Here is a 144,179-nt window from a genome sequence, read left to right on the forward strand (position 1 = left end):
TTGTTAGGCGCTGCTGTGTTCCGGTTTGAAGGGTGTGGTAAGGGAGACAGACTTTTCCGAGGCGTTCCAGCTTAGTCCTCAGGGGTAGCGGCGCATCTGGCCAACCTCAGGTAGGAATAATATGTAATCCTATCTGGGGTTGATTACAGATGTCCATGGGCGGCAGTAGCCACTTACCATCAGGTGGACTCGTGCTCATGCTCGTCTGCTACCCTTATATTATAAAAAAAACAACAAAAAAAAAAGGTACAGGAAGTAACATAATTACTTTGTTTACAAAATATGCATCGTTTTGGCGTAAACATTCAAACATCGTGAACAGGTTTTAACGCAGATGATAGGTGACAATTAATAAAAAAACTAAACTAAAAGCTTAAAAACCTTATTAATTTCATAAACTTTTATTTAGTCATAACAGTAACGTTTAATGTCTCACTACTTATAATAAATTAGTTTTGGATAGAAATCAAGGAACTTCTTTGGAAACATTCGGCCACTTCGAAAAGAGTTTCAAAATTGACATCATTGGAAAAATTATTGCAATTCTCGATTATTTTCGCCATGTCATCTTTTGTTCCATTCACAATATTCCAACTCAGAAACTTTTCTGCGATAAGGTGTCCGTCTTTATCGACATATCCGGTGTTTAAACCGACACATTGAATAAATTGCTTATGAGGTTTATCATAGGGATAGTTCCTGGTAACTATATCTTTCAAGCTTGTAGCTGGTACTCCGGTTTCTTGAGCACAAGTTTCCGCAGTCTGTCGTAACTCTAAGACATTTGAGGACGGTACTTCCACGTGCACCTGTAATGGTAAAAAGTATGTCAAAATGAACATTAAAACTCTAAAAGGTCATAGAAAATAAACGCTACAGTTCCTTGTTTTACTCTAATGGCTCTATTTCTACCTGCGTTCGGGTTTGAAATTAGTGTACTTTTCCGCACAAGCTCGTTAGCTTCAAGTTTAAAACAAAAAATAAATATTTCTAGTGATTTCAAAACATTCCAGTGTAGTTGCAGTTGATTTTTAACAAGGCGTTGTTATATAGCGATCGCATTTTATGTTTATTGTTTATATAAATGTTATATTTTTATTACATGAGGCATTTGCATCGCTGAACCACAACTCCCAATTTTTTACACTGAAATAGCCAACGAGCACACAACTTGAAAAAATCGCTGAACAAACATGAAAAAACATTTACGGTTGAATTGAGTAATCTTCTTTTTTGATGTCGGTTAAACGGTAATGAGCGGTCATTATCACCCATGGATATGGATTCATTCCACCCAATAGATGGAAAGCCGAAGCCTGCTTCACACTAAAAATAGGTGGGGATGGTACCTTACTGATCTCCTTTCAAATTGGCAACAGAACGTTAAAAATAAAGTTTGTTTTAAAATTAAAATAAATCATTTAAGGGCTGAACAAATCGATTCAGTTAATAAAATAATAAAGTATCACGTATATTTTTTCAAAATATCTGCAATGTGTGTTTGGGTTTTAAACCTGAGACCCCAATGTGACGGGCTGATTGAATTGAATGAAACATGTGTTACATGTTTCATTCAATCGCGGCTCAAAATTAATTTAAGAATATATTTGAGTTACATAATAAGTACTTATCAATATTATTTTCCAAAACATACCTTATCCTGTCTACTCCAAGTGAAACAAATGACAGCACACAAAAATATAACACAAATAAATTTGTTACCGATTACTGGCCCTTCCATTTTCGTATATATTAATTAAAATATATATATTTTTATTTTTTTATTGATCACTCGAAATATGAAAGAGGTGGAATTTAAATAATACTTAGCACATAGATGTGCGTCTTTTATACGTTTTTTAAATTAAAAATAAAAAAAAACAGTTATTATGAGAATTAAATCGTTTACTTAATTAATAATTGGATAAACTTGCAATTATGCATTACCTTGCAATAAATAATAGTAAATAGTTACTTACAGAAGTATCATCCTCATTAAAGTTAATAGTCCCAACAGACCTATTAGGTATAAATTGTTCTAATTAGAGTTCCGTACCCAAAGGGTAAAAACGGAACCCTATTACTAAGACTTTGCTGTCTGTCCGTCTGTCACAGAGCTATATCTCCGGAATCGTAATAAATAGACACATGAAATTTTTACAGAGGATGCATAACGGTGGCCGCTATAACAACAAATACTAATAATTTCGATGCAACTCTTAAACTGTACTAGGATGACGGTTGAAATTGTTACTATCCGTTTACTATAACTGGTATTATAATAAATACAAATAAGAACCATAAAATATATTTTAATATAGTTAATTTTATTATACGTTGTTTACGTATCATTCATCATCACCCCAACGCCATTTATTGTTGAGTCATATAAGTAAGTATTGTTGTGTAAGTATGTATATTGTAAGTATTGTTGAATAATGATAAGTAAAAAATAATGCACATTGGGTGGTACGGAAGCCTCCATGTGCGAGTTCGACTCGTACTTAGCGAATTATTTTTTTTTTTTTTGTAACTGGCACTTAACACCAGGGAGTGTACACATATAGGTTATTATACTCTATACTATTAAATGGAAGACTAACAACTTTTTATTTATTCGATATTGAACGCCGCACGTCACAACTAAAAATATAGATAGTTTTATACTTGTTTATCATTAATTATCCTATACCTCGCATTAGGTGATTATTATGTTCGCTCTCTTGTTTCACTAAGTAATATCAAACGGTACAGTCGTTACTGTAGGATTACTGTAGGTACCACTACTATGTCCCTGTAGTCTTGGGACTAGAATAGGGCTACGGTATCCCCTGCCTGTCGTAAGAGGCGACTAAAAGGGAGCTTCTGGGGTTGCGGGCGGCAAGAGTGGGAGCTCGAACCGTTCAGCAAGTAACGCCGGGAAGGACGACGGTGTGTGTGGCCGCATACCGTTGTAAACACTAGGTGTGTGGGAGGAGCGTAAACTGCTCCCCCAGGGAAGAGCCCGATTGGGGCATCGCGCTCGGAGGACTCCGGTTGTGTTCCATCGGAGATCCCGGAGTTCTCCACCAAGCGCCGAGGACGCCACCGGGGGGGTTTTAGTGCGGTAAAAATCCCACATAACCCAGCGTCGCTCCCACGTCGTCGGGTACCTTTTGAAGGTTCCCCCCTCGTAAACAAAAAAAAAAAAGGTACCACTACTAAGCACGAGCTCCTCTCAAAGTGATAGAGATTTAGGATACAGTCAACCGGGCTGGCAAGATGCGAATTAGTCTTCACCCAACCTTAAAACCATAATTTTAAAAATTGGTAGTCTTCATCCAACCTTAAAACCCTAATTTTAAGTACTAGACGTACAGGTTTCCTCACAATACTTGCCGTAACCGTGATAATTCACTTCTAATACTCGTAGTTAGCTAAGTGGTATAATATCAAAAGTACCTAATTAAGGTGATTTTTAAATAAAGTATTCAAACATAGAAGTAAAAAACCTTTACAGTTATGTATAAATTATTTTCCTAAGTATACCTCTGCACGTCTCATTAATAAAGTAAATTACTTGCTTTAAAAAGATTTTCTTAATTTACCTACTAAGAAATGCTAATTTGATAAATATTACAAAGTTATAATGTCGCGGAAAGAGCTAAGTTTAAGTTTAATATTCAGTGTTTTACCCTGGCATATCTACTTATGAAGCTTGTAAATGTTTTATTTGTAAAATAACAGGTTGCCATTTAAATACATTTAGGAGTGTTCTTAACTCAGGGCTTCATTCCAAAAACTTTAAATGTCCGGTTTCTATTAATGTGATAAATAATGATTTAATTTGAAATCTTTCGGATCACTCATCGGATCGGAGCATTGACAGATAGTAGCTACACTAGATCCTTAGTTTTTCTTTAGGTCAAGGGCTTACTACATAATGTTTTCTATTATTGTTAAGTTAATTTTTACACTATCAAATACATCAGTTAATCGAAAAACCGTGAATAGACATTAACTCAGATGACGGATGACAATAAATAAAACGAACGTTTTCTAACTAATTTTATACACATTTATTTAGTCATTTTATGTCTCATCACTATAAAGTTAACTTTGGGTACTGAGGGAGTAAGTTTCATGGAAACATTCGGCCACTGCGAATAGGGTATCCATGTTATTGTCCTTGGTAAATTTATTGCAATTCTCGACGGTTTTCAATATATCATCTTTTGTTCCATTTACAAAATTCCAATTCAAAAAATTATCTACAATAAGGTGTCCATCTTTGTCCACATATCCGGTGTTAAAACCGACACATTGAATGAATTGCTTATTAGCTTTCTCATTGGGTAAAGTTCTGTTGATAATATTTTTCAAGTTCGAAGCTGGTACTCCGGTTTCCTGAGCACACGTTTCCGCAGCCTTCCGTAACTCTAAGACAATTGGAGTCGGTATTTCCAGGAGTAACTGAAATAATTAAAAAAATAAATAAATTAAAACATTAGAATTTTAATAGTAGAATCCTTTCATGTTTAATTCTGGTGGCACGAAACCGCACCCATCTACCTGTATTCGGGTTTGAAAGTAGTGATGAGAGATATTATAATTTGCCTAAATATACTCGTACATAATTCAAATTTAAAAATAAAAGGTTTGTTCCGTAAAAGTTAGTTGCATTGAATTTTTACAAGGCGTTGTTACATAGCGACGGTTCGCAATTCATGTTAATCTTAAAATTTTAATACATGAAGCATTAGCGATCGATTTTGTAGAGATATCGGAAAGTTGTGGAAATTTCAAATTGAAATCATCAACATGGAACTTTTAACTAAGCTACTTGATACTGCAATGAAAACAAACATCAGGAAAATCAACATTTTCTCAACTTATTACATTACTTATTGTTACGTTTACTCAGTCTACTGAAGCAAACGGAACAGAATATTAGATTGAGAAAACGTAACGTAAAATTGTGGGATGTTTTGAAATTTCATGGTAAGGGTACAGGAGTTCCGAATGAGGCTGATTACGTTTTCCTTGCCACTCTTATAAGTAGGTGTACATATAAATAAACCGTCATCCTTTCCATCGAACCGTAAGAACTGCTTCACGCTAGAAATAGGCAACGGTCGTAGCTTTCCATGTCTCGACATCGTTTGATGGTGGTAGAACCCTTTGTGGTTCGACGCCGGCGGCACCACCGCCACACCTATATCTGCCTAATAACAACAGTGTTAGACGCTTTTGTGTTCCGTTTTGAAGGGTGTGGTAAGGGAGACAGACTTTTCCGAGGCGTTCCAGCTTAGTCCTCAGGGGTAGCGGCGAATCTGTGGCCGACCTCAGGAATATCTAATCCTATCTGGTGTTGATGTTGGACTGCATGCTTATCTGCTACTCCTATATTATAAAAAAAATCATACTGGTTCTAACTCATTTATAACTGGTATTTTTAGTTAAGACATATTTAAGCACTATACTATCACGCACATTTCTTAAAAAATGCATGCTTGAGAATCAGTGTGAGCTGCCAAAATACAAGCTTGGTTTCAATAGAATACAATCACTGTTCAATATATAGAATATATTTGAGTGTGTATAATAAGTACTTATTAATATTATTTTTAAAATTTTACCAAATCCTGTGTACTCCAAGTGAAACAAAAAACAGCACACAAAAATGTAACACAAATTAACTTGTTTCTGACTGCTGGAACTTTCATCATTATTTTATCTCTTTATTTAGTTTTTATTGTTGATAACTCAAAATACGAAAGAGACGGAATTTGGTATAATGGTCAGTACACTGACGTGCGTCTTTTATACATGTGCAATTTTTTGGAGTTTTAAAAGCAGTTATTGTTTGGATTAATACGTATCCTTAATTAAATAATTTGAATAATCTTGCAATTATCTTGCAATAAATAACAGTAAATAATTACTTAGAGAAATGCATTCTTCATTGAAAAAAGTGTCCAAAACACAAAAACCTTTAATCGTAGTGTTTTTTGTTTCCTAAGTCACACTCACACTCAAAAATTTGTTTAATAGATAAGCACTTTAATAAAATATTAACAATGATTATGTAATCGAAATTTAAAGCTAAAACTTATAGTGTTTTATATTTCACATTTGGTCGTTAATTACTTAGTTATCAATATGTTTCTCTAGCTTCATTAATTAATATGAAAAAGTACTCTTATCAACAACCTACTACTATACCACTGATGGGTGAGTTTCCTCTCAGAGTGAAATAAGTTTAGTCCATAAGTTTCCTCACAATATTCTCCTACCGTTTTAGCTAATTTAATTCATTTGTAATAAATCAAAACTGCGTGCTTAAGATTTGACCTCCAAATTGAGAGGTAGAGAGAGGGAGAGAGGAGGGAGATATTACTATTCAAGTATCTGAATTTAATAAATAATTTATATAATATCTATCTTACAGTTGCATTCATTACTTTTTATAATAAATATAGCTACTAGTAGCAAATGACCACACGGTCCATCTGCTGCGTCGAGTCAATTACAGCTGCTCATGAGCATCTGTAATCAACTCCAAATTAGATAAAAAGTCCTACCTCATGTCGATCACAAATGTGTTGCTTGCTATCTCTGAAGACTACCTAAGTTGGAACGTCTAGGACAAGTATGTCTCCCTTACATCCCTATATTATCCGATGTTTAAACCTAATTAAAGTGAAATAAATGGTTTTTAAAAAGTATGAATGATATACTCAAAGGTATACAAAATAACCTTGATGTATAAAAGTAATTTTCCACAGATTGTACTTTTAATTACCACTGCACGTCTCATAAATAAATTGAATTATGTGTTTTATTTTTTTCTTATTTTACTAAGAGGTGCATAGAAGAGAGGTTACTTTGATATTATAAGTAGCTATAACTAAATGCCGCTTACATCAAGTTGTAGGGAAAACCTAAGTTTAAGTATGAGTTAGTTTAAGATCCAGTTGCAACATTTGACCCTCGCATAGGTACTTTCGAACTAATATGACAGTTAAAAAATCATATTTGTTAAATTTTAGGATAATTTGTCTGAAAGGGATTAGTTCTTAATAAAGGAAGAGCCCAACTGCTGATTAATAAAACACTACAAAAACGAACACAGTCTAATTAAGTACCTACTTTGTTTAAAAAATATTTTACGTTTCTATGTAAAAATCTAAACACCGAGAAAAGACATTAACAGGTGACGGATGCGTAAAAAATAAAACATGTGTTTTCTTACTAATTTGCTACACTTTTATTTCCATAAAACAATATTATTGTTATTATACCACTCGCCCACCACCCACCACCAATAACTTAACTTTGGATGGTAACCGAGTATGTTCCATGGAAACATTCGGCTGCTGCCCAAAGAGTTTCAATGTTGACGTCCTTGGAAATTTTATTGCAATTTTCAACAGTTTTGATAATGTCGTCTTTTGTTCCATCTACAATTTTCCAATTCAGCATCTTATCTGCAATGAAATGTCCATCCTTGTCGACATATCCGGTGTTGAATGCGACACATTGAAAGAACTGTTTATTAGCTTTATCATTGGGTAAAGTCTTGTCGACTATTTTTCTCAAGTTCGTAGCGGGTACGTCGTTTTCTTGACCACAAATTTCCGCATTCTGTCGCAACTCTAAGAGAGCTGAGGTCGGTACTTGCAAGTGTAGCTGAAATAATGAAAAATATTTTTAAATTAATTTTGAGAAGATTAGAATTAGGCACCAACTGCGATCCTATTTCTGCCTAATAGAAATGTCAAACGCTACTGTGTTCGTGTTTAAAAGTTACAAGAAAGAGACTTAAATAAGGCATTAAGACTTGGACGCTCGATCTCTGATACAATTTCAAAGATATTTGGAGTTGATACAATATCACTATGTGGACTGCTCGTTTGATAAGTTCAAAAATAAAGAAGTAAGTAGATACTTATCGTGGTTTAGTGTAATTGCATTTAATTCAACAAGGCGTTATTAAGTGGATACTGTTCGCAATTTTACATGCCGAATAGTGACTTTCAAACGGACGGGACGATGTCTTTCCGTACATTCGAAAGCTTTATCATGTTTTTAGCTAAGTTTCATGAATCAGAGCAGTAATAGCCTAGTGATTAGGAAACTCGACCTCTCCGAGATTCAAATCTCAGGCATGCACCTCAGACTTTTCAAAAATTATGTGCATATTAAAAATTAATTATCACTTGCTTAAACGGTGAAGGAAAAATCGTGATGAAACCTCCATACCTGCATATCTGTGAGATTTATAAAAAAAATATCTCAAAGGTATATGAAGTCTACCAACACTTGGCCAGCGTGGTGGACTATGGCCTAATCCCAGCAGTGGGACGATAAAGGGTTGATGATGATGAAGATGATGCATCTATTTACCCATATTTTCCTAATTAGTATTGAAACCACAAATTCACTACTATCAATGAATTTTACATATACTCGTACCTAACGTTATTCGCTAACTCAACTTGGCTCATAACATATAACAGAAATTAGAAGAATTTAGTCTACGCAACTTTGCAGGAATGGAGTATACTTAATGGCAAGTACCAACTCCATATAAAACGTAGAACTCCATATAACATAACTCCATATAGAAGGTAGAACTCTGGTTCTATATAAAGATGGTTACAGACATCTGTCACATATGATCACAAATGCGTTGCCATTCCTATGGGCTAGGATGGTCACCTCGTATTATAAGTACGTGAACCATCCATACCTTTGCAACGCAATGCAAGAACTATTTCTCTCTGGAAACTACAATGGTTGTACCTACCACCTTTTAAAATGATAGAAGACCCCAGTCCACTTTTTTGTTTTATAATATACGAGTAGCAGACGAGCATGCAGTCTATCTGATGGTAAGTGTTTACTGCCATCTGTAATCAACCCCAGATAGGATTAGATATTCCTACCTGAGGTCGGCCACAGATGCGCCGCTACCCTTGAGGACTAACTTTGAACGCCTCGTAAAAGTATGTCTCCCTTACCACACCTGTCAAACCAGAACACAGCAGCACTTAACGCTGCTGTTATAAGGCAGAAATAGGTGTGGCGGTGGTGCCGCCGGAGTCGAACCACAGAGTTGTACCACCTTCCAATTATACTTCATTCCTCTAAATTTCCAGACCGTCGGTACTCAAGTATCAATATATTTGAGTAGGTAAAAAACTTAATATTGTTTTCCAAAATCTTACCAAATCCTGTGTGCTCCAGCCGAAACAGAAGATAGCACACAAAAATGACACACAAATAAGCTTGGTACTGGCGGGAGCTCCCATTTTATTGATTAAATTAAATATTTATTTACTTTATTGTTAACTCAAAATATGAGAAAGATTGAATACTATTTAGTATCGATGTGAGCCTTTTATATACGTTTGTTTGAATTTTGAAAGCGGTTATTTTTGGGATTAAATTAACTTAATTAAATAATTTGAATAATCCTTTAGCACAATCCCTAATTATCTTGCAATAAATAATTACTTAGAAACCTACTTCTGAATTAAACGATTAACTGTTTAAGACTTCCTTGTGTCGTATGCTCACGTAGGTACCAAATACCTTCCACGGTATATTTAAAAATATTTGAGTGTGGTAACCTAATTTCTTGTGCCCAAATTTACTAAAAACAAACCGATTGTGACACAAGGACGGACATCCGCAGGAGAACCTTTATTTTTTTATTATAGAACCTTAAAAACTTATTTTTATTAAATCCCGTCTCGGTCTCCATATTACAGTATTTTTTTGCAATCTTTGTTTATTCATGCCTCGATTGTCTGATAAACATGGGAGGTTACAAAAAATATGAAGGGTAAAAATAGAAACAAGAATATTTTATTCATAATTGGTTAGATGTATTATGGTTAGGTGCAAAGGAAAATAAATAAAAAAATATAAAAATCCTTATATCTAAAAATAATGTTAATAAATAATGTGATATTAAAAAAACGTAAATGGCTGTTTTACTATACCAAAAGTCTTTAGATCAAATAAATGGCTTTAAATTTGAGTTAAAGATAAAAGTATACCTTTGCGCTAAATTAAGGTTATGAAGGTGGTAGAATCCTTTGCGGTTCAGCTTCAAAGGCACCCCCGCCACATCTATGTCTATTTTAAGCACTGCTGTATTCCAGTTTGAAGAGTGAGGTAAGGGAGACATACTTATTCGAGCGGTTTCAACTTTGACCTTCTGGGTAGGTACGCCTCTGTGGCCGATCTCAGATAGGATTTTAATCGGGGGATGATTACGGATGTCCATGAGCAGCAGCAGCCACTTATCATCAGGTGTTATGTAATAAAAAGCGTGTTAAAAAGGTAGGTAAATTAAAGTTATTTTCCTTTAATTGCTCCTGCATATCTCATTAATCGAGTGAATTAAGTGCTTTAATTTTTTTTTAATTTAATTTAGATATTTAATATTAATATAATAATTTGAAATAATATTACTAAATTAATATAAACCACAGTGACAGACCTGTAATTGTATGTGATATAAACATATAGGTAAGCATCATAATAAGTATGATGTATGTACTTCTGAAAATCCAATCCATTTTACTTATTTTAGTTATAGAATTAATTTTAAGGATTAAAACTAAAAAAAACGCAGATACTTTTGTAATATATCGGAACATTTTACAAACATACATATAATATTTATATTAAAATAAAAATCAAATCAATAACATAAACATACTAATTATGTATAAATAAAGCTTAATCTTAAAAGGTCCATAAAACTGCTTCTTCCATTAGGTTAGGTATTATTTTGGGAGACCTGGCACCATAGATTAGTAATGATTACTTACTCCTATCAAGAAAATGTAACCAGTTTTGTCACTGTCAGCTATTTTCATGTTTTAATAATATTAAAAAAATGTAGTTTTTAGAGCATTTACGAATAAAACGACATTTCTCCGCACTTTTTCTTTTATTTCTTGTTGTTTTTGCACCACTTTACTGCACATGTCGGCATAGTTCCGCGTAAATCACACCATGACAGTCGGAGACGTAATGAAAAAATGGCTGACGGTTTGTCAGCCATTTTGCCATTTGTGGCTTCCTTCAATTACAAGGCGGCGAGATATCTGTATAATCTATGCCTGGCACTAATAATTTGAACCATCCATTAAACTTAACAATATTGTTTAGACGTTACCACCGCATTATAAGCCAGAACATTTTAAAATATTTGTTGAAATATAGGTAATTTGAAACACTACATCTGTTTAAGAAAATCAGCGTCATAATTAAGGCAGCCTGGGTAGTTATACGGGGCGTAATTATATTTGCCGACGTCATAGATTTGTAAAGATTCCTCACTCCTAACAAGAAAATGCAACCTTTTGACTGTCAACGATTTTCGTGTTTGAAAAATATTTAAAAATGTAGTTTTTAGATCATTTACGAATGAAACGATACACGATTCTCCGCACATTTTCTCCTATTTCGTGCCTTAACTGCGCATGTCGGCATTGTTTCGCGTAAATTACACCATGACAGCCATTAAATGGCAGACAGAATTGTCAGCCGTTTAAGTAATTTAATGGCTTCCTTCAACTACAAGGCGGTGAGATATTTACTTATCTATGCCCGACGTATCCTTATCCTTATCCTTACTTCTTTTCTAATATTATAAATCCGAAAGTAACTCTGTCTGTCTGTCTGTCTGTATGGTTGTCTCTTCTTCACGCCCAAACCACTGAACCGATTTTAATGAGATTTTGTACAAAGATAGTCTAAGACTCGAGAAAGGGCATAGGATAGTTTTTATCCCGGAAATCCCACCCAAAACATCGATTATTTTAATTGATATTAGTAAGGATTGAATCGTAAACTATGCATTTGATCAAGTGATGATCTTTAGCAAAGTTGAAGGTACGAATTTTCAGTTTTATGTATGTTAGTGTGTTATATTATTTTCTTTTAAACGCGGGCGAAGCCGCGGGCAAAAACTAGTATAATAATAAAGTACATTACAATGCGTACTAGCGTTTATAGAACGGAAGTGAACAATGTACAAATTAGAATACCTAATCTTTTAAATAAGTCTGCAAAAAGGGTCATCGTGATTTTCCAATTTCATAATTTAGGATAATTTTCCTTCCAGAAAAGTTTCATGCCGTGTCACCCGCTTGGCGGTTGCCGCATACTCTACACCTCTACAAACGTTTAGCTTGAAACTTATGCTAAGCCCTTGCAAGCCCACATAAACCAAGTCAAAAACTGTCCATACGCTTGAGTTTGTGACGGTTCTTCACTTAACTTCCTAGGTGTTATCTACGACGTTGAAGAAAACATATGTAGAAAAGTTGAATGTTTAACAATATAACTTTGCTTTACTTTGTTATTGTCATAACAAACCTGTCGTATATACAGGTACCTATATCGAATAAGGTATCGATGTTACTTTCTTTCGTTATTTTGTTGCATTCATTCAATTCGCGTATATACTCTTCCTGAGTTCCGTTCAATATTCTATGTGTGAGCATCTTGCTGATTATGACGTGACCATCGGTATCGGTTTTGTCGGGTTGTCGTTGGGTATCGACCAGTCGAGAACTTTGCTCAAAACTTTGACATCGACGCCGGTTTTTTCAGCACAGGGTTTCGACGCTTCACGAAGTTCCAACACGTTCGGAGGCGTTATTTGTATAGCTATCTGTAACACAATAATTCAGATCAATAAGTAATATATTTACAAAAGCATAGAGTTTGTTCATTTCTCGATATTTATTATTTTCGTGCTAACGTGTACGATTTATCAAGTCTGAAAGTATTTAAAAAAGTTGTCATGGGTATATGATGTACTTATATTGATTCTCACTTAGCCAGCGCTATGAAAAATCATAGATGCCTGGGATTTGAACCTCGGACCCCCTGAATGAGAGGACGAATTTATAAATCACTGAGCTGTCGCTGTTACGATAGAAATTTAATTTCTACATACTACCTAGACATATTAGTCTTAGTAGATATATTTAATATTAATATATTAATTTTTAATAAATGTATAAACAAAAACTCACCTTATTTTCTAATGCCCATGTCAGACAAAAAATAGCACAGAAAGAAACATACAATAATCCTTTTAAACTCATGTCTGCCTAAAAATTATATTAATTTAAAATAATAATGTTTAAACACACGCTAAAACGCTACGAATAAGTAACACTCGATATATTTAGAGTATTTATATGGTTAGTTCATATTTTTTTGAACATAGGTAGTTTCATAATTAGATCCATTTTATTGTTAATGTATTTTTCTACGTCATGACTACAATTATTAAGGTAATAAAAAAGGCTTCAACCTTAGTGCATCGTAAGACAAGTTTTCCGCCGCGGTTACGCCTGCGTGCACTCCAGCGTTAAATGAATAAAGGTAATTAAGTATTTAAAGTGGCGGTGGAAGTAGGCACCTACCTACCTTTTTGTTTTTTGTTTACGAGGGAGAAACCTTCAAAAGGTTTCGTGGGAGCGGCACGGGGTTATGTGAGATTCTTACCGCACTAACATCCCCCCCCCCCCCGTGGCCGTCTGACAGGTTATAGATCAATGGTGCCTACCCCATCAGGTACATTATCAGGTTCCTACGTATTATGATTATTAGGGATACCTTGTACCACCTAACGCTAAGTAGGTACTCCTATCCTACCAGTCCTGAGGTCCTTAGGAGAAGCCTATCCTGACAATGTCCACAAGTGTATTGCACAACAGGGGATCCCATTTAAGATAAAATAAGACGAAATGTTGATTGTTGTTCTTAAAATTAAAATAACGGTATTTTATACTCGGAATTCATTATTTTAGGTTTTTTTACCTACTACCTTTAAAAGTAAATGATATAATATGTTAATCGAACTACATTATAGGTACCTACTATCAGTTAAAACCGACCATCACTCTATCGTCGGATATTTTCGATTTTGAGGTTATGTAACATTTCGGCAAATAACTTTAGAACCCGGGTGCTGATCTAAAAAATAATTATTGGTGGTAGTATTTGGTTAATTATACATCGTCCACAACAAGTTTCAATTTGATGCAACTCTGGACGGCGGTCCATACTTTCATGGGCATTGTCCTTTGTATTGTAAAAAAAATCGACCATTAAACAAGTGATTTCATTACAAAATCAAAAACCCGACTGCACCAAAAAGGACCGTGTAGAATTTCCAAAAACATTATTACAATTTTTTTTATAATATAGGAGTAGCAGACGAGCATGCAGTCCATCTGACGGTAAGTGTCTACTGCCGCCCATCAGTAATCAACCCCAGATAGGATTAGATATTCCTACCTGAGGTCGGCCACAGATGCGCCGCTACCCCTGAGGACGAAGCTAGAACGCCTCGGAAAAGTATGTCCCCCTTACCACACCCGTCAAAACGAAACACAGCAGTGCCTAACACTGCTGTTATTAGGCAGAAATAGGTGTGGCGTTGTAATTACGTTCCGCGCCAAAAATCCGCGATTTTCTTTTTTTTCTAACCATAGATAAGTAAAGATTACTCACTCCTAACAAGAAAATGTACCCAGTTTTGAGAATTGAAATAGTTGCGTAAAAATGGTTTGCCACGTCTCCGTGCTAAAATATCCCTAAAATATTTGAAATAATTATTTATTTATTATGCAAATTACGCAGTATTACTTATTTATTCGTAAATTTTCTCTAAAATTGTTTTTATTTGTCAAGAAATTTAAAAAAAAGAACTTACTATAATAAGCCGTCTGTGGCTTTATCAATTTCAAGGCGGCGACGTATCTTTACTAATCTATGTTATTTACCTACAATTTCATACTAATTGTATCCGGTACAACCATATACTTAGAATTTTTTCGCTACGGGTACAACTACTGTTATCTTGGCCCTCACGGATCCTGTTCATCTGTCAATATGGATTATTATTCGATAATTAATCAAAATGTAACACATAAAATTGACTTCCACTATTCTTTCCTGATGTTTCCTGATAATTCTCAAAATACACAACCTAGTAGAAACGGCACATTGAATTGTTCGGGTAATTTTGTTAAAACGTGAATCGTTTTTTGTTGACGGCACGGTACGTCAAAGAATGGTATCACGAGTTCTCTGATAGTAGTTTGAAGTAGGACACAGAAAAAAACACCCGTTTTAATATAACGTTTTTAATTTAAATATTTAACGAAAAATAAATAGACAAACATTTTTTCACTATGTGACCTTATTTCACGGTCTGATCACTTTAGAATTAGAATAATAACAAATTACAATAATATGTGCTGTTTAGTGCCTTGGTAGTAACATTTGAATATTTGGAAGGCGGTATCTGCATGGTCCTTTCCAGTTTTGGATTTACATTCGTCCAGAAGTTTTGATGCGGCGGCCTTATCGATACCTTGGGGTAATTTGGAAAGTGCAACTTCGGTGTTTAGTTTAGCATCAGAGCTTATGATTCCAGATTTTTGGAAGAAACAGAATATGAATTTCTTCAACGCCTCATCGTCGTGGATGTGACCCTTCTTCGCCTCGGCTAATACTTCAGGTTTCACGCCACTCTCCTTAATACACTCCGCGGTGTACTCGCTCGCTTTGTCCTTTTGTGATTGTGATAAATGCACATTCTGGAAATAAGAAAGTTAAGTAAGGTACCAAAAAATAATAACAATTTCTATTAGTTTTAGTTAATTAGTCTTTTTCTGTAAAAATAAAATTTTCCTGTCAGTTTCTGGAAGTGAAAAAAAATTTTGGGACCAAAACTCCCCTGAAAATATGCGTAGGCATACGTAGGTTATGTGTACCACGAGGTCATCTTTATGAAGCATAACCATATTGTGGTATTATGTAAAATATAAATATGCTGCTTTTGATCATTAATTTATGATAGAGCTATTCTTATAATTCACAAGAAGTTAAGATAAACAATCTTTAACGAATATTATGTATATGGCTCATTTCGACTGACATAAAATTAAAATATTTATTTTTATAACATTAACATAACATTACACTGAATAACGTTCATATTTTTGGTTATTATACTTGTTAAAATATATGTTATAACATATATTATATATTTTACTAGCTGACCCGGCAAACATTGTGTTGCCATATAAATAAAAAAATGTTAAGTGTGAACAACTCTTATCACTTAGGGGTATGAAAATAGATAGTAGCGGATTCTCAGACCTACTGAATATGCATATAAAATTTAGTGAAAATCGGTTAAGCCCTTTTGGAGGAGTACGGTAACTAACATTGTGACACGAGAAATTTATATATAAGATAAATACTCACGTGCGCCTCTAAACTACATATGAATAAGACGAAACACAAACACAGAAATGCCTTCATTTTCTTTTATATTAGTTGTCTTCTAATACTGATTATAACTTATTGAGAAGCAATCCTCTGAGAAGTTGCTTATATACGATAAACAGAAGGACAGCAAGCTAATACGCAGGTTAGTATAGTAAGGAAATAGCCTAGATCTCAATATCGCCCGGTATTCTAACTGGGAGCCAATTAGTTAACTTGTTAACATATTAGACATACGTACGATAGGTTTATTTTTCAAAGCATTTACGGTGTCAAATCATTGATCTATTTTTCTGTATGTACCTGCTGGAAGAAATAAATAAATAAATACAAAGTTCAAGTCATGGCCGCTACAAAGCGAAGCTTGTATTTTAAGTAACATGTAATAATTTATTTAAGTAGCGGCTATATACAAAGTGCAAAAAAAATCAAGTATATTACTGATCTAGAGATAGAGCCCTGAGACAGACAGAGTAGAGCCTATGTAGGTAAGTACATAATAGGATCCCATTTTAAAAGATTATCTTACTTACCTCATACCTTCAAAATCAAATAACGAACGACATAAGCTCAATAAAAGCAAGTACTCATAAGTTCATAATATATTACCTAAGAATCAAGTCTAGGTTCTAGATCACAATTATCCACTACCATATGAAAATGCTGATTGGTCAGTTATTTATGTTCACGTCGTAACATTGACTTATATTCGCTTAATACTCACTTAAGGTCTAACCGCAAGGGAGAATCGTTGTTGAATTATTTTTAGTTTAATTTGGAGGCGGTGTATCTCTCTTAAGTATATTATATACATATCGAACAAGCAAACGAGCATGTAATCCACCTGAGCGTATGTAGTCTCTAGCCCCTATGGACATCTGTAATTAAATGCATACAAAATAAGGGTTCTATCTGATGCGGATCATAGATGCGAAGCCACTCCTGAGGAGTAGTGGTCGCTTCATATCAAAAAGCAGCTGAAGTGAAACTAAAGAACTGATTTAGACTAAGAACAGGTGTGGCTCTGATACCTTTCCGGTTGAACCATACTGGTTCTACCACGTTTCCATTATTTTATGCTCTAGTTTGGCATATATGTGGTAATGCACACTTAGCTATCAGTACCTGTTGGGAATAGGCCACAGGAGAACGAGAAAATAAACTATGAAATATAATAAAATAAAATTCACTCCAAAAAGATACTTTTTATTATATCGAATCATTGACAGAATGACAAATTAGAAGAAGTAAAAATATATGTTTTTCAGCTGCCAGCTTTATCATATATAACCTACTTGAATATTATACATTATAAGAGGCTTGAGTTTTTGCTATATTCCAACAGCCTCCCTCAAAAATTCAAGTATAAAACAATTTATAAATACGTTCTTTGCAGAACACTTCTTGAATGTCATTACATCTACCACCACTTCACTAGGTGTTTCGTTATGGAGAAGAAGCGGCGAAAGAAACTCCATAACACACATCTTTTTACAATAAATATAAATGTTTTTACAATGGCAAACTTAACCATGGCACATGTGGAGCTGAAGATACTTCAGACCACATCGATTTATCAGTCAAATATACAAAGAAAACTTCAAACAAAACCTTATACTCGTACTCTGCTTTAGCTGATGAGACTGCGACAGTGTCTACATTGTTTTCGTGTGTTTCACGAAATTATGCAGTTTTAATTACTTTGAACAAATAGTTTCTAATACTATGTTTGTGCGTCTCGTCGCGTTCTCAGTTTCTCAGTCAGAGTCCACATAAGCAATAATTAACTACTTATAATTACAGCTTTCATTGATTAGGTTTAACTATTTATATCTTTTATATAACATTAAAAGATGTATTAAATATTTACACATTTAAGACAAAAAATCTGGATGCGTAAGTACATTTACTTTTACATTTCTATACAATACTACTTTAATTTAACTCTACAATGTGCAACATGGCATAAGTTAGTATTTAATACTGAATAATTTATAAGGAAAGTGATTAGGATAAATTACACTTATAGAATATTTTTAACACATTTTGCACATTAGTAGACTGATTAAGTGATATTGTATTTGCTATTCTTTCAACATCTATATCAAGAAATTATGTTATTTATTTTGTATTTGTAATATAAATTATTTGCATTAAAATGTTTTTGCAAATTTATAATGCTTATTTTGTTGAAATTATTAAACCATATACATACGTGTGGGACTATACATATATCTTATTCTATACATATATATATATTCTTATCCGTATTAATTTATCTTATATAGGTATATTTAAACATTTATCTACATGCATCTGCATGAGAATGTACCTTTAAGAGTTTTTAAACCCTATATTTAAGTATAACATGAAGACGTTCAAACCAAAGCCGAGATGTCTGCTTTAAGCCGTTAAAGCTTTTATTTAATTTACTTACTTTATTATCTTTAGGCAACCTTCTTTATCTTTAGCAACCTTTACCTTCTGGTACTACCATATAAATATTCTCTGTATGAAAACCATTATAATATATTTTTCTAATTATATCAAATGAAATTTACAAAGGTAGTATTTTCGTCCATATGGTGTACATTTAAATCTATCCAAATGTAGTAAATCTGGCCATTGGTGCGAACGTTACATCTTAATCTTGTAAAATTTCTTACTGAAACTGAATTTCTTAGTGAAACTTCGAGCAACTAAACGAGCTTTGTTATTTTTTCTGATTTACCTACTTAGTTCATTATTTTTTGTGGTAAAGACCCACTTGCAACTAATAATGTTAACATATTTAGGTCTGTAAACAAAATATCAGATTTGATTGCTCCTTTGTGGTTTAATTTCACTTTGTACTGCTTTTCACCATTTAATAGGCACCTTAAAATACCTTTAAATTATTTAGGTAATTATTGCAAAGTACTTAATAAAAATCAGCTATCAGGATTGTGCATCCGTATATAATAATTCAGGGATTGATCAAGTATTTAATAGTTATTGTTGACGCATTATCATTTAAGGAATGTTGTTGTTAGCTTTCAATTAGTTTCGCTGAATCAGAGTCAGGCTTTCTAAATTTTATATTGATATGTAATGCTCAATGTTTGTTGTCATTATTTTCAATATTTAATTCATCAACTACATGATCTGCTTAGCAGCTATGGACATTTCATTACTTTTAATATTTAATAATGTATATCCATTAAAATCTTTACCAACTAGGCTGGATCTAAAATATTTTTATCTTTAATCTTGCTAACTGTGTTACGAACGTAGCAGTAGCACCAAAACATTTTAATATGATCGATTTTGTTTTTACCTTGCCACAATTTACATGGTGTTTTATTTATTTATTATCAGAGCTTTAGTGGGGAATATGTATATTTTTATAAATATAAGTAGGTATATGACTGTTGTAACAGCTTCACCCCAAAAGCTTTATTTAATTTCGCATTTACAACCATTTCGGTTAATATACGATTCATTTGCTCTGTTTCACCATTTTATTGTGTTTTATAAGGTAAATTTTAATGATACATAATTACCTTGCCAACAAAAACTCCATAAGTTCATTATTTCAGAAATATATTCTCGATCATTATCATAATGTAAATGAATAATGTTACTATAGGATACATTTTCACTTTTAGACTTTTAAAATGATACTTATTTCCCATTTAAAATACATGTAACATAAAGACAATTTTTGTCATCAAAGGAAGTCGACGTTATCGAATCGCAAACATCACAGTGAATAATAAAAAAAAAAATGTTTTTTTTTTACCATTAGCTGGTCAGTCTTGACTTTCAGAAATTCAAGATCACAGATTACATATAAGTATTAAAGATTGTCACATGACGGTCAATAATAAAATCTTTAAAAATATTCAAATTTTATCAACCCATTTATTGTCCCACTGCTGGGCATGAGTCTCTTATCAGAATGAGAAGGTTTAGGTCATAATCCATCGCGTTAGCCAAGTGAGTATTGGTAGACTCACATACCTTTCAGATTTTTTATTATATAAATCTTTCAGGTGTAGAAGATTTCTTCACGATGTTTTCCTTTACCTTTTAAGCAAGTAATAATTAATTTCTAATACACACATAACTTTGAAAAAATTCAGAGGTGATTGCCTGGGATTTGAACCTCGGACCCTTCGTTAGACAGGTCAGGTTTCTTAACCATTAGGCTATCACTGCTATTCAAATTTAATTTCTGTTTATTCAAATGACCGTTTGTGCCATAACTAATACGATTTCTAACTTTGAATTAAGTTTATTTTATACTGTGATCTATCATTTTATGAAAAATAATGATACTATCATCCTTTATACTACATATTAGACATTTACTATTTTTATAAATATGCCCTTCATTTTTTAATAACCGGCACATACCTTTTATTATTCAATTCGATTTACTAAGAAGCTGCATAGGTACAGCTTAAGTTCCATAGAACTAAAGTTCCACAGAACTTTTGGTGAACAGTATAGAATTTTAAATTCTTGTTTTTGACCTTTACCAAATCTTTAGCTCCTCCAATTTTAAACGTAGTCTGTCATTTGACACATATTAATCCTTTGTATTTTCAAAGTGATCAGAGTTTTCAAATCTAAAAGAAAAACAAGTGTCAGGGTTAGAATTGGAACAAAAATCAAATAAATTTCATTTTTAAGACATAAAAGCGAAACTGTCCTTATTTTTATTTGCAGTGTCCAATGCATTTACAGTTATATAGCTACTACTGTCTCCATTTTGTTGCAATTAGGTACTTGATATAATGACAGTTAGCATCAGTAATAGCGACGGGTTCAGATCGCAAAAAATATAATTTTTACACCAACAGTTTCCATGATAAAAATTCATATTAGCTTGTGTATCTGCATGATGTAGTAAGTATTCTTGTAGTAGTTTACACATTTTTCTATATTAAAATTTATATTTTTACAAGCGTGTGATATTTGAAGTTCAGTTGTTTCAGGTCTCAATTTTACTTTGAACATTTTGAATGTATTCATTGAATCTAAAAGATGAGACATTGAATTATATGCATTCCGTCGATTCGTTTCATCCTTTGATCCATAATCCGTCGATCCATTTCATCCATTGATCCATTTAATCAAGTTTAGCACCAAGTTAGTGATCATATTACTCAATCATTAAAAGAAGTTGTATCAGCGTTTGATATCTGGTCGCAATTCCAAATTAAGTTGTTTCTTACGCAGTCAAAATAATTGTGTAGCCAAAAAAAATTCTCCATTCGTAATTTTATTTAAGTCATCCATTATTGTTTTCGCCGTAGACGGTATTGGTTTAGACACTTATATATTATTGTTTGCCATCGCCGTTCGCCATCAAACATTTTTCATGTGTCTTTTTCTTCCGCGACTCCATGTTTGAAATATTACATAAATTTTATACTTAGTAGATGACTATATTTTTCAATATTTTACGATAGCGTAGCCTGGGCCCATAACCTGTTGGGAATAGGCCACAGGAGAACGAGAAAATAAACTATGAAATATAATAAAATAAAATTCACTCCAAAAAGATACTTTTTATTATATCGAATCATTGACAGAATGACAAATTAGAAGAAGTAAAAATATATGTTTTTCAGCTGCCAGCTTTATCATATATAACCTACTTGAATATTATACATTATAAGAGGCTTGAGTTTTTGCTATATTCCAACAGTACCTAATAAGAAAATAAGAAATTATTTAACATAACATGTCAGGCACAAATTAGGTCAGCATCGAGTGTCGTGTCACCCAGGATGGGTGACCGCTAGTGCTTACACATACTTCGTAGGGCAGTCGGCCCTGATTGTTGTCACTAGGCATCAGTCATGAAACCTTGTCGTAGGTCAGTCCACAAGTAAGCATGCAATGTAACGTAGATAAGTCAAGGAAAATCTATTAAGTTATTGTCTTAGGTGTTTTTGAACAGTATTAAATCTAAATAGGACACATTGCAATGTAGTCTAGTGCTTCGAATCTTGACCTCTTACTTGGAAGGTCCTAGGTCCAAATTATAAGCATGAATCTCAGATTTTTTTAAATTTATGTGCGTGTGACAATTAGGTTAGCACCTAATTACCGCATCGTAAGGTAGAGTTGTAAATGAAGTCAGGCACAGATGGGTTGCTTTCCCCAAAAACTTATTTAGAACGCCGCATAAATAGGTACGATTATGTTAGAGTGTCTCTCCTATCCTTCAAGCGAGAATACAGTATTGCATATTGTGTATGTGTAAATTGTTATTATAAGGCAGAAATAGGCGTAGTGGTGGTGCCCTTGGAGTCTGCCCACGAAAGACCACATTTATTCTACGTATCGTTTAATGTCAAAGCATGACTCATCGTGAACAGAAATATAGCAAATTACAGTCATAAGGCTTCAAGGTACGTCCACATTATCGAGTAAAATTTGTAACAATAATAATTTTAACTCACTCAATCACTTTAAAAATTAACTTACTCGTACTTAAAATTAGTAGGTGTGTTTGATTGTGGAAATACTACTGTCACACCTGTTTCTTACATGAAGCAGTTTTGCATTTAGGTCGAAAGGTGTATTTTTTTTTATAATATAAGCGTAGCAGATAGCATGCAGTCCACCTGATGGTAAGTGGCTACTGCCGCCTATGGACATCTGTAATCAACCCCAGATAGGATTTAGTATTCCTACCTGAGGTCGGCCACAGATGTGCCGCTACCCCTGACGACTAAGCTGGAACGCCTCGGAGAAGTATGTCTCCCTTACCACTCCCTTCAAAACGGAACACAGCAGCGCCTAACACTGCTGCTATTAGGCAGAAATAGGTGTGGCGGTGGTGACGCCGGAGTCGAACCGCAAAAGGTTCTACCTTAGGCTTAGGTGTAGAAGCCGCCTGACTCATATGAGGCAGCCTATCTTTATCCTCAGGAGTGGCCACGCATCAACAAACTTCAGGCACAATCTCTGTTCCATATGATTACAGACTTAGGCAATTTAGCCAATGACCATTTATCGTCAAGTGGACTGCATGCTTTTTTGCTACATCAGTCTTATCAAAGCAGAAAACATCAATCTATTAGATCTAATCAGCTTCTTACGCAGACTTGATACATTTTCTTCATACAGACTAACAATAACGTATATTATAATTATTGTCATCGTATGATTGTCACATGTGAAATCAAACTCGTCTTGAAGGTCTTGAAGTCATGTAATAATATAGTCACATAAACGGTACAGAGTAACGATATAACAATTATACGTAAGTAAGTTCACACTAGTGATTAGAAGTATTATAACTACACAAGTATCTCCGTTATTCGACTGCTCTTGCTGAAGTCTCCGACCAGAATGTCGCTCTCTGTTAATTCGAGCGCCGCCAAGGTGTCGTCCCCACTTCACCTACCCGCATCTGTTTTTAAACTGTAGTATCAAATGAGTCACTTATTACTTTAATGTAACGTTATAAAAATGTGATATCGTTAATATCCAAGCTTCTTATTAACGACGATAACATTCGGCCGTCCTGCTCACACGTTCGTCCTCGATCGTGTATGGTCTGATGCAAGAGCTGCAAAAGAAAACCAGTTGTTTAATGCCTAAGTCCAGAAGAGTTACACATTTTCTTGTAATACCGACTCGCACGTAAGAGGCCCGAACTGTTTATCAAAAACATGGCTTTAACTATACGCATTTTCTTGCAATACCGACTCGCATGTAAAAGGCCCGAACTGTTGATCCGAACCAAGGCTTAAACTAGGTGATGTTCATATAGAATCACACTAGTTGTGTATTACCTAGGTTATAAATCTGCCCCAACAGTGTTCACCACGGATTTCTGTTGCAGGCATAGTTCATAAGGACTCTTTACATAAATGTCATATGCGCGACAGGTATTGAAGCGAATGCATTAGACCATTGTTAAATAATAAAAACACGGTTATAACTAGGTGATGTTCATATAGGATCACTCTAGTCATGTATCACCGCAGTTTTTATACCTTGCTTACGATAACATTCGGCCAGTGCTCAACTCAAATTTACTCTAAAAATGCAATATTCACTTAATGTCTTCAAGGTACTCAATGCCTTGGGTCAACCCCACCATATGCATCACCAAGAGACACCCGCGAACATCACACTGCTCGAGGCATCTGCACTAATCCATCTTAACTCCAGATAAATAAAAATCAAACCACAAAGTTTCCTACACCTACAGTAATGACAACATCTAGCTGCCCACTTTACTTATGTCTGGATTTTTAGTCCAATAGTTAAATCTCCAACAACTATTGATTCGATAAAGTTACGCATCAGAATAACGACGTTTATCTTATTAGTCCATTTCGGAATGCTCAACAACCTGTTCAATAACTGTTATACTGATAGATAGATAGATCTATAGTTGGCCACTAAATGAATCTGTGCGACTCAAAATACTATTATAACATTATTTTATTACTACTTAGTACTTCTTTTAATTATTACAATGTTATTTTATACAAATAGTTGCCTTTCCAACGTACGTCTTTTATCAACTGATGAAGCAGTATCAAAATAATAATATATCGTGAATATTTGAAATGAATGATATCAAAGTTAAAGACTAAATAATGGTAAACAAAGCATGAATTTCACACAATAAGTACAACACGTAATAAGTTGTATGAACCCAATTTTTTACGTTATTTATCACAAATTCACATTATTTCTTTCAAAGTAGGGCCACATAACCCACTTTTGAAAGTCCGAAAGAAATTTCATTACATTAAATTGAATTTATATTCAGTTATAATAATACATACTATTGCATGAATTTCAAAATTTAATTAATAAAGCGAAGGACCCATGCGTTCACGTCAGCGACATACTTGTCAATTGTGTAATAAGCTTAACTTTTTTTTTTTCACCAAAAGTTTTAAATCAAGATTCCCATAAGGAAGTTATAGTTTGGGCTATTTTACTGTAAAAGTTATGCATTATACTAAGCAAGATTTGCCAGACTTTACGCAAAACGTCGTTTTTTAAAAAAATCAAATAATGTTATGGAAAGAATAAACACATTAAAATGGTCCGTTAATCTAAACGGAGTTTAAACAGACTTTGTCTTACATTGAGTTCCTCGGAAGCGGATTTTTTTTTTCGTAGGTAGTTATCAAACGGATAGTTTCCGATAGATTGAATACATACTCGTAAACTACCTACCAAGAAAAATGACTTCAGAAACCGGCCATTATTTAACTATACTTATTTGTGTCTACAACTGATAAAAGATTTTTTTTAAACACGCTTTTATTTTTGCCACGCTTTTATTAACTTGACCTGTATGTATGTAACGGAATATTTGAATTCGAGTTTTACCTACTTTGAACGGTCAGATTTATTTAAAAATTTTGAAATACTTTGACATGACATGATTTTAATAATCTTGTCCAATTCTAATTTTGTCTCATCACGATCGTCAGATTTAAAACTATAACTGTTTTACATAACATGTGGCTCCTTATCAATCACAACCTAAAATTTCTATGACCTGAAAAAGGTCTATTAAAGTTGATCATGATTTTATACCAGCCAGCCAAACAAACAGTTAGTCAAACTATCTTATGATACACCTTATTACCGAACAATTCATATTCATTATATATATTTCAAACGCCTCGGCTTCACCTGACTTTTATATAGTTTGTAATAAAAATATATTAGTGCGTAATATCTGTATAGATTATATTAATATAATATGTATCATTTACAACCAACACTCTCAAGGAGACGCTCGATGTTTCTATAGAGAAAACCTAGACATGACGCAGTTGTGAACCGTATGAAATTTATATGAAAAGTAAATTATTGTATAAGAAAATCCCATCGAAATGTACCTATGGTTTTATTTGATTACATTATTAAACAACATTATTATTCATTCGGCTATGATATACATATAATAAGAATGAAATCTTCACGTGTTTACATCGAATATATTTGAAAAAGAAAAATTTTTGTCTGTCGGTTTGTATGTTTGAAAATGCATTAAAACCAAAACTACGAAGTTGATGTCAAAAATATACATTTTTTTTTAAAACATTACATGACCAGGTAATGGAGAATTTCAAATTACCAATGTACTCCGTGATCTTGACAGAGGGCATTGTATAATTCAAATTATATTTTGAATCCACATGAACAAAGTCGCAGGCAAGACTCGTTTTAAAAATGCAATTCAAATTATATTTTGAATCCACATGAACAAAGTCGCAGGCAAGACTCGTTTTAAAAATGCAATTCAAACTATATTCTGAATCCACATGAACAAAGTCGCAGGCAAGACTCATTTTAAATATGTACGTATAATAACTTAATTGCTGTAACTTGTAAATAGAACTAAGCTCAAGTTATAAAAGCATCAATTTATTATTATTATTATTATTTTACTTAAAATAATTTATTCTCAATCCCATACAAAGTGGATCCCGTTTATCATTTCGTAAGTGGCTCACATAATTGATAATATCGATAGTCTAAGCGCCTCAACGTTTAAGGTACAAACTTCATTTACCAGTATTTGATAGTGCCCAATTTTCAAACCAAAAGGACGTGTAATGTGTCAAATTCAAATTCAATAAAGGTTTAAAATTACGAGATGTAAAGAAATATTAATACAAAACGAAACGTTGCATACTAAATTTAAAACAGACATTTAATATTATGTATAAGTGAAATGGGAGGTTGTTTTTTTTTTATATATAATATTCCAAAGACCGCTGCGCATAAGTTTCTCAGTTTTCTCATAGATCATTAACTAATGTGCATTTATTCTTTATGGGAGTCAAAACACAGTAGTACACAGTACTGCGTGAGTTCGCCTAGAATTGATGGAATGCTAAATTTGGCAACGTACGTATGCTTCTTTCATAACAATTACGTATCAAGTATATGAAATCAAAAGGAAACTTTCATTGATTTATAAAATGAAAGTGTGAACAATGTAGATGTGAATTTTTAAATATAGTCAATTAATATCCAAAAAAAAAAACAAACCTTAAACTCATTTACCATTTCCCTCGTGGGTACACTCAGCCACTGAATACCGTGGTCGTGATACTTATTTGCAGTCAGTTAAATATGTACCACGTAGATATTATACATTTCTGTACAATTATGAATAATCAAAATTTTGCAACTTAATAAACGTGTCACTTATATCAAGTAGGTATACTGTACTCTGTAACTGCGTTTGTTGCTACCGCATAGTCCCCTCCATACAATAATAACAAACGCATATACGTAAACCCAGTTTGAAACATTAAAAGTTATCAAAAATAAATTCAAATCTAACCTGTATGCAATTTCTGGCGTACATTAGCCTATATTAACAACCATTAGGTTCCCACATCTATAAAGCCTGACATTTAAGATTAAAGATCCTTAAAATATTTTCATAAGTACGTGTATTTCTATATATTTCAAAGTAGGTGTAACTTTAGAACAATTAGGATTTACTTTTTACACCACAGACTTTAACCAAATGGACAGATTTACCACAAGAACTGCCTTGCAAAATTACTTTTAGACACTTCTTCACAGAAAATGCACTTATTTTGAAGTAAACACCTCAGTTTACAATGTTAGCAAGTAATTTGCTAAGAGTAAAGTTTGTTCACAAAATTTAAGTATATCATTTTCAGAGGGTATTAACATTTCATTGAATTACTAGTCTCAATCTATCCATTTTCTTAATTCAAATGAGTTTGCCCTTACATCAACGACATTTATCTACCCCCATTTTTACTTATTTTACCAAGATAAATTCACATATGACAAAATAATGTTTTAACTCACGGTTTTTATTCCTGTGTCAAGTATGTTCGTACTTACGAATCGCCGTCCATGATTGTGAGCTGGTTCTTGTACACTTCTGATGAAATCAGAGTAACGATATAACAATTATACGTAAGTAAGTTCACACTAGTGATTAGAAGTATTATAACTACACAAGTATCTCCGTTATTCGACTGCTCTTGCTGAAGTCTCCGACCAGAATGTCGCTCTCTGTTAATTCGAGCGCCGCCAAGGTGTCGTCCCCACTTCACCTACCCGCATCTGTTTTTAAACTGTAGTATCAAATGAGTCACTTATTACTTTAATGTAACGTTATAAAAATGTGATATCGTTAATATCCAAGCTTCTTATTAACGACGATAACCCATGTGACAAGACGCTCTACTTTTGCTTACTTCTACAATTAACAAAATCTTATGAAACACGTGGTATGCCAATAATTAATACAAAATACCTACTTTTACGTGAATCCATACAAATGGCAGGGGAGACAAACCTTAGGCGAGGAAAATCATACCGAACGCTAAAAAATGGCGATGCTGGTATTTTTAACAGAATATAATAGTTTTCTATTTAAATATTTTGTATATATCATAACTTTTAAAGAGGCATTTATAGATAAAATATATCTATAACAAATAAATAAAATAAATCTATAAGAGATACTTATAGATAAAAGATAGATTGCTGGGACTTTGTAATAAATTATTAAAAATTTAAATCACCTCATTTTCAAATTAGGGCCATGATTTGAAACAGGCATTTACTTATTAGATGACTCAAAAAATTGTCTTTTAATATAAAATAGTACTTTTTTTTTTTTTTTTTTTTTTTTTTTTTTTTTTTTTTTTTTTTTTTTTTTTTTTTTTTTTTTTTTTACTAATAGAAACTTATTTACAAAATGTACATATATACAAAAACGAAATACAAAAATATAAAAACATAAAAACTACCATAAAAAATGATCACCATCGCTGTCCTTGGGCAAGGTACCCAAGATGCTGGCAGCATTTCCTCTTTGAATTGCTATAGCAATTCGTTGAGCGAAATGCGTGCCAGCTCCTGGATCTCCAGAGACGTCGACCAATCGTGTTGACAGTTGTTTATACAACTGCCAAGCATCCGGGCCCCATGGACCTAAAGTTTCAACACCAAACGCCACAAATATGTAGTTATTACACAAACTAACATATTTATGACGCTTGGCGTTTTCAGCAGCAGTAGCCGCCGCCCCCGCGCCAGATGATGATGCCTGGAGGTGAGAAGGAGCCAGTGTGTCGACACACGTAGCGTCCCACACCAACATCCTTCCCCCCTTCCAGGGTATTAACGTCATACCGTCAGGCCGCTTGCCATCGTCACGTGCGAGACCATTCGGCTCTAAACAAGCCGGCACATTGACGGTGACAAAAGCCCGACGAATGACGTCATTGATGGTGGCGTGGCGCGATAAGCGACCAGCACTGCGCTGACAAGAAAGTCCATGGTGTCCAAATACATCGACGTCTGCACCGCAATGACAGCGATGGTGCTCAACTGTCTTTACACCCAGACGCAAACGAGTACAAACTGATAGAGTTAGATTGTCTAAAAGTGTACCTATATTTCCCGAAGGATATGCCTGTAGCCAAAACCCCGACTCCCGCTCTGCTACTGCAAGGAGACGAGCCCTCTCTGCAATATCATGTGCAGAATCAAGAAGCTGATGTCGTACAAGTATGCAGAGGGGTTCGTCCCATAATTTTTGTAAATTTAAATGTACCGGAAATTTTAGATTTGGTCCAGCCTGTAACCAAGCATCTTTAGCTTCATCCATAAAAGTAATCTGAGGTTCCTCAAAAATTTTAGACAATATATCCGAAGTTAAATTTTGTGTTTTATGGACTGAAGATAAAAATGCTGGTAGCGCAACACTCGAAATTTTACGTATACCCAAGCCTCCATGCCTAACGGGTAATGAAGCCTGGGTCCAAGCGCGTTCATTCATATGACAATTTAGAACAGACGAAAGAGTTTTCATGATGATGTCATCCAATTTTAAACAAAGTTCATTAAATTTCCAAAGGGGTGTACTTCTCAAAAGATATGTAAATTTAGGGACAAATAAACAAAATCGAATAATGAAAAGAGCCATGTGTGAATTAATTTTAAGTAAACGATCTGAAGTTTCATTAAAATTATGAATATTGTTTTCGATAAAAGATGGAATTGATTCTGGGAATATCGGTGAGCCCAGGAGGTGTAAAGAATGTTTATCTGAAATTTTGATATTAGGAGCCAAAGTTTTAAATCGTTCAATAATACTATTTTTTTCATTTACATTTTTGGAATTTGAAACAAAAAGTTCACATTTTGAAAAATTTACTTCAAGACCAATATTGCTAAATTTATCCATAATTTCCTGAAAATCTGTAAAAACTGTTTCTGTGTCACCTCCTAGAGAGCCGTCATCCAAATACCACACGTTAAATTTTGAATTTAAATTTGATACAATTGCTGGACCAAGTGGATCACCTTGCTGGCAACCTACAGATGAATTTAATAAATGATGTTTGTATACTAACTTTGACGGAGTACCATAACACTGCCAAAGAAAAGGATAAATAGATGGAGTAACTTGTTTTACTTGATCCAGCAAGGTGATCCTGTCAACCGAATTAAAAGCGTTTTTTATATCCAACTTCAAAAACACGTCTCCTCTCTCTTTCATTAATAAAGTTCTAGCTGCGTGGACTGCAGCCTCACACCCACCCTGGCTTCCAAAACCTAACTGGACAGGGGATAACTTTTCAGATATATCAGGTTTAATAACATTGCAGCATATTTTGGAAGCCAGGCGACGCAAGGTGCAACCCACAGCTATTGGTCTGATACCACCGTCCTTTTTTTTTAATGCACATATATTTGCGCCATAAAGAATGTGGGTTACATCGGAGGTAACCTTACCAGCTAACATTATGTTTATTAGCTGCGTTATACTATTTAACAGTAACTGACCTGCATCACATGTGTGTGCATGTGTGTTGCCAGTGATGACATACGGCGCCGAAACGTGGTCGTTTACTGTAGGCCTAGTTCGAAAGCTCAGAGTCGCTCAGCGTGCTATGGAGAGGGCTATGCTTGGTATTTCGCTACGAGACATGATTCGCAACGATGAAATCCGTAGACGAACTAAGCTTACCGACATAGCTCTCAAAATTAGCAGGCTGAAGTGGCAATGGGCCGGCCACATCGCTCGGAGGACCGATAACCGGTGGGGAAGGAAGGTCCTCGAGTGGCGACCACGCGTAGGCAAAAGGAGTTCAGGCCGCCCCCCGACCAGGTGGACCGACGACCTGAAGAAGACGGCGGGAAACCGCTGGCTTCAAAGGGCACGGGACCGGTTGGAGTGGCGCCAATTAGGGGAGGCCTATGTCCAGCAGTGGACCTCAAAAGGCTGATGGATGGATGGATGGATGACCTGCATCTCCAACATGACCGCCTACAAGATCTTTTAGATGTTGTGGTGTTAAGCCATCAAGGCCACCTGCGGAACCATTTTTGAAACACATTACAGCAGCTAATACCTGTTTTGGTGTAATTTGTAGTGGATCATCTTCAATATTAAGAAATTCAGGGGAGCCGTGAATTGAAGCTGGTGGATGTTTTTCCAAAAGGGCCGAAAGAGTAGCAGGGGAATCGGGAGCAATAACATCATTAGAAAAAAGGATAGTTGCAGCTCCTTTTAAATCTCCATCAGTTACTTTTTGTTCAACTTTTTTAAAAATATTACTGTTCTTGTGGGAAGTTTTGGATTTAATTACGATGTCATTGTATTTTATTAAACTGGTGCAATTAGTTTTTATTATTTGTGTGAGTGAACTGCGACTATCCTTTTTTGCATGTAAAACAACATATGGAAATGTCAATAAATGTTCCCAGCTTTGTAAGTCGTTTTTATTTACTACATCTTTTATTATTGTATTAAGGGTGGTTGCAACAGTGACTCGTGAACCTCTAGGAATGCGCTTAACCACTGGTATTGAACCTTTGAGGCGCCCGAGAGTTTTAACGAAATCACTTGAAGCTTCAGTCTGTGTGATTTCTGTGGATTCGACGTGTTCGACATTTTTATGAGCTTTCCCAAAATGTACCCTTAAGCCCCGATTACCTTTGAAGTAGCGTGGCTGAGAACATAACTGACATTTCAATAAGTTTCCACATTGTGAGTTATTATATTGGCTACAGGTGTTTGCGTCTGACGAAGACGAAATAGAAATATTTTGCATATAAAAAAGACTTAATTATAATATACAAAAAACAATAAATATATGTAAAATAGCACCTTTTAAATTAATTCATACTAAATTAAATCATATTTATAACTAAAATAAATTATTTATCTGACAAAACTTCAACAACAAAGTTGCTTAGTAACGATTACATAATATTACAACTGATTGGCAGGATGACGGAGAAGCGTAGCTATTGGTTTTCAAGATGTATTTTATACTTTGTTGATTGGCTAGTTAACAGACAAGAATCTCTGCTATTGGTTTCCAAGAAGCATTGTTGCTTGGTAACAAGTGGCGTCCAAAGGCGTCCTTAGCTACGTTTTGACAGGTTGCTTTGTTATTAATATTTTTACAATTTTATTTTTCACTAGAACCGAGCACGTCCTGATTCTACCCACAACTGTGTGGATGACTCACTGGTTGTTAAAATGAATGAAGACCTTTTTAGGGCTTAAAACACGATAAAATACATTAAATTATTTTAATCAATGTAGACTTGACAACACAGTACAACGGCCCATGACATTTTTTTGTACTTACTTACAGTACTTACTTTATTTATATTCATAGACATAACATGAAATGGTTGTTATCCACTGAAAGAAAATACTACAGTAATCTGCAACTAATGCTGTAAGGCTTCCTCGGACGTGAGGCCTCGATCTGGTTAGTCGGCTCTGTCAGTCTACCCACAGTTATTCGTGTATCGTAAAATAATAAGGCTAGTCATAAAACTAATAAAGAACACATGTTGTGCTCCCCAAAATAAACAGATTTGGACTTCAATTTTTCTTAGCCGTGTCTATACCGTAAGAGGTAAGTTACACCTAACTTTTTTTTATTGTATAATACAACAAAAATATAGCAGTGATAGCCTAGTGGTTAAGAAACTCGGCCTCTCGACTCGACCTTTGATTTTTCAAAGTTATGTGCGTATTAGAAATTAATTATCACTTGCTAAACGGTGGAGGAAAACATCGTAAGGAAACCTGCATACCTGATATATTAAAAAAAAAAAAGGTATGTGAAGTCTACCAATACGCACTTGGCCAGCGCAATGGACTATGGCCTAATCCTTCTCATTCTGAGAGGAGACCCGTGCCCAGCAGTGGGTCAGTAATGGGTTGATGATGATGCAACAAAAAACGAATTAGCTTTTTAATGGTTGGTGGTTATTTGGTTCTTATTAGCATTTTGGTCTTGATTTGTACATTAAGTTACTCTTTCATTATTTTAAGGATAGCTACTTAGTAAGTCAATATCGTTAGTCGCTGTCACTGATATATCGGAGTCATGTCAGTCGCACCATACCATATAGAAAAGTACAATTTAAAAGTTAAAATATAAATGTTAGATTATTCCTACATTTTTTCTAATTGAAGGGTAATGTTAATCTGCGCATCTGCCTAGAAATATATCGATCGAACGAAGCCACGTCAGGATTCTCGGATTAGTCGGTGCTTATCCATTTAACCCGCACAAGAAAAACAACATAGAAATTGCAATAATATAGAAATACGAGTATGACAAAATATTTTTTAGGAGACAAAGCATCAAGAAGTTAGCAAAATACATTTTTCCATCGTGCCACATTAGAGCAGCGACCAGCAGTCCACCTTATGATAAGCGGCTACTGTGGCCCATAGACATCTGTAATCAACCCCAGATACTGAAATTCCCACCTGAGGTCGACCACATATGCGCCGTTACCCTTGAGGACAAAGCTGGAATGCTTCAGAAAGATACATCTCTAACTTCAAAACCAAAAACAACTCGATTTAAATAATACACAGAATTTTCTATTGCAGATAATAAACCATGGCGGAACAATCTGCTTGTGGATTGCGGCAACGTCGAAAGTCTGGATTGCCGCTAAACACAGATGGCGGGCAGGTGAACGATAAAGACACCACGCCAACACCGACGGCAGAGCATGCACAGACGCTGAAAGATTTTAAAAATATACAACATTCTTTCGATATAGCGGTATGTGCCTACCATAAATGACGGTGTAATTTTATATTTAGACGTGTTAACATTTAATTTACATTTCGTTAATACGTAATCATTTCTGTGCTTTATATTTGCTTAAGTTCTTGTAACCTATTTATATTTATAAATTTAACGCTAAACGTTCGTAAAAGTACGATAACATGAATAATAATGGATAGGTAGGTACATAATATAACATCTTTTAAATTTGGATAAATAGTCTCTGTCTCTGTTCTTAAATCAATAAGTTTTCGTTCGTATAATAAATCATAAATAAGATTCATAAAGTCACGGAGTATAGAATTCGTCGCGAGCAGGTGTAGTCATACAATTTGCTCTGGCGACGCGACTCATTTCTATAATCAGAGCAGTTTCGCGCGGACTATACCTACCTTATATCTCAGTAAATTTGTACATTTTTTTTTTAATTGATACATACTTTAACGTTATTAAAGTAGGTAAATGACGCAACTAATTACTTATTTACTATTACGGTGTTTTATGTTAATAGGTGGATGAGTGTGATGAAGAAGAAATCCCTTTTGATTCGGATGATGAGGGCCCAGATGAAAAGGTTGCAAGACGTCCCGTGACCCCCACACCTCTCCAAGATTTCGGAGTCAGCGTCCAACATAGCGAAGGTTAAATATTATACATAATTTAATTATTTTAAAATTAATTTTAAAAGTTACTTATCAAGCATGGAATGTACAAGTGAACTATTCTCTGGAACGACAGAGAAAAATACAGTCATAACATGATTATTTATAAGAAAATAGTCAGAAAAAAGTCTGATAATTTAATTCCATTTTATTTTTATCACATCCAAGAATATTTTTATTTTACATGATTACATAAAATGCCGAAACGCAAACAACTATAATTATTTGTATATACTTAGTGTTGTTGGTTTTTTTTTACCTATTATTATAACGAACCATTCCCATGAGGAATATCGGACTATCATCAACAACCCATTACTGTCCCACTGCTGACTTCTGGGCACGGATCTTTCTCTCATAATGAGAAGGATTAAGCCATAGTCCACCGCGCTGGCCAGTGCGTATTGGTAGACTTCACATACCTTTGAGATTTTTTTTATAAATATCTCAGGTATGCAGGTTTCCTGGCGATGTTTTCCTTCACCGTTTAGCTAGTGATAGTTAATTTCTAATACGCACATAACTTTGAAAAATCAGATGTGCTTGCCTGGTATTTGAACCTCGATGGAGAGGCCGAGTTTCTTAACCACTAGGCTATCACTGTTTTTTTCTATATTCTTATATCGGACTAAGCAGAAGAGAACTATGAAACGTTACTGAGTTCATCTAGTAAGACAGTAAAAATGAGCGTACAATTTTTACAATGTAAAATAATATTTTTTACAGTTCCATTGACGGCGTCCGAATTCTTGAAGGTAAGCCCTGCAGAGCAAGACTGTTTTACGGATGTCTCGGATGCGGAAGACGACGAGGAGGAAGAGTAATACATTGCCAAGAAACCCTCATATAAAATATTTAATAAAACATCTATAATAATTTATTATACTTGTTACATTTGTATGTGAGCTTCCACGCATGAGCTCTTCACGTGTTCTTCTTAATTGGATTTAAATTTGTGTTCGTTCAATGGTAAAGGAACAACTATTTGTTATAGAAAAACACTAACATAATATATAGTATTACGATATAAAATATAATAAAACATGATAAAGCGGTCATACCGTAAAGTGCACGCATTGAAGAACACAATTAAGTATATCGTTCTTATCATAATTTATGTCAGTGAATATTTTCATAACAACTTAGTGAAAAAACAAAACAACAAAATCATGTATTAAAATAACAGGATATTCTGTCATTTTTACACTTAATCCTGCTGTTATAAGGCATAGATAAGTTTAGATATCTCACCGCCTTGTAATTGAAGGAAGCGATTAAATGGCCTAAACGGCGGACTAATGTGTCAGTCATTGGCTGGCATGGTGTAATTTACACGGAACAATGCCGACATGTGCAGTTGAGTGGTGCAAAAAACGAAATCGAAGAAAAAGTGCGGAGAAATATCGTTTCATTCGTAAATGATCTAAACACTACATTTTTTAATATTTTTCAAACACGAAAATAGATGACAGTGACAATTTCAATTGTCAAAACTGGTTACATTTTCTTGTTAGGAGTGAGTAATCTTTACTAATCTATAGAATATCCTCAAAATTTAACAAAACATAGCTTTATCTGAACTAGATTTACAGTGAATATTGAATGGAAGCTCACAACTCATTATAAGCTTTATTTCATATTTAATAATAACAAATTTTACTATTATTTTACATGATTATTTATTGTGTACAATTTCCGTAACTATTATTTAATTATGTAAATGTTTGAATAAAGTTGAAAAATGTATCTTCTATTTATATTTGACTTTTATTTGATTCTAGATCTACTTAATTATTGACAAAAAAATATAGGTACTATTAATTCTTTGAGCTCAGATTATCCATAGCGTAAAGGAACTGTAATTAATGGTTTCTAAGATAAATTATTAATTTACCTACCCTCTTATGTGTTTTGCTCGCATTTTAGATTTGATGTGATTGACTGAACTGAAATACGATTTTTATTTCAATTTAGTGGTCAGTGCACCAAAGTAGTGGTCGAAGCACCTATCTTTCGGTCAATAACGATTAATAAATACATCCTTTAAATAAAACATTACCAAAATTTGTTGTAAGTATTTATTTTGTAATAATTGTAATATAATATTGATTTATTCAAATTCATAAAATTATACAAATCGCCTATCACTATTGACATAGTATCGTATATATAGTATGTTGATATATTTTAGACTAGTTTGATTATAGGAAAGTGCCTATGAACGGAGAAATCAAATTCCGGTGGTGTGGTCGAGTCTCTCTTGTGGCCGCCCGCAAGTAACTTTAAGACTACGAAATTCGTTTTGGCAACTTTTAGGAGATCAGTAACCTGCAAGAGAACACAGTAGTATTATTATTACTGTATAGCGCCACCTATAAATGTATACAAATAAAAAAATATAATTTCTTTGGGATTCACATGGCAACATTGTAGAATTGTGTAAAATTAAATCAGTAGGAAAGTGACATGCAAAAGTTTAAAAATATACCAAAATACTTATTACTCATGGATTTTTGCGTAGTACTCCTACTCATTAGTTTAGATTTTTACAAAATGCCTTATAACATAAAATAAAAGTTAATTTCGATCTCACCTCTTGATCAGGCGTAGTGATAGTTTCTAATAAAGTTCGAGCTTGCTGGAAGTGTTTGCAACCGCCCAAGTATAATATGACAGGATTCTCGTATCTAAAACAAATTAATCGCAATGGTTATCGTCTTTAGTGTCATTACCAGGACCTAGTTCATTACTGGACACAGATTTTTTAGCACGCTAGAAATTAAGATTTGGATAAGTATTGTTCTAGAACGATTTAAAATAAGCCACACCTATTTCTGCCTTATAAGAGCAGTGTTAAGCGCTGCTGTTTTCTGGTTTGAAGGGTGTGGTAAGGGAGACATGCTTTTCCGAGACGTTCCAGCTTAGTCCTCATGGGTAGCAGCGCATCTGTGGCCGACCTGCGGTACGAATGTTTAATCCTATCTGGAGTCGATTACAGATGTCCATGGGCGGCAGTAGCCACTTACCGGTGGACTGCACGCTCGTCTGGTACTCCATATTATAAAAAAAAAGCAATTTCAAAAAATAAGGCATTCTACATAATGAACTGTATAATGGGCCACAACTCACTGCAGCGGCTGCGTCATCTCGCAGAACTCGTGGTAGTGCACCTGCGGCGGCGTCAGCACCGACAGCGGCGCGAAGCGGTGCTTGTAGCGCACCGCCTCGTTGTCGAACTTCGACAACGGCTGCTGGATCTTGCCTTGCAGCTTGAACGCCACCAACGCCTGGAATATAATCATTTTATATATTTGTACGATATATTTTATGTGAAAGTTACTGTGTGTATTAAATATTGTATGTTTACCAAATAAAAAAAAAAGATAAAATACGCCATACTTGAAGTACTTATCGACATGAGCTGATGCCACATACGCCGATCATTAGTGTTAAAACTATTAAAATCCCAAAAAGAGTAATGACTAAAATTACGCAAAAATTACACGTCAAAAGTTAAAAAACGACATCTAAATAAATATAAAGGCATGTAACAGAAATCAGAGTGACTTTTTACCGCTACCCTTTCATAATAAATATTGGACGTCAATTGATCATCATCATGACGTAACGTCAAGAACTGGAAGGACGGCCAGCCATCTTAGCCTCCGACTGGTGCGCACGCGTTACACGCCCTCGATGGAAAGGCTTCGGGTGTTTTACTTATAAAGTCATAATATAATAATAAATCCAGTATCTAACATCGGAAATTATTTTCTGGAATTCAGTATTACAGATACAACCTTTCCAGAGTCAATATTATTAGGTATTCGCAGTGTGATCTAGAGTAACACCGTTCCTTCTAACATTTAATACAATTAATATGGCCCTACCTTATAATATCCCCCGCACATATTCTGCATGACTTGGCACATGAGTCCCTCCCTGGCGTAGGGCTTGGTGCGCCTCTTCTGTTTCCGGGCGCAGCTGCGTTTGGCGTCCGATCTCTTAGCCGCCTCCCCAGCGAGCCCTTCAGCCCGACCGAGGGCTGACACCAGCCAACCATAAAGGAACTCGTAGAGGTACCTAGAAAATAGTTAATTGTATGTTTAGTTTTATATTTTATATGTACGTCATGTTTTCTTCTACATTATTTTTAATAATAAGTCTTGGTAAAAACAAGTAAAATGATAAGACATAATTAAAACTCAGTCAAATGTCAAGGTAGTCAGTCCAATGTAAGATTGCAAAGTTTACAACAACAGTTCCACAGTTTTAATCATAATAAAAAGTCAAAGCCTACAACAAACTCCACACAAGTTTTAATTTCTTGCTAAATCACTTGGAATGAATGAGAATTTCCTAAATATTATTACTTCATGCATGCTTCTATGCTACTGAGGATAAGATTAAACATTAGTCCAAATTCTTATTATTGGAAGAGATTTTAACCTTAGTTTGACATTTATTCTAACCCTGTCCATTTCCAAACAATCTTTTCTGGAGAAACGTGGTGCAGTGACGTAGTGTAGTCGAGGTGTGAGTTTGTAGTAGTTAGTTACCAGAATATGTAGTGGTACTCGTGCACGCTGTAGAGCTCGAGCTCGAGGCCGGACAGCAGGTAGGCGATCATGACGCGCAGCACGTGGTACAGCAGCCACGTGCCGAAGCACGACCGCGCCCCCGTGCCGCCGCTCGCCACCGCGTCCACGCTCTCCGCCTGCGGATACGTTACACTTTCAACTCTTTACGAGTTTAATCTTTAAATCACTGTGTAAATTTATGAGGCTGTGCGTTTCACGTTGTAACGGTTAACAAGTGGAGTGTTTGGCATTCCACTTGATACCACTTGATACCACTACAACCGCAATCTCGAATCACTTGAAAATAATATAAGACAATTGTGGTGTTCCACTTGGCGATCTTAACGATCACGTTATGTTATGTTAATATATTTTGGTTTGAAGTGTTTGATAAAACAAAGATAAATGAATTACTTGTAATATATGTAAAAATAGAAACTCATACATCCATTATTTCATTAATAATATGATATTTATGAAAAAGATCATAGACGGACGGATAATCTTATTACTGAGTGCCTGCTAAAATATTTGACAATAATATTGTTAATTTAAAAATGTATTTGGATAAAATTGCATTTCACTTAAATATTGCATGATATTGAAGTACAAATCACGGTGCCAGCTATCAGACTACAACCACCAACTAAAATATTTGGTTCCCCACCTCCTCCTGCAGGCCGGCGAACTCGTCCAGCAGCAGCGCGAGCTTGTCCCGCTGGCGCGCGCGGTTGTGGCCGCACACCTGCAGCAGCACCGCGAACGGCCGCACGCAGCGCGCGAGGAAGTTCTCCACGAACTCGCGCGCCTGGAGAATAGTAACATTGAATGCACACTTCATACAAAGATACACTAATATTAGCCTGAAGTTAGCAGAAAAGTGTTTTTATTTATTTTATGAAATAAATAAAAAAAAAATCAAAAGTGACAATGGCTGTTTTGGACATTGATGTAAATAATTTAATTTTCTATTTTTGTGTTTTAAGACCTACACTAACTATTAAAATTAAGTAGATCTCCTGACGCGATTATTACGTTAACACAAAAATGTCCTTAAAAAATTGTCGCAAATTACATACCGGCGGTGAAGTTGGAGCCGACTTAGAAGACAGAACCGGTGGGTTCACAAAGTTCTTGATAGAGTCGCGGAGTATTTCCACGAAGACATGCTGAGATCTGGGTTGGACCGGGCCGGAGATGCCGCTGTGGGCCATGTTGGCGGTGGCGGCCGGCGACGGGCTGAGGTACAGCAGCTGCAGAGCCGAGCGCGAGAGGATGCAGGCGCGCTGCCGGCTGAAGTCCATGAAGAAATCCTGGAATTATAAACAACGTGTATTGAGAACCATGGGACATTTAACTTACAGTACATTAAAATTAATAAATTCTCGTCAAGAGACATAATTCTTATCAATTATTCTGCTAACTTCCTGGGTTAAAAATAAATAGGTAAATCAATGTAATTTATTGTAATGGTTCTGTTTTAGCGTTTAGTAGTTAGCATTTGATGTTTACTCAATTTTAGTAGTCACTAAACTCAAACGGTATGTATCAAAGAGCTTACGTCTTTGATATGTACCACTATTTCCTTTTTTTTTTAATTGACTAGAAATGCAAATTATATAGCATTTTTTCAATTCCAATTCCAATACCAGTGCCAAATGATGCTAATGATAACTTTTCCTTAGAACTAGCATTAACCTTAAATTCATAAAAAAGTTCGAGAAATATTGGTGTTCAACATACCAGCGCAGTATGAAAATTGGTGCAAGACGTGATCTTCCAGGCGTGGCGGAGCCTCGTCACGAGCTCGTCGAAGTACTGCAGCGCCTCCGCGCGCGGCTTGATGCGCGTGTACCGCGGGAACGTCGGCGGCAGTAACCGCTGGTTGATCATTGGCTCGAAACCCATTGGGTTTGGATACTCCGCTGATAATAATTAGAAAAAAGGTTTTTTTTTAATACAATATTGATGCTTGGATGAAATTTTGATGATAACAGAAGAAAATATTAAATTAGGTTTGATTTTTTAGGATTCAAAGTTCAGATGATCAAATCTGAAATATGTTATATTGGATATGCATATTGGAAATAAGATATAATTAAATAACTTATAATAATTAAATAAATTCATAATCACAAATTATTAAGCCATCTGGTGTTCCAGGTGGTTTAATAATTTCGTTTCTTATTTAATTTTTGCTTTGTTTAGATTAAGAAAATGTGAATTTATTACCACACAGACAGTGTTCTAGTAGATCCAATTTATGTGCAAATGTGTTGTAAATTTGAAAGAATTTGATTAATTTAAATAATTAATGAATGTCTTGATTAAAAAGTCACAAACTGATTCATCATCTCAAAAAATAATATATTGTCAGAATATAATTTTAATTGGTCAAATCATTGAGATCATCAACACATATATTACAAAAGGTGTGAGGCATGTGGTGTACCCTAATATCTACTTACAGAGTTCCTCCGGCTGAGTTCCGAGGCAGGCTGTTTTGAGTATAATCTTCATAGTTTCGGAACAACCGTTCAACAAGGCCACACAATCGGCGCCAGAGTTGGAATCTCTCTTGGTAATTAGCAGCAGCGCTTGGTAGAACATTCTGGTGAAACGAATTCTTGCAGCCAATGCTGCCCATTCATTGTTTCCCTTTAAATAAAAAAAAATATTACAATTTTTGTTATGAAGAAAACATATACATAACCAAACAATAATCTTTTTATTTGGGTAAAAAGTGTACTATGTATGCTGTGTATGTGTACTTTAAAACATACATGTCTTTAAAACAAACAAACAATTGTTTTGTTTACATGTTAAATTTAAAAAAATATACAAGTAGAACCATAGGGAAAAGATATCAACTGTCTCTATTTTGGTTTTCAATTACTATTCAATGTAACCATTAAAAAATTGAATCTTTAGATTTTAGTTACCTCATCATCGTGCTGTTTGGCCTTTTTATTCAAATCTTCCTCCTGTTCTCGGAGCATTCCAATACACCTCTGTTCAGTGAGTTCTAGACTGGCATCAAAAATGTTTCCTGAATGTGGGTTCGAACCCAGTCGATAACCATACCCCATTGGTAAGAAGTCTTCCTCTTCGAATACTTGTGCCCTATAACATACAAATGAAGAACATAAGATACTTTAGTATGTTTGAAGCATGCATTTATGTATGTGCTTGTAAGATAATCTAAGATGAGCATTGCTCGGTATAGTAGTATAATCAGAAATTAGTTCGGTGATCACAAGTGACTAAAAGAATTTACTATATTGGTGGTTCGAAATATAATCAATCCTAGCATTTTACGGAAGACTCAACGTGCAACCCTATTTTAAGCAATAATTGATTTCTACTTACTAAAAGGAGATACTACTCTTATACATACATAAACTTACATATGTACATAAACTTACTTGTTAATACAATCTCTTATACTGTCCAATAACTTATAGACACAAATACAAAAAGATTTCAATGTCTTGTTCCTGATCGAATGGGGTTGATGTAGGTAGAGGTTGGTAAACACGGTTTGAGCAAGGGAATGGCCCTCCAGCCAGGTGACAATGCAGGCCATCGTCGCATCGATTACACCAATAATCTCACTCGGTTCCAGATCATCTATCTTGAGTTTGCCACACTGAAACATAAAATATCCAGATCAACAACAAGCACAAAATTGGTACTTAATATTTTTAAGTGACTACAGAGGGTAATGTATTTCAAGCTTATGTATGTCACATTGTTTACCAAGCCCTGCAATACAAACGGCTTGGCAGATTTTAACGTATAGTTTGTCTAAACTGTTTGAGTATAGGCAACTAAGTTTTTCTTTTAATAATATTATATATACCTACTTCGTCTTTTATTACCGGATTACCTTTTAAGTGTAAAGCATTTTGTACAGGTTACAAATTATTACTTATGTATATATAATATAATTTTTATTACCGCAACAGACTTTTGAAAGTTCATAGGTTTAGGTACACCTCTGTTGCACAGCATGCCAGCGTCCATTTTGGGATCCATCATCTCTATGGCCGACATGGCCTCAAAAAGTCCAAACAAGTGGCCATCATGGAGTAATTCACCCAATTTTAGATCTAGATAAATAAAATAAGATATAATTAATTACTAAAAATTTTTTTAAACAATCTTTTATTGTAATAGTATAAACTATTTCTTTAACCATTTCACAACTTTTGCTAACTCACACAATCGTACCAGCCAGTGACCATATAAATAGGAGCACTAACCTTATTATTATAAAAATGCCACATAGGAAAATAACACAAAGTAATGAATTAAAATAATTTGAATATATTTCTAACAAATGATTCTAATGAGAACAAAATAAACATTAAATTTAATTAAATCCATAAATGATCCACTTTACACAACTTCATGATATAAAAGCTTGTCGCAAGTTAATCTTTATATCATCTGATTAAAAAAATTTGGAAAATATCAAGAACTAACTTTCTATTACTGCTAAATGATGTTAAATGATAAATAATACATCCATTGATACATGCTTACCTTGTATATGTGTAAAGAATTCAGAAGTTATATCAACCCAGTTATAATTCACTTCGGGAGGATTGCCTAAAGACTCCATTGTTCTGTAAAACCACAAATCATATGAAAATGGTAAGTACTGTAATATCTACTTTTCTGGTTGATGTCATAATTCACCTGTATATTAACTTTAAAGTGACCAATATTCAGCTTTCATTATGAACACTGATTTTTATAACATTATGGATTTCGGTAAAACTGCACTTTACAGTTTAGCCCAGATTTCAAAAGGAGAAACCTCAAAATGAAAAACAGTTTGGTATAAAATTGAACAATCAATTAATGGATTGTCATTAAATAGTCCGTCCATGCTTAATGTACTTAACCAAATAATATTAAATCAACACAATTTCCTATTGTCTTTTTAGATTCACAATATTTTATGAGTGTTTTCAGTTGTGACAACAGGACAGTACCTGGAAATGTCTTTTTCAGACCATCAAAAATAATTCAGGCAGCATTTTAAGAACATTTTTAAATGATCATCATCAACAACCCATTACGACAGTAATGGGTTGTTGATGATGATCCACTGCTGGGTACGGGTCTCCTGTCATAATGAGAAGGATTAGGCCATCGTCCACCGCGCTAGCCAAGTGCGTATTGGTAGACTTCACACACCTTTGAGATTTTTTTTTATAAATCTCTCAGGTATGCAGGTTTCCTCACAATGTTTTCCTTCACCTTCTTTTAATACACACATAAAATCTAAAAGAAATTTGAAAAATCAGAGGTGCGTGCCTGGGATTTGAACCTCGGACCCCTCGATCGAGAGGCCGAGTTAATTAACCACTAGGCTATCACTGCTTTTGAACCACCTGATTGTAAGTAGCCACTGCTACTCATGGACATCCGTAATCAATTCCATATAAAAGTGGTGTTCTGAAGTCAATCACTGATGCATTGCCACTACCAAGGACTATATTGGTTGCCTCATATGTAATTTAGCCATCATATGAACTCTTCCATCAAACATAAGAATTAGGAATGCAATTCTAAGCAATTTCTTGACATAAATATCGCAATGGTACCCACCCGGTCTTACTAGATCTACTAAGTTTTAAATTGTTTTAAAGTACAATTCCCACATCTTTTGTTGCAAAATGGTTTGATATGTTGTATTTAGTAATTCAATGTGCTTGAAATAATAGATAAGGCATCCATAAATATATCTTCAATCATTTTAAAATAAAGAAGCAATACTATTTGATGTCAGTTTCATTGATTAAATGTGTTGCATGCAACAGGCAGTCGGCATATCCATTACTTAAATCTACAAATATTTTTACAACCATATGTGTCATTTTTTTTTAAATTATTCAGCAATAATTACAAAAAGTTTGTGTCACTCTAATAATTCATGTTGTATAAATAGATTGTTTTCAATTGGCATTCAACAAAATGAATAAATCAATATAAAAATATTACCACTTTGATTATAATGTAATTTATACAACTTTATTTTATATTATCTCTGCATATGGATATTTATATAGGTATTTATTAATAACACTAAATTACTAAACAGAAATAATTGGTTATAAAGATGAATAAAGGTCATGCTGTGCTAGTTTTCATTCTTATTTTCACATAGAATCGGCCTTAAAATCGAGTGTTTATAAATGATCCTGGTTAAATAATACATGCATTACACTCGCTAATTCAAAAAAAAGATTTAAGTATAGGAAAATATGCCAAGAATTGCATGCATGTTTACTAACCCGTCACCGTCAAAAAAACCATTATCACTATCACCCATTTCAGAAACTGCAAAGATTACGCAGATATAATTACCACATGTACCTATAATGTTTAGAAAACAAATTTAGCTTTATATATGTGCAGTTTACTAATTTTACTTCATTTCATTCTTCACCGGGCCTCAATCGATCGAAACGAAAGACATAATTATTGTGTTTTTGACAATTTGATTTGACAACTGACAATTGAATTTCGTTTCAAGTTTCAAATTTTCAATTTACCCATCGAATCACCGTCCGAGTAGAAAAATAATCGGTTGTTATAATTATTGATAAATTTTGTGTGATAATCGTTTTTAACACGCTTTGTATGTATGTATGTATGTACGTAACAAAGTAACGGAATCTTTGAACCCGATTACTATTCACTTTGAACGTTCAGTTTAATTCAAAAATTTTAATAATGACATGCTGTTCATGATAAATATATTTATAACCAATCGATTATGTAGACCAGCGGTCGGTAGACAGCAATGCTCGACCCGCGGCCCGATTTTAAACTATGCACGGCCCCAAAGAGTATAATAACCTATATAGGAACTGCCCTCTCCCTCTTACTCGAAAACATTGAATTTCAAATCGATTAATTAATCGATTTTTTCTATAATAATTATTTTTTATTTATAAAAGAGTTTCAAAATGATACAAAGACAGATTAACTATTAATGAATCGATTTCATCATTATTTTTCTTTGAACAGATAGTGGCTATAAATGATATTTGAATCTAGTCTTCAAAAAGTCATATAAATTCGAGTTACATCAATTAAAATGTGACTATATTTGCAAGAAATATCAGATTAAGACTATAAAAAATGAGAATAACCTCAGCTGTATAGTTAACTTAACTAAATTACACTTAAATACTTAAAATTAAATACCCCATTTTATACTTTAATATATTGGATACGGCAACATCATTAATTTAAGCCTTGTCCGCGCTATTGAATTGAAATTTAAATATTACTAACTCTTTGGTACTAGTGAGCTTTAGATGAATAAAATTCAAAATACTGAGCATGTATTATATTTTATAAGGTAAAATATATTACTAAGTATTAATTAGAAACAATAATAAAAACAAAATAATTATAACATATTTAAATATATTTGATGCTATTTTTAAATTGAGATTTTGAATTCGTTTCAGTGTTCTCTGTGACATTATCGTAAACATCACTGTCGAGTTGAACTTGTTCAGTTGTGGTTCCGCTACTGGAATCGGGAGAAATATTTGTTTGACCACCCGGTTTCGATAAACCAACTCCGCCTGTTCCCATGTCCATACAATCGAAATGAAGAATCTGTAAATAAAAATCTACTCAGAAGACAGTATATTTTTTTAAGTTAAATTGAAAACTTAACTTAAAAAATCCAAAAAGGATAAACGGCCAGATAAATATAATATAATTATAATCATTTAAACATATGGCTGCTACAGCCAGACTCTTAACTTGATCGTAACTTATCCGCCATTTTACTTTTTACATGGCGGGAATTTATGATTTTGACATTTGAAAAGGTATATCAAAGATATCAAAGATGAATTACCTGATATCTATGAACAATTTAATTATAACGTATCCAACCATACTTTTATATGCTTTGCAGTATTAAAATAATATTCATAGAAGTTACTTCAGTTCACAAATGTTCTTTCTAGTACTTTATACTAATACTTTTTTATTATTGTTACTTAATTAGATATCTAGTTAATTTTAGACGGCGTATGACTTACAAGAACCGGGGCTTTGTCCACTCTAGTGTCCATATCCATGCAAACGTGTAATTTTTGTTCGACGATACTAATATCGAATAGTCTGACGCACATATCAACTAAACCAGGCGGCAAGTATGGAACGGGGATTGGCACGCAGAATGGGGGCGGGTTCCGAGCTGTAATTGAAACAAAAAACAAGGTAAGAAGATTAAAGAATAAAATATCGCAGTGATACTTCCCAACTTACTTCGAAATCAAATTAAATAATGATAATTTACGAACACCACGACCGTAATGTTTTTTGACTTTGTGGACTTAATTGGGATAGTTATGGGAATATTAAAAATGTTACATATTTAAAAGTGTTATTTACAGATTTACCTAAAATTACTTTGAATATGTAAAATTTTAGTTGCATGATACCCTACCTAAATGCAAATACCATTGTATAGGTAAAATTATATAACAATTAGCTGACCCGGCAAACGTGTTGCCATATAAATAAAAAAATGTTAAGGGTGAACAACCCTTATCACTTAGGGGTATGAAAAATAGATAGTAGCCGATTCTCAGACCTACTGAATATGCATATAAAAATTGGTGAAAATCGGTAAAGCCGTTTCGGAGGAGTACGGTAACTAACATTGTGACTCGAGAATTTTATATATAAGATTAAGAATATTTTATCCTAAACTGCTGTTGTCAGGAACATAATTGTTAAAACATACCTGCAAACGTGTCCATAAATACACTGTTATTGTTCATTTTCACGTCCATTGTAATTAGCGAGTCTGTAGGCTCGTAGTTCAACATTACACAAGCTGCAATAAGAAAATAGTGCATGTATTATTGTGTACACGCGCAAAAAGTGAAGTGATTTCAAAACAAAAAATATATAAACTTTATAATAATAATAATTTGTATTTTTCGATTTCAATGATATGTCATTGGTATCGTATTATTTTTTATAATTCGATGAAATATTATTATTGTAACATTACGCCCCAGCGTAACCGTTTCCGTAACAAACAGTACTTTCTTTCCCGCTCATAGGGCGCTTCAAGAACTTTAAATTTAATAAACAAAAAATTACCGATGATATAATAATAAATTATATACTTACTTTGCCTGTCAAAGTTAAAGGCCTGGATTCGTACCCCAGTGCAACACTTGCACTGGAAGCCGGTGCAAACACATGGCCCTCCCCTGAAGGGCAGACGAATGAACCATCCCGGACGGTACCAAGGCCTCGGCATCATTTTGCGTATTGTCTAAAAATTAGCATTTTAAATATTAGCAAAAATTTTGACTTTAAAATGCAACATTACGAACAAATAAATCTAAATAAAAAAGCTGTAATCAAAAATCAGAATACTTAGTACAGTTTGTTTATAATAATACTGCTCTAAATCTCACTTAGTCTAATTTTTAGTTAGTTCTTAAAAAACCGGCCAATTGAATTTACTAACCAATTACATTTAAGAAATGTAGAAAATAAAATATAAATCTATAAATATTATAATAGATATTTTATAATATACATAGTGCTTTTAATAACAAATAAAATAGACAAAAAAATCTAGAATACTAAAAACTAATCTTGTAACCATTGTATAAATTGATAAAATGCATTTTTTTATTTAAGTAGGTAAAGAACTTCCTTTTGAATTGGCATACAATGTCTACATAACTTGCATTGCTTGATTATTATGCGAGAATATGCCGAATATTTTACTATTCCGCGTAATTGAGTCTTGCATCCGCTATAGAAGTCATTACAATTTTAATCAGGTACTTTTGCTTTCAAAGCAAATGTATTTAACCAAATCAATGTTAATTTATACCCTTTTTTATAATATAGGAGCAGCAGACGAGCATGCAGTCCACCTGATGCTAAATGGCGACTGCCGCAGTTAGGATTGGATATTCCTACCTGAGGTCGGCTACAGGTGTGCCGCTACCCTTGAGGACTAAGCTGGAACGCCTCGGTAAAGTATGTCTCCCTTACCACACCCTTCAAACCAGAACGCTTTGTTTTGTATAGTACAATACCCGTTATATTTCATACTGATATTAATAATTAAAAATAATACTATAAAATTACAAAAGAGTACGTGTTACCATACCTCATTCGTTTTTATGTCATAGTAAATGGAAAAGTCCGCAACGTCCATCGCATCGTCGTATTTACTTAAACCCATCCTGTATTTCTTTACTGATTTCGAAGCTTCTGTAAATAGAAATAGAAGAATAGAAAATTAATGAAATAACATAGTCTATTTTGGTTTATATATGCCTTAAATTCTATCATTTTATTGATTTCTGAACAAGGGAAAAAACTATCAGCTTAAGCCTAATTTATGATTATTATTACGAAACTGACTAGATCAACTGTTAATTATAATATAACCTATGTATAATATATATTGCTAACTGCCCTTTTCTTCTAAATAACTAATAAAACTAGGAATAATATTGTAACTCAACTTAAATAAACTTTAGGGAAGTAATAACAATGCTTAAAAACTCTTACCTGTAACCACAGTCACGGTGCACATGATCCAAAACAAAAACAATAACAGTGAATTCATTTTCATTTTTCCAAAACGGTCGATTACAACCTAAATTCGATTGTTATTGTCTCAAGGGACACTATTCAAATGGCTTCACATGAGTTACAAACAGACAAACACATAAAGGATTGACGTGTATTTGTATGCAAGAAGTGCCGTGCGTGAGCGCAACTGGCTTGCGGGACTTTCTAGAGAGAAACTCCTGCGCATCGCAACGGGCGCATCACCACTGGCCATTAAATATCCATCTTAGTGGTTGGATTTACTTCAGAAAAAATATGTATTTCATAATGGAAAACAAATGTGTAGTAGTACTACATATATTTGCAATGTTCGCTTTTGCAACTTGGAAAAATTAATCTATCTAACCTTATTATTATACATTTTTATATTATACTGGAAGAGTATGGATTCCGTGCAATTATTGGAAAGTGACTGATTTATGCTATACGCTCTTCAAATTCTGCATGTCCATTATTGGTATGTATTTTTTGTTAAAAGTATTATTTGGATCTTATCTTATCTTAATAACTGGTTAAAATTAACATACAAATAAAAATCATTAAACAATAAAAAATATACTTAATATAATTTTATTATACTTAAAAAATAAATTAATGAATTTAACTGATATGGCATTTGTAAAAAAAATAATAATAATGAAACTATGGACACCTCCATCATTTATGTGTATTTTACTAGTGGTGGGTTTAAGAAAATTATGCAAATAATTATTCGTCTAAATCAAATATCTCCAGCAAGGACCGAACAACGTTATTCTCGTCGTATTCTTCAATATCGTCATCGCCAGCATCAACTACTGCGTCAACTCCACCAAGCGGGTTTGCCACTGGGAGACCACCATCTTCGTCAGGTTTCACCATTGCGATACCATTTGCTCCCATTCTAAAAAAAGAGAAACGGTTAATGAAGAAGACCAGCTATGGCTCAGAATTAGGTGTAAAATAACAGATTTACGAAAGAAACTTCAAATGAAATGGTCATTAAGAAACTGACATAAAAACGAAAAAAATAACAATTTATCTACTTACCTACTGTATTGTAGGTATCTAAAGTACTTCATGCTTTGTAATATTAGAGCAGTATTAACAAAAAAATATTGTGTTAACTTTTAAGGCATACCTTAGACAGTCAAAAGCGAAGTTGAACAACTGCAAAGAGCCCCAATTTCCGGTCATCGCCAAGCAGAAGTGAAAGTTTCTTCCAGGGAAGAAAACATTGTAAAATTTAGCACACACTTTTAAATTTGATATTCTCGGTGGACTTATGCATATCGGCCTTGGATTTTTACCTGAAGCAAACGTATTACTTAAGTTAAAATTCACAGTTATTTGAGTAGGTATATCTTTGTTATAAAGTAGTAGTAGTAGTTACCTGACATAGAATTTTCGTACAGAACTCTGTCGTTCAAAGACATGGCGACATCGAAAGCAAAATCCCCTGGATGATATGTAACTCTCATGCAAGCTTTCTGTTTTAGCAAATCCATAATGTAACCAGTGCAGCATTTACAGACGCCAAGAGAACATGTGCATCTCCGTGAAGATGTCTCTTCCGATTCTTGTTGATTCTGCCTTGCAATGTATGAAATACTTAAATTACGGTCCAGTTTTAAACGATTTAATAACATCAGTGCACTGTCCGGTACTTCGAGATTTTCAATTATTTGCGCACCAGTGCTATTTGCATATATTTGTGATGTCACTAAAACAAAAATTATACCGTTAAAATATACAACATTATGATTTTAACGTATATAAAAAAGAATTCTGTTTGCTTACCAATTTCTTTTCCTCGAACCTCAATGACAAATAAGGTCACTATTATAATTTTTTCCAAAAACAGCTTCATTATTAAAACTTTATAAAGTTGTGAAGCTGCGTGTGCGCCGATCGTGTGAGAAATGCAAAAGTTACCGTTCGCTTCGATAGTCGAGCCGGTTCAACGATGGACGCGAAATCTCATAATCGCGTCTTAGTAACTTTCACACACGATTCAAATTTAATCAACGTGTAATCTACAATCATTAACTGTTCAACTTATGTTTAACTTATTATGCAAAATTTATTTTTATATGATTACATGTCAACAGTAGGTACCTACATGGATAATAATGCCATTCATAACACATCACACTTTATTTATACAAAAGTTTGACCATTTGGGGATAATTGTTTGGAAATTTCCTTCTGTGATTCGTATGTTTACCCCAGTTTCTCACATCCGGGACAATTTATTTAAAGCGTTACTTATTTAACAGACTTCTTTAACCGTGATAAAAATTAAGTAACTACTTACCCTAAGTCACAAAATAAAAACTTTTTGTGCCTAAGTTGAACTAAAATTACTAAAATTAGGGAGCTTTGGGTAATCTTGGTTGCGATTTGGCTAATTTCATATGATAAGATATTTCCTAATAAATATAAATAATAAGATTTTTTTTGTTAAATAAATATATTACATACTTATTGAATTGAATTGAAATTATCAGTGATTACTTAATACATTCATTTAAACAATATCTAATTCATGTTACGCCCATCGAAAAGATCACCAACTGCGTCTCCTAAAGCGTCTAAGGGACCTTCGTCATTAGCTGCTCCGCCAAATAGTCCACCAGGTCTTCCGAAAAGACCTTCGCCATTCCCTCCAGTAAGAATATTGCCGGCATTCTCCAAAAAACCTCCTTCTTCATTATTATTCCCACTTCCAAAGAGATTAACTGTGGACGGACCCGATGATATAGGCTTAGGTTTTAGTCCTGTTTGGACACCGGAGCTCCCAAGACTGGAAAATTTTAAAATTAATTTAATTTTAAGCCCCAATTTTGTACCTTTATTCAGAAGATATTAGCCAGAGTAGCGCTAGAAATGTTTTAATATATTCAACTCTTACCCAAAGCATCTAAACGATGCTGAGTAAATGGGAAAACCAGCTATATCCGCCTCGATATCTAAACAAGCAAATGCGTTCCCATTTCGAATACGGATATTTGAGAGTTCAGCGCAAACTCTGACAAACGGCGCTCGTCTAGGGTTGAAACATATCGGCGGTGGATCACTCGCTGAAAATAAAATTCTGGTTATTTTTATTTTAAAACTAAAATTTAACAATGTAAGTTAACTGATTACCTGAAACCCTTCGTCTTACTACGGTGTTGTTATTAACACTTAGTCGGACATCGAAAACAAAATCTTCTGGCACAAAAGATATATTTCCACAAGCATTCATTCTGAAACGATCCAATATAGCTCCAGTACAACATCCACATTGTCCTCTTATACATGCACAGGGAAATCTAAATACTTGACCATTTACTTCTTGTACTGGTTCTTCCGGAACAGTATCTTGTAATACTGGTGCCGATGTTGCAGTAGGGGGTATCGTGCTTGAAAGAATTGGTTCTTGAATTACGTTTTGAACAACTTGGTCGTTTGTAACGTTCGTGTTAGTAACATCATCAACTTGTGCTATTTCACTTTCTATATCATCTTCCAACTCATCCTCTTCTTCTTCTGGTACGTGGACTGGTACAGTTATTGTAATCGGGGACTTAAGGACTGGAGTGGGATCCAGGGCTTGGTTCCAAATAACTTGTGGAACCTTAATATTTATAACTTTGTAAGCTCTGTCTTTTGTTCCAACTATTTCATCTAAAATATCAATAAGAAAAATATAAAAAAGCCTTTATTACGTTAAAGTTATTTATATTATAATCTAGTATGTATACATTTAAAATGATACTTACTGTGTCTTGCATCACTAAAAATAAATAGGCATAATGTGACAAGCGCGAAAGAAAAGTTTAAGGATAACATTGTAGAAACTTCACGCTATAATGAACATGACAACAGTAAGGCTTGACTCTCGACTTTAAATGGTTGGTGTAGCATTTCTACTCCAACTATTTAACTGCTTACTGGGCACAGTTCCTATATTCATTTAGCTGCACGGTGAATGAACATTACAAACAAGTTTTAAATTTTAATGCATTGACGAGAGAAAGTCGTGACTTTAAATGACATTGGGAACGTGAATCGAATACGTTTTAGGATGTTTATCGACTGGATTAGAGGATGGAAAGTATATTGTGTAACAATTTCGTAGTGAATCATACTTTCATGTCAATTACAGGTAAGGTGTACACTATACGTACACACTAAAGAATTACGTATTTTTGGTATTTATTTTAATTTATCCTTTTCTAATATTGTTGCTAATAATATCGATTAATAACCATTTACGAATATCTTGTATTAAGTATGTAATACTACAAAATAAGTTACATTTCAAACTGTTTAACTTCAGATTATGTTTCTAAGTTTACACTTCATTCGTTTCTTTTTCTATAATGATGGATTACATAAGTAATAATTCGAATCCTCTTAAAATCTATGTATCTTTTTTGTATATAATAAAAATAAATTTAAGTATGTATAGCTTTTTTCCTGATTAAAACTTGGATAATATTCATTTACTTATTTCATTTCATGATCTCTATTCTGTGACTGTTATAAAAATAGGGAAAAATAACACGAATATACAGTATTTAAAGACATTTAATAATTTAAGGAAATAAATAAATAATTTATATAATTTACTATGTACAAGTATATAATGTATCCGTTGTCACGACAAATAAATAATACTCTAATTATAATATCCTAAGAATTTCTTTATCATACATTAGACCAAATTCCTCGCATCATTTTATTTTGTCTTCTTCTCATACCAATGCTATCGCTTAAAGTTTCCAGTCCAAGAACATCATCATATTCATCTTCTTTGTCGTTATTGTTTCCATTTATTTGAGGCTTATGATGTTTATGGTGTTTATTTTGTCTCCTGTTTCTTCCAAATATTCCAAGTTCATGGCCAACACTTTCACCTATTTTGGTAAGATCTAGAACATCTAAATCATGAAGGTTAAAATTTTCACCCCTGTGTTTTCTTTTAGGGAGTGTCAGCCCTTCAAAATAATTATTTGAAACAATGTGCGTATCAAATCCGTGTCCTCTGCTTTCATCAGTGCCCATTGTTTCTTGATCAGCAGCATGTTCTTCTGACTGCGAATCCAGTGTTTGCACAATTTGTACCATATCATCGCTGACTACAGTTTCTGAAGCTTCACTAATTGGGACAATAGTTGATATTTTAGGTGTGATTGTTTCAATTTTTTCGTATGATACCGATTCTTCATTTGTATTTTTCACCTCTGCATCTTTATTAACTGTCGGTGCTTTTGGTGTTACAGGCATAACAGATAATTGATCAGTGATGTGCGCTAACGATAATTCTAATCCAGGGTCTTCAAAGGTTGTGACACTTTTTGGAGTTGTTTCAACCGCAGCAGGTTGTTCATCACTAATAGGTACTGGTTCTATTAAAGGTAACCTCACCGCTGACCCAAATGGATAATTATCAGGAGCATTGTTTTCTATACTTTCCGTACTGGCAGCTGTAGAACTAATTGTTGTTGAAATTGTAGTACTTTCAGTTATCGAAGCCGTCGTAGGGCGCCTATTAGGGTTAACTGGTCTTCTAATTGGTCTGCGGGTTGATGGTCGGCGACTTATAGGTCGAACTACTCTTACAGTTGTAGTTCGTGTCCTTGGTGTTGTGGTTCTGTTAGGTCTTCTCGTAGGGCGACGAGAGGGCCGAGGGCGTCGTGTTGTCGTTGTTGTAGTTGTAGGTGCTTGTTTCTTTTTATTCTTATTAGATTTTTTATCACCCGTGGAACCGAACAAATCTCCGAGTAAGTCATCCCCCAAAAGACTGAAACCTGTGTAGTCTGCGCTATCTACATCATTGACAGCGTCGAGACCAGCTGCAGATGAAAGAATTAAAATTATTGTCACTTCTATATGTGTATACTTCTTATATGTTAAAAATGTAAAAGGTTATAAAATACTTTTAATACTTAGTTCTAGAAATGAGTAATGTTTATACTTTGCATACGCAAAATGATTATATAATATATGTATAAACATATTAAATAAATATGAATTCAAATATCAGGCATACCATCGTCGTCGTCGTCGTCATCGTCGTCATCTTCATCATCGTCATCGTCATCAGCGTCCTCTCCGCCAAGTCCGAAGTCATCTTCATCGTCATCATCATCATCATCATCGTCATCATCTTCCTCAACCTTTTCATCTTGTGGCACCAATGGCAGTGGATCGGCTGCTTCTGATGTTACTCCTCTTGGGCCAAACTTAAAGCAGGATACCCTCACTGCAGCTTCAACTGTTTTTTTAGATTGAAGCTCGAGACCGAGACATGCTCTAAACTCTTCCCCTGTTCTCGCAATATTGTAAACTCGTCCACAAAATTTTGATATACCCCCTGGTAGCGGCATACAAACTGGACTGGGCTTGCGACCTGCGTAACAATTGTTTATTTTGTACGTTTTTGTAAGAAATAAAATACTTAAGATGAAAGAATACAAAAAACGTATGTATAATATTTGACAATAAATTTTTAAAATAGTTAGATATCTAAATTACAAAAGTTTAGAATATTGTTTTAAAAATATATACTTAATATATACTTACTAGACAGCGTCCGATTCGCTATTACTTTACGTCCAAAACTAACTGATACAGACATTTTGTCACCATTAATATACCATAGTGAGGCACAACCTGAAAGACAAAAACATCCATGTAAATATCTTTTTATTAAAAAGATCAAACATTGGAGACGCTGGATTAGAACTGAGGGCTATCAGCATCTGCTCTGCAGTTGACACTCTATTAGACTAACCCCCCTTATTCATCTGATTGCCGAATATTTTTGTATAAAGTTGCCAAAATAAAAAAATTGCATAATCATGTTAAATACAAAACAAAAAATTAAAAATCAACCGTTGGAGGTGCTGGGATTTGAACCCAGGACTTTCAGCATGCGAGTCTGCTTCGCATGCTGAAAGTCCTGGGTTACTCTACCACTGAGTTACACCCCCTTATAACGCAACTGTCGAATATTTCCATATGTAGCCACCAACTGTTGCTCGGTTAAAATTTTATTTGGGTTAAATAATAATATTGACAATGATTATAATAAATATCCATTAAATTATTTTAATGGATATTAAGTAGTTATCCCTTTGCATGTGTGTGAAAATTTTGTGATAAAAAAAAAGTTAATAAATTAAAACGAAAACAGCAGATGTTTAAGCAAAAATACAGATTGGACCATCGATGAATGCTTATATTTATTTTACAATAATAAAGTAAACACCAACATTGATAGTCTACAGATTTAAAGATTTAATATCTATTAAATTACCTGGGCCGTTCAAATTTACGACTGGTACAGCAAAGTCTCTGCAGCATTTACAAAAAGCTTCAGAGCACTTGCAATATTTGTTGATCGTGTTGTCCTCTATCTTGGTATCATCATTTTGGTTCTGAATTTCCTTTTTGTTATTCCTCTGTTTTCCCGCTAAAATAAAAAATAGTTAAAAGGTGATTGAACTCTCATGATGTCTTAGGTACATTATATTTTAAATCCTTAGATATAATAAAGGATGTTTGAGGACTTTATATTATATACTGTTAAATATGATGGCTAGTAGTTGTGAGCAGTGGCTACGCATGTTATGTAAAAAACAACAGTCGACAACTTAAATCGCTCGAATCGCTAATTCATGTATACTAGCGTGATATTAATTGTCACGCCAATGTAACGAAGAACATGATATGAATGACAATTTAGTATGCGATATCATGTCTGGCACACAATATCGTTCAATGAAAATCATAGCTACAATATAACGCATACTTACTGACTGTTTTTGAGGCAGCAAACGCCAATAGCACAAATATTAGTAAAAGCTCAAAAACCAGGGAGAGCTTCATCTTGAAGACTTACTCCCTGCCTGTAAAAAAAATCAAACATGTATTTTATTGCTGCTTAATAGTGCCTAGACACATTAAAATACTACCTACATAAGATCGTATTACATATATTTTTAAAATTAGACCTATTTACACAATAAAATCATATAGATAGAACAATTATAATCTTAATACTAGGCGCATCATACAAAATGTTTTAAAAATAAAATGTAGGTATTTTATGTATGTCTATTTTATATTGATAAAAATACTAAATATATTTATAATTTGTAGTTCATTTTCATAAAAAGTAAATATCCAAAAAACTAAGACAAAATACCTATATCCTAGTACTTTATACACTTGATAAAATTACTGGTAGCGCGTTGAAATCTTTTACACTATTGTCAGAACTCGAAACTTTGGCGCTCTAATTTAAAAGCCTTCATTGTTTCCTATATTATTCTCAAGTCTTACATATCTTGCACTACAATATTAAGCAGTCGCATATAATAATTTCAATATTATATGTAACTATAAGTAAATGTTATAAGACGTACCTTCTATATAAACTTCTATGTTTTGATGATACGCTATCACAAACAGGTAAACAATCGTGGCTGAAGTCACACCTCCCCGAGTGTTCACGACCAATTAAATTATAATCATTAGAAATCACACGGACTAGCCCTAAAACGCAGACGATACGGACGTAACAGCGACACTGATTTCATATAGCCACTTCAACCCGCACCCAGAGAAATGTGAAATGACGTACAATAGTCGACGAGAAAGGAAAACTGCTTTGGCTGTCTCTGTCGTAGCTATAGTGTTAGTGAAAGACAGCTAAACTAAGACGCACTTGGCCGCTTATGTAGAATTTAGTGTCAAGCGCACCAATACATTAAAAACTCATTTCGTAAGGATTTCATGCTTCCTAAAAGTAAGATACGCATCGTTTCATTCATTAGGAACAAACGGAGCAAACTACCAATAGTTTTTGCATTAAACAAACAATTGCAGGTATTTATCGTATTCAGTTCAACTTTAAATTTGCATCGATTTCTATGCAATTAATACTTATATGGAATATAGAACAAATTCCAACAAGGGAAGAATGTCCTAGAAAATTCTAGAATGACCATAAAGAGAGCGATGCTCTCGGATATACTACTCCTTAAATGTATTGGTAGAGAAATATAACTCCAACGTTTGTAACAAAAAACTGCTTAAAATATATAATTATAATATAATGTGTCAAAATAAATAAATAACGAACACTTTTATGCGGTAAGTGCATATATGTGTATTAAGGCAAGTAGAAAACGAACCTAAAAAACATATTTCTACAATTATAATTAGTGTACTGTAATGCCTGTATGTACATATACATTTATTTAAATCTTACAATTATATTTTTTTATAAAAATGTATGTTATGTACTTCGTAATTAACAACCAAGATAATTCGACGCGTTAGTTTACTTTAAATATTAAGTTGGACTTTTGTTAGTATATTATAGCCAAAAACATTAAAAATCATTTAAGTTATAATGTGAATCTTGAGTAAACTACATTGGACTTAAGTTTTACCAGCCTTTACTAGTTAATTTACCTTATGTTAGCCAATTCACAGGAAGCCCACTATAGAATGTTATACGGCGTCCAGTCAAATTGCCGACCGCTTGCGCCAGGGTCACTTTCTACACGGAGAAAGTTGAATCTGTCTCCGCCTCTTGCTTGTTTTTCATATTGGTTTTATGACAACACACAGTATAATTGTTAGCGAGTGGGTGGTGATGATAATCTAAATATAGTCAGGTATTCCGATTACCGTAATTTTGTAACATGTTACACTTACTTGAGTAAATAATATATAGTATGGATCTTATTAGAATAAACTTCGCACTAAAAAGTTAAACAAGAATATTAGTTTTGACTAAAATAAAAGACCTTATTTTTTATCTATAACAAGTTAAATTCTTATAACAAGTTAAAAGTAACCAGATCATAGGAGTTAAGTCTACTAGAGAGTTTGCTTCGTGTGAATTATTAATGGACTTTGAAAGCTTCTGTCTGTGAAATTATATATTTTTTATTTTCCTTTTAAATTCAATCCGCTATCACTACGACTGTGTCGTAATCAATAAATGCTAACAACACTCAGTATTCGGCGGCATAATAAATCAGCATGATAAGTAGGCAATAACTCAATTCAACTTTGCTAATTCAACGCAATGTGTTTACAAGTTTAAGCATTCAACTGGCACCCGTTATCTTTACTTCCGAACAGTGACCACCGGAGTGGGCAGTGCATGCGTGCATGCAATGAAACCACATAACTGCACTTCAACGACTTAACTTTTTCCTTTAGTGTTCCGTCTAGTTTACAAGTATTATCCACTGAAATAAATTGTTTATCGTTGCCGCCTCGACTTTGTTTAATTGACGTGGGTTTTCTCTATATTTAACTTCAGAGTTCTAAATATTTAAGCTACCTTACCTACCAGATCTACTATGAATACAATGTACAAAACAAGGACTTCATTTTATCAAATCATAATTTTTACATATAAATAAAAACAAAGCGTGATTCTGATGCCTTATTACGAGTAGGTACATTCTTAAATTTGCAGCCTAAAAAGTACAAACTTAACCATTATAACTTCAGAGTTTGCTCAGACGATGGACGTCACAAGGTGCAGTTGAAATTGGGTAGGTTAGGTTAGGGAAAAAATGGAGTGCACATAAGACGTACGGGGCACTAATAATTTTGAATACATATGTACAGTACGTACATACCTAATATAATTTTATATTCGAAATGAGAAGGAGGTGAATGACTTTAATTAAATGTACCTATTAGGTGGGATACGCTCTTCGGTGCAAGAAATTGCAGATTCGTACACGCTTACTCAAACCTACGTTACAAATGATTTTAATTAGAAGAATCCAAATCTTAAGGTGATTGACCTCAATCTAGGACAGTAGGACACGATGCACTTGTCCGTACGTATTACAATTATAGCGCTAAGCGCAAACCGGCCATTAACTGCCATAGAGTAACCGAGGAAATCCATTAGCATTATAATCCATACAAGACAACCGTTTAATGTGTTCAATTTGCTTTATAGCTTCATCAAGATGCTGATAGATTAAACTGTTTGTGCCTAAAGTATTAGATGTTGTTTGGGTAATTATTACAGGTGGATTTGTTAACATAATTGCAGGGTATTGCAATCATTCACATCTTGCAGTATAATACTATGTCTGCGGATATCGAATCTTGCAAATTTAAATTGCATGACTTCCCGATGTACAAATTAACAGAATTTTGTTCATACAAAAATTGGTTGGTCGGTAGCCCGGTAATAGAGCCAGTAGCCCGTTAATGGAACTTGAAAGTGCCTTCGTGTATGGACTCATTGAGTTTATCTTGAAAGTTACCATTTAAACCTTAAAATAGTATCTGAAGCCTGAATATGAAGCTATGGGCAGCAAATGTCATGTTGAAAAATTACAATCTATTTTATTAAAGGTTTTAAAGTTACTAAACCTATGTAGAGCTGGAGAGATATGGTAAAATAAGATTTTTGCACGATAGGTAACGAGTACGTTTCTATTCCATACTATACTCACCAAACAGCAACCTCTAATTACAATAGATAAAATGTAATTATAAGCTGAAAGTACAATTTTATTAACAAATTGACTTGGAGTACTTAAATTTCTAGACTATAACGAATCTCGTTTATTAAATAAATGTTAGTAATTTATATCCCCTTCCGTTCATTACACTTTATGCACATAGAGAAAGTAGAAATCGAGGCTTCGATACGGTTTTAAGCCCTATATTAGGATCATAGATAGGTACGTTAGATAGGTACTCATAATATTATCTTTCAAGTAACTATTTTACAAAGCAACGAAAATTAAAATTCGATAGGATTAGTAAATAAGTATATTATCCTATTAAATTAAAACAGATATGTGTGCTTTAAATAATTGTTACATTACATAAAGTTAGAAGTTGAGTTTAATACATTATTACATTACAATTGAAGATTATATCTGTACTAAAATTCTACAGAATTATTATTCTTACAAATATTATTAAATGCATAAAAAAATCTATAACAAATTTATTTGGTTATGTTTGAGAAATGTTTATTTTCTTTTATTCTATAGCTGCTAATAACAATGTATATTTATTTTATTCGGAGACATTGGTATGTTTTCAATTTTCTGCACACTGTTAGAAATCTTCGTTTATTTTTGTCGTAAAGGTACTTATATAGTAATTACCGACCGCTACGAGACCGCTTTCGTCTTTCGCAACCCAATCTCATAACAATATTAATAAACAGCCCTAACTTCCACTCGCTTTCTCGATGCATCTCACTGATGCATGTCATTACTATACTGCGTTATGCTTTATTTTAAATTTCACCTTCTATTGTGAGCGAGGTGAAACGGCCCGAGATCCGAGGAAAGGAGCAGTGTTAGTTGAGCGGTGGCGACGTTCGCCTCTTTCGTACAAACCGGACTCCATCAAGCTCTGAGAAGCTTGTCCTTTATAAATTGCGCCTCAAAATTAATTTTTTCGTGAATAATTAAGCGTACAATGTCGGTCAGGCTTACGCTTTCGCTGGTCGTCGCGTTCCTTGCGGCGTCGCACGCAGCCAACATTTTAGGTGAGTACCTTACTGTTCTACGTACTTGGTTTAGAAAGTGCTTGATTAGCCCGCAGTGTCTTGACCGAATCGACGTTACTATTAAAAATGTATTATGCACTCATTGTTTTTGCTACCGTACTGTATTTAGTCACTGCTTGCGGGACGTAGGTTCCTAAAGTGTTCATTACCTAATATTTACGGGTGAATTATTTGGTCGACACATTTATTACAGTGTATTAGCATATATAATGTTAAGTAACTGTACAAGTTATTACGTAAAATTGAAGTATATGCTATTAGCATTTACATTAACGCAATAATTGTAGCACATTACAAATTATGAACCATTAGGTATGCATGCTTATACATAATATATGTTATTATTTATGTTTGTGTGAATTATTAACTCATACATATTATGGCAGCATATTTTATATTAATTTCAATTGTAAAGTGAACCAATTCGGTAAAAAATATCTTGTGTTTGTCGGAAATTAGGTACATTCAGTTTTATTAATTGTCAATAAACTCGTATATTCAGCTTATTTTCAATAATATATTACGAATATATAAGTGAACTAGTTATATAGAAAAGTAATAGATTTTTTACAAGCGTAATCGTTAGGTACTCCAGTTAAGTCATGATTACTTTATCTATCTACATATGTACTCCTTTATGCTCGAACTGGTAACCTTTGTGTCACAAAGAATAAGAAATTTCTTACATCGTATTATTCAAGATGTGTTACATAACGACCTCGACCATCTCCGTAATGATACTTATCTGGAACTCGTGTACTATCGATAGGGTTCCCAAGTTCATCGCGCACTAAACAGGACAAATTGGTATTAATGTCCATATCCAGGCGATTGTTTCGATTTGGTGTAGGATGAAAAATTTTAACGAATTTTTTGGTCGACTTATACTCATAGAAATCAATAACCCACGACAAATAAAGTGATTTCGGAGGAGGTTTAAAAACTTATTAACTATGGCTATAATATTTATAATAAATTTTCTTAATATTTCACAGAAAGAGAAGAGGAAAGCCCTCTCCTTGACTAGCATAATTTACTTAACATTATTAACATTAATGGTGATCACGGTCAAATATTTACATAGATATATAATTTTCCGCTTTTTTATTTTTTTTGGCTTGACTTGGTGGATGCACGCCGTGCCTCGAGATATTTTCCATCCCTTCATCTAATCAAATTCATAGTGAATAGAGCGTTGTTCTCCTAGTTCAAAATTAAAAATTGAAATATCAGGACTATCCCACTTAATGCACCATACATGGCACTATTCACCGTTAAGAACGGAACAATGACCGAGCCGAAACACAGGCAGGGCATGCGTGAACCGAAGTGAAAGTCACCACACGCGTGAAAGTGCATTACGAAGTACGTAAACTGATCAAAAAACATTTTATCAACAGTACCGAATGAGTATTATAAACGGATAATCCATTTTTCATTGGCTAGTAGCTACGTTTTTTGTAGCGCCTGACGGCGTTATCCATGTTCGTTATGCGCGACTTGGCATGTAATCGATATGTTCGGATGATAAAATTTAATAGAAATAATGAGGAAACAATTTGGAAAAATAAGGAATGAACGTGAGGTTTTTATCTATTGAAATATAGACGATTAGAATTATTCTTAATTACCAAAATGGCTATTGTTTAATAACTACGCTTACCTGTTCAAGTAATAAATGAGTCGAATAAATTTGCAGGGAGACGATGGCCTAGCTGGGATCCCATGCCCTAAAGTCTGTTATCACATCTACGGGAATCTGGTATTATTTAAGGGCGATATCACATGGATAGAATGAGTTTCTCAAAGCTTTTTTTCTTCGAATTTCTCCAGATTTCCTAGATTGGGAGGACGGCAAGAAATTAATAGAGACACCAGAACTACGCAGCGATCAGCCTAACCGGAACTGCATGTGCAAGGGCCCCGCCTGCGTCTGCTGCGTCGACTTCAACATAACCTTCGTGGACCTCGGCGGTCCAGGTAATATTTTACGAGTATACGAACTATATTAGAACTATACAAACATTAATACGGCGATTCATTCATTTAATATTATTCAGTAACTTATTATGTTACCAAGAAATAAATAGAAGCATGGTATAAAGGTTTACAGGCTATTTATAGACTAAATTTACGGAAATATTTTTCAATGCGATTCATTTATTCGTAAACGCTATTATTACATTGCCCTTAAATTCATATACATTTTATGAAGCACAATTGTAGATTTTTTATTCATTACTTATATCTATTAACACACTATTATATTATTTTATAGTTTTTCTTAGCCCTCGCTACTCAATAAATGTAATAGAGGTTTTTATACAATTTCAGGATGTGTTCATATGAAGTATGTTTCACCCGAGGAAGGATTTTCAGTCAACGTTTCATACGGCAAGAATCTTATTCATAGCTCTAAGATACAAGGTATGTCATTAGTATCGTAGCTCTATGGCGTGAATACATAGTGCATAACACGTACAATGATACGTATATTTTACTATGAGATTTAACAAACATTTAAAACTTTACATTTCCCTGAAATCATATTGTTCCAGGTGCAAATCCAGCGCCAATATGTCTAGAAGTGTTCGGTCGATTTGCTCAAGTTTGCGCAAAATTCAGCGACTTGGCCCCAACGGCTGACGGTCTACGCGGCTGCTTGGAGTTGGAACCCAGGTTGTTAGGAGATGGTCAGCTAGAGTTCCCTATTGGATGTTTCAAATCCACTGCAGGTGGAATGGAAATGGAGGAGCCGCCAGCTGAACCAGAAGAGTAAGGGCTTATAACTGTCTTTGTAAATTTTGAAGATACAATTTGGCACGTTCGAAATAACTTCTAAATTCTCTTATTATTCATAACTATGAAAAGAAACTAAGTTTTTAAAGCTTCATTATCGTTTGTCTATTTCTAGGGTTAATATCGAAAGAACAGATTTTACTTATGAATGTTTACGTTAATCCCAAAAATATACTAAATATAAAAAAGGATATGCATATTGGTGCATCTACGTGTAGACATGACCAAAAACTTATAACTTCATATAAAAACATAAACATTTGGATATTTTTCCAGAACTCCAGAAGAGGAGACGACCACTGAAGAGAACAATACTTTTGACGCAGAATCATTCCTTTTGGGTGTTTACAAAACTGCTGAGCAAGGAGTAGCTTTCCTCAGCAGCCTTTTAGACCTCCCTGGAAAAGCAAACTCAACTAAACCAGTCGCTCCAAGTACATCCAAACCTGAACCTTCGGAATCTCAACGGAGAGCTCCAAAGAACTTAAAACATCCCAACCAATTGTGATATAATCCAGATTCCTAATATAGATTTAAGTACAAATGGCATTTCCTAGATGTAACTTGCCAGTGTATAGAGTGCGCTCTCTGAAAGCTATCGAAGTATTAAACGATGTACGAATGTCCTATTTATTGCTTTAATAACTGTTATAATAAGTGTTTTAATAAAATAATGTATAGTAAATAATATTGTATTTTTCATACAAAATCATTAACAAGAATATATTTTATGCCTTTAACCCATGGAGAAAGGCGGCGCAGGATTTGTCTCCAATAAATACACTCCAGTTTGCCTGAAACAGAAGTTAGAGAATATATTTTCCAATAATTCTGACTTTGGCCCGACTTGGCGGAGGCACTGCCGTGCCTCCAGATTAGAACATTAGAACAATTTTGGAAATATAAATGTTATTTGAAAACCTTTTACTTAAATATTGATTTAAACAACTTTGTGTCGCAGAGACACGATAATGCAAAATATATTGTTTTGTACAGAAGCCAGGGGATACCTTAAATGGAGATTATACGTCATAGTTAATGTTTACGCAGATGAAAACTTATTTATGCAATTGGAATGATACAGAAAGTAAGTATAATGACATCTTACCCAATTTTAGGTCTAAGGCCTCCCATTTGTAAACGTCCAGGCAGCAAGTTACACATATTTAGAATAGCAGCATAGTAATTAAGACATTGTCTGCCTGTAAATCCACCAGTTGTAATCGATTCCGCGAAGTAGAAGAAACTTCTTGCATGATCACAGGCGTTAGAATCGCATCCTGGCATGGAAATTCCACCGTTAGGGTAGAAATCGACTTGAGCTAAGTCACCCAGATATCCATTAATACCGTAATTCGTATGAATTACTTCGGTGTAGCGACCATCTTGAGGATTGAATCGATTGACATTGTTCACCCAGCCTATAAGAGCTGGATCCAGGCCTGGAAAAGTAAGATAATAAAACTCGTATTTTCTTATCTTATTTATAAACAATTAAATGATATATTAATATTGGTAATACCATAACAATACTATTGTAGGTACTTTACCGTTAAGCGTTATAGAATATTAAGAACACTGTATTTCTCACGATAGGTCAACTAGTTTCCGAATTATTCGGATTTTTTTTAAGTTTTTATCATAGCGCTAAATATAAATGTCTTACAAAACCCACCAGTAATATAAGTGATGTCTCCTTGCACATTTCTTCCCACTATGCCCGCTTGGTGGCCCCCAAAACCGTGGCCTACAATATGATACTGCACAGGAGTCGAGCCTGCCGCCTGGTTCAGCCAGTCAATGAAACTCGCTACAGCTGCACCAGATGAAAGTGTGTTGGCGATAACCGTCCTGTAGTTGAGTGCGTTAGCCCCAGCACTCCAGTCAACGACAATGACGTTCACGTCCTCAGCTGCCAGGAAAGCTAAGAAGAATGAACGCGTAATTTATATAATGTCATGTCGTTCACTTACTTTACGATATAAATCGGGTATGTATAATGTAGTACATGTGGGCGCGCCGGTAGGTAGATCTACAATGGTATTTCGATTCAACTAACTTAACCAATATTTATAAAAATATAGTTAAAATAATTAAATGAATAAGCGTTAATGCCACCATAGTAACAATAACACCCAAGCAAAATACCAAACAGTTCAGAGCACCACCGTGCCGTGCCCACTATTGGACAACTTCTGATCTGTTGACAGTTGCGCGCCCCTTTTTTATACCATGATACGGGTAGCCAATTGTTAATACGGAGCGGTAGTTCGAAATTAATATCATGTGATTTTAAAAACGGAATATTTATATATATGAAATGAAGCATTCTCCCACACGGCCATTCTGACGAGCAGCCGTTACGGCTCGCGAACAAAAGTTTAAAAAAATCAAATTCAATAATATTAAAGAAGTGGATAAACTACTTTAGATTCGCGGATAATATAGTCTCAATTTTAACCACAGAAGCCAAATCTCATGGTACACAAAACACGTAACTTTAATTGGTTAACCCCATAACCGGTGTCTAATAGTGTAAATAAATGGTCGTGTCACATGAAAAGAACTGCCAAATCACATGGCTGATGTCAAGTCACATGACATCATAAATTCGCTAAGTCACATAGCTTACGTACATAATTGATTATTATCTGAAAAGAATTGCCAAATCACATGGCTGCTGTCAAGTCACATGACATCATAAATTCGCTAAGTCACATAGCTTACGTACATAATTGATTATTATCTGAAAAGAATTGCCAAATCACATGGCTGATGGCAAGTCACATGACATCATAAATTCGCTAAGTCACATAGCGTACGTACATAATTGATTATTTCCTGAACAGAATTGCCAAATCACATGGCTAATGTCAAGTCACATGACATCATAAATTCGCTAAGTCACATAGCTTACGTACATAATTGATTATTATCTGAAAAGAATTGCCAAATCACATGGCTAATGTCAAGTCACATGACATCATAAATTCGCTAAGTCACATAGCTTACGTACATAATTGATTATTATCTGAAAAGAATTGCCAAATCACATGGCTGATGTCAAGTCACATGACATCATAAATTCGCTAAGTCACATAGCGTACGTACATAATTGATTATTTCCTGAAAAGAATTGCCAAATCACATGGCTAATGTCAAGTCACATGACATCATAAATTCGCTAAGTCACATAGCTTACGTACGTAATTGATTATTATCTGAAAAGAATTGCCAAATCACATGGCTGATGTCAAGTCACATGACATCATAAATTCGCTAAGTCACATAGCGTACGTACATAATTGATTATTTCCTGAAAAGAATTGCCAAATCACATGGCTAATGTCAAGTCACATGACATCATAAATTCGCTAAGTCACATAGCTTACGTACGTAATTGATTATTATCTGAAAAGAATTGCCAAATCACATGGCTGATGTCAAGTCACATGACATCATAAATTCGCTAAGTCACATAGCGTACGTACATAATTGATTATTTCCTGAAAAGAATTGCCAAATCACATGGCACTCGGGTTATTATCAAACATAAACGTGACTGTTGGCCAGACAATCATCGATATGCAAGACAATCCCGATAACACAGAACTTACAATCCACATACCGTTCCAAAGTTCGCAGGTACTCAAGAGAAACACAAAGTTTTTACCAGATTTTTGACTGTCGATACTGTCATTGCTTCACAGGGTTCACAGTCATCTGACATGTTCAAATAGTTTCCTTTCCATAGCACATGTTCTCGTAGTCTGAAAACACATTACATTATATGTATAGTCAATAATTATATACGATATAACGAGAGTGCTCCGCGTTTCGTTCATGGTTTGAGAGTAAAATCTACAGATCTTTTCGTTTGGCTCGCTTAAATCTATGGCATAGTCTTCTGCATCGCCAAACGTACACTGGGTAGACTCCAGATACCCTTGAGAATATATTTCCCGATGTGTAGTTCTTCACGATGTCTTCCTTTACCGAATTTGTTATAATGTGTCTGACTATCTCAGACAGGATTTCTTGTAAATCATTAATGCCTTTTAAGTCAGCTCATTTGACTATGACAGAATTTTATAAGAAACTATTCGAGACCTGCTCAAAACCATGCACGAGTGCTTTTCTTATTTAGAACTGTAAACAAATAAGCTGTAACAAGCATAAAAATAAAAAAAGTAAAAGTTAATTTCAAACCGAAAAACCTGATGTCTACAACACAAATGTGTGAAAATAATAATAAAGTGAATTGTCACGTTCAAATAGTTTTAATGTCAACTTTACATACAGTAAAGAAAATATCAGAGCAGCAAGTACTCCGTGGTCGTTATTCTTAATAAAATAATTAAAATACTATTGCCTTACCATAACATGAGCTATAGTTCGTACCGTTCATGTGATGACGTCAAATGCCAACGAAATAACACTCTGAAGTCCACAGTTACATTACAACGAAAACCAGGTCATTAAACGTAAAAAGTTATTGGAGTCATCCTACCTTCATTATATTATTTACCTTATATCATTTTACTTTTACCTTGATTATTACAATTACCTTCGTTTGTGCGATAGGCATTGCTGCAAACAAAGTCTTTACCACACAATAATGATCACACATTGCAGAGTCCAATTTGACAGTAGTGTATGTACTCTTGTCTCTTTTTCTTTTTGCAGTATTCGATTTTTCGAATTCTATCAGAACTTGCAGTAGGTATATAATTGCTCGTCCGAACCTGACTTTGACTTATAAATCTGCAAAGATATACATTTTAATTCGTAGAATAACAAACAGCGGTCGAAACAGTATGAACACAAAACAATAACGAATATTTTCTGGTATGAACCGCGAGTTCCAATAGATACAATATCTGATAATAATAGAATTACCTATTTCAATTTAATATAACACATACGTTACAGTATCTGTTATCACCAGAAATTGTGAATAACTTCCAAAAGTTATTGTAATTAACCATTTGCAAGAATAATAAGTATACCTACAAATACCGTTATTTCGTCCCGGATTGATTTATACATAATACTCGCTCACACACAAAAACTTTAAACCAAATTTTAGAAGTAGCAGACAAGCATGCAGTCCAACTGATGGTAAGTGGCTACTGAGGCCCATCAATATCTTCAACACAGCAGAGCCTAACACTGCTGTATGGTATTGGTATTGCCGGACCATAAAAGTTTCTACCACCTTTATAACCTAAAGGTTATAAAGGTGGTAGAAACCCTTTATCTATGTAACGACGACAAAATTATGAATAGGAGAAAAACACGCCGAATTGTTTCGTATAATATAAACATTGCGTGCGTGAATATTCTGAATTTGTTATATCCACAGCCGTATATCTAGACGTAATGTCGCCATCTGCACAGTTACGAAATTAAATGAAATAACAATAAAATCCTTATGTCAATGAATAAGTAATGAAGACTAATGAAGACTTACCACTGTTAAAGTATTCACTAAAGGTACCAACACACGTAAAGTCTAGGATCGTGATGTACGTCATCTCGAAAGGTATTATTTACTATGACACAAAATAAGAAAGAAGATCCAATAACAATTTAAACTACTGTAAAACAAGTTCAAACTTTAAGTTATTATTAAAAATACTTGATCGACTCCGAGCGAGGCTGATGAATTGTCTTTATTAAATTAAACCTTTAAACACATTTGACCGATCAAAATGCTTACAGCTTTGCACCATTATTCTTTACTTCTGCAATTTTTAAAGTGAATAGCAAGTAATAGTTACACATTATGTCACAAAACAATGTGAAAAACACAGAAGACTAAATGTTTATTAATAAGTTATAACTTACGTTAATTCACCTTTTTTTTTTACCTAGTCCAATACACCATTTGGAGTGATGCGAACGTTACCAAACTCCTTTTCTTCACCTTTACCTTAATGTATCCTTCGCAAATTGTAACCTTTATCAATAACTTTAAATACACAAATTTGTAAGAGCACAAAGTCGCTTACCGATGAACAACTTACTGACTCACCACCAGAATCTGAATGTTACATTTTCATTCAATTTTGGTCCACGTCTACGGCCATCACAAGTCAAGTGTTGTTACAAAACCCCCATTAAGCAGCTTTCATTTTAGTTACAGATTCTGGGAACAAGCGCTAAGTAAATATTATTAGATAGCATCTTTCAATGAGCACAATACATACTCGTATCTCACTATCACGGTGTTCCAGGTGAAACTAGAAATAAAACTTACGAAATTCACGGGTCATGGAATTGCGATGGCAAAAAGTATGCTACCTGATTTATCAAACCTTTTACATCAATAATAATCTTCATTGTGACTAGTTTTATTTTAAGACTGGGAGTTTATTAAGAATGTTAAATGCATTACAACGAATAGGTACATACAAAAGGGTAGATATCAGAACTTGTATTCACAATCGTAAAATATTTTTTGCAGCGCAATCATTTAAAACTATATGATCGTTATTCATTTACTTATTTAGCATAAGCAAGCATCGACTCTTAAAGAGTTGATATAAGCAACGAAACTGTGAAAAGCATAGTTGAAATTACTCGACGATTTTAAAAACCCAAAACATTTCTAAAAAAATGTCGGTACCTACGAGTGTGATTGTTAAATTTTTCGCGCATAACCAAATATTTTCATATTAGTGATTCTTATAATCTTTAACAACTTTCAAATAGCAAAATCGAAAATATAAAAACCATTGGTTTGATCATACCGGAGCGCCAATCGTTCGCCAATGAGTCTCGGCGCCAATGAGTGTTAATTACGTAGACGGTTAACATGGACGATGCTAACCACCTTCCACCTCCTCAATTTTCATACCCAAGCTTGCGGTACCCAAGCTTGCGGTTGCTTTCACACGCTTGCTAAAATAATGCACATAAAATTATTATAATATTTAGACAAACCGTACACGTTACTCACGCAACCGGTTTCATCATGTGTTTCACACACAGCTCCTCCAATGTCGAAGGCCTTGTCAATATCGCCTCCATTGCACGTCCCAAACTGTCGTCAGGAGTACAGCCACCATAAATTCTTCAGTTGAACACTTCCTTATACACGCGGTTGATTATCTTCTGTTACCGTTACTTTAAAACTATTACGTAATAAAAGGGCGTATCCTATCCCGATTCTGATGTGGGCGCGCCGGTAGGTAGATCTACAATGGTATTTCGATTCAACTAACTTAACCAATATTTATAAAAATATAGTTAAAATAATTAAATGAATAAGCGTTAATGCCACCATAGTAACAATAACACCCAAGCAAAATACCAAACAGTTCAGAGCACCACCGTGCCGTGCCCACTATTGGACAACTTCTGATCTGTTGACAGTTGCGCGCCCCTTTTTTATACCATGATACGGGTAGCCAATTGTTAATACGGAGCGGTAGTTCGAAATTAATATCATGTGATTTTAAAAACGGAATATTTATATATATGAAATGAAGCATTCTCCCACATACATTCATAAGTATATGGTCACGCTGGTCAAACAACGCACCATGAGTTCACCGGCCCCGATTTCATAATATATTTCAGAATATATAATATTATGTTCGCAATTAGCGGTCTATTAAGCTATCTAGGTGCACAATCTAACCTGGCACTAATACGGTGTTAAAATCAGATGTAGCAGAGTTCATCCATCCGTGGATGAGAATAATCGTTCTTCTATTTCCTCTAAAATTACTCTGTGTAAGTAATTCAACATTATTTACCACTAACGGTTGGCTCCTGGATGGGTTTTCTCTGAAAAATATGTAAAACAATAATAATCATCACTACGTGAATAGAAATCTTTTTATCTTTTGTGATTAAGATTTTAATCTTTACGTAATAATTATATAATTATCGACAATACATAGCATATGAACAGTAATAGCAACAGGTAAGCAAAAGAAAACTAAATATGGAACCCTAAAAACAGAGAACATAATTAAATAAATTTTATATTGGATATAATTCATATTTGTAAGTAATTGAAAAATGACCCCGAAAAGATAGAGATACAAAGATAAAAAAATATTATAATTAAAAAAAGGACGATAATGAGTTTTTATCTATTTAAAACTTAACTTTATTTCGAAAAAGTAGTACCTACGGTACTAAGTTTCTTTTACTTGGGAACTTTCCTATTGATTTCAATCGGAGACGTAGTTTTATTACACATAAAAGTAAGAAGGTAATCATAAGCAGCACAGCTCAGTACTGCGCTATTTAACTCAAATTTAATTTAATGGCTTACTTCTTACCTAGTAAACAAATGGTAAACGTTACTGGCTACAGGGTTATATCTTGCTGCTTCCATTGCATCGTTAACCGACATCCAGAGGTCAACCAGGTGACTTTCGCCATTCGAATCCACGGCATATTGGTATCGCAGACCTGGGTCTAGTTTTCTTATAATTGAATCTGTTGGTAAACCTGGAAAGAGTTTTTACGTCAGTATTTCCGCGAAATTTTACCCGGTTGGATATCATTCTGGACAACCATTACAAATAATTGACTTCATTGGAAATTCTTACCCATAAAGCTTTAAGTTTGAAGTAACTACTCTTTCTAACTTATTCATCAAACCATATAGACCCATTTTCCGTTAGTGGAACAGCGAAAAACCTTCGGATGGTACTTTGTTGGTGATGTACTGTATACACCTTCTGATGTGCAAGGTGGCGGTTAAAGGAGACCTAGAAATTTAGATCTTTTCTAGATTCTCATATAAACAACTTTGGGCGAAACTACAATCATATTTGCACTTTATGTGGTGTTTATTAAGCTCATCACCCTTCATTGTACAAATAATTTAAAACATAATTAATTATAATATTATTAGATAAATTAAATAATTAAAAGATTTTCTAGAAAACTATATCAAGAAGAAGGTACTTACTCGTACAGATTCCAAGCCAGAGTATTGGCACAATCAATGTCAGCCGTAACATTATTATAATAAAATTATAATATTGTAAATGATAATAAAATGTATTACGCACAATAAACTACAAAGTCAACTCTTTAATTGTCGATTGACTTATCTACGAGCTTTATATCAGCAAGCGCTAAAAACAATCTTAAATAACTCCCAATAATATCTAGGAGATATTTGCATGACGCATGAGATAAGTTTAGATACAATTTTCCAAGTATCATAGTATCTATTATCTAAATCATGATATAATTAAGCTATATTAAATAATTGGTATTTTGAGTTATAGAAAAATCTGTGCTACGGTCGGGCTAAATTCATACTAATCTGAAACAGAGCTAAACAGTAACTTTACACTGAAAAGATGGTCTTGATCATTTTACAATGAGATGATAGTCGAGGATTGATCATACTGAAGGTCGTAACAGGATCTATGGTAGCTGTTACGTCTATTTTATTAGACATTGTGTAAATGTACCTTCTATTATAAATCAATTTATAGCGACTGTACACCCAGATAGATTGAATATTTACAACATTATTATTCAGAAGATTTAATACATAGCACATTCACAAATTTATTAGATTATATGTTGAAATATAAAAAAGAGGGTCTAAGTACGACTTTAAAAACAATACAAAATTTTTGCTACACCAGTTTATACCGACAAAATTCACACATACTTATGTCATCATTAACCACGGTATTTTTGCATATTACTTTATGATTAACTACTTATAAAAGGCATCAAGTTCCTCGTAAATCAGCCTCGAGAAAACGGCGGAGCAGCGTTCGTTTCCAGTAAGAACACTCCAGTTCGCCTGTAAAACAAATTATGTCTCTTTAATAATGGAAAATGATTTAGTACAACTTCGATACAACTTCATATTATTTATTTTTGCAACATAAAGAGCATATTTTAATCGCACAACTAAAACAGAAAAATGTTCATACATCTGTCAGATACTTATATAAAAGCCCAATTATATAATAAAATCCTAATTTTACAGTTATAATACTAAGGAAGCAAAGTACATACCCTATTTTAGGCTGCAGACCACCCATTTGTAACCTCCCAGGCAAGATATTGCATGTCTGTAAAATAGCAGCCATGTAGTTAACGCACTGTCTTCCCGTGAATCCACCAGTTGTTAACGACTCCGCAAAGTAGAAGAAGCTTCTTGCGTGGTCACAGGTGTGAGAATTACAGCCTGGCATAGACTCGCCGCCATTGGGATAAAAGTCAACTTGTGCCAAATTAGAGATATATCCATGCACGCCGCAGTTAGTATGGATCACCTCGGTGTACGTGGCATCGTCGGGCTGAAATCGGTCGCTATGATTGATCCATCCAATGAGAGAGGGGTCCAAGCCTGAAAACATATTAGAACGTTTAGGCAATTAGCTAAAATTAAAATTTAAATAATTAAGTAAATAACGCAAAAGTATTGCCGTCACGAATTACAATAACTTAAAGGCAATAACAAAAACTTTTCGGAATTCTATAGATGACACCATCTTCACATCTACATATTTCTGCTTTATACGAATGACTTAACTTCCGATTTGATATGGTTAATAAATCCCAACTTCATGCAGGATTCTTGCTCAATTTGAATTTGAATTGAAAGTCTTTATAAACTCTAGTAATCACTTATCAAATACCACTTAGATATTAACTTAAATGGACGTAAAAAACCTCTCCTTACGCAATAAACTCACCGGTAACAATAGTTACATCTCCTTTCACGTTCCTAGCGACTATACCAGCTTGATGTCCGCCAAGTCCATGGCCAACGATGTGGTATTGAACAGGAGTAGACCCACTCGCTTCATTGAGCCAGTTTTTTTTTTTTTTTTTTTTTTTTTATATAATATAAGGGTAGCAGACGAGCATGCAGTCCACCTGATGGTAAGTGGCTACTGCCGCCCATGGACATCTGTAATCAACCCCAGATAGGATTAGATATTCCTGCCTGAGGTCGGCCACAGATATGCCGCTACCCCTGAGGACTAAGATGGAACGCCTCGGAAAAGTCTGTCTCCCTTACCACACCCTTCAAACCGGAACACAGCAGCGCCTAACACTGCTGTTATTAGGTAGAAATAGGTGTGGCGGTGGTGCCGCCGGAGTCGAACCACAAAGAGTTCTACCACCTTCAATTAATGAACTCCGCCACTGCTCTTCCTGATGTTATAGTGTTCGCCAACGCTGCTGCGTAGTTGACGGAACCAGAACCAGCGCTCCAGTCTAGCGCTATCACGTTCAGGTCTTCAGCAGCAAGAAATGCTGAAAATTTAAACATTTTTCAGAAACTAAGCTAAGTTTCGTTAATTCTGAAAGCTTACACCATGGATTAGTAAAGATACTTCGCCGCCTTGAAATTGAATGAAGCCACAAATGGCTTATTATCGTAAGTTCTTTTTTTGAATTTTTGACAAATAAAAACATTTTTAGAGAAAATTTACGAATAAATAACTAATACTGCGTAATTTACATGAATTTACATAATAAATAAATAATTATTTCAAATATTTTAGGAATACTTTAGCACGGAGACGTGGCAAAACTTTTTTACGCAAGTATTTCAATTCTCAAAACTGGGCACATTTTCTAGTTGGGAGTGAGTAATCTTTACTAATCTATGGCTTACACTGAAATTGTACTGAAATATATATCGTAAACATGGGATTATTAAAAAGGAAAGACGGATTTGTAAGGGCCGTCATCTCTTCTATTACAATTTGATGATTTTAGTTGCCAAGCATAAATAAAAAGGGGTTTAAAGAATAAGTTTTAGCTTAATTACTACCTGGCACAAGAACGGTATTGAAGTCCGAAAGAACCGAATCCCTCCAACCATGAATCAGGACAACAGTTCGTCTATTGTTTCTATAATTTGTCATCTCCAGAAGTCCAGGGCTGTTTATAAGCAGTGGTTGGCTTGCCGTTGGATTTTCCCTATATAAAACATTTATTAGTAGATTATTAGTAGATTAGTACTATTATCATACAAAACCAGAAGTGCTGAGGCAGTAACGAGACCAAAACAAAATCATTCTGGTTATGATTTCTCTTACACGGCTTGTATGTTTGCCAACTTACTCGTATTATATCCATTACGCCACCTCTAGTATTAACTGTACTATTTTAAAGTAATCATTTAAGCGTATATTTTGTTTATGCTTACCTCGTAAACAAATGGTAAACATTAGCCGAAGGATTATAGCGTGCTGATTCAGCCAGATCGCTCAATTTCATCCATAAGTCCACCAAGTGATATTCTCCTCTTGCGTCCCTCACATGTTGGTAGCGTAACTTTGGGTCAAGCTTTCTGAGTATAGGGTTCGAAGACAGGGCTAAAAGGAACTTTTTTTATTCGGAGATGTCAAGAGATACATTTCACTGTTTGTAGCGATGGTAATACGAGTATAGATAAAATTATGAAGCTAGATAATAATAGCAGTACCAAGTTTGAAAGCTGCAGTCTTAAAAATCCTTTCAATATCCTATATCCATTAGAGTGAGAGGAATGTATCAAATGATTAAATAACGTAACTTTAAAGCTTACCTGAAGTAAACCCTAGGTATAAAATAACAACCAAATAGGTATATCTGAACATGGTCCCCACGACAGTATAAGTGCGATAATTACTTAATTATGCATCACCTACGTGATCTTCTGATAAATTCCAATTTGTTTATGAAACTACGTTAAACTATTCATAACATTATAATTTCGATGTTATGAGCGTGATAAAATGATAACGAAAAAGATTATATCCATGTTGAAATAATATTTTTACATATATTGATCAAAGTACATGCGTCAGAGCTATTATAGAATATATTTTGATTGTCTGTTTCTTACTAATTCTTCATTAATTCAGTACTTGCATAGTTTTGGTACGGTTAATTCCTTACAATACTTCTACTGCCGTAGTCTTATAATGTAGTAAGTGATGTAAGATACAGTAGTCAACAAGAAAGGCTTCTCAAAGATGTTCAAATTTCTTTGAAACCTAGACCTTACACTCTATATAATATCCCTTCGGCCAGCATAATGGATAAGGTTAAGGACTAATACACTTTCAGATTTTTCATTTCATTGCAAGGTTGCTTATGACTTATAATATGTGTGAGAGCATGGGGTAATGGATCCAGGGTCCTAGATGATCCTGGGTGGGTCTATAGACGACATAACACCTCCATAATAATAGTAAAGTATGACTAAAAATGTAAAACATTTATTTTATTTTCACATGTGTAAGGGTTCTGCATTATACACACATATATATAAACATATTTTATTTTATTGTATTTATTGTTAGTTGACAAAAGTTCTGCTTAACCCCGGGCGAACGGACGAACGGCGTTGGTGAGGAAAGTGTAGGTACCAGAGATTCTGAAAAACAGTTAAAATATTACGAATAAATTATAATGCCTTTCAGTCAGAATTTAAAGTAAATATGATTTTAGAGGAAATAAATGATTCCAATTCTGTACTTTCGTAAATTAACCTAGAAAGTTAGATAGAATTACTACTTCGTGATTACGTGTCGTGACTTGAACACTTAAACCGTATTATCATGATCAGACAAGTTGCTAGCTTAAATTGGGATAGATCTATCCGATCCTATTTTTAATTTTTCATAAATTTGTTGTTTTTAATATACAATACATTATGGATTATTTATTGCTACGGATTCTTTTGCGCTTAATACTTCGCTAAAGAGTTAAACTACTACCTTATTATTTTAGGTCGAAAAGGAAATATAAAACTTAGGTACCCTCGTTTAGTCGCAGGGCCGCCGAAGACAACGTCACGAGCGCCAGTGCATTGTAGAGCTATGGCCTGAGCATAGTTATCGCATGCGGTTCCAACAAATTGAGGTCCATTATTCATCTCAGCGGTTATGGACTCTGCGTAGTATACGTAGCTCAAGTCATGAGAACAGGAGATGTCGGTTCCACAGCCGGTCTGCCGGGATCCACCGTTAGAGTACATGTTCAGATCTCCCAAGGGCGTGTCGTAGCCGTAAACACCAGCGGTAGTGTAGAGGACCTCAACGACATCGGCATCGTCGGGGTGTAACTTTTCGGGATGGTGGCTCCAGCCGATGAGAGATGGGTCCAAAGCTGAAAAAGGTAATACGATAATACTTTATACTGTAGCGAATGTAGCTAAGTAAGTATTTCATGTATTTCACCGAAGTATTTGTGTTGCTACGGTTATATGTTTAATAATTAAATGACACTAAATTACATGACTAAACAAAAATAATAACGACGTTTACCGAAAATGTGAGGAATTTCTCCTTTAACCTTCCTCGCGGCAATACCAGCGATGTGTCCACCGAGGCCGACTCCAACGATGCGGATCAAATCGATCCTGTAACCAAAGTTGTCGTAGAGAATGTTGATGAAATTGGCGATCATCTCGCCGACCTGGGGCGCGTTCCCGAGACCCACGGTGTAAATGCCGGCACCACGGCTGTAGTCAACAGCGATCACATTCACGTTTTGGACCGCAAGGTGGGCTGGAATTGATATCATTTGTTCTCAGTTATCATGGCGTTCCCAATAGTCCTCAATACGTGAATTACATAATGTCCATTTAACACCAAGTATTTTACTTAAATAAGACAAAACAGACAAATTACCAGGAACCAAGTGGGCATTGAAGTTTCCAGAGACTGTTTCACCGTAGCTGTGGATGGTAATGATGGTTGGGATATCCAAAGAGAAACTGGACTGAGCGATGATATTTGGATCCGCCAAGAGAGGCTGACTCGCGGTCGGATTCGTCCTGTAATTCATGTATTATATATTACATATATGGCAATAGTATCTGTGCATAAATGAATTATTAACTACATAATTTTAGTCAGTATATGAGAGTCGAAGAGCTCTTCACGTAGTTAATTGGCTTTACCGAACATTAAAGACCAATTAGCCAAAAGTGACCACTACGAAAAACTCTTTTCTGAAGAATATCTTGAGCGGAGGCATATAATTAATTGTCGTACGAATGGGCGCAATTTCTAAACATAAATGTTATTTTACTATAATACAGTCAGATTACAAATACCTTGTGAAAAGGTGGTATATCACATCGTTGGAGCCCAGCGTGAATCCTTGGACTGCAAAAAAGGAAATTGTATTATCATCATTGAGTATCCACATTAATTTGTGTGTGTCTCTATGCATGGTTTTTACGGTTCCGTACCCAAAGAACTAAAACGGTATCCTATTATTAAGCCTCCGTTGTCCATATACCTATTCGTCTGGAACAAGGCTCTCTCTATCTCTTGAACCGTACTAGAGAGCCACTTGAAATTTTTACACATGTAAAATTTACGTTGCTATAAATAAAAAAATATTATAAGAGTAAAATATAACTAAGTTTTTTTTCTCGGAGATTTAGGATAATTAAATTTTTACGATGCTACTAGGTGAACAAATATATAAATACTAAGTTATAAAAATGTTTAAAGTTAAGATATTCCATGATGCTACGAGTATATTGCATCATGATGCTATATGCTATATTGTGTCGAGTATGATTCTCACTTGGCCGATTATTAAATTTTCATATAGGAACGCTAAGTAATTTTGTTTATGGTAAGCTAATGCAGGATAGCTAATGCAGGAACCTAATTATGAAATAAATAATAATCTAATCAATTCGTGGGTTTTATTATCGATGTGATAATACACTTAACAAAATTTAATTCCTGAGTTGTGATATCAAAATGGTTCGGTATTAAAATGCAGAGGGATTAGTTACTGATAAACTACTGTTTTTAGTTATCGGCCTATTATTGCTCGATTATTACTCTGCAAGCTTATCAAATTATGTTTTTATTACAACTTTAGATATCATGATATATTTTAGGGTTCAGCGCTTGTTCAGCGTCAAAAAGAAAAATAAGGGAACCTTATAGAATTATACGAGCATCGTGTTTTGTCTATTGGTCTGTGCGTTACAGACAAGTTTATCGAAATCTACTCGACTGATTAAATGCATTGTTGTCACGTGTGTAAATACATTAAATACTGAATATAAAAGTCGCTTTCAAGAGTATATATTTAAGCAAATATTTTGTATTTTTTTTCAGATTGTACCAGATATTGAATTTTGTAGTAAAAAAGAATAGAAATAAAAATCGGAATAAAACATAAAATCAATTAAAAATATGTACGTTAAAACATGCGAAAATAGACAAAATTTCGGACTAGGGCCAATCCAGGCCCAACTCATAGACTAACTTTGGCCCATAGGTTTTATGACGTTTTCACAGATATTAACTGAAAATTAGTATAAAAATATTATATTTTCGAAATAAAGACCACCTAAACCCACCAAAATCTTTGTATTCCTATTCCTATACGGCTAACTTAAGATTTATAGAATGTTTTTTACAAAAAGTGGGCCAAAGATACTCAGATTGACTGTACTACATTATAATAATATAAAATGCCTTTTTACCACGCTTTTATTAGCTTGACCTGTATGTATGTATGTAACGGACTGTTTGAACTAGATTTTACCCACTTCGAACGATCCAATTAATTTAAAATTTTGAACACTTATCAAGAACCGATGACGATACATGATTTTAATAATATTGTCCCATTCTCCTCATAAGGATCGTCAGGATAAAGATTTTAGCGTAATATTTAATTTTAAACTATGAATATTTCAATTGAATTTCAAAAAATAAATGAAACAAGAGAAACTTGAAAAATTCAATTCAATAAAATCATTAATATTTCGTTATGTACTAAATAATACATTAAAACTAAAAAAATAACCAATAGAAACTGAAATATTAGTTTGACAATTTCAGAATCGTGATTGCTGTGAATCTAAAGCATAACAATTGATGCTTTATTTCGATTTGACTGAATGAACACTTTTTTTAAGTTTTCGGATATTCTACAAATGTTGAGCGACCTCTGAACTACAAATTTTCATGGGATGATTTTTAAGAGGACTCTGATAAACTAATATTTTAACTGGCGACAAAGAATATACTTTGTTTGTCAAGCCCCCCTAAATATACTGTAATATGGTACAATAGGAACAACACAGTCGTGTAAATCCCTCCATGTTAGTTTCCTAGCCCCCAAGGTTCTCTCATGCAGTCAGGCAAAAATTAAAAAAATAAATACGATTTTCAAATCGAGTTTCAACTCGACCTGTCAATCGGGAATCTGGGATTCAATCTAAAGACACCCCTGATTTTATACCTTAAATAGCTACAAAATTTTAACAAGATTAATAGTTGTAGGTCTTCGATCACTAATGTATGTACATCATGTAATAAAATTTTATGTTGAAAAACTTGTAACTATGATATTATTTTGATCAAATGCATCTATTGTTATTTCTGTAAGGTTAATATTAGCATCTATTTCGTCTCTTACTTTAGAGACGAAATTCTAAAAGATAAAGATAAAAGATTACCTGCCAGGACCCCGCACAACAACACAACACTTTGAGCTAGCATGTTGCTACAAGACTCTACCGTTAAGTCGTAATCCTCCTCATGTAACGGTTTTATATAAATTTCAATTATCAACGATTACTTCCTTCTCAGAACTACTAATCCAGGAGGAGTTGATAACTGTATTGGATCGTAAATCTTTCTGATATCTCGTTCTATGCGTTTCCGATGAGTATATAAGAACTAACGTATAAAGTAATGGTATTGTAAATGGATCACAGGAAATGATAAACAAATTAAGCAAGGTATTATGAGGTTTCCCTGAATTTTGATACTACTAAAATACACTTAATCATGTAATTATAATCATAATACATACTCGTATAATTGTTTTCGCTAGATTTTTCATGAGTAACTGTCTTCGCTACTACAATAAAATACCCGACCACATTTTGAATCTCACAGAAAAAAAGACGCTATGTAAAAAAGCGTACTATAAACTGATCATTTGATTGACAAAACGGTGTGATCTGAAGTAGTTCCAGCTCCACCGTACCATTAGGTTAAGTTTAACATTATATTTTTTGGAAAAGATGTGTGTTATGGAGTTTCTTTCGCCGCTTCTTCTCCATAACGAAACATCTTGTGAAGTGGTGATAGTTGTATTGACATTAAAAAAGTGCTCTGTAAAGAACTTATTTTGAATAAAAAAATTGATTTGATTTAATTTCATTCGTCCCAAGATACGGATACTAACTACAAGGATATACGCCGGATATCACTAATAATATTCGTGTTAAGCCTGATATTTTTGCAAATGTATTCAATTTACGCAATCTAGTGAAATATTGCTTTCACATAATTCAAAGGAGCTTAGTAATATATTTACTGAAAAGATTTATCTATCGAAAGTATTCCATTGATTATGAAATAGACAAGTAAGATACTAAATAATTTGTTAACATCAAACAAATTTGCCACCCACCTGAGGAAATCTACTCCATAACCCAAAGATCCTATTACGATAATAGGATCTTTGGGTTATGGACTAGATCTTATTACAGTAGCTACTGATGGACATCTGTAATCAACACCTTCATAATACGAAAGTTATACCAAAACAGTGCAGTTGTAGTTAATATTAAGTATTTCATAAGTCTAAAAGACAAGCATAAGAAAATTTATTGATTAGAAATACCTATTTATCCCGCATACTCTAATTTGAAATCAGACATTTTAATTGTTTATGTGACCTCCTAACAAGAAAATGTAACCTTTTGACAATTGTCACTGTCATCTTTTTTTTGTGTTTGAAAAATATTAAAAAATGTAGTTTTTAGATCATTTACGAATGAAACGATATTTCTTCGCACTTTTTCTTCGATTTCGTGTCTTAACGGCATATCGGCATTGTTGCGCGTAAATTACAGCATGACAGCCATTAAACGGCCGACAGAGGTGTCAGTCGTTTAAGTCATTTAATGGCTTCCTTCAATTACAAGGTTGTGAGATCTATACTTATCTATGATTTGAAGGTATAAAAGGTGGTTAAATTAATATCGTTCGATCGAGAAAGTAACACCACCACGTCTATTTGTAGCGTTAAGCAGTTCTTCAGTTCTTCTAGAGGTGTTATATAAGAGGCGGCCATCTTAGTCCTCAGGTGTGACACGGAACTAGGATCGCGTTCTCGTAGAATATCCCTTCGGTATGGATTCAGTTACAGATGTCCATGCTTGTTAGTTTTTTTATAATCGCATATCATCGCAATAATTCGCGGAACACAAGTGGGTTGATGACGAGAAAATGGCCCCAATGTCAATATGGACCTATCTGCTTAGTTATCACCACCTGTGGTATATGATTTCCGCAATCAATAAAGCTAAAACAACTAATCTGTCAGTTTTCGCGATAAAATCAGATTAATTTGCTTTTAATTTTTTGGATCAATGAAAGTATAGTAATTAATAATGTGACGTCATATATCTTGCATTGTGATTTTACGATCACGTAATTTCCGTGCTAAGATTAACTTGTACACGCGATGTTACCTGGATAGTGAACTATTAAACATTAATTTGAAGTTTACTTATATACCAATTACATATTTATAGCACTTATTTATTATTATTTTATATCAAGTTATTCAAAATTGTATTAAACTAAATTCGGTTTATTTAGCAGTAATTGGCCACTGGTGTGTTCTGTGTCAAACAGAAATGAATTCGTATTTGAAGTCGCCCATCGATACGTTACTACCACTGAGGACACTTAGTTTGCTTTATTTGTCTAATTTTAAAGCAGAAATTGGCACATCGGTGGTGTCAACCAGAGTCTCACCATACTTTTCGTAACTATGTATATTCTATGCATGATTATTTTAATTAAAATATATAATAAATAGGACATAGGTTATGATGATTTTGTAATAATATAATTAATTTTGTCTACGAATTCATTATTTTTAGTAATTTCTTTATTGACTTGTCGTTAGTGCCTTTCTTTCTCCATACCTATCTCTTTTTTCCTCTTTCTTTGGCATTTTTTTTTACATTTCTGCTAATACAAAATGCTATTTAACATTAAGTTGGCTTTTTTGTACGAGAACTGTATGGTCAATGCTGAGTAAATAAATATAATCATTATTAAAAATCCAAAAAAAGTAATCATTTCCTTAAGTATAGAGACGTATCATAGACCATCGTTATTTTTATTACCCGTTCATACAGGAACTCCCGGTAAACTTTTACAATACCAGTTTCCATATAAGGTACAGTTGAGATCCGTTTAGTATTTACACACTTGTAGGTACTCCTTGCCTCATAGAGATCAAGATAAGTGGTACTTATACGATGTAATTACCACCCAGAAAAAAATAATTTTAATCTACGGATTTAGTTTTAGATTGAGATAAAAGCAGACTCCGTTGATAAAACAATACAATAAATAGAACCCATATATCACCAACTGAACACTGAGATTCGGGCTCTAACAATGAAGCACTTGGTTGCGTTACTTTGTCTAGTAGCTTGTGAGTATTTACTTTGTAATTTTTGATTTTGTCGTCCTTAATAACAATGTTTGACACGGACGTAGCCCGCAGCCTATAATTATAGAACTTACCTGATCAACAATGTTAAGCAGCATCAAGCGTGGTTCGAAGTTGAATGTTAACATTTTTTTTAAACCTTTTTTGCTTCGAAAGCCGTCAGTCTTGATTGTAACCATTAAATAGTAGTCGTCAACGCTGTCATGGGCCTTACGGGCGCATTGAAACCATCCGACATGCGTTGTCCATTACCCGTACTTCCTCCACCAATTTACAAGCAAGGTAGTGGTAGATGTCTCAGGCCTCCCCCAGTTGAGAGGAATTTTATAGTCGGGTATATTATAGTGAATCATAAAATTATATTTTATTACAGGGTTGCAGTCAATATATTTAAATTATAATTTATTTTATTTACAGTATGCGCTGGTAGTGCTATTCCCTTAATCCCAGGGGATAATAGCCACTATGTAGAGGGCGAAAGCCGCTATATTTGGATGCCTGATGGTGAAGGAGTACCCCATCTAGTTGATTTACATGAGCCAGTTGACGAAGCTGTTCTAAACAGCAGAAATGGTGCTAACAACCAATACTGGCTGTTCACTAGGTACTTAATTTTTTAAAGTAATAATCCTGTATTCAAAATTAAAATTAAATTATGAAGACTTATTTACTTTCGGCGGATCCTACATTTTATGTTTTACTTCGTATATTTTCGTGGTCTCTGATAAAGCTCTATTATAGTGTTCGTATTCATCTTTTATCCCCAAACACATATTACAATTTCAGAAAGTTTCTCATTATCATCATTACAAGTATTGTACCAAGAAGTTTGTTTTCAGAAACAACCCTACCAGCGCTCAAGTAATTGTGCACGGCAATGCCAATACTATCTGGAACTCCCAATACCGCGCTGCCCGGCCTCTTAAGGTCATCGTTCACGGATGGAACAATAATGGAAACACTGCGATGAACCCTCAAATCACAGCAGCGTTCCTCGCTGTTCTTGATGCTAACGTCATTGTCGTTGACTGGCGTGCTCTAGCTGGCAGCAGCTATAACACTGCCGTGGCCGGTGTGCCTAGTGTGGGCCAGCACCTTGGTAACTTCCTCATCTGGCTCATCAACACTGCTGGTGGGAACTGGAACCAGGTCCACTTAGTAGGCTTCAGTCTGGGAGCGCACGTAGTGGGTAACGCCGGACGCACAGCCGGTGGCCGTCCTGCTAGAGTTACTGGTAAGATTTTTTAAATATATAAGTAGTAAACAAACATGCACTCCACCTGCTTTATGTAGCTACTACAGTCCGGAGAGTTGAAATGCCTCCCCCTTGCAAATGCATCAATGCAACGCATCTCCCTTAGCAGAGACTTTAAAAAAACCTAAATTTGCTATTTAGAAGAACCTATCTTTTCTCTGTCACTCTCTGCCTGGTTATGGAAATTTAACTGTTGTTATTAGGTGAAGATGTTAAAAGATTTTTTTGTATTAAAGGTTTGGACCCCGCCGGACCTCAATGGGGCGGCAACGCGAACGCCTTGAACCGCAACTCTGGCATATACGTTGAATCCATCCACACCGATGGTCGCTTACTCGGTATCTTCGACCCCATTTCTGACGCGGACTTCTACCCTAATGGCGGCAGGAATCCCCAGCCTGGTTGCTTAATCAGTACTTGTTCTCACGGAAGAGCCACGGAACTCTTTGCATCCACCGTCCAGTTCAACCGGCATGTCGGCAGACGCTGTGGCAATATTTGGGAGGCGGAACTTTCTTCATGCACCGGAGCTACACTCAACATGGGCAACAGTATCATTGGCAAGCGAGGGTATGTTTTACATTTTAATAAAAAACACAAAGAAAAATGTTTAAGGCTCGACCTGAGAAGCATAAAGGCCGATATGTGAAATCACTAGTTTTAAAAAGAGCGAAAAGCAAATTCTCCATAATATCGTAGCGAAAATGTTATTTTATATAAGTAAGCGTAATAACCGAACCTAACCTAACCTAACCAAACATATATTTCAGTAATTACATTTCTGTAATGACATCCTCTATATTCATTCTATTATATCTGTATTAGTGCAATTATTTTAAAATTTAAATCTACAAAGAAGTTTGTAAATTCACTATAACCGCCTTTATACATTTCTAAACTACTATTAAGAATTCATAAAGAAAGAACTCCTATGCCATAGAAATAGCATATTATCTACACTAATATTATAAAGAGGAAAACTTTGTTTGTTTGTTTGGTTGTAATGAGTAGGCTGAAAAACTACTGGACCGATTTTAAAAAGTCTTTCTCCATTCGAAAGCTACATCATCTACGAGTAACATAGGCTATATTTCATATGAAATATATTTGATAAATAGATTTTGAGGCGGTACAAAGTTTGCCGGGTCAGCTAGTAGTACCTACTCAATTTTGCTGATTTGACAAATAAATTTGGTCGAATTTTGATGTCGGCCCTTATGCTTCTTAGGTCTGGAAAGGTTTCACTAGAATTTTCAATAAGATATTTCATTAGGATATTGCAGAACTTACAAGGGCTTCTTTTTTAATTGTTTTATTTATTTTTAGGACCGGTCTGTACGGGCTTCTCACTGGACGCACTTGGCCGTTTTAAACTACTGAAAACTATCACTTGGCTATCTCAATTAAACACTTAAGGCACACGTATACTGGTTTCTTATTTTTACTTTTAATAACTCTGTTGTGGTCACAAGAGTCAATATGCATTAAGAGATGATAAATAATAATTATGTTAGTTCGTATGTCCCTAAATTATGCTTTCTCATAAATCCTTCAACGTGCAAATCGTATGCCCATGAGGCCGGAATATGGCGGACAATTACCCAATGTACACCTTTGTTTTTAAACCTATGTTCCACAATGAACTTATTTGATTTGATTTGAAAACGTTTATTGCTCGGAAAATGATACATACGATAAATACGTCCAACTATTATTTCTTCTTTAGAAGATAATAAAGTTTAAAAGTATATTACTTATTATGGAAAAGAGGTATGAAAACACTTATTGTAGCAGTGACAGATGATGAATGATAGTGAGTGTAGGTATTCAATTATTAAGAACTATTATTAGAAAAATACTTGCATGCAATCCCGCGTGCATAGTTTGAACATACAAAGCCTAACATAATTCCTTAAAACTTGAGCCTAAAGTAAGGAGGTATAGGAGTAGCAGACGAGCATGCAGTCCACCTGATGGTTAGTGGCTACTGATGCACATGGACATCTGTAATCAACCCCAGATAGGATTAGATATTCCTACCTGAGGTCGGCCACAGATGTGTCGCTACCCCTGAGGACTAAGCTGGAACGCCTCGGAAAAGTCTGTCTCCCTTACCACACCCTTCAAACCGGAACACAGCAGCGCCTAATACTGCTGTTATTAGGTAGAAGTAGGTGTGGAGGTGGTGCCGACGGCGTCGAACCACAAAGGGTTCTACCACCTTCACTTATCATTATCAGATCATTATCTAAACTGATACTGTTTTCCAATCAAGAGCTTATCAATAATTACAGCTCTACTACCGGACACGCGTTTCGTTATAAAATAAGAGAGAGTAAAATTATTAATGCACACTCCTTCTTTAAAAATATTATTACAATTATAATAACTGTTAGTCGCTATACCATTTTAGGTAATTTTATTATTAGGTAAATCGAAGAATTACCCTTACATGAAAGAAGTATTGGAGCGTAAAAGAAATATTTAAATCAAATTTATGTCTGAAGCTAAAAAGAAAAATAATGGATACGGTGCCCATACCTGGATTTTTAACAAAGCAACGAAAAGTAAAGTACGATCTTGCCAACGTGCCATGGAGAGAAGCATCCTAAATGTTAAACTTAGTGATAAACGCAAAAGCAAAGATATTCGAAGCATAAAAATGAAATATGCACAACAACACGCACTATGTTTAAAGTGGAAATAGGCAGGACACATAGCCCGTATGATGGAGGATAGATGAACTAAGATTACAATTTCGAAGGGTCCGGTCAAAAGAAGAGGAAGGAGACGCCCTGCAGAATGCTGGACAGATAAAATAAGGAAAATAGCGGGCACAGACTGGATAAAAAAAGCGAAAGATAGAGGAAAATGGGGACGTCTGGAGGACTATATCTGCAAAGGGGCTTTAACTTAATATTTTTTTATTTCTAGTTTTTATTACTAAACTTTTTGTTATATGTATCTAGGTTAGGTTAAAGATAAATAAATGCTTATTATTATAATTATTATTAGGTAAAATTAAATCGTGTTTGTTAATATAATTAATGTAGTTTGGAACAAATTATGTTTACGCGACATTCATTATGCTTTCTCAATTGTCAATAAAAATTGCATGGTAAAGAAAGATATTACCACCTTTCCTTTGTCTCTCAATATCTTTCTCTGTTTCTTTCTATTCCGCAAGTATCGAAATCACACATGAATTTATTAAGTAATTATTGTAACTTTACAATAAAGATTAAGAAACTTTGTCTCTAACGGATTCCCCTGAAATATTGGCAACTCAACGCGTTCTGTAAAAAACACATTAATTATACCTATATAAAAAAATATATACGTGTTCCTATAACAAAACTTGTTGAGTTAAAAAAAAACCTAAATAATATTTATTGCAATTAGAGTCTTTCCAGGCGCTAAAACTAGAAAGCAATTCAATTTGTCGTAGTAATCATTAATTTGTTAATTACCGATACACGCGCTACGCAACAACATAATTACTCACTATAGAATAAATAATACTCGTATTTTCTCAGGCGCTAGTCAAACAAAAATGATTATTGAAATATCCCACTGAAAACAATACAACATTATAACATTTTTTGTTTTTAGAAATATCGGTATAAATGAGTACTTCGTCCTTTTTGGAAACAGGTAAACTTCGTAATGTAGAGCTTAGATCTAACCATCGAACCTGGAAATAGATATGGTATAACATCTTTAAAATTAACACAGATGGCGCAGATTGCACAGATTGCCACAGATTTACAACTCTAGCTGATGTTAAATTATCTTTGTACTAAATGAATTGTGACTAAAATGGCAAATTAAATGAATGAAGCCACTAACGGCCTATTAGTAAGTTATTTTTTGAATTCTTGACAAATAAAAACATTTTTAGAGAACATTTACGAATAAATAACGAATACTGCGTAATTTACATAATAAATAAATAATTCTTTCAAATATTTTAGGGACATTTTAGCACGGAGACGTGGCAAAACTTTATTACGCAACTATTTCAATTCTCAAAACTGGGTACATTTTCTTGTTAGGAGGATCTTTACTTAGTAGGCAAGTAAAGTTTTATGTATATTAGGTACCTACATTTATTATGTTAATGATTTTTAACAGCTCTCTTAATTAAATAATTAGACAATTATAAAATTGTTTCTGAGTTTTGCCTATAGGCTGAGGATATAGTCCCTGTTGTTTCGGGAGCAGAATAGGGCTACGGTATCCCCTGCCTGTCGTAAGAGGCGACTAAAAGGGGGCTTCTGGGGTTGCGGGCGGCAAGAGTGGGTAGCTCGAACCGCCCGGTAAGCGACCCCGGGAAGGGCGGCGGTATGTGTGGTCGCATACCCTCGTACGCACCAGACGGTGTGGCGAGCGTCAAGCTCACCTGGGCAGAGCCCGACGGGGCAACGCGCTAAGAGGACTCCGGTGCGTTCCTTTGGAGATCCCGGAGCCCTCTTCGCAGCGCCAAGGACGGCCACCGGGGGGTTTTAGTGCGGTAAAAATCCCACATAACCCTGTGTCGCTCCCACGGCGCCGGGTACCTTTTGAAGGTTTCCCCCTCGTAAACAAAAAAAAAAGGCTAAGGATATAAAAAAATACCGATTATTTTGATTAGTATATTTGTAGCACTAAATTATTTTTTCCAATTCTTATCGGATTGTCTATTTGTTCTCAAATCATGAAACTTGTTAATGCATTTAAAAAACTTGGTAGTATTTGACATTGCCCGGCCTAAGTACACCCGTCATAAATAACTCTTTCCTAGATTCAACGAGATCCCTCTAGGTAGTATGCGCAGTCATAATAATATACGCTAGATATTAGTCAAAACGACCAATGATTACCTATATTTTAGTAATGTCCACGACGTCCAGGTATGTACGACGCAAGATACTTCGAATTTCGTCACAGCTGTTAAAAGTTATGAGTCCGACTAAACTCATGTTAATACTAGGCGTGCAACTGATTTTGTGTTAAATATAAATATAACGTCATTTGATGTAACGTGATAGAATATAATGTAATGTGATGGGAGGGTACATGATGTCATGGGACGGGAAAAGAGAGGGGATTTACGATGAAATCCACGACGTTTCTTATAATTTTCTTAAGTTTTAGAAAATTTAAATTTAGCCATTATACTCGTAGATGATAGAGCTAAATACTACATGCGAAAGAAGTCGCGAGCAAAATCTAGGTACATTCCAGGTACATAAAACAGTAGGTACATTCCGGTTATTACCGGCTTACTTAAATACTCACCTTCGGTACTTATCTTTTATCAGTTTTACGGTATAGACATCCAATAACTTCATTTATGTTTAATCGATGCATGCTTCACCGCAGAACACGTCAAATAAAATGAGTTATCTACTGTTTTTATTGAAAAAACCAGTTCCCTCAAGTTTTGACTTAATAAAATGTGTCTTATTTTTTTTGATATCGACCATAAAGTAAAATTTGTGTTTATTTGCACTTGGACTACCTATTGAAGTAGGCATATCTTTATATATATATTTCTTATGTGCGTGTGTATGTCACTGAACTCCTCCTAAACGACTGGACTGATTTTGATAAAATTTGTTGTGTGTGTTCAAGGGGACCTGAGAATGGTTTAGATTCACAATTTAGTCCGTGGGAAAAGGTTTTTTTAATTAATTTTTAATTCTTAAGTAGTTGTTGATTTTGGAATGTTTTACATTGGATTCGACAGACTTCGCTACCATCGCAGTTTCAAATATTCTATCTATTTTTCAAACCCGTAAGTGATAAGGGTTGTTCACCCTTAACATTTTTTTTATTTATATGGCAACACAACGTTTGCCGGCTTAGCTAGTAATTATATAAATATGATCCCCTAGGACAATCCGAGTATAGAAGACATCCGAAATATAGAGTATATTCTCTTTAAATAAAGCAGTTTTTAAAACTGTTTCTAGAAAAAAATACAAGCAAAGTTTTTTTTAAATAGTTTTAAATTTGGTGATTAGATTTTTGTTTTATTTTAACAAGGGCTGTTTAAAATAGTGGGATGAACGCTCTACTATTTAACCAGTTTGAGAAAGAAGTCATGATCGTAGGGTTAACAATCTGGTTGAATTTCTGAACTTTAGACTAAAAATTGGGTCTTCTAAAAATCTTAGGTAACCATTGGAACCATTGGAAAATCTTTGGAATCATTAAAAATCGTCGAATATACATAAGGGATTAGATCGATAGGTACCGAATTTGAACAAAAAAAGTTCTACCACCTTTAAGCATACCTACTTAATGGATTATGGATATACTTCAAAAAAACCCTTAGTCATTAAGGCTTAGTGACGTTTACATCGTTAAATATAATGATTATGCATATTTTGTACCCGCGAGCTTGAAAAACAAAATTGCGTGATTCTAGCCCTATACCTATACGAAGAGGCTTCACCGCCTCTTCGTAGAGGTATAGGGCTAGAACCATTAGATTAATTATTATTATAATAAAATATATAATTAGTAATATTAATTTACTAAGAAGTCGGTTAAAAATAGCAATAACCTTTCTTTTACACACGTTTATTCATACGAATGTAAACAGTCTTGTACCATGGATTAGTATATCTAAAAATACATCAAAATACGTCAAGTAGGTATTATTAGTACACCGAAAATACAAAGATGATATCTACAACGTGCGAAAATTCACGAGATTAAAACAGGATATGTACATTTTTTATCTTCTAATTCGTTTTCGCTATCTCAAGATTAATATAAACTTGTATATACTTGATTAAAGCTTCAAATATCGATAATGCAAAAGAGTACACTGCACATATTTACTTTTATTTTAGTGCTATTTTTAATTTACAACGAACCAACATTTTGTAGAGTAGAAAGTGCGTTTGAGAAATCAATAATTAATACCTAGATACTTTTGCGTCATTAAAAGTAGGTCTTGCCCGAAATGATACACTATGCTTTTTATTCCTCTCTATAATAAAATAAGACATCTAAGATCAATCAATCCGTGATCCGTGATCAATCAATCAATCTAAGATATAACCCGGGTAAACATAAGTATTAAATAGTTTAAGAATATTATTAGTCTACAGAGAAGAAGAAAAGTACCAAAAAAGGATAAACATTGAAGTTTAAAATATCTTACTCGAACTTAGTGAAGATTGAAACGTCTTTCATCAAATACATAGAATAGAAAAATATGATTTCACTGTATTACAATTTCAAAAAGCTTTTAACAAGGAACAAAATATAACTTATAGTAAATCTTAAATCTGAAAACTTTCCGACGAATCTAATCAAAATATTGTACTTTATGTGCTTAAGTAGTTTTTTATAGATTTTTTCTCTATACTAATAGTAGGAGTGTTTTAACGTGAAGATGCGGCAAATAAGATACGATCATAGTCTATAAGTTGTGGGACATTCATTTATTTCAATCCAGTTGTCCTGATTGTACCTTAACATCAAGAATTCATAACACAATAGCACAGGTATCAGATTTACATCGTGATCGAAAATCCATTGTATTACTAAGATTCCAAACAGATATTCCAACACTAACTTAGAAAGAGAAATAGTAAACATCTTAGGTATACGCAACAAGTGAACAACATATTTGTTTAGTAGGGAAGCACCATATTTATTAAATAAATAGCCAATCGAAGAATTTGATGCAAGTTCTCAGAACACAATTTCAATTTTTTATGGTTGACTGCTTGGTCTAGGAACACTCAGGGAACACTCAATCGCATTAATACTAATACTGTGTAGTAATAATTATAAAAAAACTAGCAAAGGAAGTAATTTAGTCACTTCCATATTAGTTATAGATAAGCGAATCCAACGACACCTAATATATCAAAATCCATCAAGCCGTATGGGTTGTAGAGCATTCCAAAGAGACTAATATAATATACATAAATGCGCATACAAGGCAGCTAGCGGCACATGGGTTATAATAAAATATATTCATTATTAAAAAAAAAAATTAAGCTTCATATTGAAAATGAGGTGGCGCCGCATTCTTTATTAAAAAGTATATCACAAGAAAAAACATGCTTATGTACGTAATGCAATTATTATATTTAACACTTATTATGTTTCCTAATCCATTATCAGTAATTATTTACCAAATTTATCTAAATCCTGTGTAAATATACATATTTATATACTTCTTTTTGACATTCATTACATTCAAGGAGAGAAACCTTAAAATAAATAATATCTTAATTATGGTAAAAACTACGGTTGAAATAGTAGGTACATTTTATTCTTGGTTACACTATAATAATACAGAATGCGTATTGCGTAATCGAAGAATCATGTTTTAGAAATATATTGAAATTATTTTATTATCGTATTGTTTTAAATTAATTTTCTGTTATTTTCATATATTTTCAAAAAATAATAACTTCCCATTTATATTGGAGTCACTGGTTGGTTGTACTTAAGTGTTAGCATAAAAAAGAAAAAAAAAACACTCTTGACGTTCGAGTTGTATTTGGCGCGGGAATGATAAAAGTTTAAATTGGATCAAGAAATAGTCTTATTCTTTCACTTGGGAGTATGTTGTATGGTAGTAGGATAGAACTACAGACTTATATCTAAACAAATACAGGTCTGTGGATAGAACCAATAGGATACGATCGGAAAGGTACCACCGCTCGCCTTTCTAGCGTGGAGTAGTTCTTGCAATACAAGTAGCAAACGAGGATGTAGTCCTACTAGGGAGATCAGCCAGAGAACCGTGAAGACTAAGTTGGAATATTTCGTGTATGTTACTTTACATATATTATGTCTCCATTACCGTTCTCTTCAAACCAGACTTAGATGTTGCGGTGTTGCCTATGGAATTGAACCACGACAAGCTCTAGCAACTACTAATTAATTTATATAAATGTACGTACCTAACTAAAATTAACATATCACTAAGGCAATAAAAGACTAATAGTTATATATTATACTAGCAGAACCCGCGGCTTCGCCCGCGTAAAAATATATGATATGACATACAAATAACTGTAATCGTAAATTTGTACCTTTAACAATTTTAACGATAAAGTAAAGTAGCATTAATATTTAATTAATAAAAGCTTTTTTTTTCGTCACTGTGTACCTAAATTTGTCAAGCTTTCTTCAGAAACATACACTAAAACTCTAATTAGTGGACTGTAATGAAACTTTCTTTAAAATATAAGTTTCATTTAGGATACAATAATTATTATTTACACTATTCCATAGGAACCGTCCATGTTATATGGGGTCTTACATACAGTGGTTCTTTCCAGGATCTCTGGCTGGGCGATTAGAGCTCTCATTCTTACCACCCGCAACTCCAGAAGTCCCCTTTTAGTCTCGTACGACAGGCAGTGGATACTGTAGCCCTGTTCTAGCCCAAAATTTTAATCCAAGATCTATGTGTCTATCACATCACCATCACTAATCCACGCATAACCATAACCATACCCCACGGCAGGTCCAAATGTTGGCACGCAGTGTGTCCAAAGTAGTTGCGACGTACCTAATCAGTATACCAAAATGTAGGCCAATTTGAATAAACTTACGCATTATCATATATAAAATGTGCACCCGTCCACGTTGTCGTGTATTTGTCTGAATAGACGTTATCTGAAATTTCACGATTCTAAGTTCGAACCTAAAAGATTCCCGTATATAAGCTGTCAACCCCTATTTTACCACCTTAAGGGTTGATTTTCCAAAAATGGTGAAATAGATATTTAATTATTTTTAATCGAAATCCCAAATACCGATTTTCATAGAGTTTACATAAAACTGGGGGAATTCCATACAAACTTACAACCCTTATTTAACCCACATAGGGGTTGATTTTCCAAAAACGGTAGAACTATAATTCCATTATATCTAACCAGTAAAGCATTGGCTAACTTTCATAGTGCTGGCTTTCACAATGGCAAAATTTAAAATAAGCTGTCAACCCCTATTGAACCACCTTCAGGGTTGATTTTGAAAAAACCCTTAGATTAGATTTTTATTACTTTAAATCAGAAAGCTAAATACCAATTTTCATCCAGTTTGCTTTAAAACTGACGGACTTTCATACTAACTTTCAACACCCATTTAACCCCCTTAACGATGGAATATCAAAAAATCCGTTCTTAGTGCGCATCTACATTATAAAATGAAGCTATATTCCAAATTTCATGATTGTAGCTTCAGTAGTTTCGGCAAAACCTTGATTAATACGTTTTGAACGTGAGTATCTTTTCGCTTTTATATATATAGATCAATCACTACTGTTGACTACTTTATCGACAAGAATATAATCTTTAATTAAATGTGTTAATAATCTATACATCAATCATTATCTTTTTTTAAAGTACCTGACATATTTTCTTATATCTATTGTTTTAATCATCTTCGTCAAGTTATTATTGTCGAACAAGGGCTTTCTCTCAACATTAAAAGGGTTTAGCTGTGAACGCTCGACAAGTCATATTAGTGGACTTCACACACACTGTATAATTTGTTAAAAATACAAAAAATTAAAAGAGGGCGATAATTGTTTTAATATAGGAAACGGACATCTAACATCAGCTTTTAATATTCAATGTGCACGTCTGGTTTCATAGAAAAGAAGTTATAGGGTGGGCGAAAAGTGAGAAGTGCTTGAGAGGGCTTATAAAAATACACACACAACCTTTTTGGTCACGCTGATTTCCTTTAGTAAAAAGCATAATTCACAATACTGAACGCGTGATTTTAATTTGACAAATATTAGAAGAAATGTAGTGCGATGGGATAGGTACAACAGCCACACGTATTTCTAGCGTAAATCAGTTTTTGCGTTTCAAATTGCTGTAGAGGGGTGTTGATGCCTGCTAACTTAAATAATATGAGCACCGCAACACATCTGTGATAGCCTTTAGATTATAACCTTTGATTATTTGATTTGATTTGATTTGATTTGATTTGATTTGATTTGATTTGGAGTTGCTTATATGTATAAGTCCATGGAAATGAGCAGCTCCAGAAAATCAGATAGACAACATTGCATTGAAATGCAAGTTGACCTACAATTCTATGTTTCCCAAGGCTTTATTGGAAATTGCAGCTTTGTATCTAGGAATATAATACTGTAATAATCAAAGAATTACCTCTCCTACGCACTAATCGCGCGCTTAGCCGCTTTTCCAGTTTAATATGCAACCGCTTGTGATTGTACGCTCATAACCACCACAAAATTAGGATTAAATGGTGGCCTGCGAAAAACTGCTCCTGCAGTTAACTGCTAGTGCGTAAGAGCAGTACCTATATCTTCTTTATATATATATTTCTTGTGTGCGTGTGTATGTCGCTGAACTTCTCCTAAACGACTGAACTGATTTTGATGAAATTTGTTGTGTGTGTTCAAGGGGACTTGAGAATGATTTAGATTCACAATTTAGTCCGTGGGAAAAGGTTTTTTTAATTAATTTTTAATTCGTAAGTAGTTATAGAATCGGAAACTATGCATTTGATCAAGTGATGATCTTTAGCAAAGTTGTTGTCTAAGAGCCCATGAGGGTTTGGGAGTTGGTAAGACCAATTCGACAGATGGCACCACTGTCATTCTAATGCAGGTACAAATTTTCCGTTTTGTGTATGTCATATTATTTCTTTAAAATGCGGGCGAAGCCGCGGGCACCACTAGTTGATAATGTAAAGATGACAAAAGATTTGTTTAGAGCGGCTTGATATTCTGCACATCATGTTAAAATAACTGAGGGGTAATTATAGGGGCAAAATCGCCACTTTTGTTCAAGGAGTATATGATAACATTTTGTTCCATAAAAAAAGTGATGAAAAAATAAAATATTTAATTTCTAGTCGACATCCCTAAATACATGTCACAAATGACATTTTTGACGATTGTGTCGATAGGCAGATAAACAAACTAATAAATAGCATGAACATTTTGATGCTACCAAAAACGGGCAGTCCTTGTCATGAAACTACTAGTGGTTCTTGTCGCCCTGGTGGCTTGTAAGTATTTTAGGTTTGGTTAAACAATTTGTAAAAAATAAAAAATATAAATTGTAATTGCTACGTTTCAACTATTGATGTTAATTTTGTATTTTGTTTACTGTTGTTTTTTAGAAAAAAAAATGGTGTTGCATTTTGGACAAATATTAAAAAGAGAATCGTTTGTTCGTTGTAGATAATATATTTTTAAATTTTTTTTAATATGCCAGGAAATATTTTTAAAATTACTAGAAAATAGAATTAAGTAAATAAAAATTTAGAAATTTCGTTGCAACCACTTAAGACTACCGTAGGCTTTTACTACCGATTAAATTTTATAAGTGAACTGATGTTTTTCACCAATGCATTCTCAATAGCTACTTTTAGCTATTAAAAATTTACCTCATGGATGTGTTCCTGTACTTACATTTTTATAGGATGTGAAACAAATAATTGTAACAAATAATTATCAGCATGAATTGTTAAATAAGTGTATGGTTATTTACGCAGTGGTAGCTGGAGGTGCCATTCCCTTGGTGCCGGGAGACAACAGCCACTATGTGGAGGGTGAGAGCCGCTACGTGTGGCTTCCTGACGGCGAAGGCAACCCCATCCTGGTAGATCTGCACGAACCCGCTGATGGCGATTGGGACCCCAGGAATCCTGCAGACAACCAGTATTGGTTGTTCACTAGGTGCTTAATAATTTTTTTATGGAGGGAGAATTTTCCAAATAGGCCTTCAGGGCTATATCCGAAACTATAAGGATTTGCGAAAAATGCTGAAAGGAGTTACGAGGCCGATTTTGATAAAAACTAAAACTGCACCATTAGTTTTTTAAAATATCTTTTTCCCTCCTTTCGAAATTTTTCGCTAATCCTTATAGTTTCGGATTTCTTATTTATCTCTATTTATTTATTTCCGAAATAATGCAAGCAACCTGGACAATTTAAACATTAAATACAATCCTCCTCCTAAACTACTAAATTATTATAGTTAAACCTACAAGCCTATATAGTTTAGGTTATAGGCTGCGATCACATTTGAACAGTATATTAACACATTATAATATTTTATCCGGGAATATATTAATGTGTATGTACTTTAACGATTCCAGGAGAAATCCCAACAATGCTCAAGTTATAACTCTCAACAATGCTGCGAGCATATGGGCATCCAATTACGCGGCCGCCCGGCCTCTTAAAGTTATTGTTCATGGATTCGCTGGCAATGGAAATTCCGAAATCAACCGCTTGCTCACCTCTGCCTGGCTTGCTGTCATGGACGCTAACATCATCGTTGTCGACTGGAGGAGACTCGCTAGTTCCAGCTACATGAATGCCGTTAACCAAGCCCCGAATGTTGGCCGCGCTGTCGGCAACTTCATTACCTGGTTGATCAACACAGCCGGTGGCAACTGGAACAATGTTCACTTCACTGGCTTCAGTTTGGGCGGTCAGATTGCCGGCAACGCCGGACGTGCCACGGGCGGCCGACCCAGGAGAGTGACAGGTACTGTAATTTTTAAATAATAGCTTTCAATACTAAAATATCACTATAAATATAAGTGAACTTTTAAGAACACAAATTATATGCTTCCAAAGTCCATACACATTGTACATATTAATAAAATATATTTTTTTAGGATTGGATCCCGTTAGTCCTATGTGGTACAATAATGCCAACGCTATTGGCCAAAACGCTGGACGGTATGTGGAGATTATCCACACCCATTACACCAGAAATAATTCGCCAAGAATCGGCCACGCAGACTTCTACCCCAATGGTGGTGTCAACCAGCCTGGTTGTACGACTTCTATCTGCTCGCACTCTCGCTCCTACCATCTCTTCGCCTCTACTATTCGTACTAACCACTTGGTAGGAAGACAGTGTGCTAACGTAGCTGAAGCTCAAGGGAACCGGTGCAACGGAGCGGGTAGACTCAACATGGGCAACAGCCTCTTAAACAAGTCTGGGTAAGAAATACGAGTACTAATGTCACACTTTTTAAGATTTACGTATGTGTTATGAACTATGTCGTACTTACTAATAATACTCAATGTCTGGAGGAAATGCTTGCATATTTTAGCGTTAATTTTGCGACGCAATCGTGGTTTTCGTAGATACTGACTGCCGAACAACATTTTTCAATATAATATTATATTATATTACGTTATTTTTATTTCAGGACTGGTTTCTTCGGACTTACTACTGCCAGGAACTGGCCTTTCTAAAAGACAGAAAACATCATACACACTGATACAAAAATTATCTTAATAAATACATTATGATGCGTAATTTACAAACGGTTTTTGTTTTATTTTACAATCTAAAAATAGGTCAATTTATTTTTTATAACAATACAATAATTGTACAGGAATAATAGGAGTAACATATAATAATAAAGTGAGATACAATGGAGAACAAATAGGAGAGTACGTATTTGTATATCCATATCACATAAAAAGTCTACTACTTTCAATTTGTTTTGTCTTCTTTTAATGAATAATGTATAATGTATATGTATTGTAATAAGACTTTGATGAAGCATACTTATTTTCGTATTACCTATTAAAATAATGATTAAATTGTACATCAATACAAGAGCTTCACTTTTCCGAGCCGTTCCAGCTTAGTCCTCAGAGGTAGCGGCGCATATCTGGGATTGATTACAGATGTCCATGGACGACAGTAGCCACTTACCATCAGGTGGACTACATGCTCGTCTGCTACTCCTATATTATAAAATAAGATAAAAAACATTGAAGTTCGTATTTCTAATCGAAATCCCTAAGGCTATCAATTAGAAATTATCTCAAATTATGGAGACGCATTTAATGATTGTGTCGATACCCAGATAAACCTTGTAATAAATAGCAAAAGAATGTTTACGCTACCAACATAGATATACTACTAATAAAGACGTTGATAGGTTACTAATACAGGGTTGCCAACCCTACAGTTTTAACTGTAGATCTACAGTTTTTTGGAAGTTCTCTCAGTTTATAGTTTAGGCCTCTAAATCTACAGTTTTTTATATAAGATGCCATACACTACCGAACCGGAGGTATAATCCGCGTAAAACTGCTAGTCCGCTCTGTATATAGAAATGAATCGCGTCGCCATAGCAAATTGTACAACTACACCTGCTCGCAACAACTTCAGAGCAGACTAGCATTTTGGCGCGGACTATAATAGTCAACCAATTTAATAGCTGGCTTTAAAGCGACATTTTGTCAATTACATGACACAGACATTTAATGTTACGTAACTGTCACTATAGTTCTGATACATTCCGCTAGGGGCGCTGATTGGAAATTGTATGGGCAAATCCGTAAACAAATACCAAAACAGTTATATTTGTCAAAACGTAAAAACTCATGGTAAGGGTACAGGGCGTAAATACATCGCCTCCCAATCATCGCGTGAATTCATAATGCGCGCCATAGATAAGTATTGATATCTCACCGCCTTATAATTGAAGGAAGCCATTAAATGGCTTAAACGGCTGACAACGTGTCAGCCATTTAATGGCTGTCATGGTGTAATTTACGCGAAACAATGCCGACATGTGCACAAAAACGTAATCGAAGGAAAGAGTGCGGAGAAATAACGTTTCATTCGTAAATGATCTAAAACTACATTTTTTTAATATTTTTCAAACACGAAAATAGATGACAGTGACAATTTCAATTGCCAAACTGGTAACATTTTCTTGTTAGCAGTGAAGTCATCTTTACTAATCTATGATAATTTATGCGCGCGTAAAAATTGTGCGCTTCGCCAGACTTCAGAGTCACGCGAAAAATGCGCGTATTACGCGCAAATCGAGATACTAGAAAAACCTTCTTGCATCCAATTTTCGTACGCGCATAATACGCACAAGAGAATTCGCTCATTCTGGACAAGGTCTACGAATAGGACTATTAATTCTATTTAAAATATTTTATTAAAATTGAAGTAAATACCTATTAGATGTGAGATATTTTTAGTTTATTACCGACAAAACTCAATTTTATTTTATTCAGAACATTTTCCCAAAAAGAAATGTGAATTTCCATATCATGAAACAAATTAATTTAAATCCAAGAATTTTAATCAAATACGAATCAATTAGGAGTTATCTATTTTAAGTAATTAAAGAGACGCATTTTTTGCGATTATGTCGATACGTTGATAAACACACACATAAATAGCAAAGCAATTTTGATGCTACTAAAAGTGGCAATCCTAGTCATGAAACTCCTAGTGGTTCTTGCCGCCCTGGTGGCTTGTAAGTATTTTAGTTCGAGTATGACTATTTGAAACTTTAAATATGTTATATATCCGAATACTTTCCAAAATTTATTTTTATAATATTTTAATTCTTACATAATAAATATCATTGGAGATTGATATCTGCAAATTGCTATAAAATGTATTGTTTTTTACGCAGTGGTAGCTGGAGGTGCTATTCCCCTGGTACCAGGAGACAACAGCCACTATGTGGAAGGCGAGAGCCGCTACGTGTGGGTTGCTGATGGCGACGGCAACCCCCTGCTCGTAGATCTGCACGAGCCCGCTAGTGGCGATTGGGACCCCAGAAACCCTGCAGACAACCAATACTGGCTGTTCACTAGGTTTGCATATACCTATATTAATAATTTAATATAAAAATTATTCGCATATTTTTATTTATTGTCTTAATTATACACGCAATCTCAACAATTGATAAATAACATACTTAAATTAAAATAAAATAAAAATACCTTAAGTAGCAAATGTCACAAACAAAATCTTCAGTTTACATTTTAATGGCTGTAATTGTTTAATTAATATACTTACAAATTATAAAAGCGGGCGGCTTTTATATAGAAAAACAGAAAAGAAATAAAAATTACAACTATATTAATTTTAAATATTTTTTCAAATACAGGAGAAACCCCACCAGTGCCCAAATTATAACTCACGGCAATGCTAACACGATTTGGTCATCTAATTACTTGGGCTCCCGTCCGCTTAAAGTTATTGTTCACGGATACGCTGGCAATGGAAATTCCGAAATCAACCCAATGCTTACCTCTGCCTGGCTGGCTGTCATGGACGCTAACGTTATCGTTGTGGACTGGAGGAGACTCGCCAGCTCCAGCTACATCAATGCAGTTAACCAGGCCCCGAATGTTGGCCGCGCTGTCGGCAACTTCATTACCTGGTTGATCAGCACAGCCGGTGGCAACTGGAACAATGTTCACTTTACTGGCTTCAGTTTGGGTGGTCAGATTGCCGGCAACGCCGGACGTGCCACGGGCGGCAGACCCAGGAGAGTGACAGGTGCTTAACCTTATTTTTTTTTATCAAAAGCTTGCAATACCTGAAATATCTGTAATCGCAATTTTTAAGCATTAAAATTATTTTCGTCTGCGTCCTAAAACTTGCCATAATATATTAAAAGTAATTCATTTTTTTTAGGATTGGATCCTGTTAGTCCTATGTGGTATACCAACGCCAACGCTATTGGTCAAAATGCAGGACAGTACGTGGAGATTATCCACACTTACTACACCCGCAGTAATTCGCCAAGAATCGGTCACGTAGACTTCTACCCCAACGGTGGCAGCAGCCAACCTGGTTGTGCAACCTCTATCTGCTCGCACACCCGCTCCTACCATCTCTTTGCCTCCACTATTCGTACCAACCACTTGGTAGGAAGGCAGTGCGCTAATGTAAACGAGGCTCAGGCGAACCGATGCACCGGATCAGCTACGCTTCACATGGGCAACAGCATCTTAAACAAAAATGCGTAAGTAATATTAATATTATCTTCGCTTATACCAAGATATAGTCCTTGGATCTTTGTGCCAGTCCCTGTAGTTCTGGGACCAGAATAGGACTACGGTATCCGCTGCCTGTCGTAAGAGGTGACCAAAAGGGGCTTCTGGGGTTGCGGGCGGCAAGAGTCGGAGCTCGAACCGCCCGGCCAGCAACCCCGGGAAGGACGGCGGTATGGTCGCATACCGTCTTAAACACCAGACGGTGTGGCGAGCGCCAAGCTCATTTGGGCAGAGCACGACGGGGCGATGCGCTATGAGGACTCCGGTTTATTTAATTATTATCCGGTTGCGTTCCTTTGGAGATCCTGGGGCCCTCTACGCAACGCCGAGGGGTTTTAGTGTGGTAAGAATCCCACATAACTCTGTGTCGCTTCCACGGCACCGGGTACCATTCGAAGGTTTCCCTCGAAAATAAAAAAATATATTACATAAATACACATATATAAATATATTATAACTTGTGACTAAATTACTTAATTGTAGTACATTTTAATATGAATATATAGATAATAATCTTGTGATATTTTTATTTCAGGGTTGGCTTCTTCGGGCTCTCTACTGGCAGGAACTGGCCTTTCTAAACGACAGGAAACATACAAATATATACAAATGATAAAATTTATGTTATTTATATTACTTAATTACTAATATTTAAGAATATAATGTGTCATGTATAAGTATTACCAAAGTTTTCTTGTTTTACTAAAAAATCGAATGCCCACCGTCTACCTATTGTTTAAGATAATAGTGATTTTAATAATAAGGTGACATTAATAAGATATACACAACACACAAGTACGTTTATAATAAAAAATGTTTAATATTTATTTCAGAAACATATTTTAAAAAGGTCATATAATTATTATAATATACATTATACATATTACTTACTGAACAAATACATAGATTAGTAAAGATACTTCGCCGCCTTGAAATTGAATGAAGTCACAAACGGCTTATTTGTAAATTATTTTTTTGAATTCTTGACAAATGAAAACATTTTTAGAGAAAATTTACAAATAAATAACTAATACTGCGTAATTTATATAAAAAATAAATAATTATTTCATATATTTTAGGGACATTTTAGCACGGAGACGTGGCAAAGCTTTTTTAAGAAACTATTTTAATTGTCAAAACTGGTTACGTTTTCGTGTTAGGAGTGAGTAATCTTTACTAATCTATGACCAAATATAACAAATACTATAAATAAGAATTAAAAATATTTATTTGGCTACACGAACCATTCGTGTCAATTCGCAGTTGGCCAATATTGTTGCTTACATTCGCGTATCCTATAATGGAATAAAGACGATGTATACGCGGTTTAAAAAAAATGATCATTGTTTGGGCAGTTAATTGGCAGTGAATTGATAAAGATATTATATTTAAATTAATTAAAAGGAAAAAGCTGTATTTACTAGTTGTTAATAAATTATTAAACAGATATCGCCTGCAGGATTACTTGTTTTAATGTTTAATAATATATATTTTACCTGTTTCATCAGGAATTAAACATTCGCGTCGATGACCTACCTTATGAACTAATTTTCAACATCAGAATTTTTTTTTATTTTTATTTATAATTACTTATTTTGCTACACTGCAATATACAAAAATCCAGTAAATTAATAAGATAAACAATAATGACAAAATAAGCGGGAACAAGGAGGGAATAAAGAGCATTTCTCTTTTTTGAATTTAGAATAAAACAAATTCGGGTTGCTAATTATTTACGCAACGGCCAGTGCTGTTCCATAAATTAGTATATATAATAATTTATTTATTTTAAAAAATACTTGACAGAAAAATGGTGACAAAATATATTGTTATTTTAAAAATCATGTGACTGAAATTCCTATTATTACTGTATTAAAATACGATTAAGTTAAAATAATGACAAATAAATTAAAGTAGAAAAGATGATATTCCATATTTAAATGATTTTAAAAAGTTATAGTGATATTATTAATGCTTTTTAGGGATTTTATATTGTTTATACAATTTTGGTGCTGCATCAAAAGGTAGCGATCAAAAATAATGTATGTTTCTTTTTTTAATCTACTATTTTTACTTTCTCCTATTGAGGAGAGTAAAGCCAGCTCCACATTCTCGCGAGAACGCGAGAAAAACCCGATTCGTATAGGCTCCACATTCTCGTTTCTCGTGCTGTTCTCGCGTTCTCGCGGGATTCTCGCGAGAATGTGGAGCGGGCTCTATGGTTTTCGCCCGTATGTACTCGTATGTATGTCACATTAATTGGCCCGCCCCTGCAGCTTAAAGGATTTCAACATACGATTGTGTATTCATCCACAGTTTGTCTAATTTGTGGAAGTGACAAAGGCTTTATGTTTAAGCAATCAAGGGTTTGGTTTTTATAATAATTCCCTCATTAAAGATGTATTTATTGTTGACTACAAATCTCTGAAAAACCCACAAAACAAATATAATCGTAATCACAATCGACGATCATTACAGACGTCAATTGGGAAGTAATAGGAATAAATTAAAATCAGTAATAACAACTCTTTGCTGGTGATTAAGTTGATACAGTAAACGGTGATAAGATGACGCCTAGATAAACGTACTAATAAATAGTCAGATTAACTATTCGCATTATATTTAGAAGATTGGCTTTGTTATGAAATTACTGGTGACTTTTGCCGCTCTGGTCTCCTGTGAGTATTTTGTATCTGGAAAAGTCAATATCCTGTACACTCAATCCATTTCTGTTCCACTGCTGGGCATGATTAACCTTTCAGAATGAGAAAACACTAGATTTTACGACTGCCAAAGTACAGGTCGATAGACTTATCTCAACTTTGAAAACATTAGCAGCATATATATTTCCTCAAATATCTGGCATGAATCTCAGGCGCAATGTTTAGTAAAGGGAAAGGGCTTTCTGCATAATGAGTGTAAACTTATCGCGTATTTTAGCATACTGAGAAGTGCTACAAATTACAATATTACTAGTAGACGTGCAAATCCCATATTAACTTCATGTTTCGCTCAGTTTGAGACTAATTATTTAACTTTTATCGTCCAAATTGACACTCGGATAAGGCAGGAGTAAGAATGAAATAACCGATGTAGTGTAGTAGTTAGGTTATAATTTTAGTTTTAGTTTTAAATACTAGAAAAGAAAATGCAGCTTAAATCGCTTCAACGTCCCCCAGAAAATTGTGGGACGTTGAAGCTTCAAGGTTCTACCTCGTCGTATTGGCCACTAGGGCCCTCAAGGAATTGTTATCATCCGTTTGACAAAGTCTCTTGTAGTGTCACTATGCTGTTATAGAAATGTGAATCTTTAAGATTTGTTTGCCATTCTAGTGGTAGCCGGAGGCGTTGTTCCTCCGGTTCCAGGGGACAACAGCCACTATGTGGAGGGAAAGAGTCGCTACTTATGGGAAGCTGACGGCGACGGCAACCCGGTGCTCGTCGATCTTCATGAGCCAGTCGACGAAGAGATGCAAGATCCTAGAAGAGGTGAGGAGAACGAATACTGGCTCTACACCAGGTACGTTCGCTCATGTCGTGACCAACAAAATTTTAAACCTTCCAAATGGCCTTAAATAGCCCAAGTATTAATTTTCACAACATTTTTTTATCCCAATGTTGGATAAGCGTTTTCTCTTAAAGTGAAAATTCACCATGCATAGATTTAAAGAAATTTATTCTCATAAAGACAGTTGTCACTTACATGAGAACATAGTAAGGTAATACAATCATTTCGTCGTCGCGCATTATCAAAAGATTCTATACACCTGACGTATTCGTTAAAAATGTTAAATGTTAATTAAAAATGTATAGCACTACAGTATTAGGTATTGGTATAGATTCCTCTTGAATACGTCAAATGAATTCACATTTTTTATAGATGACGGTATTTTATTATAAATTGCATCATTGATAATTTATTTTTAAGAAAATGTTTGGCCATTAAAACTCAATTCAACCGCTTCCACAGGACGAAAAGGTAGATTTCAAACCACAAAATTATCTAGTTTCAGGTTATTAAATAAAAATTGAATTGGAAGCATTTTTGTCTAAATATCCTACTACTTTTAAAACCATTTTCTTCAAAATAACCGAAAATTTGTTTATTAATCATCGCACCTTCGTACCTGTATTATTTCGGCACAACCTTTACTATTATTTTACCATCAGGATGAACCCTAGTACGCCGCAAATAATAACACATGGCGACGAATCATCTATCTGGGCTTCGCACTACTTGGGCAGCAGACCAATCAAAGTTATTGTCCATGGATACGCTGGAAACGGAAACTCTGAGATCAACTCTCTGCTCACCTCTGCTTGGCTTTCTGTAATTGATGCTAACGTCATAGTCGTCGACTGGAGGCGATTAGCCAGCTCCAACTATCTTACTGCAGTCAGCCAGGCTCCGAATGTTGGCCGAGCCATCGGTGACTTCATAACGTGGTTGATCAACACCGGCGGTGGCAACTGGAATGAAGTTCACTTTACCGGATTCAGTTTGGGAGGTCAGATTGCAGGCAACGCTGGACGTTTTACTGGCGGAAGACCTAGAAGAGTGACAGGTTAGGAACCTAGGCATTTTAAATTACGTTTTAAATTGGTTTATTTTTTTGAGATAATCAATAAGTCAACACTTCTTTTTAGGTTTGGACCCCGTCAGTCCCTTGTGGTACTACAACATAAACGCCATTGGCCGAAACGCAGGACAGTATGTGGAAATCATCCACACTTACTACACCCGTAATAATTCGCCAAGGATCGGCCACGTAGACTTTTACCCCAATGGTGGCACTGACCAACCAGGCTGTCTGACATCAATCTGCTCCCACACTCGCTCCTACCGCCTGTTCGCATCTACCATTCGTACCAACCATTTGGTAGGAAGGGAATGTCTTACTATGGAAGAAGCTCAGAGCAATCAGTGCAGTGGGTCAGTTACACTTAACATGGGAAACAGCATCACGAACAAGAATGGGTAAGGATTTATTTCTTTATCCTCTGCGAGTAGGCTAATATATACTTATAGTATTTTTGCATTTGTTAAAGAAATTCTAGACAATAAATAATATTTGAGCATTATTAAGTAATAAGCATCACGTAAACTTTAATAGGAATACATGTAGTATGAAATATGCGGGACCTTGTACATAAAATTGACTGTTGCTTCGTTTAAAGTCAACATCTTAATAAAGTCATAAAATGCTGTAAAAGAAAGTTCAGTCGATCTCAATCTACATTTTACAATGATAAACAGATTAAATAACAGGATTTCAATTGTTATAATCTACAGTTAGCTACCTATATCTTGGAATAATTCGTAATTTTATTCATAAGTAATTAGATAAGATACTCTTCTGACAGTCGCATTATTCTACACGAAAATATCAATGAAGTATATATTTATATTTTGATGTGAAACATCTATAGCCGCACGTAAAACCGATTTCTGGCGTGGCGACGCATGCCGTGGCGACAGTGTAGTGTATATGTTATAGTCAAAGTCCGATACACAGTTTCTTCGCGGAAGGACTGGTTTATCCTAGGTTTGGCCAAAGCCATCAGGCAATCCCCGAAATACATTTCAATTTCGCCCTTTGCCTGAAGTATTTTTAGTCAAACCCAGGAGCTCCTAACTTTTCAGTCAAACGTCGAAAGTAAATTATTCTGTTTCGGTTTTGGCCTAGTCAATCCTAGAAGCGACTGCAAAACTCGGTCAAACGTTGATCTGAACATTTTTAAACAGGTTCATAATGTCTCTCGCGGTGTTCCGACCGATTGTTTTGTCATTTCATGTTCGTTCATTGAGCGTGCGGGCGTGTAATTGTGTAAAATTGAAGATGAGTGAGGTTAGGTTAGGTTAGGTTAGGTTAGGTTAGGTTAGGTTAGGTTAGGTTAGGTTAGGTTTTTTTAAATTATTAAAACAATAAACATCAAAATTTTAAAAATGTTATTTTTTTATACCTAATCTTACAAACTAACCTCCGTATATTCCAAAAGCATTTATTTATTTATTTTATACTTTATTGCACATCGTACAAAAGGTGGGCCTAATGCCACATGGCATTCTCTCAAAGCATCTCAAATATAAAAGTGAAAATCACGTAAGCTGACCAATCAGGTGTCAGAACTGGCAGAGTTAAGCTGTTCTTAAGACTTGAAAGCTGCTTAAATGATAAAATGCTTCCAAATATACGAAGATAAGACACTTCATACCTATATCGGAGTTTGACTCGTCAAACCCCGATTTAATAAAATTGTGTTTTGACGTTTGCCTGACCAAATTAGTCTCTCCCAGGTTTGACGAAAATTGTTTAGTCAAAGGCCGAAAATTTACATTTGTTTGGGCTTTGACTAAGTCATTCAGTCTGACCTGAGGATTGACCATTCCAACCTAGGAGCGCCGGAGCTTCGGAGTTTGCCTATAACATATATATACAGTCTATATGCAGTAGTGTGTACGGTGTGGCGACGCGTCGCCATGCGCAATCGTAATATTTTATTTTATCATTATGACATATTTATCGACTTGTTCTGTTGCACACTTGGAGAGTTCACGAGGGTAGCCTTCCATGTAGTTGAAAATTATTAATTAGTTTACTTGTATATATTATGTATATTGTATATTTTATGTAATTTGGACGTCAATTATTGTTATTTTTAAGCTACACTAACGCATTAGGATTTTTTTCCTGTAATGTTAGATGTAAGTTGTGAATAAATAAATAAATAAATAAATAAATAAATTTAGTTCTTATCACAATATGTTCTTTTCTGCATATTACTTTTACAAAATAATGTCGATGTTTCACATCTGCCAGGCATCCCGTGACGGCTCACATTTTTTTTTATTTGCAATTGTTTTTTTCAGTGTCGGCGTATTCGGATTGTCGACTGGTGGAACCTGGCCTTACTAATATATTCACGAAGATACGTAAAGTATTGTATTAATAAGAACAATAAATTAATAAAATTAATACGACATATCTAATATTATATTTATTAAATTAATTGTGTATATTATGCTTGTTTTAGTTATGTATAACACTCTTTTATTTGTAAACAGAATTCATAATTGCGCAAAAAAATAACAATTAAGGAATTTTTGAGACAAAGTAATTATATCATATTTCTGTTTCTGGAAAATCCAAAAACACAGATTTTCAAGAGATCTCTGACGTAATTAATGTTTAGTCAAGTTCAGCTTAAATATTAGGTTGGCGGCGAAGTGATTTATTTAATATTTATAGTTATAACATGCACTAACATAGTTTTAAGTTTAATTGTTACGAACTAATTTGATTTCTGTTATCCGAAATAAATAAATACTAACAGTACCCGCGCCTTCGCCCGTTTTTTATTCAATCATAATAAAAAATACCCTATAGCATTCCTGAATAGTATAGCTTTTTGATTGTGAAAAAAAATTCATGATCGGTTCAGTATTTCGATTAGCCCTTACAAACCAACAAACAATCAAAGTTACAAACTTTGCCTCTTTGTAATATTAATATATTAGATATTCGGAATTAAAGAATATCTTACCCCTTACAATACTTACTAAAACAATATTCTATCGACAAACGCAAGTTAATAATTAATCAATCTTGGATAGATTTTTGCCTATGAAAGATCGTAATTTTATAATTTCTGAACATAAATTGTCAAATTTCGACCTTTGGTAAACAAAACATTGGATATAGGTACTGACTATTTATAACAGACTAGCCTAGCCCTATGAACCACTTTAAAATACTTTCTTTATGTATGAGACTCGCTAGTTTAGAGGTCAATCCGGAAGTTATATTAGTTGTTTATTTCAGTAGTTTAAAAAACTTATTTTAATAATAGATAGCCTATGTTACTCCAGAATAAAGTACCTAATATATTTAAAAGATTTATTTAAACCGAACCAGCAGTTTCGGGTCCTATTCAATGCAAAAAAAACAAACAAACAGTCAAATCTTTCCTCTTTATAATATCAGTATAGAAGTAAGATCATGTGCATAGTTCACCTCATTCCCCAGCTATCTATTGTACGTACATAGGCAGTGATTACAAATAATTATCTGTAAAAAAACAATTAAATTACTGTATTTAATAATGATAACATCGATAATAAGATAAATATACTAATAAATACTCAAAAAAATCGCACTATTACAACGCAGTCAATCCCTATCATGAAGAGCCTAGTGATTGCTGTCGCTCTGGTAGCTTGTGAGTATATCTTTTCATTAAAAATTTAATGACAACATCCGCAAATTCCATTATGTTCGGATCCTTGATACTCTCTTCAATAAATATCTCTTCTTCAAAACCGGGATGCATTGGCCACTCCTCAGGTGTTGCAAGGTGTGACGTGACTGCTTTCCATCAGGTAGCCTGTTTGCCTTATCGTTACGTTAAATATAAAAATTAAAAAAAAATCTTCATCAATCTATTACCATTACTAAACCGTTATACTGTCATGAGTCTCCTTTCAAAATAAGAATGATTAGACCAAAGTCAACAACAATATATTACATATGTATGTAACATGCATATTTTTGCAGTGGTGTCTAGTAGCGCACTTCCTCTGGTGCCAGAGGACAACAGCCACTATGTAGAGGGTGAAAGCCGCTACGTGTGGGTTGCTGATGGAGACGACAACCCACTCCTTGTAGATCTATACGAGCCTGTCATTGAAGAAGAGCTGGCCAGAAGTGGTGCTGACAACCAATACTGGCTGTTCACTAGGTACGTTCTACACCAACGAACCAAATAGTCTGCGGATATTTTGAATAGAATAAGTTTACCGTTGTGGAGCTATCTATAAGAGTGATCACTCAAGTCGTTGACGGCCTGCTGCTGCCGCTGACGAGCTATAATAATTTTATTTCTCATGAGGTTAACACAGATATTTGCAGATCCTACATCTTATCTACTAATAAGTATTTAGAAATTGTATAACTTGTATAATCTATACGGTAATAAAAGATTTTACAAAATTATTTAGGTATTGGAGACAATATATTTTATTCTAAGAATAAACTTTATCAAGTCTTACAGCCATGGTATTACTTAATAATAATATGTAAGAACACTGAATTGAAATCGCGATTAGATAAAGCGATTATGAATTATTCATTGTTTGACGTAAAACCATGAAATATAAATATATCAGATCATAAGTAACCTTTGGATTTTAGGTCACTTTTGTTTTGTTAAGAATTCCAAAATCCATAACTTAATAACTTACTTAACTTTTTAATCCATAAAAGACGTAACCTGAACTCCAATAATTTAAGTGGTAATCACTCATCATGTGTTTTTCTATCTGTTTCTAACTTCTACCGATGAAGACTAAGACTTTGCCATAGCCGTAGTGTTCAAACACAGAAGAAATATTACCGCACAGATCCGTATTACTAGGACCTAAGTTCATTTACGTGATAAAAACATATGAATATCATTGTACTTATGATTAACACCGACGTGACCTGTAGGTTATGTCCTGTAGACTAATATTAATAGCTGCAGGTCAGTTGTAAAATTTTTGTAACACAGTAATTACTCTTTCCAGGCGGAATGCTAATTCACCACAAATTATAATTAACGGAAATGCTATGTCAATTTGGGGATCCAACTACTTGGGCAGTAGACCAATCAAAGTTATTGTTCACGGATTGGCTGCGAATGGGAATTCTCAAATCAACTCCATGCTGACATCCGCTTGGTTGACTGTTGGTGATGTTAACGTGATAGTCGTCGATTGGAGAAGACTTGCTGGAAGCAACTACGCTACTGCTACTAACGGGGCCGTGGACGTTGGCCGTGCTATTGGTAACTTCGTCTCCTGGTTGATCAGCACTGCCGGTGGTAACTGGAACGACGTCCACTTCACTGGAGTCGGCATCGGAGCTCAAATTGCAGCCATTGCTGGGCGCTTAGCTAATCGTAGACCAAGAAGAATAACAGGTAAGCATCTTGCAAATGCGGAATTCTCAGTTCCTCTAAACTCGAATAACTCTTTAATAAAAATCTTAAGTTGGTAACTAAGGGTACCTAAAATATGAATCTCATTTATTTTTCAGCATTGAACCCCATTAGTCCTATGTGGCAGAACAACGCTAATGCCATTCGCAGAACCGACGGTGGATACGTGGAAGTTATCCACACTGACAATACCATTACCAATACGCCGCTGAGTGGCCACGTAGACTTCTTTCCTAACGGCGGTAGGAACCAGCCTGGCTGTGGCAACACTGCCTGCTCCCAGTCGCGCTCGTACCATCTCTTCGCCTCTACTATCAGGACCAATCATTTAATAGGCAGACAATGCTTCAGTCTTGCCGACGCCCAAAACATTCGCTGCAGTGGTTCCATCATGCTCCATATGGGCAACGGCATCATCAGTAAGAATTCGTAAGTAGACAATTCATTAACCTAAAAATACAAATGCATAAACGGGTATTAATTTTGTACTTCTAGATATTCTAAGATGAAATATACAAAATATAAAAAGTAAATAAATCAATATAACTAGTAATGTGCTCCTCAGTGTACAAGAAACGTTATGATCAACATCAACTTCAATTTTAATGTGTAACGAATTTCTAAATACTCGTATAATGCCAATATTTCCTACACCATTCGTAATCACGGCGTGACTATGGTGGCGGAAAGTAATTATTGACTAATACTAATAGTAAATTAGTCTATCTTCATTACGTTTCTGTTGTGGAGGAACCAAGTTTTGTGGTCATTATTAATAGGAATAGGACACACATTAATTCAATGGGTATACCGGTATACCCGACCCGAATTATTATTATAATTAACTAACAATTAGGTGTGACATCTTACATAGTAACATATGTACATACGAGTATATTTTATTATTTCAGGTTCGGTATCTTTGGACTTACGACCGGTGGTTCTTGGCCCTTCTAAGAAATAATACTAACTTCATGAAACACAGAAAATCCATTAACTTTCCCACATACACGTGAAGATAAAATTGTCAGATTAATAGTGTTATAATCGTGAAGAATATCAGGAATATTTTTATCATTTTAACATGAATAAAGCATGAATGGGAGTTTAATAATTATTCTTAACAATATTTGAATATCTCTAAAGATAATCCCGTACACGCTTTTCTTATCATTTAAAATTGTGTTGTAATCGGACATATTAATGATTATAATATATTCACATTTTTTGTTTAATTAAGGTACTAAGGTACCTACCAAGGAACATTTTGTCTTTAACTTGACCTATAGTAAAACAGAAGTTAAAAAGTGGCCGTCACGGTACACACAGCACATGTTAGATAGAAGCAACGAGGTGTATATTATGATGAAAAGGGAGCGTGATGTAATAAGAGAGCGTCATGTCCTTTATCGTCACGGCGATTTCACAAACCTACTACATTACGACGTCGTAAATTTCCACGGCGCGGCGGACGGTCTCTTGCGACGGGTGTTAACTGGTGACGCACGGCGACAATCGGTAGCCGTCGCGACATTCTCTGTCGCTCGTGTGTTTCGTATCGTAAGCAACATCCCTACATTATTGCCATCCATTCAGTTTCAAAAATCCTGTGCTGGTTACAATATTGGCATTCTTTACTACTAATTATATAATTGAAGACAACTAAGAAGATTAATTTAACAAGGTTATAATATTTTAATGCCATTGAACTGATTTTTTATGAGAACACGGTAAAGTCTTGCAAAAACTAGGCGCCGGATAAATATTTTTAGAACTTTAGTCATGAATACGACTACCTGCGCTGGACTAAAGATTTAAAACGATATTTTAGTTTAGCACGATATAACCAACAATCGTCACATCTTTTACTAAAGGGTGGGTTGCACTGAGGACTCGTTGCGTTTAAGCTAACAATAATAATCTTTTCGGCATGGATCTTCAAATGGAAGGCAGTAATTCTATGTTGCACTAAGTTATTTGTCATTTGTCTCATTGTTACCACATTTTTAATTGACGTTGGCAAATACCCAAGTTGCAGAAATAATCATTTGAACAAACCGAAATTGGCAGATTAACTTTATTTAACACATGAATTGTTTAACCATAGATTTGACAGCTGGTAAGGCTTTTGTAACGGTTAAAGTTAGATGGTGTAGTCCACCATCAATAAATAATATTACAGAGTCAGTTTGTACATAACAGCTTTTTGCGCAAATGCACAAGGAAGAAGATACGGTACTTATCACAAAAATAGTTATTTGATTTTTTGTCTGACCTTCTGTTTGTTCGGATAATCTCCGAAACGAACCGTTTTTGACGATTGTTTTACTGACAGTTGTAATATTATAAACAGTAACTTACTTTCATTTTAGAGAAAGAATTAGGATTCTGCGCAAAAAAAGAAACCCATGAAATCTCCCGAGTATTCACACTTTTAAAGGCTGGTGTAACCGTAGAGCTCCGCACTTGTTATCATTTATATTTTCTTTATACACAAACACAAACCAACTCTGCGATTTACTAATTAATTGAGGAACGCCAATGCCATTTATTTTTTGCGCAGCAAGTTATAACGTAAATAATATTCTAGTAATTAAGAAATAATTAACTATCTCTTAATTAAATTCAAATTTAATGATAACGGTACGATATTATAAACCCACTATTAATTTAAATACGCAGAACTATTATTTCGTAAAAAACAAATAAGCCGTGTATAAGCCTTACCGAGAAATCTAAGTTTTAAACTTTAATCAAATAATATCTTCTACATGAATAATGGTAAAACTTCTAACATAAGTTCAAACAAATAACACGTGTTAAAACTTTAGGTAGCAAAAATGTTTGATTTTTTTAATATAGGTAGCACAGAAATACTTCAACTTTAGTTTTACGTTTATTTCCTTAAAGTATTTATCCCTTACCACTTACCCTTAAAATTAATGAAAAAAAGTAACTAAAAACCAAAGGACAATGCCCATGAATGTATGGACCGCCGTCCAGAGTTGCATCAAATTGAAACTTGTTGTAGACGATGTATAATTAACCAAATACTACCACCAATAATTATTTTTTAGATCAGCACCCGGGTTCTGAAGTTATTTACCGAAATGTTACATAACCTCAACATCGAAAACATCCGACGATAGATTCATGGTCGGTTTTAACTGATAGTAGGTACCTATAATGTAGTTCGATTAACATATTCCGTTTACTTTTAAAGGTAGTAGGTAAAAAAACCTAAAATAAACCTAAAAACCTAAAATAATGAATTCGAGTATAAAATACAGCCATTTTAATTTTTAAGAACAACAATCAACATTTCGTCTTATTTTATCTAAACTGGAATCCCCTGTTCAAAGAAACTATTCTGTTCGACAAACTGTGTAAAAAAATAAAAAAATAATTTTAATATTACTTTCATTTTGACACATGAGAAAAATCATTAGTCAAAACACTAATTGATCTTATTGAATTTCGAGTCTAAAATACCGCCATTTTAATTTTTAAGAACAACAATCAACATTTCGTCTTATTTTATCTTAAATGGAATCCCCTGTTCAAAGAAACTATTCTGATCGACAAATCATGTAAAAAAAATCAAAAAATAATTTTAATATTACTTCCATTTTGACGCATGAGAAAAATCAGTACCAAGAATGGGCATTCTCCTTTAATCTAATAATTTTAATTTAATTTATTTAAACAGTCAATTCAGGACATATATTATGTTTAAATGTTAATTAACTTCTTACGTGTTAAATTCCTTATGATCGCAACACGTTGTTGGTAAGACAACGCATTTAAATTCCTACTGAATAACAATTATGATGCCACTTTTTGTACCTTCATGCATTTTAGATTGGTTTTGATTAATAACGAAATTGAATTAAACGTCTTTTTATAATTGAAAAGACGATAATTTATCACGATGAATCAAACACGATGAATATTTTTGCAAGGCAAATTAAACGCAATGATTTTACATATGTATAAGTATATATAAAACAACAATATACCAGTTTGTATTCAATATACCACTAGCTAAGCGGTAGGACCGTACAAGGAATATTAAATTACTTGTGATTTATATCAAATATTTTTTTTGAAATTTTAAAATGCATTTCTCAACGTGTTTTATTGTATGTGTGGTCATTTCTTTCACCTACGCCAAGGTAAGTAAAACTATTTTATAAAGATGGCTTAAAATTTAAAAACAGCAGTCTTCAGCAGTGGTAGTGGATAGCCTAGTGGTTATAATTCGGTCTTTCAGCGGCCCTCGAACTTCATGGAATGCGGTATGAGGTGTGAATAACGCCACCATTAGGTTATGTGCCTTTTGAAAATAAATTATCATTAGCTAGAACAGCGAAGAAAACCATCCTGAGGAGATTAACAACGCCATTACTGAACACGCATCTTTTTCAAGATTCAAAGTATTAATAGTACATTACAATACGAGGACGAAAAATTTTTTTCTGACAAGTGTGAGTTTGCAGGCCGAGCCGCAGGCGAGGACTGCAATCACACGAGTCAGAAAAACATTTTTCGTCCGCGTGTTGTATAAAATTTTATATTACGGGGTCGGAAATGGGGGTTTTAAAACGTCAATTTACGCACGCCGTGATATAAAATAAATTTTAGTCTTTATGTCCCACACTCTCTATATTGTGGTTTTGAAGAGAAAATATTTTTTGTTCAATAAGTTGATATTGATATGATAACTTCCAAACTCCAACTTAAAGTGGCTTAGAAAAGGCTTCGTTAAGAAAATGCTTTTAAAACTAAATTATATAAAAGTTCATAATTCATATTGACCATCGTCATCAACCCGTTTACCTACTGTTCCACTGCTGGGTATGGGTCTACTCTCAGAATGAGAAGGATATCCACCGCGCTGGGCAAGTACACATTAGTACACTTGCCACACTTTTGAGAACTTTTTTAAGATAACTCAGGTTTCCACACGATGTTATCCGTCACCCTTACTGCAATTGATAAACATTTTTACTACGCACATAACTTTGGAAAATCTACCTGGAATTCGAACCTCGAACCCTTCAATCTAAAGACCGAGTTTCAACCACTAGGATATCACTTCTTTTTCTTCATTATTTTACTATTTTATTATAATGTGATTAATATTGTTTCACAGAAAGTCATACCTCTCCCGTCCGAGTTAATTAAAAAAGTTCAGCCCATCGAGAAGCAGTGCATCCAGGAATCTGGATCGATACCTAACAGCCTAGAACACTTGCTCGCATGGACCATGCCGAACGACATCAACAGCAAGAAGTTCATGCATTGCTTCTGCCTCAAAGGCGGATACATCGACGCAAGTGGAAACTTCGTTATTGATAAGTTTCTGAATATCGTCAAAGATGAGGCCGACGTCAAAGACGACTTCGCAAAGGCGCTAAATAAGTGTAACGAAAACAAAGGAGCAGATTTCCTTGAAAGTATATACGAAAAAGGTGTATGTTTCCACAAAATATCTCCCATCGTTTTTTCTATGTAAACAAACGAAAGAAATCGTAAAGACATAAAACTGACCGCCGAATAAGTTGAAAATGGACTTCGCTCTCAAATGACTATATATTTTATTTAATTATTTTATTTACGAAGCGTCAGGGTCAATTAGTAGTAATTGGCAGATTTTAAACGCATCCAACGTTTATAATAAATATGACACTTCATTGATTACATTAATAAAGTACTTTGTTGCAATTATTTGTTATCATTGTCAAAGGAATACAATATTTTAGGCAATTTATATAAAAAATAAATGTTAATAAATTCATTATATTTATTTTAAATTATTATAAATTGCATAAAATCTTGTTAAAATCCCTTGCCTCCAAATCGATCCCTCCCCCGTCATTAAAAATTAACTGATGGGTGGATGTACATAATGTGAATAAACCTTTTTTTTATAATATAAGGGTAGCAGACGAGCATGCAGTCCACCTGATGGTAAGTGGCTACTGCCGCCCATGGACATCTGTAATCAACCCCAGATAGGATTACATATTCCTACCTGAGGTCGACCACAGATGTGCCGCTACTCCTGAGGACCAAGCTAGAACGCCTCGGTAAAGTCTGTTTCCCTTACCACACCCTTCATACCGGAACACGGCAGCGCCTAACACTGCTGTTATTAGGTAGAAATAGGTGTGGCGGTGGTGCCGCCGGAGTCGAACCACGAAAGGTTCTACCACCTTCACATCTACCTATCTTGGCTCCACATCATACCAGGGCGAGCGATGTCTAGCATGCTGCGAAACGATGCTGGCCGGCGGCGGGTAGCTGCTGACCAACTGTATGTACCCTTGTGAGTTTATATAAAAAGAAATGTTTTTGTTTTTGTTTACATATTTTCTCATTCATTTCCAATCATCGCCCCTAGCGGACTGTATCGGAACTGATTGGAAATGTATGGAAAATACGTAAATAAATACAAAAACAGTCATTTTTGCAAAAACGTAAAAACTCGTACTAAGGGTAGGTACTGTTTGCGACATAGATGACGTTCTTGACGATGACTTAACGATGTGTTCCGTGTGCGCTTCCCGCAGTGTCTAGAAAATATCATCTAACTAGTCAAAAATATGATAATTCTGCAATTATATATATCTGCGTAAGTTATTGATTGTCATAATTATATGATCAAAATGAAATCTGAGAAATTGTGTTTTTAGTAACGCTAAGGTAAGATATTTTTAAAACTTCTAATTTATACTCGGGGTCTACTTAAACATAATATATTCCAATTTTTATACTTTTACATACATTTTGTTATATGATAATGGACATTTCAGACCAGTTATTCAAAGTAGATTCTGCAAATGTATGATGATAAAAATTAACTAAATTGTTTAATTAAATTGCAATAAGAATACGGCCTTATTAATCTCATTGATATTGACATTCTAGGCTTTTGAAATACGGAGGACCTTTTTCAGTAAATTATTTAGCAAATGTCCCACAAGTTTATCATAGAAGCGTTAATACTACGAGTATCACACCACCTTTGTTATTACAAAATTATCATTATCATACTCTTTTGTATCTTATCATTTTGCATAAAGTCCTTCCCATTCCATCAACGATACTTACCAAAGCGCGACCAATCGAGGAGCAGTGCATAAAAGAATCCGGATCGATTCCCGACAGCGCATACCACATGCTCGCATGGACTCTACCAAATAATACAAGCAGCAAGAAGTTTATTCGATGTTTCTCTCACAAGACCGGATACTCCGACGACAGCGGACATATTGTAATTGATAAATTTATTTTGCTTATCAAAGATGATTTTTTTAAGGAACTCCTATCTGGGGTTGATTTGTGTAACGAACAAACAGGTGACGATCTTGTTGAATTAGCGTACCAAATGGCTTTATGTTTCCATGAAAAGTCTCCCGTATTGTTCTCTGTAGAGAAACGTGAGACCCGCTAATGTAGACAACGCCACGGAAAGACCGCCGAAAACATAAACTGGATTGTCATGCAATTTCAAACTCCTCATTGAGCTTACTCGTTTTTATCGTATTTATTTTATACATTGAGGAACAAAATCGATTAATGGTATGGTATGATACAAATCTTTTAAAGTAACTGTATTTGTTGAAAATTACTTTCTATAAGATAGTAATAAATTGTTTTCCCATTTTTTTAATTGTCATTCTTTATATTTATTCATGAAGTATGCGAACATTTTGAAACAAAGCAAAAGTAATTAAAAAAAAGAAATATATTTTATATCAAAGCTAGTAGGTATGTTAAAAAATAGGCTACATCTGTTAATACGGAAAGCGGATGAGTAACTTAATGAATTTATTTTAATGAATGCGTAATGTATCTAAATAAATAATACATTTTATGTATTTTATTTTTAAATTAAAAATTAGCGTATATAGTATGTTTACTTTTAAGTTATTTAAATAAATAAAGGATGAATTGATCCATTTTGTCTTTTATATAATATAAGTTATTGACACAGTGTTTGCCTTTAACAACTTAATGAGATAGGTTTAACATGCGTAATACCAATTATTTTATTTATTGTTTCTTTTTTCCGTAAATCTTTACGTATAAAATGACATAATTTAAACCCACCCCTCCCAGGGAGCTGACGTGCCCTGTACCCTTACCATGAGTTTTCAAAACATCCCACAATTTTATGTTACCGTTACTCCATCCATTATTCTGTTCCGTTTGCTTAGTAGACTGAGTAAACGTAACAATAAGTAAGTGCTAGAGTCTTTTTGTCTGCCTCATATGTTCGCAAAAAAGAGAGACAAAACATAAAGCGCCATTTTGTCAATTTAGACATTTAATGTTACGTTACTGACACTATAGTTCTGATACAATCCGCTAGGGGCGCTGATTGGAAATTGTATGGGCAAATACGTAAACAAAAACCAAAACAGTCATATTTGACAAAACGTACGAACTCATGGTAAGGGTACCTGCTGGTCGCTTAGTTTTGTAGTTTCATTCATGTTCCAACATGACCTAACTAATCCTATGTTAAACGTCTAACCACAAAAGATTTAAGTAATTCGAAGATCGATCGAAAAACTGGACGAACGATCGAAACGACAAAATAAATATACTGTAAATTTATTTAATACCATGATAAGAATAATACCGTTCATAATGTAAACGGAAGGTCGTTTGTGACTATTCATAATTAAACGAAAGACCGTTTACGAGTACTTTATGAATAGTCACAACAGATGCTATTAATTAAATTAGTAAGTTATGGTTTGATGGTGTTTTATGAATACCTGAGTGAATAATTTATATCTTATTCATCCGGTAAAAACATATTTTTACCCATTCCCATATCCATGTTCAATATCTTATTGAGCTGAAATTTTGAAACCGTAGAGGGCGTGACTATGAAATATTATCGTAATAAGAAGCTGGTTTGATGATGGAACTGGATGGTAGCCATATTAACCTCAGCGAGTTTGAGTTCGTTTTATTTGTTTCGACAAGGACTCTAGTCTTAGATGGTACCCAGTTTGGCGACTTCCCGCTACTCGTCAAGAGTAACACATCCAGTGTCTGGTGATGGAGCTGCACGACGTCCCATGGACATCTGTAATCAATCCCAGATAGGATTAGATATTCCTACCTGAGGTCAGCCACAGATGCGCTGCTACCCCTGAGGACTAAGCTGGAACGCCTCGGAAAAGTCTGTCTCCCTTACCACACCCTTCAAACCGGAACACAGCAGCGCCTAACACTGCTGTTATTAGGAAGAAATAGGTGTGGCGGTGGTGCCGCCGGAGTCGAACCACAAAGGGTTCTACCACCTTTAACACACACAGCTACACACACACACACACACAGTTTAGACTCGTTTGATTCGTTTTAGCTAGGAAACTACCTACGTGACATCAATGGTCTGATGTTAGAGATGGAAGGTGACGCAAGCTTGAATTAACATAAATTAATCCTTTATTAACATAATACATATGAAGAAATTTTTCTAGTGGGCCTTCATGGCGAATCCGAAAATATATGGTTTAACGAAAAATGCTGAAAGGAGTAACAAGACCGATTTGATAAAAATTGAAACTGCATCATTAGTTAAAAAAAAACTTTATCCCTAGTCTGGTATCTGAGGAGTTTATTTTGTAATAAAAACACACCTTGTAATATTCCACCATCAGATAGTGTAGCTTATAATCAAATTCTGGATAGTAATGATTATGAGAAACTAAAGGAAAAGGATCTACCGTTTTCTTTCAATACCACATATTTCTGATAGGTTTTCCTGTAAAATATGAATAAAGGATTATTTTCGTTTTTTTTCAAAATTCTAGCTCAACCTAGTAGTTTCATAGACACACGATGCAGTTAGCAACATTTATTTTATTTTTCATTTCACCCCCCAAAAACTCAACACCGATTCAAATTTCAGTTGGTGCGTTACCCCATCATCGTCACGGAAGGGCAGGACGGAATGGAAGGCCAAATTTCAAGTCATTTGGTATATTGCAGTATAGGTCTATTCTGGTCCCTAAACAACAGGGACAATGGCACTTTACCTAAATACACGGATGACTATGCTTATGCGTCTCTATATTTTTCTCACAAGGTATCCCCGCGTGATTGGTCGTGTCCCTCCTGTGACCTAAACTAATGTAACTGACCTAAGCCGAGGTCCTCCCTCCTCCTCCTCCTCGCACCTCACAGGAGGTGCCCTTGAGTCAGCCGCAATCCGTATATGACAAGTGGCGGATGGTCAGGACTCCGGTAGCAGCTGGGTCCGCAGCCTTCCCTCCCTCTAGCGAAGGTGGACGGTTTAGGGAACCGGCAACGGCGACCAAAGCTATCCGTCCCTTCCAGCCCATAGTCTTCTTGTCCCCGCAGCGCCTCAGGCTCGCCACCAAAACCCGGTGAAGCTGTGCAGGCCGCTAGGGCCATCAGTAACTACACATTCGTAAAAAATCTATATATTGTAATATTTCTCAATATTATTGCATTTATATATCCTAAAATGTATTGTTAAGCATACACCTCGACCTCGGCTTAATAGCCGATTAATACATTATATTTTCATGATAAAGTAAGGACACTTTGGATATGTGTACCCTCACGCATGAAGAACGTGTCTCCAACAAAATATTGGACCATAAATTTAAAGACAAGGACATAACAATAAAAGAAAACATTATAATAAAATAATATCCAGTTATTTTAGGATTATGCAAATCGCAACGAAAAGTAACTCGCTCCACCAAGAGCTAGCAAATAGCTGAAAAAGATACGAATTCTATAAAAATGTAGACTCAAGTGTTTCCGAAGTATGTGTGTTTGAAGTAAGTGTAGTCGACATTCACACCATTTCACTGAGACGCATAACGGTGAAAATGGGTATTGCGTACTAACAATGGCGCCATGCCATCTAGTTTGATGTGAAAGTACTAACCTTCACATCAAACTAGAATCATACTGGTTCTACAACCTTATGAAATTTTATTGAAAAATATTGTGGCATTGCCTTTTATCTTTGCATTGAAATGTCCTCATATCACCCTGCTCTGATCAGAGGACCGTATTTTTAATACGCTTTTATTTTAATACTAAAATTAGTTCACTACTCGCCGCATTTCCAAAATATCAGTCAGACAAATTCTTTAATAGTAGTTATTCAATGATAATAGCTTTTATTTTCTTGAATGTACAAGTTTGCGGAAAACTACACCCATAAACCCACAGCATAAATAATTAACGGAAATTATTTTTGCACACACAAATCTTATGACCTGACATATTCAGCAAAAAATTGAACTCTCGTCTTAAATATAAAATCGTACTGACCACATTACCTTGTATCAATTTGACTTGCTAAGCGGTGACACAAATCCCGGATTTAAAATGCATCGTTTAACTTTGGTTATATTGTGTGCCATAATTTCTTTCGCCTGTGCCAAGGTAAGTCCGAATTTACTTATTGTATGGAATAAGACTTATCAATTTTCTTACTAACTAATGCTTACCCCGATAAATGATAATTACTTAATCAAGTAAATAAAAAGACCTATAAATCCTATCCTCTAAAAAATCTATAACGGTGAAATTGGTAAAATGACGAGTAATTCCAAAATGTGCGAAGTGTACAAATCCATATTTGACCAGCATCATGGACTATAATCCTATGAGTGACACTTTTAAAAGGCATCCATGTCCCGGAAGGAGCAAGTAATCTACTAATAAGTAAATGTAATGCTAACGACGACGCCTGTTAAAGTAGTGTTACTCCAAATTTCAGTCTATAGGTACTCATATTATATTTGGTTGTTTTTTAATCGATAATATTTATTTCACAGAAAACGCTGGTTGTACCGCCTCAATTGGTAGCCCGGGTTCAACCCATTGTGGAGCAATGTATAAAAGAATCTGGATCGAGACCCGACAGTTTAAAACTCATGGTAGATTGGAATAGTCAAGATGATATGGCTAGCAAGAACTTTATATATTGCTTCGCTACCAAAAGTGGGTACGTGGATAAAACAGAACACCTGGATCTTGATAAATTTCTTGCGCTACTCCCAAGCGACGTGGACCAGAGAGAAGATTTTGTGAATATGGTGCATGAATGTAACAAAATTACTGGTGAAGCTGTTGTCGAGAAAATATACCAGATGGCTGCATGCTTCCAAGAAAATTCTCCTTTGCATTTCACTATATAAGCAAACAAGACACGTCATTTGAAGTTAAGGCACATTTATTCTTGTAGTAAATGAGGAAATAAAGTGCAATTACGATTAATGCTTAGATAATTGTCAGTTAATTCACTTTATTTCTTTTTTTTTGTCTAGTAGAAGTACTTACTGTTACTTTATGTAATTACTGTAGCTGTGTCGTGTAGTATAATGGTATATCTAATTATCTCCAAATTGCGTAAACGAAATACGTTTCATTTTTTCAGTAAGTAATTTTATAAATGGATTCTGTTGGTTTAATAAAAGTTAACTGCAAATTCATTCTTATTGAATACTTTATTTGTATATCAATACATTTTACCCTTATCTCAATTTTAAGTATATTTCAGACTATCATCATCACCATGATTATTTAATTACCTTTGGTATTTTAAAACTACTTGTTAATCCTTTGAGTCATTAATACGACTTTATTTTTAACTATTTTCCATGTCAGAATTAAAGGTAACCACAGTGAGAGAGGCTCCGCCAGGACTAAAATCTCTGTACTCGTACTCTCTACAGAAACACAAACACATAGACACTATATAGTGTGTTACTCTTACTCTTTAGTGCATATACGCACTACTCTCACTGTTAAGTACATAGGTATTATGCATTACTCGACGTTACACATTACAGACTTCGATCATTGGTATTGTTGATCGAAGGCCGTAAGAGATGACTTTTGCCTACTATTCACATGTTTTTGTTTGAAGGATGTGGTAAGGAAATAATACATAGACATACTATTCCGAGGCATTCCTGCTTAGCCCTCAGGGGTAATGACGCGTCTGTGGCTGACCTTAGGTATCGAGGGATTATAACAGATCACTATGCGCAGCAGTAGCCACTTACTATGTACCTATATGTAAATAGCTATACGTACGCGGGCAGAGTGTTATGTAATAAAAATATTCGAATTTATACCTACCTATGTTACCTAGTACATATACAATTCAAATATTTTTATTACCGTAACTAGATTTAGACTATATAACATCTATCGAAAGGATGTTTTGAAGTATTTCTTGTGGCGATTATAAATTTAAAATATATAATTATTATAATACTAAATACCTACTATATGCGTAAAATAAGATAAGTAATCAAGCCTAAACCCTCATAACAAGTTACGAAAGCGTCGCACACCGTCACATTGAACTCTTATATAAGATCTAACATTTTTTGTCTTCTTTCTTAAATCACTTTATAATTTCAGATTGAAGATAAAGTTTCAAATTGAAAAATATATAACAATAATATATTTAAGATCTCCACAACAAGCCCTTTTATTTGATATGCCACACGGTGCAGTTAGCCACATGTTTTCATTTCGCCACCCAAAACTCACCCCCCAATTCAAAATTCAGTTGGTTACATTACCCCTTCATCTTTGGGTCACGGAAGGGCATGACGGAAAGGAAGGCCAAATTTTATTTAGTCCGGTAGTTTCGAAGCAAAGTGGCTGTGACAGACGGACGGACAGACGCACAAGTGAAATTATAATGGTTCCGTTTTACGATTCTTCGTACGGAACCCTAAAAATAGGCAGGATAAGTCTATTGTGGTCCCAAAACTACAGGGAAAATGGCACTTAACCTGAATACACGACAGACTATGCTTATGCGTCTCTATATTTTTCTCACAAGGTATCCCCGCGTGATCGGTCGTGTCTCCCATGTGCCCCACACTAACGTAACTGACCTAAGCCGAGGTCCTTACCTCATAGGAGGTGGCCTTAGGTCAGTCGCAATCCGTATATGACAAGAGGCGGATGGTCACGATTCCGGCAGCAGCTGGGTTCCCCTCTAGCGAAGGTGGAAGATTTAGCGACCGGCAACGGCACCAAAGCTATCCCTCCCTTCCAGCCCATAGTCTTCTTGTCCCCGCCGCGCCTTAGGCTCGCCACCAAAACCCGGTGAAGCTGGGCAGGCCGCTAGGGCCACCAGTAACTACACATTCGAAAAAAACTATATGATATTTCACATAAACTTTGACCTCGGCTTAATAGCCGATTAATACAATATATTTTCATGAAAAACGACATTTTGGATATGTGTGCCCTCACTCATGAAAAACGTGTCTCCAACAAAATATTGGACCATAAATTTAAAGACAAGGACATAACAAACAATTATCGTGATTGTTTGTTATCTCACCATCCAACCGATGATAATTATAGTAAATAAAAGACAACATTATAATAAAATAATATCCAGTTATTTTAGGATTATGCAAATCACAACGAAAAGTAACTCGCTCCACCACGAGCTAGCAAATAGCTGAAAGATACGAATACTATTAAAATGTAGCCTTAATTGTTTCGTGTACCTATACATATGATATTGTACGTATAGTATGAATAAACAAACTATAGTAAATATATTAAGTTAAGGATTATTTATGAAAAAGAAATAGAAAAATAATCGATATTAGTCACTCACGCTTCTTGACATCTGTGACCAACTCCGTATAGATCAAAGATGCGATGCCATTTCTGTAGACTAAAATGATTATTTGACAATTATGTCACTAACAAGTTAGCTGACATTCATACTATTTCACTGAGATGCATAACGGTGAAAATGGGTATGGCGTTAGTACCTTCACATCAAACTAGAATCATACTGGCTGTACAACCCTTCGAAATTTTATTGAAAAAGTATTGCGGCCTTTTATCTTTACATTTACATGTCCTCATATCATCCTGCTCTAACCGCAGGACCGTATTTTTAATACTAAAATTACTTCGCTACTCGCCGCATTTCCAAAATATTTAACTCGTTTTCAGTCAGACAAATTCTTTAAAAGTCGTTATTCAATGATAATAGCTTTCATTTCCTTGAAGGCACATGTTTTCGGAAAAACTACACCCATAAACCCACAGCATAAATATTTAAGGGAAATTGTTATTGCACACACAAATCTTATGACTTGACATATTTGACAAAAAATTGAACTCTCGTCTTAAATATAAAATCGTACTGACCACATTACCTTGTATCAATTTGACTTGCTAAGCGGTAAAACAAATCCCGGATTTAAAATGCATCGTTTAACTTTGGTTATATTGTGTGCCATAATTTCTTTCGCATGTGCCAAGGTAAGTCCGAATTTATTTATAGTATGGAATAAAATAATTATTAAAACTTATTAATATTCTTAATAACTGACGCTTACTCCGATATATGTTCCCGTGTTACTAAACCATGCAAATAAAAAATCCTATAAATCATATCGTCTAAAAATCTGTAACGGTGAATTTGGTAAAATGACGAGTAATTCCAAAATGTGCGAAGTGTGCCAATCTACATTTGACCAGCTTCGTAGGTTAGTGAGTAACACTCTTCCAAAAGGCATCCATGGCCCGGAAGGAGCAAGTAATCGGCTAACGACGATGCCTTAAAGTAGTCTTACTCTAAATTTCACTCAATATAATTCAATATAAGTACCTATATTATATTTGGTTGTTTTTTAATCGATAATATTTATTTCACAGAAAACGCTGGTTGTACCGCCTCAATTGGTAGCCCGGGTTCAACCCATTGTGGAGCAATGTATAAAAGAATCTGGATCGAGACCCGACAGTTTAAAACTCATGCTAGATTGGAATAGTCAAGATGATATGGCTAGTAAGAACTTTATATATTGCTTCGCTACCAAAAGTGGGTACGTGGATAAAACAGAACACCTGGATCTTGATAAATTTCTTGCGCTACTCCCAAGCGACGTGGACCAGAGAGAAGATTTTGTGAATATGGTGCATGAATGTAACAAAATTACTGGTGAAGTTGTTGTCGAGAAAATATACCAGATGGCTGCATGCTTCCAAGAAAAGTCTCCTTTCCATTTCACTATATAAGCAAACAAGACACGCCACTTAACGTTTAGGTACATCTAATCTTGTAGTAAATGAGGAAATAAAGTGCAATTCTGATTAATACTTAGATAATTGCCAGTTTATTCACTTTATTTGTTTATTGTTGTCTAGTAGAAGTACCTACCGTTACTTTATGTAATAACTGTAGCTGTGTCGTGTAGTATAATGGTATATCTAATTATCTCCAAATTGCGTAAACGAAATACGTTTCATTTTTTTCAGTAAATAATTTTATAAATGGATTTGTTAGTTTAATAAAAGTTTACTGCAAATTCATTGTATTTAAATACTTTATTTGTATCAATCAATACATTTTACCCTTATTTCAATTTTAAGTATACTTCAGACTATGATCACCATGATTACCTTTGATATTTTAAAATTACTTGTTAATCCTTTGAGTCGTTAATACGTCTTTAGATGTTTAACATTTAGGATGCAACTAATTATTAATTTTTAACTATTTCCCATGTCAGTATTAAAGGTAAACACACTATAGTGTGTTACTCTTACTGTTTAGTACATATATATTATATATGCACTACTCGACGTTACAGATTACAGACTTCGCTCATTGGTATTGTTGATCGAAGGCCGTAAGACATGACATGATACCTTGTTTTGATTATTTTAGTAAAACTGTTAATTATTTCGTTACTTTAGTTAAATTAAAGGATAAAGGCTTTTGTTTCCAATAATATTTTGTTTTAGACGAGATCCCGAAAATCTCGGGATCCCGCGGGATTGAGATTTCTAATCCCGCGGGATCTCGACTTTATGAACTCGAGTCGGGATTGCATTCACTAATCTAGGACCGTTGTTAACAACGCCAACTAGTAACCGTTTTATAACCCATGCGATGTGTTTCACCGTGCAGTTCAGAGATGCCGCTAGACAATATATTTTTCTGCATATTTTCCTTTACACCAGGCGGGAATTTATTTTTTTACTAGTCGTCCTTGTATTATTACGTTTCATTATTAGTTGCCATTTTAAATTAACTATTAAGTCAAATAATGATCATTTTACTGCACATTATTATTATAAATGTAAATGTATTTTTTGTCAGGTTTTATTAACATAATAATATATTATTCGAGAATCTCCTGTGGAATTCATACCTTCAGGCCCCTTGGATTTAGCAGTGCTTATCTGTTATATTATGTAAGCAGTGTTAAAATTCTTTTAAGTAGGTACAATCTAAATATATATAACTCAAAGGTCTATCAACGCACAGCCCAAACCACTGGACGGATCGGGCTGAAATTTGGCAGGCAGGTAGATGTTATAACGTAAGCTTCCGCTAAGAAAGGATTTTGATCAGTTCTACCCCCAAGGGGATAAAATAGGGGATGAAAATATTACTTCGTAACGCGAGCGAAGCCGCGGGCAAAAGGTCGTAAAATATAAGAATAAATAAATAGAATAATAATCTCTAAAATAAGTAAAATGCATGTGTATTTAGTAGTCTTAAATAACAGCTTTTTACGGTATTTACTGCAAAAAACAATCATTAACATTTTGCTGTCTTTCTGTCTGTCTGTCTATCTGCTTGTTCCGGCTAAACTCCGAAACAACTGGAAAGATTTTCACGGGACTTTCAACGGCAGTTAGCTAATGCTATAAAGAGTAACTTAGGTTACTTTTATTTTAGACAAAAATAAACATACTGCGAAAAAAAATATGATGAAAAATTATGAAATCGCACGAGTATTTACTCTATACACTAGAGATTTTTTAAAAACAGGTAAAACTTTGGCCAACAGGCAGTAATCACTAAGTTACATTTTAAGGATGCCAAATGTTTTTAATATTTTAGGCACAGTATAAGGATCTATACAGTACTCGGCCCTGTCCTTGAATTATATACCTACAGGGGCGTTGAGCGAGAGTTCACGTTAGGGCTACGCCTACAGTATTTTAATTAGGTCTGAGTTTCTTCTAATTTTTTTATTGTAAATATTATATTTTAGCCTTTGCATAGCCGCTCCTTAGAACAAAGAAAATGTCAGTCAACATCTCAAATGTTGACTGATATTTTCTTTGTTCATGTTCAACGAGAAAAGCATTTGCTAAATTATCATGCGTATGTCATTTTCCATCGTCCTATCCGTTTTTTTATGAATCCAGGTATTTTGCTCGGTAAAAAAACGAAATACCAATCTTTTAAAAAAAGAAACAAATCATGATGTTACATTCTAGTACAGTCGCTATATAATTGGTTAATTAAAAAAAACACTGCCTAAAAAACGTCACACCGACCGCTTATCACTGTGCCGCATTCGCGCCTGTTCGCATACCGAGTTTATACCGAAATCGAGCCGCGTAGGTATAACTTGCGTTCCGTGCGTTTGTATGAAGATAGAATACTGTATAGATACATAAACTGTGTTTTAGATGTAACGTAACTTAGGTACTTGCCGCCATGGTAACCAATTACTTACTTGTTGACGAATAAATCACATTAACGTATAATGTGCGAATTATGCGAATTTATGCATTTTTATGAATATGTGATGAAAAGTATTAAACTATTGTCATAAGCAATTATAAAACGTTATAATAGTTACTAAATTGCCTGTATAGCCATTAAGGGATAAAATTTTCTGTACGCGCAAATTAAATAGTTTTTTCATACATTAAATAGGTTTACTTTAAATATAAATACTGGAATATAATACCCGAGAAATATTACGTATGAAGGTACTCATTAAATAGACACCGTTTAAGATGTATCTCTTGACTTGGGGTTTTCTGTGTCTTACCATTTCCTTCACATGTGCTAAGGTAAGCCATATTTTTAACACGCTTTTATTAGCTTGGGTTGTATGTATGTATATATGTATGTACGTAACAGTAACGGAATCTTTGAACCCGATTTCTATCCACTTTGAAAGTTCAGTTTAATTCAAAATTTTGAAGAATTATCAAAAACCGACGACAATACACGATTTTAATAATTTTGTACCATTCGAGGCGAGATTGTTCAAGCACCTTAGACAAAGTACATTGCAAGTTTAGATTGCAAATAATTATTGCTTTTTACTTTCAATAGGCGTAACTGTTATAGCGTGATTTTTAGTTTAGAAAATAATAATGTTATTTCCCTATAACTCAAATGTTCTGAAATATATCTATAATGTCCTCTTGCAGAATGATTTTTAGGATTCCGTACTCAAAGGTTAAAACGAAACCGTATGCGGTCTGTTCGTGTGTCATTAGGCTTTATCTCTTGATTGCTTGATTGATGCTATAACAACAAATACTAAAAATTAATAAATAATTAAAGTTCAAAAAACTAAAAAACACTTTTCGAACCTGATAAATGGAGCACCCCACGCTTTTTCCACAATTATACTATTTACTGTTCCTTAATTGATTCTTAGATTGAAAATTATTTTCTACTTTTTAGTTGATATTATCATAAAAGCGTGTTTTTTAGTTTTTTGAACTATAATTATTTATAATTTAGAAGTGAAACAATGACCACCAGATGTTATGTGGCCACTGCCACCTCTAAACATCTGTAGTCAGCCCTAAACATGATTAGAGTCCAGCATCAAGACGACAGATGCAATGTTATCCTTTGGACTAAGTCCGAAGGCCTCGTAATAAATGCAATTATTACACTCTTCAGACCAGAACATTGGTGTAAACTGCTATTACAATGCATTTGAGTATTCATCATTGTATGAAAAGCGAAGCAAAATATATATGTTATCTAATAAGAAATAGGTAAGAATGTGTCCGAGTTATATCTACATGAACTTACTATTATTCTTCAACCCCTTTCGAATAGGCACCAGCTAGTTAACTGTGTTGTCCATCTGTATGATATATTAGTAGACATTACATATCGTTTGGAACTTATTTAAAAGGCTTCTAATGGAAGTAGGTTTCTCCACAGTTTCAGCTTTGCGGTGACAGTACAACACAATGTATAATACACCTATACAACGGAAAATCAGAGCCGCGTGCCCGGGATCTAAACCTCGGGTCCCTGGTGGGATTTGGCAAAGTTTACACAACTAGGCTTTCACTGCCATTCTTATTAATAAGGGAGTACAATTTGTAGTGAAGATTCTAATCATTTTGATTTTACAGCTTATCGTGCCCTTACCGCCTGTGTTGGTTGCCAAAGTCCTACCAATCGAAGAGCAATGTATCAATGAATCTGGATCAGCTCCCAACAGCTTGAGACTCATGCTCGCGTGGGAGACACCACACGATTTACCTATTAAGAAGTTTTTACATTGTTTCCTTACCAGAACAGGATACCTTGACCAAAACGGACACATCGTTGTCGATAAATTCCTTATATTAATGAAAGATAGTATAGATGATGCGACTAAAGAAACTTTTACGGCGGGAATAAGTAAATGTAACGAACTCAACGCTGGTGATGATATGGTCGCATTTGTATATGAAATGGCTGAGTGCTTCCATAAAAATGCTGATATCCGTTTTACTTTAGATCCAATCGGAACCCGGTAAGGACAATAAATCAATTCAAGAATAGAACCTATAATGATAAAATAAAGTTTTAGTACTCTATAAAAATAGAATAGTTTCAAACATTCGTATGTAGGTGTATTTAGAGTATTATGTAGAGAAAAGTTATTTTTAATAAAATGAATCTAATTGCAATTCTAATAATTTATTATGTAAGCCAGTTCGTTAAAAATACATATATTTTTTTTTTTCCAATATTTCAAAATCTTTTTTGGCCTTCTGTGAAAATGTGAAATAGAGAATCCTTCACATTTCAACTGTGGAGGCACCGTCGACACAACTATACAATTTTCTGCCTTATATGAGAATTGTTAACTGTTGAGTTTTGAAGAGTGTGGTAAGAATTAAATACTTACAAGGATAATCAACCCACCACTGGACACGGGTTCCCTCTCAGAATGAAAAGGATAAGGCCATAGTCCACCACGCTTGCCAAGTGTGATTTGATAGACTCACATATCTTTGAGAACTTTTTTAACACGCTTTTATTAGCTTCAGACGTATGTATGTTGGTATGTTGGTATGTTGGTATGTTAGTATGTAACGGAATCTTTGAACATGATTTTAACCCCCTTCAAAACGTCGGATTAACTCGAAATTTGGCATACTTATTAAGGACCGATGACAATTCAATATTTTAAACATTAATAGTTTTGTACCATCGTCCTTATCAACATCCTCTGGATTAACGATTTTCGAGGCGAGATTTTTCAAACACCTTCAGCAAAGTTCATCGCAACTTTAGATTGCAAATAATAATTATTGCTATTTAGTTTCAATAGGCGTAACTTTTATATCGTGATTTTTAGTTTAGAAAATAATAATGTTATTTCCCTATAACTCAAATGTTCTGAAACATATCTATAATGCGCTCTTGTAGAATGATTTTTAGGATTCCGTACTCAAAGGTTAAAACGAAACCCTCTGCGGTCTGTTCGTCTGTCGTTGGGCTTTATCTCATAAATCGTACTAGATAGACACTTGATTTTTTTACAAACGATGAATAATGGTGGTCGCTATAACGAGAAATACTAAAAATTAATAAATAATTATAGTTCAAAAAACTAAAAAACACGCTTTTATGATAAAATCAACTAAAAAGTAGAAAATAATTTTCAATCTAAGAATCAATTAAGGAACAGTAAATAGTATAATTGTGGAAAAAGTGTGGGGTGCTCCATTTATCAGGTTCGAAAAGCACTAATTATTTAAAGATCTCTCAGGTGTGGAAGTTTTCTTACGATGTTTCCTTCACCGCACAAAACTATGAAAAATTAGAGGCATTAAACTAGAACAAAGTAGCGTCTGACATTGCTGTTATTAAGCAGAAATAAATATAACGGTGGTGCTTTCGGAGTCGACCACAAAGAGTCGAAATAGAAAGAATCACTGTAAATACATAAATAAACCTAGCTTTAAGCAGATAGTTATTCAATAACAGATTTACATTATTGGGTGAAATGTGCAACAGTATGGAAATAAATTCTTACGAGCAATAATTTCATACGGTAATTTTGTATACCTAAAGAAAATTAGTAAATTTTCATGTCATAATATGACGCAGCTAACCTTACCTAACGAGCAATTATAGTATATAAAATAAACAAAGATTGGTGTGGATGTTTGTACTTTGATATTGTTTTTTTAGAAAGTCGTAGAAGCTTCTATGGTTCAATTTCAGCGGCACCCCCGCCACATTTAATAGCTGTTAACTGCAGTGTTAAGAGCTGCATTGTATATAATATAATAATGGTTAGTTGCTTGATCTTAGGACATTTAAAAGGAAAATTTGTGTAAGAGTTGTTTATATCTTAAGTAACGTAAATGCGAAATTGCAATGTAAACTGCATCGTTTTTGTTGGCGTGAATGACGTCATCAATGCAAGAAATACGTAAGAGTGTCATCATACTGACGTTTTCCCACCGCAGATGTGCATCGCGTTGTCGCCATATTGGTTATGATAACTAATAGTCATACCCTATTATAATACCAAATATTATAAAATCGCATTCAGACGAGAAATCAATTTGGGTATTGTTTTTGAAATGCCAATTATTGCGAAAAACGAAAGAATTTAAATTATTGTACTCCAACATAGTGATACGTCTATTGTCGACTGTCGCGTATGCTTGATGATTGCGCGGCGCCTACGCGACGTAAACATCGACAATGCGTTGCGATACATGCAACAGATTAATTCATTATATGCCACATAATGCGTTGCGTTGCATCGCAGTGTCACGATGGATCAACCGACAACGCAGCGTATCAAGCTCCTTCTCCCCTCCTTTCGTATCTCGCCCTTAGACTTGTTGAAGCGTCCGCCAACACAACGTATTAATGTGGCATATCATAAAAAATATACGTAAAACATCGCAGCGTTGACGCTGCAACGATGCAACACGACGCAATGCACAAATGGGGCGTCAATCTAAGAGGGTTCGTTACACATTATGACTCGGCGTTTGCGCTGCGTATACACAAGTAAACGCCAACGGAAAAACGCCAGTGTGTAGGAGCTCTTACAAAGACACGTGAATGTCACTTGGAAACTTTATATGCAGTAAGATTAGGAGCAAATTATTTTACAATTGCCCGTTATAATACAAAGGAGCAGATAAACACAGATAATAAAACAAGTAATTTAATTAAAAAATCAAAAACCCGACTGCACTAAACAGGCTGAAGTAGAATTTCCAAAAACAGTGAACTAGGCGTTTCATTATTTTTTATGCAGAAAGCTAAATACAAAGTTTCATAGTAGGTATCTGCTTTAAAATCAAAAGATGTTCAAACAATATTATCCTATTTTATCCTCGTAGTGCTCATTTACGCTATATAAATAACCTATGAGTAAAAATGAGTAAAATTCAGCACTCTAAAGTGCAGCGGTTTCCCTGAGCGTTGATCTGTGGCACAGCAACACTACTCATTTAGTCAGACAGTCATCTCGATGTAATATATATGAATATATGTATGTGTAATCTACCCTTTTAATTCCCTTTGTTTTGATACCCTACTCGAGAGGTTTGGTATTTTTTTTAAAACGTGTTACTATTTCGCAAAAAAAAATCCACCATTTACGATCTCTAAAAGATCCAACCGGTGAATATATTACCTCGTTAGGGGTAGAATTTCATTATTTTTATCGGACAAGCCTGATACAACATTTTATAGTGTTTGCCTCAAAATTGACGGTTGTTCAAATGAACTTTTAACCCTTATTTTACCCTCTACGGGGTTGATTTTTAGAAGGGAATATTTTTAGAAAGGAATAGGAAGGGAATAGATAGGCGTGTCTTTGTTCCTACCCAGAAAGCCAAATACTACATTTTATAGTAGTTGCTTCAAAATTAAAGGATTTCAAAAATACTGTTTTTCCCTATTTTACCCTCTTAGGGGTGGAATTTCCAAAAAGCCTTTCTTAATACTTATTTACGCTATATAGCAATCCCATGTGCAAAATTTCAGAACTCTAAGTTGATCGGTTTTGGCAGTACGTTGATTTCTGAAAAAATGAAAAAGTCATTTAATTAGTCAGTCAGTCAGTCATCCTGCTGTTTTATATATATAAAAATATGTTATTATAATCTACGTTTAATTTACTTTCATTTGATACCCCACTCGATAGATTCGGTTAACTTTTTTTTTGAAATGTGTTACTATTTCGCGCCAAAAATTTGCCCTTTTGTTTTTTTTTTCTAACACCTATCTAAGGACACTCGGGAGTTTGAGACGAATATAATGACACCTTAACTGTCGAAATTTATCCAGCCGTTTGTAAGATCGGATCAAATAAAGAAAGACAAACATACAAGATACGCGCGAAAAACATAACCCTTCCTTGGCAGTCGGGTAATAAAGCAATCAATGTCAATTATGAGATTACTAAGCGTTCGTTTTATTTTCTTGCCAAATTTTATTCTTTATACCACAAGTTAAGTTAAAACTTACAGATACTTGTACGTTCTTAGGGTTATCCTAAGGACTAAGCAAGCTGGAAAGTTTTATAGAAGTGTCACTAACCACTTGTTTTAAACCAGGAGACAGCAGCGCTTTATCCATTACTGTCACTGCTGGACACGAGTGTCCTCTCATAATGAAAAGGATTAGAACACGCTCCACTGGTCACGTGCGACTATAGGTTTTCTTTTTAATTTCCCAGGTGATATACAGAGTGATAATTAATTTATAATAAATGTATTGTTCATATTAAAACTACTAAAAATCAGAAGTGCACGTAGACGCTATGAACACAAACATAGACCAACACACAATCACCAACAGAACATAAATCTAAATTTATTATTCACATATCTGTCTGGCCGGGGATCGAACACGAGACCTTCTGCGCGTCAGACCGGTATGGTGGTGACACTGCTGACTGCTGCGGTACACGGGTCGACATTCTGGTGTTCATAACATTTTATTTTGTTGAGAGAATATGAGTACCTACGTAAGAAATTTATAAGTCCGATGCACATAAAAACTAGAACTAAGCCGATTAATTTACCTCGCCGAATTCAGAATAAGTACTGATAGTAAATCTAATCTTTGCATAATGATAATAAAATTCATTTTAAGGTAACCAAAAGGTATTTGAAGGATATATAAATAGAAGTTATTTTTCCTGCAGTTTACATTCACTGATTCAATATTTTCGAAGTATATGCGAATATATACGAGTTTAATATTTATTATTACTAACTTTTCCGTTTTAAATAAAAATGTGGTACATTTTATTCATTTTTGGAGTACTGTCCATGGCGACTGCTAAACCTGCAGACAAGGTAAGATCAGATTTAATTTGATACATATTGATCTACTAGTATTAACAGCTAAATACGTGCTTAAATAGAATTGTCTTTATTATTTAGAATCTAAATCATTGTTGTTCAAGTTTGTAACACATATTTTCATAGTGGTGAACAATATGAAAATATAGATTTACATGTGCCCATTCTCAGAAATTTACACAAAAAAACCGATATCTTAAATTAAAATCATTTATTTTATTAAAATTGCCAAAGGCATTTAATCAAACTCCTCAGCTTTGATACTATATTATGATAATGATACCTGACCTTTTTATAAAATAATAATATGCTCAAGTCCAAGGATTAAAAGTTCAGATAACCAATTCATTCTCATTTCCACCTCACCCATCCGTCTGAAACAGACTTCCATCCGTCTGAAATTCCCTCGTCCAACTGCTATTCATGGCTCTCCTCTCTATATGAGAGAGGTTTAGGCTAATTTGATAAGGGTGGACGCCTTTAAGAACTTTTATTAAAGTACCTACTCTGATACGCGTAGATTTCCTCACGAAGTTTTACTTTGCCGTTATACCAAGTTAGCATTAATTTGTAATACCTGAACATCTGAGAATGCCTGTTTGAGAGTTAGATTTTCTAATCTCTAGACCACAACCGTTGTCACTACTTCAATAAAATGATATACTTAAATTGTTTCAGGATATCGTTGTTTTGACGCCAAAATTCATGCAAAAGGTTCACCATCTTATAGACAAATGTCAAAGTGAGACCAACGCTCCCCCGGATACGATGACTAAAATGTTGAAAGGAATTATAGAGAACGACGCCAGTTTAAACTTCATGTACTGTTACCTAACTCAGGCTGGATTCATCGAGAAAGACGGACATTACAACATCAACAAACTGCTGACTGTACTAACAGAAGATTATCCCAAAGAAAAATTCACACAAACCTTTGAAGAATGCAATAAAGCAAGTGGAAAGGATCATCTTGAAACGCTACGTCTGATGGCGGAGTGTTATAAAGAAAACTCCCCAGTAATGTTTGTTCTCAATAAAAACTAGGGACAGCTTAATAAAAGTCTACCAAGTAGTTAAATTTAGATCACTTTGTTATAGATAGTTCTGAACTTTCCTATTAAATAATACACAGTATGAAAATAGTACATTACAATACGAGGACGAAAAATTTTTTTCTGACAAGTGTGAGTTTGCAGGCCGAGCCGCAGGCGAGGACTGCAATCACACGAGTCAGAAAAACATTTTTCGTCCGCGTGTTGTATAAAATTTTATATTACGGGGTCGGAAATGGGGGTTTTGCGCACGCGAAGCGTGCGTAAAACGTCAATTTACGCACGCCGTGATATAAAAATATTTTGTTAAAAATTTTCCCTTTCCTTAATTTGTATCATTACCTACTTACTTAAATTTTCTCCGTATAAACAACTATAGCGGAGAACGCAATAATAAAGTGTGTGTTTCTTCAAAATCAAAACGTTTGATTCTTGGTTGAAGGAATCTAGATTAAATTATGAAAATTTGATATAATATTATATGCATCTGACACTAAGACAATAGCCAAGCACGGCGACGACTAAAAACTTAATTAGTTGAAAAGGCATGTCATCAAATGGGTTTATGACACCTAATAGGTAAAGTAAATGCAATAAAAACTAGAATGCTCATTGCCATCTCAATAATATAAACTACGTAATTATTTAAACGGCTTCATGACAGCACTACAATACTAATTGTATACCTAATTGTGTATTATATAGCAGCCTATGATCGTTAAAATAATATTATATACGCAAATAAATAAAATGTGAATCTGTATGTTTTATATATTTAGATACACTTGTAAGCATCTTTATGATATGAATTGTCCATTCTATAGACGATCATGACGATGTTGGCTTTACAATTTCGTCCGGAGACTAAAGAATATTGCTCAAACAGTAACAAAACTTTTGAATGAAGGTAATCAACTCTGGAATACTTATACATAAATATAGTAAGAATGTAGGCTTCGAGTTTTTGTACATTGAATATACTTGCAAAGATATAGTTAGAATTGAGAATAAGTAAAAAAAAGCAATTTCTATCATGTTTCTGACTTGTTTGTTTGCGTGTTGGAACTAGTAAATTGAGTTTAATGCATTAATGTATCAATAGTTCGTATCTTGACTTAAAATTTATTTCAATCTACCTTTTTTTTCGAGGGGGAAACCTTCAAAGGTACCCGACAACGTGGGAGCGACGCCGGGTTATGTGGGATTTTTACCACGCTAAACCCCAAAAGCGCGATGCCCCGATCGGGCTCTGCCCTGGGGGATTATGCGTTCGCTCCTCTCGCAACATTTGGTAATTACGACGCTATGCGACCACACATACCGCCGTCCTTCCCGGGGTAGCTTATTGGACGGTTCGAGCTCCCACTCTAGCCGCCCGCAACCGCGGAGGCCCCCTTTTAGTCGCCTCTTACGACAGGCAGGGGATACCGTAGCCCTATTCTAGTCCCGGTGCCACAGGGACTCATTCCAATCAACCTACTGTATAAAAAGTTATACAATTTAAAGTCAGAAGTAACTTTTCTAACATTGCATGAGCATTAATCGAGTCATGTGGCGCGGAGAATTTCAGTTTACCAGCATGCTGATATGCTCCGTGAGCTTGATGGATAGCGTTATATAATTGACGTTATATTCAGAATCCACGCGAACGAACTCGCGAGCAAAGCCCCGGAACATAATCTGATTTATGCATATTTTTTAATATTCAATAGTATTGTTTAATTTCATTAATTATTGGTCATTAAGGCCACATTAAAAATAAAGGTGATAAAGTATATGACTGAAAAAATAAATATATATAAAGGACACCGCAAACCTAGTAGTTAACAATTAAACTTGGAGGTTTTCAAGTCTAGCAATTTGGTCTACCAACAATTTCCATTTTATTTAAATCATAATGTTATACATTGTATTGGTTTCTGTCGTGCTGTCTCTCGTGTCGGCTAAAGTCAAGGATCAGGTTAGTTTGGATTTTAATGAAATTCAATTATTAAAATGTATTTAATATATATTTTTAATATAGAAGTAACAGACGATCATGCAGTCCACCTAATGGCAAGTGGCTACTGCCGTAGATCTGTAATCAAGCCCAGATAGGATTAGATATTCCTACCTGGTCGGCCACAGATGCGCCGCTACCCCTGAGGACTAAGCTGGAATGCCTCGGAAAAGTCTTACCACATCCTTCAAACCAGAACACTGTAGCGTTTAACACTGGTGTTTTGAGGCAGAAATAGGCGGTGGTGCCACCGGAGTCGAATCACAAAGGGTTCTACCACTTTCAAGAGATAGATCCTTGTTCCGTTTGTACCCGTAATGTGGGTACGAAACCCTAAAAAGAGCTCATAGCCTCGCGGCTTATATAGAGATCTACACATGGAGATCCATTGAGCTAAAAGCTAAGCAACATAAGAAGTGGTCAGGAGTTGGATTGGAGAGCGCTAGGGGCTAAACATGGGCATTTTAATGTTACACAAACATTTTAAGCCACATATCCACATTGTT

The 144,179-nt window shown here is 34.5% G+C and overlaps 16 protein-coding genes across 16 annotated transcripts; 8 read left to right on the plus strand and 8 right to left on the minus strand.

Annotated features, from left to right (window-relative positions):
- Positions 1-15,163: 15,163 nt before the first annotated feature.
- On the minus strand, positions 15,164-16,392 carry LOC140754389 (general odorant-binding protein 56d-like). The gene is made up of 2 exons (XM_073089397.1): positions 16,303-16,392; positions 15,164-15,629 (listed from the first exon to the last, which is right to left on the minus strand). The coding sequence occupies exons 1-2, from the start codon at positions 16,357-16,359 to the stop codon at positions 15,273-15,275; spliced, it is 414 nt and encodes a 137-aa protein (XP_072945498.1). The 5' UTR covers positions 16,360-16,392; the 3' UTR covers positions 15,164-15,272.
- A 12,655-nt stretch (positions 16,393-29,047) lies between these two features.
- Positions 29,048-30,652, minus strand: LOC140754400 (uncharacterized). The gene has a single exon (XM_073089408.1). It carries the CDS (start codon positions 30,557-30,559, stop codon positions 29,114-29,116), a length of 1,446 nt encoding a protein of 481 aa, XP_072945509.1. The 5' UTR covers positions 30,560-30,652; the 3' UTR covers positions 29,048-29,113.
- A 2,421-nt stretch (positions 30,653-33,073) lies between these two features.
- On the plus strand, positions 33,074-36,849 carry LOC140754437 (uncharacterized). The gene is made up of 4 exons (XM_073089451.1): positions 33,074-33,254; positions 34,247-34,424; positions 34,942-35,071; positions 35,819-36,849. Exons 2-4 carry the CDS (start codon positions 34,257-34,259, stop codon positions 35,914-35,916), a joined length of 396 nt encoding a protein of 131 aa, XP_072945552.1. The 5' UTR covers positions 33,074-33,254; positions 34,247-34,256; the 3' UTR covers positions 35,917-36,849.
- Positions 36,850-37,156: 307 nt separating this feature from the next.
- On the minus strand, positions 37,157-50,551 carry LOC140754445 (N-alpha-acetyltransferase 35, NatC auxiliary subunit-like). Its single transcript, XM_073089462.1, has 19 exons — positions 50,272-50,551; positions 49,865-49,968; positions 48,862-49,009; positions 48,467-48,559; positions 47,757-47,914; positions 47,145-47,322; positions 44,221-44,301; positions 43,633-43,784; positions 43,098-43,321; positions 42,615-42,795; positions 42,141-42,330; positions 41,416-41,597; positions 40,752-40,985; positions 40,340-40,480; positions 39,652-39,809; positions 38,983-39,175; positions 38,222-38,379; positions 37,686-37,779; positions 37,157-37,420 (listed from the first exon to the last, which is right to left on the minus strand). Exons 1-19 carry the CDS (start codon positions 50,333-50,335, stop codon positions 37,280-37,282), a joined length of 2,874 nt encoding a protein of 957 aa, XP_072945563.1. The 5' UTR covers positions 50,336-50,551; the 3' UTR covers positions 37,157-37,279.
- A 410-nt stretch (positions 50,552-50,961) lies between these two features.
- On the minus strand, positions 50,962-54,254 carry LOC140754455 (uncharacterized). The gene is made up of 7 exons (XM_073089473.1): positions 54,081-54,254; positions 53,464-53,985; positions 53,228-53,396; positions 52,869-53,119; positions 51,707-52,036; positions 51,455-51,623; positions 50,962-51,217 (listed from the first exon to the last, which is right to left on the minus strand). The coding sequence occupies exons 1-7, from the start codon at positions 54,148-54,150 to the stop codon at positions 51,043-51,045; spliced, it is 1,686 nt and encodes a 561-aa protein (XP_072945574.1). The 5' UTR covers positions 54,151-54,254; the 3' UTR covers positions 50,962-51,042.
- A 621-nt stretch (positions 54,255-54,875) lies between these two features.
- On the minus strand, positions 54,876-58,940 carry LOC140754410 (uncharacterized). The gene is made up of 6 exons (XM_073089418.1): positions 58,737-58,940; positions 58,125-58,217; positions 57,626-57,781; positions 56,890-56,979; positions 56,357-56,716; positions 54,876-56,159 (listed from the first exon to the last, which is right to left on the minus strand). Exons 2-6 carry the CDS (start codon positions 58,195-58,197, stop codon positions 55,012-55,014), a joined length of 1,827 nt encoding a protein of 608 aa, XP_072945519.1. The 5' UTR covers positions 58,198-58,217; positions 58,737-58,940; the 3' UTR covers positions 54,876-55,011.
- A 3,787-nt stretch (positions 58,941-62,727) lies between these two features.
- LOC140754427 (uncharacterized) lies at positions 62,728-66,377 on the plus strand. Its single transcript, XM_073089437.1, has 5 exons — positions 62,728-62,869; positions 64,724-64,870; positions 65,225-65,317; positions 65,449-65,665; positions 65,966-66,377. The coding sequence occupies exons 1-5, from the start codon at positions 62,800-62,802 to the stop codon at positions 66,195-66,197; spliced, it is 759 nt and encodes a 252-aa protein (XP_072945538.1). The 5' UTR covers positions 62,728-62,799; the 3' UTR covers positions 66,198-66,377.
- Positions 66,368-74,167, minus strand: LOC140754418 (pancreatic triacylglycerol lipase-like). Its single transcript, XM_073089426.1, has 5 exons — positions 73,990-74,167; positions 73,338-73,486; positions 67,365-67,613; positions 66,798-67,131; positions 66,368-66,483 (listed from the first exon to the last, which is right to left on the minus strand). The coding sequence occupies exons 1-5, from the start codon at positions 74,061-74,063 to the stop codon at positions 66,426-66,428; spliced, it is 864 nt and encodes a 287-aa protein (XP_072945527.1). The 5' UTR covers positions 74,064-74,167; the 3' UTR covers positions 66,368-66,425.
- A 1,122-nt stretch (positions 74,168-75,289) lies between these two features.
- LOC140748272 (inactive pancreatic lipase-related protein 1-like) lies at positions 75,290-78,564 on the minus strand. The gene is made up of 7 exons (XM_073081062.1): positions 78,559-78,564; positions 77,856-78,034; positions 77,478-77,626; positions 76,831-76,954; positions 76,387-76,511; positions 75,704-76,037; positions 75,290-75,485 (listed from the first exon to the last, which is right to left on the minus strand). The coding sequence occupies exons 1-7, from the start codon at positions 78,562-78,564 to the stop codon at positions 75,428-75,430; spliced, it is 975 nt and encodes a 324-aa protein (XP_072937163.1). The 3' UTR covers positions 75,290-75,427.
- Positions 78,565-78,892: 328 nt separating this feature from the next.
- LOC140754463 (pancreatic triacylglycerol lipase) lies at positions 78,893-84,097 on the minus strand. The gene is made up of 6 exons (XM_073089481.1): positions 83,139-84,097; positions 80,757-80,808; positions 80,329-80,474; positions 79,963-80,205; positions 79,456-79,804; positions 78,893-79,070 (listed from the first exon to the last, which is right to left on the minus strand). Exons 1-6 carry the CDS (start codon positions 83,179-83,181, stop codon positions 79,013-79,015), a joined length of 891 nt encoding a protein of 296 aa, XP_072945582.1. The 5' UTR covers positions 83,182-84,097; the 3' UTR covers positions 78,893-79,012.
- A 1,827-nt stretch (positions 84,098-85,924) lies between these two features.
- On the plus strand, positions 85,925-88,794 carry LOC140748282 (phospholipase A1 member A-like). The gene is made up of 5 exons (XM_073081074.1): positions 85,925-86,149; positions 86,585-86,771; positions 87,007-87,401; positions 87,659-87,992; positions 88,749-88,794. Exons 1-5 carry the CDS (start codon positions 86,113-86,115, stop codon positions 88,792-88,794), a joined length of 999 nt encoding a protein of 332 aa, XP_072937175.1. The 5' UTR covers positions 85,925-86,112.
- Positions 88,795-99,332: 10,538 nt separating this feature from the next.
- Positions 99,333-101,719, plus strand: LOC140749037 (pancreatic lipase-related protein 2-like). The gene is made up of 5 exons (XM_073082046.1): positions 99,333-99,440; positions 99,930-100,113; positions 100,536-100,930; positions 101,064-101,394; positions 101,607-101,719. The coding sequence occupies exons 1-5, from the start codon at positions 99,404-99,406 to the stop codon at positions 101,650-101,652; spliced, it is 993 nt and encodes a 330-aa protein (XP_072938147.1). The 5' UTR covers positions 99,333-99,403; the 3' UTR covers positions 101,653-101,719.
- A 1,932-nt stretch (positions 101,720-103,651) lies between these two features.
- Positions 103,652-105,897, plus strand: LOC140749044 (pancreatic lipase-related protein 2-like). Its single transcript, XM_073082059.1, has 5 exons — positions 103,652-103,691; positions 103,854-104,037; positions 104,334-104,728; positions 104,867-105,197; positions 105,764-105,897. The coding sequence occupies exons 1-5, from the start codon at positions 103,655-103,657 to the stop codon at positions 105,807-105,809; spliced, it is 993 nt and encodes a 330-aa protein (XP_072938160.1). The 5' UTR covers positions 103,652-103,654; the 3' UTR covers positions 105,810-105,897.
- Positions 105,898-107,869: 1,972 nt separating this feature from the next.
- Positions 107,870-110,210, plus strand: LOC140754470 (pancreatic lipase-related protein 2-like). The gene is made up of 4 exons (XM_073089492.1): positions 107,870-107,906; positions 108,562-108,748; positions 109,399-109,793; positions 109,876-110,210. Exons 1-4 carry the CDS (start codon positions 107,870-107,872, stop codon positions 110,208-110,210), a joined length of 954 nt encoding a protein of 317 aa, XP_072945593.1.
- A 3,201-nt stretch (positions 110,211-113,411) lies between these two features.
- On the plus strand, positions 113,412-116,320 carry LOC140748290 (pancreatic lipase-related protein 2-like). The gene is made up of 5 exons (XM_073081087.1): positions 113,412-113,448; positions 113,784-113,967; positions 114,794-115,188; positions 115,305-115,635; positions 116,118-116,320. Exons 1-5 carry the CDS (start codon positions 113,412-113,414, stop codon positions 116,161-116,163), a joined length of 993 nt encoding a protein of 330 aa, XP_072937188.1. The 3' UTR covers positions 116,164-116,320.
- Positions 116,321-117,420: 1,100 nt separating this feature from the next.
- LOC140748296 (uncharacterized) lies at positions 117,421-120,724 on the plus strand. Its single transcript, XM_073081101.1, has 2 exons — positions 117,421-117,441; positions 120,362-120,724. The coding sequence occupies exons 1-2, from the start codon at positions 117,421-117,423 to the stop codon at positions 120,722-120,724; spliced, it is 384 nt and encodes a 127-aa protein (XP_072937202.1).
- The last annotated feature ends 23,455 nt before the right edge of the window (positions 120,725-144,179 follow it).

The sequence above is a fragment of the Epargyreus clarus genome, unplaced genomic scaffold, assembly GCF_041222505.1.
Source record: "Epargyreus clarus isolate Ecla_fem2 unplaced genomic scaffold, WU_Ecla_fem_2.2 ptg000003l, whole genome shotgun sequence".
Taxonomy (NCBI): domain Eukaryota; kingdom Metazoa; phylum Arthropoda; class Insecta; order Lepidoptera; family Hesperiidae; genus Epargyreus; species Epargyreus clarus.

Coding starts and splice junctions, on each gene's coding strand:
- LOC140754445 (XM_073089462.1), bottom strand. CDS start 50,335: ATGAAAATGAATTCACTGTTATTGTTTTTGTTTTGGATCATGTGCACC. Junction 40,481..40,751: donor CGGCTCCAACTTCACCGCCG/GTATGTAATTTG, acceptor ACTATTCTCCAG/GCGCGCGAGTTCGTGGAGAA. Junction 39,810..40,339: donor TCGCCGGCCTGCAGGAGGAG/GTGGGGAACCAA, acceptor ACGTATCCGCAG/GCGGAGAGCGTGGACGCGGT.
- LOC140754427 (XM_073089437.1), top strand. CDS start 62,800: ATGTCGGTCAGGCTTACGCTTTCGCTGGTCGTCGCGTTCCTTGCGGCG. Junction 62,870..64,723: donor GCACGCAGCCAACATTTTAG/GTGAGTACCTTA, acceptor GAATTTCTCCAG/ATTTCCTAGATTGGGAGGAC. Junction 65,666..65,965: donor CCGCCAGCTGAACCAGAAGA/GTAAGGGCTTAT, acceptor ATATTTTTCCAG/AACTCCAGAAGAGGAGACGA.
- LOC140754389 (XM_073089397.1), bottom strand. CDS start 16,359: ATGAAGGCATTTCTGTGTTTGTGTTTCGTCTTATTCATATGTAGTTTA. Junction 15,630..16,302: donor TATGTAGTTTAGAGGCGCAC/GTGAGTATTTAT, acceptor TCTTATTTCCAG/AATGTGCATTTATCACAATC.
- LOC140754463 (XM_073089481.1), bottom strand. CDS start 83,181: ATGCTAGCTCAAAGTGTTGTGTTGTTGTGCGGGGTCCTGGCAG. Junction 80,475..80,756: donor ATATACCACCTTTTCACAAG/GTATTTGTAATC, acceptor CATGAATTACAG/GACGAATCCGACCGCGAGTC. Junction 80,206..80,328: donor CAATGCCCACTTGGTTCCTG/GTAATTTGTCTG, acceptor TATCAATTCCAG/CCCACCTTGCGGTCCAAAAC.
- LOC140754400 (XM_073089408.1), bottom strand. CDS start 30,559: ATGGATAAATTTAGCAATATTGGTCTTGAAGTAAATTTTTCAAAATGT.
- LOC140748290 (XM_073081087.1), top strand. CDS start 113,412: ATGAAGAGCCTAGTGATTGCTGTCGCTCTGGTAGCTT. Junction 113,449..113,783: donor TGCTGTCGCTCTGGTAGCTT/GTGAGTATATCT, acceptor ATATTTTTGCAG/TGGTGTCTAGTAGCGCACTT. Junction 115,189..115,304: donor TAGACCAAGAAGAATAACAG/GTAAGCATCTTG, acceptor TTTATTTTTCAG/CATTGAACCCCATTAGTCCT.
- LOC140754470 (XM_073089492.1), top strand. CDS start 107,870: ATGAAATTACTGGTGACTTTTGCCGCTCTGGTCTCCT. Junction 108,749..109,398: donor GAATACTGGCTCTACACCAG/GTACGTTCGCTC, acceptor TTTTACCATCAG/GATGAACCCTAGTACGCCGC. Junction 109,794..109,875: donor AAGACCTAGAAGAGTGACAG/GTTAGGAACCTA, acceptor ACTTCTTTTTAG/GTTTGGACCCCGTCAGTCCC.
- LOC140748272 (XM_073081062.1), bottom strand. Junction 77,627..77,855: donor GTTTACCATTTGTTTACGAG/GTAAGCATAAAC, acceptor TGTTTTATATAG/GGAAAATCCAACGGCAAGCC. Junction 76,512..76,830: donor AGAGCAGTGGCGGAGTTCAT/TAATTGAAGGTG, acceptor AAAAAAAAAAAA/AAACTGGCTCAATGAAGCGA.
- LOC140748296 (XM_073081101.1), top strand. CDS start 117,421: ATGCACAAGGAAGAAGATACG. Junction 117,442..120,361: donor TGCACAAGGAAGAAGATACG/GTACTTATCACA, acceptor ATTGTTTCACAG/AAAGTCATACCTCTCCCGTC.
- LOC140754437 (XM_073089451.1), top strand. CDS start 34,257: ATGGCGGAACAATCTGCTTGTGGATTGCGGCAACGTCGAAAGTCTGGA. Junction 34,425..34,941: donor AACATTCTTTCGATATAGCG/GTATGTGCCTAC, acceptor TTATGTTAATAG/GTGGATGAGTGTGATGAAGA. Junction 35,072..35,818: donor CAGCGTCCAACATAGCGAAG/GTTAAATATTAT, acceptor TATTTTTTACAG/TTCCATTGACGGCGTCCGAA.
- LOC140749044 (XM_073082059.1), top strand. CDS start 103,655: ATGAAACTCCTAGTGGTTCTTGCCGCCCTGGTGGCTT. Junction 104,729..104,866: donor CAGACCCAGGAGAGTGACAG/GTGCTTAACCTT, acceptor CATTTTTTTTAG/GATTGGATCCTGTTAGTCCT. Junction 105,198..105,763: donor AGCATCTTAAACAAAAATGC/GTAAGTAATATT, acceptor TTTTTATTTCAG/GGTTGGCTTCTTCGGGCTCT.
- LOC140748282 (XM_073081074.1), top strand. CDS start 86,113: ATGAAGCACTTGGTTGCGTTACTTTGTCTAGTAGCTT. Junction 86,150..86,584: donor GTTACTTTGTCTAGTAGCTT/GTGAGTATTTAC, acceptor TTTTATTTACAG/TATGCGCTGGTAGTGCTATT. Junction 87,993..88,748: donor AGTATCATTGGCAAGCGAGG/GTATGTTTTACA, acceptor ATTTATTTTTAG/GACCGGTCTGTACGGGCTTC.
- LOC140754418 (XM_073089426.1), bottom strand. CDS start 74,063: ATGTCGGTTAACGATGCAATGGAAGCAGCAAGATATAACCCTGTAGCC. Junction 73,487..73,989: donor GTTTACCATTTGTTTACTAG/GTAAGAAGTAAG, acceptor CATATTTTTCAG/AGAAAACCCATCCAGGAGCC. Junction 67,132..67,364: donor AGACATCACTTATATTACTG/GTGGGTTTTGTA, acceptor TTACTTTTCCAG/GCCTGGATCCAGCTCTTATA.
- LOC140754410 (XM_073089418.1), bottom strand. CDS start 58,197: ATGAAGCTCTCCCTGGTTTTTGAGCTTTTACTAATATTTGTGCTATTG. Junction 57,782..58,124: donor TGCTGCCTCAAAAACAGTCA/GTAAGTATGCGT, acceptor TTTTTATTTTAG/CGGGAAAACAGAGGAATAAC. Junction 56,980..57,625: donor CGTAAATTTGAACGGCCCAG/GTAATTTAATAG, acceptor TTTGTCTTTCAG/GTTGTGCCTCACTATGGTAT.
- LOC140749037 (XM_073082046.1), top strand. CDS start 99,404: ATGAAACTACTAGTGGTTCTTGTCGCCCTGGTGGCTT. Junction 100,114..100,535: donor CAGTATTGGTTGTTCACTAG/GTGCTTAATAAT, acceptor TAACGATTCCAG/GAGAAATCCCAACAATGCTC. Junction 101,395..101,606: donor AGCCTCTTAAACAAGTCTGG/GTAAGAAATACG, acceptor TTTTTATTTCAG/GACTGGTTTCTTCGGACTTA.
- LOC140754455 (XM_073089473.1), bottom strand. CDS start 54,150: ATGTTATCCTTAAACTTTTCTTTCGCGCTTGTCACATTATGCCTATTT. Junction 53,120..53,227: donor GCATCGTTTAGATGCTTTGG/GTAAGAGTTGAA, acceptor AAAATTTTCCAG/TCTTGGGAGCTCCGGTGTCC. Junction 51,624..51,706: donor GTACGAAAATTCTATGTCAG/GTAACTACTACT, acceptor CGTTTGCTTCAG/GTAAAAATCCAAGGCCGATA.